Source organism: Dipteris shenzhenensis, chromosome 15 (assembly GCF_047967505.1).
Source record: "Dipteris shenzhenensis isolate YYH24624 ecotype China chromosome 15, Dip_SZ_1.0, whole genome shotgun sequence".
In the NCBI taxonomy this organism is placed as follows: Eukaryota; Viridiplantae; Streptophyta; class Polypodiopsida; order Gleicheniales; family Dipteridaceae; genus Dipteris; species Dipteris shenzhenensis.
This window is the reverse complement of record NC_141610.1, coordinates 6437829-6582007: the sequence shown is the minus strand read 5'-3', so window position 1 is coordinate 6582007 and position 144179 is coordinate 6437829. Positions and strand designations below refer to the sequence as shown.

The 144179-nt window shown below is 42.4% G+C and overlaps 3 protein-coding genes across 3 annotated transcripts; 2 read left to right on the top strand and 1 right to left on the bottom strand.

Annotated features, from left to right (window-relative positions):
• Positions 1-51620: 51620 nt before the first annotated feature.
• Positions 51621-104029, top strand: LOC147893271 (Polyketide synthase, enoylreductase family protein). The gene is made up of 10 exons (XM_087385803.1): positions 51621-51904; positions 56994-57091; positions 57295-57426; positions 57529-57672; positions 57831-57933; positions 61969-62059; positions 62214-62290; positions 62430-62508; positions 103439-103557; positions 103742-104029. The coding sequence occupies exons 1-10, from the start codon at positions 51744-51746 to the stop codon at positions 103836-103838; spliced, it is 1101 nt and encodes a 366-aa protein (XP_087241929.1). The 5' UTR covers positions 51621-51743; the 3' UTR covers positions 103839-104029.
• Positions 104030-134677: 30648 nt separating this feature from the next.
• LOC147893270 (uncharacterized) lies at positions 134678-135952 on the top strand. Its single transcript, XM_087386631.1, has 3 exons — positions 134678-134698; positions 135334-135551; positions 135633-135952. The coding sequence occupies exons 2-3, from the start codon at positions 135334-135336 to the stop codon at positions 135790-135792; spliced, it is 378 nt and encodes a 125-aa protein (XP_087242757.1). The 5' UTR covers positions 134678-134698; the 3' UTR covers positions 135793-135952.
• A 2756-nt stretch (positions 135953-138708) lies between these two features.
• On the bottom strand, positions 138709-140927 carry LOC147893269 (uncharacterized). Its single transcript, XM_087385874.1, has 3 exons — positions 139583-140927; positions 139318-139443; positions 138709-139188 (listed from the first exon to the last, which is right to left on the bottom strand). Exons 1-3 carry the CDS (start codon positions 140812-140814, stop codon positions 139032-139034), a joined length of 1515 nt encoding a protein of 504 aa, XP_087242000.1. The 5' UTR covers positions 140815-140927; the 3' UTR covers positions 138709-139031.
• Positions 140928-144179: the final 3252 nt, after the last annotated feature.

The following is a 144179-nucleotide window of genomic DNA, read 5'->3' as shown; positions in this document are numbered from 1 at the left end:
CCCATCATGGGTAAAGGAAAGAACAAGGCGAATGAAGGTGGGCCCTCTCCAAAGGTGAGTTCTCGGTATTAGGTCTCCTTTTTAGTTTTGTCTCCATTAGTTTATTGGTCTTCATATTCCAGTCAAATCATCATAAGGATCCTTTTTTTCTAATGGTTTTGCAATGGGATACACAATCAATGAGCCATTAGTGTGCACACAAGGTAGAAGTAGGAATGCTAAAGGCCTTTTGCAAAATAAAAGATGACTTCAATCGTGAGTACGGGTTGTGTATGGAGGGGGAGAACCCGAGGCGGAACCCAAAAGGGAGTAACAATGAAGAAATGTCTGATAGTGTTTTTGGAGCTTCCTCAAAAGGGCCACAAGGTTTAAAATTATACAAACAGTATTATCAAGGGCCTCTGCCAAATTTTGAAGTTAGTCTTGCATTTGCAAGAGGATTTGTATTTGAAGTGTGCACATGCCAATTTTAGAGAGAGTGTTGTGAGTAAACAAAGTGCAGAAGGTGGCTTTCTCCAAAAGCTACAAAAGTGGTCCCATGAGACTAGTGAACCAAGCAGCATTGCTAGAGCATCCATTGACACTGCATGTACTCTAAGCCTAGAATAATTCAATGAGTAGATTTTGGCAACCCAAGTTGGAAAAGTAGCTGAATCTTTGCTAGCAGATATCTTGGGGTTGGTGCAACAAAAACTGCAGAAGGTCATGTTGTCTATGGATTCATGGGCTAGGAATGCAAAGAGTGCAAAGTGCAAGCTACATCAAAATGAGGGAGTAATTGGATTGATGGAAACCCTCACAAAAATTGTATGTACATCAGAGAAGGCCTTGGAATAAGAAAAAATCACTACTACAAAACTAGGTAGAAATGGCAGCCCAAAAGTGACATTCCTACATTATTAAATGGCACTTTGTTGCCTCCATTTCCGCATGTGCCATTTTTTGGAAATGGCAACCAAAAGTGCCATATATTTTTGCCACTTTTATGTCTATAATGGCAACCAAAGTGCCATATATTTTGCCATTTTTACATATGAAATGGCAACTAATAGTGCCATATAGTTTTGTCATTTCCACATACAAAATGGCAACCAAAAGTGCCATATATTTTTGCCATTTTTATATCTGAAATGGCAACCAAAAGTGCCATATATTTTGCCATTTTTACGTATACAATGGCAACTAAAAGTGCCATATAGTGTTGCCATTTCCACATACAAAATAGCAACCAAAATTTCCATATATTTTTGCCATTTTTATGTTTGAAATGGCAACCAAAAGTGTGATATTTCATGTATGAAATGGCAGCTAAAAGTGCCATATAGTTTTTCCATTTCCACAACCAAAATGGCAACCAAAAGTGCCATATATTTTTGCCATTTTTAATGTATGAAATGGCACTACATTTGAGATCAACTGTGAAAGAAAATGGCAAAAGGTGACATTAAAACTATCACTTATTATATTCAAAATGGCAAAAGATGACATAAAATTTGCAAGTTTTCATATTGAAAATGGAAATAAAGTTACATACAAAATGCCAATTATTGTGTTACAAATGGCAAGAAATGAAATCACAATTCCCATTTCTTATTTTATACGCAACAGCTTTCAAAATGGGCAAAAAAAGGTAACTTCCACGAGCTTTTAAAATGGGAAAAAAAGTTACATGACATTGGAATCTTAAATGACTAAAATTTTAAATTGGATACTTACCAATCCATGAACAAAATTTATTGTCTGTGTGAAAGATTAACAAAAAGTCTTACATGCATCAGTACTCATAATACATAGTGTGAAGAAGTCATCTAAAATGCAAAGGAATAACTTATACCTTTTATAACATATACATTTTACTTGATAACAAATATTATTCGATAATTGATTGAGAGATAAGTAATACAAATTTTATATAGCAAAATAAAATATAAAATTATAAAGACATTACATGAAGAGTTTCCCAAGCAATATTCAAGCCTACGGCTTGACCCAATGTTTGAATCTCATCATTTGCTTTAAATAGACAAGCATCCTTAATGATTGCATCATCAATTTGAATTGCTACATAACCAACTCCTATTGGTATAGTATGAACTCTAAATGAAGGATCCAAACTAATTAGTGTCCCTATTCTAACTATGTCTTTTGAGTCCTTAGGTAAGATATTTACTTGTTGTCCCCTTTGAAAGGCATCAACCTATGAAGATACATTCAAGAGATCATTAGTAGAATATTTGTCTAAAATATCATTATGCAAAATATCCAAAAATGTTATGTTCATTGCAATACTAATTAATAAAAATAAATAATATTTAGTTACTTGAAAAACATGTGTCATTTGTTTGCGCTTTTGTCTTTTCTACTCCAATTGTTGATTCATGAACCTTTTTAAAATAAATTTATATGATACTTAATAATGCTTCGTGTGAATTCTTTCTACTCTACTCAAAGATCCATAACCTTTTGAAAACAATACCTACAATACACACATGTGCATGTGTGTGTGTGCACGTGCACGTGTGTGCATGCATGTGCATGTGTGCATGTGCACGTGCATGCGTGCATGTGTGCATGCGTCTGTGCATGCGTGCGTGCGTGCATGCATGTGTGTGTGTGAGAGAGAGCACGAATCATGTTTCATGTGAAAATTATCATGAAGTAGACATGAAATTTACCCAAGGTAGAGCAAAAATGCTTTTCCTCAAATCATTAAGTTGTTCTTGCAAGGCATCCATAGCCTTATCCTTTTCATGAAGCTTTCTTTGTAACTCAACAACTAAATGAATGAGCAGGCTTGCCTTTATAGGTTGGCAAAGTCACAAGAGTGTGAAAGAAAACCAGCCAATGAAATCAATGAAGGTTGATTGTAAGAAGAAGAGCGTCGGATGCCTGCCCCGCCATGCATAGCACTACCAAGCTATAACTGAAGGATTAAAAGTGTCGAAGTGAAGGAGCAACCAAGCTCTATGGGGACCCTTCAACCCAGGACTGACTCCTAAAAGGAGAGCAAGAACACTAAGCGAGGAGTGTGGCCTGCTAAAATAAGACCAATAAGCTACAGTTCCATGAGACAACTGTAACTCCAAGACTTGCGAAGGTCTAAGCTGAGTAAATTGTGAATAGTAGAAAGTCATGAGTACCACCATGACTTGCTAGCACTGAAACTTGAAGTTTCTTTAAAAGGCTCGAGCCGTAGCATAAGAAGACCAACCAAGGTGACAAGCAAGCATGTAGTGAATAAGAGAACCTTGCAAAAAGTCAACCACCACACAACAAGAACCCATGGGGTCCACGGGAAAACTTGGCAAAGGTAGTAAAGGTTACAACATTGATAAAGAGCCGCTAAACGACAATTGCCTCAAGTGAGACGGTGAGGCAAAGTGTTGAAGGCAAACCTGCGAGAGAGGGTTGGCTACAAGGGAGTAAAAATCGATGAAGGCATAGATGGTGAAGGCAATAAATCAAAAGATTCAAGGGAATGCATCAGTGAAAGGTACCAATGGACGGGCAAGCAACAAAAGTAATGGCAGAGAGGTTAATATCAAGGTGAGCATAGGCGATGACCATGCAACATCCATTTCAGTCTTTGAGGGCATGTGAAATGGCAGTTGTTTGTGTGTTGTCTAGGGAAAATAGGCCGTTAAATAAGAAGAGGAGTATAGCAAGCGGGTCGTGCCAGTGATGGCATTGGAGCTGTTTAGGGTAAAAAAGGAGGGAAGGATAAATTATGTCAGGGGGGTAAACCAAGCTAAATATATATATAAATTAGTGCCTTATTTTGAGTTTCTTAGGTGCAAAAACACTTTTAAGCAAACTTACTTCATAAAATGCCGGGGGGACACAATTACATGTCACGTGCCCAAGAAGCAATCAACTCCACAATTGGGGCTGTCACCCATCCAGACTGCACAACATACTTTTTTGCAACTAGCAGGCTATCTGTATCTTTCCAAGCACCAAAGTAGTCTTCAGATGCAAACTGTTGGCGATCCCATGAATTCAACCATTGCCATAACTAGGGTCCTACATGCTTAACTAGAAAATTGTGCTGCCAATGCACAGGGACTGAATCTAACTTTGGGAGTACACAAAATGTCCCTTCTGGATTTCCAGTACCCTTGTAGAAGTTGTCATCTAGAAGCATGCTGCTCGACAAGTAATAGAAATGTTATTCCTCCCATAAATACCAAGGTTGCTTGAAAAAAATTGGTTTCCCATTAGAAATGGTAAAATGTGCCCTGTCACAATATTCCTCATCAAAGAATCCTAAGATAACATTCTCCAGGCTAGGAAAATACAACTTAAATTGCCACAACAGGTTGCGACTCCACCATTGGGAGCTCCATATATATATGTCAAACCATTGAGCAGCCTAACTAGAAAATTCTCTACATCCTCTGGCACCAAAAATGTCAAGTCACCATCGGGCCCTCCGTGGAAATCTCGTACTTGCCATGCATGAAGATGCCATTGAGGCTGAAATAGTTGCTTTTCACGATTGTGATGATAAATCAGCACACCATTCATGTCTATCACAAGTGCACATCGTTCTGCATTCTTATTCTCTGGAATCATCTAAATTCAGGTCCTAGGGGAGACAACAAAATCCTACTCTCTGAGTTCATGAGGGGTATTGCGATATTGTTGTTGCGGTGAATGATCCCTAGCTTTGTAGCATATCTTTTTAGTGATCTCCTATGCTGACCTGGATGCGAACCACATGCTATCTTTGCACTCATCTTAGGTTGAAGTTCAAAAGGACCTTTTGTATACATGACCAATGCTAATTTTTGATCATCTATACAAACCACAACATGATCGAGCTTCATCAAGCACCTCTCTCCATCTCTCACTCTCTCATTAAGTTAACACATGTTTACGCACAGGTGCAAATATCTATAACTCCCAATTTTTGAGCTGTAATTTTACTAAGATACAATTCCCTGCCCAGATTTTAAGTTCTTCAAGGAGAGTGATGAGTTAAGCAGCCACAAACCTCAAATCCATGACAGTATAAGATTAATGTATGATAATCAAATTATTTTAAGGTTTATGAACGTTGTTCAGATGGAAAAAATGTGTAGTAATTGGAAGACATTTAGACTACAATAAGAGACATCACAATACCAATGACTTGATTAAGATGGCATTTCATTACATGGGGTAAACTCAGATTCCAAATCTAAAAATTACAATCTCTTGCAGGACCGTGGGTGGTGCATACTTGCTTTCAGTTTAGCTACACAACTTGCATCCTTCTCAAGAACCTTCTCAGCATTACTTGGTGTTTTAGTCCTTTTTTCCTTGGTAGTAGGCATCTGTGCAGTTGATGGACTGGCCTCTGTTGCATTGTTTTTCATGGTCGTTCCCTTTGTCAGTACCTTTATCCATCATCCCATAGTCAACCCATTTGGACTGGTCTCTTGGTTGGGAGCAACATCTCCTATAGTTGTGGCTACATCTATGAGATCATCCAAAGATGCATGTGCAACTTCATCACCCATCTGTGTGTCTGGTCCATCTTTTAAGTCAACCCCTTTTACAGGACTCTGAACAGACCTTGGGCTGCCCGACAAAGGTGTTATTTCATCATCAATAAATGTACATTCAGATTCTCTTCTGACCTTTTCTGATGACCTTGCATGTTCATTATCAAAAAAGGAGAATGGGACTCAGGCCCTAGGCTAAGGCCAAGAATCTTCTCATGGGCGGCGTTGCCCAAGAAAGGTGCAAGCTCCCAGTAAATGCCTATGGTGCAGGTCCAAGTACCTCAGGCCCGTCTGATGATCCTGCTGTGAATTATCAACAAAGACTGCATCCATAAAACATGCAAAATTTCAAACGGAAATTTTATCTTAGTGGAAAAGACACATGTAACTAATGCAAGAACACATTTAGTAATCATGTAGTTGTGCACAAACAATGCAAAAACAAATCACTACCAAAAAATATACAAAGCACTCCTTGAAAACCATCACAAAGCACATGATGCAGTTGCAAAGCCCATGCAAAGTATATGCAAAGAAGTCCAAAAGTAGAAATCAGTGGTGGTCAAGCAGCCTTAAAGAACATGTAAAGCACTCCATGGATAAGAATCAGTGCTAAAGCATTGCCAAAATCAAGCTTTTTGAAAGAAAGCAAAAAAAAAACATTGACAAAATCAAGCTTTTTGAAGGAAAGCAAAAAAACATCTAAACCCAGTGCTTAATCATTGCCAAACCAGCCACAAAAGCACTACCAAAATCAAGCTGTCACAAAGCAATGCCAAAGCATTTTCAAAGCAATGATTGTTTACATGGAAGGAAGTTTCAAAAACGAAAGCACTGGTAAAGCAATCACAGGGCACTACTAAGCATTGACAAGCACACATACAAAGCAGTGCTAGCAGTGAAACCCACAATGTACATGTAGAGTACTTTGCATATTCCATGTAAAGAAGTCTACAAATGCAACGTAGTGACCAAGTCGTCAGAAAGCGATGCCAAATAACTACCAAACCAGTCACAAGCAGTGCTAAAGCACTCACAAAAGCAAGCAGTGCCAAAGCATACTGAAAACAATGACTGTTTACATGGAAAGTAGTTTTAAAAGAGAGCAATTGTAAAGCAGTCACAAAGTACTACTAAGCATTGACAAGCACACATACAAAGCAGTGTTAAAGCAGTGAAACCCACAAAGCACATGTAGAGTACTTTGCATATTCCATGTAAAGCGGTCTACAAATGCAAAGCAGTGAACAAGGAGTCATAAAGCAATGCCAAAGCACTGCCAAAGCACTGCCAAACCAGTCACAAGCAGTGCTAAAGCACTCACAAAATCAAACAGTGCCAAAGCATACTAAAAGCAATGACTATTTACATGGAAAGCACTTTTTAAAGAGAAAGTAGTTGTAAAGCAGTCACAAAGCATTGGTAAAGCATTGTCAAACCACTGAAAAGCACATGTAAAGCATTGCAAAAATAGAAAAATAAAAAGCAATCGGCAACCGGTCACAAAGCAGATATGCAATACATAAAAACCAAATAAAACCGGGAGTGAGGCATACCAATTGATGAGCCTAAAACCATCGATTTTGCTACTGTGGGGATTTTTTCCAAGCAACCAACCACCCTACAATGTGTGTCTTCCAAACACAGATTTGCAAAACAAAACTGGTGGTAAGGATGGCCACACGCAAGCACACACACCACAACAAATTCTTTTTTGTCAATAGTAAAACCACATCCACCACAGGGTTGTGCAATCGTAAGACATGTTGCACCCTCATCTTTTGTACTGGTAATTGTTCGTGGGGATGGGAAAATACAAAGAGGCCGGTTGGACTGGACTCTTTCCATCATTTTTTGGCAAAATAATATTGTTGCTTCCTCCTCTGAAAGACAGCAAACTTTCACGTAATTGTGCCTGCATATCGAAACAACAAAAGGTAAACACAATGGACTATGGAAACATCACAAAAAAAACTTAAGGACTGACACAAAAAATAGAGCTGCAACAGCTGAGCTAGAGGACCTGTGAGGGAAATTAAATGGAGGTAGAGCTCAAAAGCTACGAGGGAGAGGATTAAGCTGGAGCTCGAGATCTGCGAGGCAGAAAGTACTTAGCATATGAGTAGATTCCAAGTTTGCCATGTGGACCATTCTAAAGAATTCGTATGAGGTGAACAATGAAGCAATGATACTAGATCTTGAGCAGGAACTGTACAGCATGACAATGGGTGAAGGGGATCTAGTACATGACCATGTCATGAAGATGAAGGTGGTCATGGACAAGCTTGTGGCAGTTTTTCAGCCAAGATGGCTAGTCTATTACTTGGCATGCTTTGTAGGAGCTACAAGAGTTTCATAGTAATGATGTTTGTAGGGAAATGGATGGGATTGTGACTCTTTGAGGAGCCGGTTCCCATGTTTCTATAGTAGAAACTTCAGGAAAAGAAGTATGAGGGATCCAATGAGTATAAGGAAAAGAGAAAAGGAAAAGGGCAAGCCGAGTGAGATGGCAAGCCGAAGAAGGAAAAATTTGAGGATGGTGAGGACATTTTCAATAGGAAGCAAAAAAAGAAGTTGCTTCTCCACTGTGATACACCATGACACTTTGCAAAGGGTTGTCCAAAGAAGAAGGCGGATTAGAAGAACAAGAAGGAGTTAGAGGAATCAAAGACAACAACACATGTGGTAACAATAGGAGAGATTTTCTTGGTGACATGTCCATGTGTTACTAAGGTAAGGCATGTAGACCACGAGGTAACAATAAGGATGTCTGACATTGAGATGCACTCAAAAGAAGAGTCAGATGCCTTTGTAAGGTGAAGACACAATTGAGTGCTTGAATTTCTCTAGGTTCTTGGCTGGTAGCATTGACATGAGGGAGGATTCTGTTGGAATTTGTGTGGTCACTTCCCACCTGTGAGCCCCCAAACGAGCAGAGAAACGGGGAAGTGGATGATTGTGTGTGGGAAGACATGTTGATACGAGATGCCACATGGTTAGATCTAACATGGAATAAAGGGATGCCACATGGATAGCACATTGGTTGTCATGTGGACAAAAGAGATCATGATAATGCAAGAAAAGGGGCTACCATATGTGCAAAAAATAGGCTACGATGTGGGCAACCAAAAAAGCACACTTGGATGCCTTTGAAGGCTAGATGTTTCATAAGTTTGAAGTAGATCCAATGGGAAGACAGAAGCTTAGCATAGGCACATTGATATGGGAAGGGTTATGGCAGATTAGAGCCAAATCTAGTGCCTAGAACAAGTCAACTAAAGCATGGATCCTTTTGTAGGACTGCATGGACATTCAGGAAGAGACTGGGTAGATAGTATGGTAGATGACATTAGAAGTACGGATAGCACGAACCTCTGTCTAATACTTTATGGAGGGCTACAACAAGCAGTACAGATCTATAAGCAAGCTTCAACGCTATAGTAGGGCCAAAAAGATGGCAAAATGTCTACATTATCATGGCGATTGGCTACAATATGATTTGGTCCTATTTTGGGCTTGTATGGATCCCAAGTTGGGGTAAGAAAAAGCCTAGGCCATTGGTAGACTACCATGTGGGCTAGGCCTTTGGTAGACTACACATTTCTTGAAGTATCTCTAACTCAAGAGGATATCTAACTTGCCTTCTATTCCTTTTTCTTTGCTTGATCCTTTTTCTCTCATGTATCGTGTTCTTCTTCTCATTTTTATAGAGGTCTATCCATTTTTTCATACTCTCTAAATTACATATTACAAATGTGGAAATTTCCTCAAGTTTCATAAGACAATTTTGTCTCCCTTGGTTGCCTCCCTTGGTTGCCTTGTAACACCTCACCTATCACCTGCTCATTGTCAACATAATCCACAAGGTGCCCTAATATATGCTCCTGTATATTGAAAAAGCTAGTTCAAAATTCTTTTTCCATTAAACACAAGAGCTCTATGCACTCGACCCTCATCCTCAAGAACTTAGATGGATTCACTTCTCTTGAAACCATCCACCTGTACAATGCACATACTTTCTAATTAGTCAAAATAAGACATGATGTAAAATTAATTGATTAATTTGTAGAGGTCTTTTACTCAACTTTCTTACCTTGCAACTATCTCTAGCTGATAAATGGCTTCACACAAACCTTCAGCTAAATAGTCTTGAATGTCCAGTGATAAAATATGCTACTGAACATATGCAATTGGTAAGAAATAGCTAAGGTATAGTCATTTATGAGGATAAATCAAGAATATTTACATCTTTCATATACTACAAGATGAACCTATAATAGGTTATGCTAGTCATGGCTCTTTAATCCAGATAATTGATCATCATTAGTAAACATGTCCCTAAAAGAGGCTCCATATCTAGCAGGTGTCCTTATGGCTACCATTCTTTCCTTCACTAGCTAACCCCCATCCGCGCTACCACTCCAAATTCTACTTTTCTCTACTCTCCTCCTTCTTTAGCCATAATTTAATGAATTTAATAGGGGACAACTCATCCACAAGGAATCTTGTATATCTCGTTTCATGTTTGAGTTGAGATGTTTAGGAATTTTAGACAACACCATCTGAATTTTCTCACACTTTTGATGCTATTCATCTTGCTCAAAGGTGAGTTTGTATACCACTACAATTCATGAGATATATTAGCATGGTACTCACGCACATGCCATGCTATGTTAACATATTATAACATTAATGTTAAAAGTTTCACAGATTATTGTTAGCTATTATGACATTTAATTAGTATTAATATGACTAACCACTAAAATTCAAGAATATGCCATTTAGTCATATATAAATATAAACTCACAAAAATATTACTAATTAATTTTGTTACACTATACTAAGTAACACTAATTGACTATAAAAATGTAATGTTAGTTAATGCCTATTAGGACTCAATAACTAGTATTGACTCAAACTAATGTGCTGTCATACTAACTAATATTGTTAAGATTAGTTTTATTTATTTATTTTTTTAATTGATAATTTGTATTAATGCTACTTACTTAGATAACTCTAGGCAATGCTATAGTTGATAAGATGTTTCTTAAGATCACAATGACTTGTTTGTGTGTAAAGCTTCTATGCTACACATGCTAAGGTATTTTTTAACACCCTAATACGTGTTTTTTAGCACTATTATACTCCTTGAAGTTTTACTTCTATTATAAATGTGTACTTTTCTTTACAGATGTTATACTAATTCTACAATTCCATACGGTGTGAGCTACACCTAATAGAATAATGAATTAATTTTGTAACACTATACTAAGTAACACTAATTGCCTATAAAAATGTAATGCTAGTTAATGCCTATTAGGACTCAATAATTAGTACTAACTTAAACTACTATGTTGTCATACTAACTAATATTGTTAAAATAGTTATTGATTATTAATTAAAACAAATGTTTGATAATTTGTATCAATGCTACTTACTTAGATAAATCTAGCCAACGCTATAGTTGATAAGATGTTTCTTAAGATCACAATGACTTGTTTGTGTACAAAGATTTCATGCTACACATGCTAAGGTATTTTTCAACACCCTAATACGTGTTTGTTAGCACTATTATACTCCTTGAAGTTTTACTTCTATTATAAATGTGTGCTTTTCTATAGAGGTATTATATTAATTCTATGATTCCATATGCTGACTTAAAAGGAAATGAAATAAAAATCTATGTTTATGCACTCATGTAGGAAATTTGATAAAATGAACTAAAGCTAATTTATATGAATTATATGATGTAGTAATGTAAATAAGTTGAATGCATATTCATGCCACTAAATTAAACAAATTGGGCTTTTGTGGATTCAAAATACCTAAGAAGTAGATTGATGATCATGTCAGTTATTGGAACTCATATTACGGTGGTTCAATTTTGAGTAAGTTTGGAAAAATATGTCACCAGATCCATATTTAATCTACAAACCAATTTTGGAATTTCTCTAAAAATGGTACGGAAATGCCATATAGTTTTCGATGCCTAGAAATGCAGATTCTGGGCACTTGGCGTTTTTGGGCACTATGTCCAAAAAGCAACGTGGTGCTGTCTACAAGCAAGTGCATACACATTTAAGATCCCTATCCTAGACTCACCCACTCAAAGGCCCATCCAAACTGTTCGTCTTATGACAAGCTCACCTCCGTTGGGACCACTGCCTGTGAAACTGTAATACAAACCCCGCCACTCTAGCCTACTACGAGGGACCACACCTCTCGACCTCTCCCTGGGAGTAGGTGACATTAATGACTGACATCAAACATTGAGAACATATACTCCTGTATCAAGAGGAAATCCATTATCCATCCTACCACTGCTCTTTACAACTCCTAATGAAGTATAAGATGCTATGGTTGATTGCATGCACATTCGTGGAGCCCATGCACATTCCAATTCACCATGGTCCAACTGATGGGGAGGAGGGTAAAGAGAATAGGACTCGCTATGGGTGGGATCCTGTAGCACAACCTCAAACTTATATGACTTCAAAGGAGGTTTGAAGGGACTAGTCTGAATCTGTACGTATCTGTACGCTAGCTTACCAAAGGCATGATAGGTTCTATGCCAACGTTCCATGCCCACTGCATCATTAAAGATACCTCCACCCCAAACCGGTCAACGAATTGCTACAGCATACAATAAGTCGAATGTGTGATCTCCACCTCTAACAACAATTGGATCACTTGTACTACCAAACTTGTACCCGATCTCTCTGTTGTAAAGTCGAGCTAGTAAGAAGTTGAAGCACCATAGTTGAGCCATATGTCTAACCCCTTTGGGCCCCTCCACGGCTCCATCATGTGAAACATCTGCTCTTCTATCATACAATCAAACAAAGATGGGGTCCACTACTCCTCTCCGAAAACCCCAAAACTGAGTGTGAGAATCGACCACAATGATGGAGCCCCCTTTTCGGGGCTGCAGGATCAACACTGTCACCTCTGAGAGCCAAGTGATACGCATCCAAAACGTCCTATTAGTTTCAGGGTCCAAGCCTCCAAAACTCTTTCAACAAGGGTTCCCCTGGGCGGGGCCTAGGATCTAGAAGCTAAGAGAACAAGCCCCGTCAACTCGGAGGAGGCCTTGTCCTGGGGGTGTTCGGCTACAGGTGTGAGAAGGAAGCCACAAATTGGATGGGGGAGAAGGTCCGGCCTCCCCATTGTCGAGCCTAGGGGAGGTATGGTAGGCCGAGGGTGCAAAGGAATGGACGAACCTGCTACAACAATAGGAGGGTTACAGAAAGACAACAAAGGAGTGGAGGAGGGGGGATGGGTAGAGATGGTGATTACAACAAGGGGAGCAAGCGGAGGGGGAGGAGAAGGAGAAAGTTGGGGGGGGGAGGGGGTGGGGGGGTGAATGGGTGAGGGGGGGGGGGGGGTGCGAGAGCTCTCGAGTCTTGCTGCTATGTGGTACTGAGAGCTCCGGACCCTTGTCCCTAGATGACTGACAGGGGGAGGTGGCATTGTCGCCACAACAGCTGGAACTCTTGTGTCTTGTTGCTGGGCACGTACCTGGTTTCTTTGAACCTCTGCCGCTAGGTATTCTTCTTTAAGATCAAAGAAGGTCTCGTCCTTGGCATCTAGGGGTGACTAGATGGGGTGCTCCCTGACCGCTCTCCCTAAACCTGGAAATCCACTCACTGTACTTGTGTCTTCTCCATGAGTCTAGTGCACCTCCTACGGTTCTTCGCGACCTGCTTGCCTTCTTTCTTCTTCTTTTTAACCTTGGTCTACTTCCCTTTGGAGGACTCCACCCAAGGGGGCTCGGACTCCTGCTGCTCTTGTCTGGATAAGCCCACTTGAACGATGAGTCCTATCTGCCTGGGGCTCCATCTATTGTCGTCGATCCTACAACAAGCGGAAAGGGAGGGGCTCGCATCTCTGTCCTCTATGGCCGTCCCAAGGAAGGTGGCCCCTTTGATGGCACCGTGAGCATTGTCCTAGTAGCCCTGCAACCTCAATCCTCTAACAAATCTCTCCCTCATTGAGCGTCTCAAGGTAGATCTTCTTTAGAAGGGACTCTAGACTCTCAACAACCAATCTGATTTTGGGGACCCAATCATCTACCACCACGACTAAGGCTACTATGTCTAGTGGAGCTATGCCAAAAGCGAACCAAGCGAAGGAAGGATGGCCATGTACTCCCATGGGAGCCCCGGAAAGAAAAAAGTCATCGAGAGGCATGGAACATGATGAGTCATATCCATATCCTCCACTGTAAAACCATGGTACCATCAGAAGCGATAAACTATGTCCACTTGAACGATGAGTCCTATCTGTCTGGGGCTCCATCTATTGTCGTTGATCCTACAACAAGCGAAAAGGGAGGGGCTCGTCTCTGTCCTCTATGGCCGTCCCAAGGAAGGTGGCTCATCTAACGGCACCGCAAGCATTGTCCTAGTAGCCCTGCAACCTCGATCCTCTGACAAAGCTCTCCCTCATTGAGCATCTCAAGGTAGATCTTCTTTAGAAGGGACTCTAAACTCTCAACAACCAATCTGATTTTGGGGACCCAATCATCTACCACCATGACTGAGGCTACTATGTCTAGTGGAGCTATGCCAAAAGCGAACCAAGCGAAGGAAGGATGGCCATGTACTCCCATGGGAGCCCCGAAAAGAAAAAAGTCATCGAGAGGTATGGAACATGATGAGTCATATCCATATCCTCCACTGTAAAACCATGGTACCATCAGAAGCGATAAACTATGTCCGGGCCAAGGTTGATGGGACATGGCATGCCCGAGGGGAGCCAGGTGAGCTTAGCTGAAGAAGAACAACTCCTCTTTCATAGATGGTAACCTCCTCAATATGGTTCCCCTCTAGTGCTAAGCTTGCCTGTACACAATCCCGGATCTACCTTCTCGAGGGAGTGAGTCCCACAATTCTTCCCATGACTGCCTTATCTTTGAGAGACTAAACTACTAGCTTTACTTATTGTTTAATCTGGAAAGAAAGAAAACCTTGACGGTTGGGGGAGTCAAAGGTGTTGGTATTTGAGCCTTTCTTACTAGACAAAGTCACCACCAAACTTTCTTTCTCCACAGTAAAAGCAAAATCGCAGCACTCCCACTACGAGCAAGGATGGTAAGGCAGTAAAAGGAAAGAGAAAGAAGGAGAAGAAGAACCCTTTCAAAAGCCACCCAAAGGAGGGTTATGCAAGGGCTACTCAATCACAAAGGGCTAGCCAAGAACGCGCCAAAAGAGAAAAGAGAAAAGGCTGCCCCGCTGGCTCAAGCTTCCAAGACAAGCTCGAGAACAAAGGCGCTAGGCATTGAAGACACACCTCAGGAGCCAAGAAACTGCTTCATACTTTGAGCAGCAGACCAGTCCCCCAAAAGCTATCACTGGCCAACGAGCAGAAGCCTCTAGATGAAGCCAAATAGCGGGGTTGCTTCTAGTATCCAATTGAAAGAGAACATGAGTCTTGCGACTTTCATTGGAGCCTGAACTCCAGCTGCAATCAATCGCACTTGTTGAAGGAGGTGCCACAATCCTATAGTGTGCAAAACAGTGTTCTCAATAGGCCACTTGGTTCGCCCATCTTCCGAGCGTTATCACAACCAGCTCAAGTGTGCCAGAGACCCCCTTAAGCCAATCATCCTACAAATATAGACAAACTTCTAGCAAGTCGCATATCGAAATCACGCGAACCAATCTTCTCAATCAAGCATGCGAGGCCTACCATCTAGTTACAGAGTATCTCTTCAAAATGCAGAGGCAACTCAAAATAGGGCACACTCCTTCGAGACAATGCAATTCAAATACCCTCATGAACTCAACAATGACAAAATGGGGGAAGCAATAAAACACTTTGAAGAAACCATGCCCATTGATTTGGGAAGACCCCACTTTGACTTATTACAAACTGCTAAACCGCAAATAGCCCACTTGGAGCCTCCTGCCCCACCTTTCCTAACTCTCCACCTCCTACTTTAGTCCGTTCCAAGGAAGTGAAGACTTAATGTGTTCCTTACTAGCTATCACAAAATAGCTTGAAGGTGTTTACAGACTATGTCTGCCCATGGCTGCCCATGATGGATTGAATGCGGGCAATCTTGCCTATCCATGATCCTTGGGTGCTATGTCCACTCATGCCCTTCCATGGTGCATTGAATGCAAGTGGGTCATGGGCTGGACGTGGGTGGGCAATCTTGCCAATCCATGATCCTTGGGCGTGCGCACGGTGGGCTAACTTGTAAATACTTGGGCCAAACCAAAGTATGCGAGATCACTAATACTAGCTCCCTTCTCAAAAGCATCACAGCTTCAACAATGAGCCCAACATTCCCTCCGAGCTCATCGACATCTGCCTCTTCCCAAGATTTAGTCAATCGCTTGTTTCGGGCTTGGCACCATGAACACTCTACAAAAGAAATTTTGCAAAAATGAGATCCTCACATAAAGATCCCAAGAGATAATAGGGACAGTCTACATGGAGGATGCCATAACTCATGAAGTCGGAATTCTGGAAAGTACTGTAAAGCCCCAAATCCATGGGGAGATGCTTTCTATGCAAAGGAGAAGCACCCAATGCACTTGTCTAACTTTCCCTACTTGGCGGCCAACTATATTCACACAAAAGGACATGACTAATTTCATCGACAACTACCATGATGTCGCAGATCCGGCAATCATAGCAACAATCAGCTTCTTCAATCTGACCATCACCTTAATCTGGGACACACCTGAGCTGGAGATCAACCCAAATACGACTATGAACATCCAAATGGATATGCATGGGATCTCAATGAAGGGCCACAGCTTAGAGTAATTATCAATACATGAAGTTGAAGAAGCTTCAATGTAAACATCTCCAAACCTTTGAGGCCATGTTTGAGTCGACTTCTGGACACCACAAGAGAATCAAAAAGTACCCGTTGTCACAACACAACACTGTGCAACTACCTTTCTCTACAAGAGCCGTCTTCTCTCGCCAATGTCGAGGACCAGATATAGATTTCAAAGGGGGAAATATTAACACGCATGGTTAACAAAGCAGTTAGTACTACACAAAGCCGAGAAGACGGAGTTCATTCTACTCCCATTATGTGCCAAGATGCTAAAATATTGGTTGGCCTAAGCTCTTTTTTTTGTAACGTTGGACGCCAAGCACCCAAATAGACGACCAATTGTAAATATTATATAAGCCATTTTGAGTCGAAAGGGAAAGAATTCTTCAAATGCATCTTTGAGTCTACGAGAGAGAGAGAGAGAGAGAGAGAGAGAGAGAGAGAGAGAGAGAGAGAGAGCTTGCTTCTTTTGATCTTGTTTATGGATTTGGATGCATGCATGCTTGACGAGCGATCCAATCTCCATTTATGTGCCATATAAACTGGTCTTTTTCTGGTCTTAGACTATGATTTGAACGAGTTTTTGCCAATGCGTTCTCTCTGTACTCTTGAAATTTGTTTCCCCAAGGTGCTCCCTTGATTTCAAATGCACTATAGCCCTAGAATGGGGCTCTCTCTTTTGATTTTCAATGTTCAATAAATGTGGAATAGGACCATCAAAGTTTGCATGAACCTTTCTTTAAAATCACTTCAGGCACGTTTGAAAAAAGTTCAAACAGACGTTCATTTGAGTTTAAGATGAGAAAGAAAGGCAATGTGTACCTTTACGAGATGTGCTAGTGTGTTGTCAGATCTCTGTACCTCTTGATATTGCCTTTAAGGGATGCGCTAGTGTGTTGTCAGAGCTCTATACTTCTTGGGTAAGTCCAATGTTAAAGATGTACATTTTAGGTTAAATGAAATTAGTACTCTCGGTTGCAATAAGCTGTACGTAAGGAGGCTCACTAAATAAATGTTCCATTGCCATGCTCTTATACTCTTCAATCCCGTGAAAAGCAAAGAAGGCATGCCACCACCCAACAAAAATGCCTTCTATTCTCAATGCTGTGATATCTCCAAAGAGGGGCACTTTATTTACCCCAAAGTAGTGATAAGGTGAGAGAAGGCACCTGAATGGACGACCAATGGTAAATATTATATAAGCCATTTTGAGTCGAAAGGGAAAGAATTCTTCAAATGCATCTTTGAGTCTAAGAGAGAGAGAGAGCTTGCTTCTTTTGATCTTGTTTATGGATTTGGATGCATGCATACTTGACTAGCAATTGATTAAGCTTGTTTACGGTTCTCGATTGCCCTTGGTTGAAGAGCTTGAGAAACTCACTAGAGCAAAAGGAAGGCAAGGAAGGTTGAGATGGGCTTCTCCATAGCCTTGATACCTTCTATTGCTCGCTATCCAATCCTCAGGGTTTGACACACCCTTGAGGAGTTGGTGAAGCTACCCTCTCCACAAGGGATTGAGCATCTGCAGTCACTTCACTAAGATCCCCATCTCCCTTGGATGGGGGAGAGGTTGACCATTGAATTAACAAGCTGTAAACAAATGTGGGAGACGTATGATCCACGAAATATCAAGCTGCAAACAAATGCGACACCACTCCAAGAGACTCATCAGAATATGATGAGGATGATCAGGAATACTCAAAGAAAAAGAAGAAAGACAAAAAGCAAAAGCTGAAGGGGACGGCAGGGCTTGTTCATTCCCATCTTCCACTTCTTGAATGCATTGTCATTACCTTCAAGCAGCCCCATCCAGCAAAGAAAAAGCTACCGCAAGGCAAAGAGAGTCAAACACAGGCAATAAGGAGGAGGCCAATTCAGCAGCCTTTTTGAGCAGCGCATATGCATGTAAATGCATGCTCTTTCTCATGAAGCCACAGATATCATGCTCCTTCTCATGAAACCACAGATATCAGGTCAGTCCAGTCGATGATCAGATTTAGCCCCAATCTCGTACTGTAGAGCTGCAGCAATCAATGGGTGGGCGTCTTCAGTGGGTTATTGGAACCCTATCCTGTGTACTGTACTGTATGGTATCTCCTCCCTCTTTCTCTTGCATTCAAGTGAATAATCAAGTGAATAAGTGTTTTATCTACAATCTAACAAAAAATCGATAAGTTGGTTTCCCCATGTTACATTGGTGTCAGAGCTCTGTCTTGTGAGCTGTGCACAGAGAGCCAGACTTTTTTCTTGCTCAGTGGATGGTTTATTGAGCTCCACCCGTCAACCAGGAGTCGCCCGCAATTTATGTCTAGTGCGCTTTGGAAAGACCGTAAGCCTCCCACTATAGACTCGTAAGAGCAGACAGGTCCACAACCAAGACAGTATAGGCGATTACCGGTGGGACCGATTCATGGCCAATTTGAAACACCAGTTCCTGCCACCACAGTAGTGCCACTTGTGGATGAGTTCCATGGATTGGCATTGAACTCGCAACCAATGCTGCAATATGCCAATAAGGTCACCTGGTTGGCCCTTATAATTGTGCAAGTCGGATGCAAGAAGTGTGGAACCTTCCTTTGATGAGATTTACTAGATGATTCCAGAGTTGTTTGACGGCTGGTCAGGAAGCAGTGCAAACCTCGTCAACAAGTTAAGCAGGCAAGGATGTCATATGCATCCCTCACTTGGATGCCATGTGGACATGTTGTACAACCAAGTGCAAAACACTGACAATTTTGTGAGCCCTTGTCCATGGATGAGTCAATAGTGTACCACCAAGGGTAATCAAGTGGGATAGTTCAAGTCCCGCACAGTCAGGTCGTGCCAGCCTGCACAAAAGATGTAACCCAGTTGAAAAATCTGATGTCTGAACACTTACCAGGTTTTTGTCGAGCATCAGGACTACCCAATCAAAGTCGGCCAAGGTCAGTCCATCAGCTAGGTATGAACCCCTTCATGGCAGGTACTAGCAACAGCCAATAGGTTTAGGAAAAGTGTGAAGGCCACGAAGTGGGCCTATCGGCCCCAAACAGGCACCCAAGTGTCCAACCAGGTGTCCAAGGGAGAGACCCAAGTTTGAACCTTTTTATGGGCTTTTGGACAACAGCTGGTCCAAAAACTAGATCAGCCTTGTCTGATCAGGGGTTTGTTGCAGGACCTCCCCGTCTGTTCTTGCACGCGTCACCCTTCTAGCAGCCCCAGGCAGCTAATGAAGGATAATGCAAGGCAAAAGGAGGGCAAACAAGGGTCAAACGCAGGCAGCAAAGAGGCAGTCAGTTCAGCAGCCTTTCCAGTATGAGTCAGTAAACACATGCTCCTTCTCAATAAAGGCAGATATCAGGTCAGTCCCATTGGTGAGCAGATTTAGCACTGATCTTGTACTAGTTACAGAACTGCAGCAATTAAGCAAATAAAATATCCATGGTGGGGCCCTTCTGTGGGTTATTGGGACCCTCCTGTGTACTGTGTATAAGTGAATCAGTGTTCTATCTGCAATCTAACAAAAAGAGCCATAAGCTTTAACGTGTAACATGAATTGCATGTGGAGGTCGAACAGCAGCTTAAAGGGCCATTTGCACACCAAGAACTGGTCAACTCATGGCCACCTTCAACCAGCAGGCCCAGTAGGCCACCGAATGAGTAGTGCCCAAGTTATAACCTAGTGGGGCAGCCCAAAAAAGGATTTACCAGGGTAATTGGCCTTTAGCTTGGCTGACTGGGAGTATAAGCCCTTCCACCCCGCCCCTTAACTTTTTCTGTCATCGTTGCCAGCAGCACTTCAAAAAGTCCTAATTATCAGGGCAGCTGCCACTACACTTCAAAGAAAGCCATGGATTGACCAACTTTCTTAAGTTGCTGCTTACCAAATGATGTACTCACCTTGCATCCAATCTCCACTTATGTGCCATATAAACTGGTCTTAGACTATGATTTGAACGAGTTTTTGCAAGTATGCCAATGCGTTCTCTCTGTACTCTTGAAATTTGTTTCCCCAAGGTGCTCCCTTGATTTCAAATGCACAATAGCCCTAGAATGGGACTGTCTCTTTTGATTTTGAATGCTCAATAGATGTGGAATAGGACCATCAAAGTTTGCATGAACCTTTCTTAAAAATTGCTTCAGGCACGTTTGAAAAAAGTTCAAACAGACGTACATTTGAGTTTAAGATGAGAAAGAAAGGCAATGTGTACCTTTACGGGATGCGCTAGTGTGTTGTCAGATCTCTGTACCTCTTGATATTGCTCTAAGGGATGCACTAGTGTGTTGTCAGAGCTCTGTACTTCTTGGGTAAGTCCAAAGTTAAAGATGTATATTTTAGGTTAAGTGAAATAAGTACTCTCGGTTGCAATAAGGAGGCTCGCTAAATAAATGTTCCATTGCCATGCTCTTATACTCTTCAACCCCGTGAAAAGCAGGAAATTTTATTTACCCCAAAGAAGGCATGCCACCACCCAACAAAAATGCCTTCTATTCTCAATGCTGTGATATCTCCAAAGCGGGGCATTTTATTTATCCCAAAGCAGTGCTAAGGTGAGAGAAGGCACGCCGCCACCCAACAAAAATGCCTTCTATTATCAATGCTGTGATATCTCCTTGATTTCTATCTCCAGTGAAGCACTTAAGATACACAGAACGATCCACAAATGCAGTATCCACATGCTGAGCTTCATCAAGATCATCATCCACAAAAAGTACGTTGAAGCCAAATGGTGTGAGAGAGCTGTAGAGCAAATATGCAAGAAGCAGGCGACCAATCCTTCCGTTGCCATCGTGGAAAGGATGAATAGTCTCGAACGTCATGAAGAAAGCTCCGGCAAGCATCAGCAACCTTGTAACAAAATTCTCCTCTGATAAGGTCTCCTTTGAATCGAAGACGTGGCACACCTTATGATTTGTGTCCTGCACCAGTTGCTTGATAGCTTCGGGGATTTTGTGAGGACTCAGGTAGGAAAACACATCTCCATCATATGTCCGTGTCCATGCAGAGCATCTGCGAAACCTTCCTGCATCACTCCAATCTTGAGTGTTGTGGTACAAAGCCTCATGGAGCTGCTTGATGAAGGCAACATCAATCTGCGGTGGATATACTGCATTGCACCTATGGAGTGTAATCAGTGCCGCAGTGTGCAGGTTGAGGGTGGATTTAACCCTCATACAATTTGTTTCTGTGCTTACCTCTATGTCCTCAATGACTGCAAGAGCAGGATCCTCTTCTTCATGTGAAAAAACTTGTTCCCTGCCGCTAATATTACCGCAAGCTGCTGTTGTATAAAGAGGTGTCTTCTTGTCAACATGCGTGCTGCATTTGGAGAGGCATTCCTTTGTTTCGCGGAGGGTGAGAAGGCCCTCGCCTTCAATATTGGCCACAGAAAAGACAAACTCGGCCATGGTGTTTCCAAGACACAACCTCTTGATGCAAGCTGCTTGTTCGTATGCTAGTTCTTTGAACCTGTGGATGTGGTCGATGATGGAGAGGATGAGAGAGGAGGTACTGATGGTGGGTTTCTTCTGTCGCCACTCTGGAAACTCCGAGATCTCGAAAGCCATTCACCTGCTCTGTCGCTTTCGTTTGATCGATCGCAGAGGCTCCAATTCTATCCTCTACCCTAGCCAGCAATCCCAAACATGCACGACGATTTGATTTGGGTGGAGGTGTGTAAGCCTGCAACTGATGAAAGTCCTGAAGTTCGGTTTTGCTATCTGAGGATGAAAGCTCAAGAAACCCACCTCATTGCTATCAGAGGTCCAATACAAGAAAAGTAGGGAAGTGCTTTGGAAAGAAGACAGCTCGACAAAACAGCTTTTCCGCTAAGATATAATTAAATTGCCTAAAATTTTGGAGATTTTACAAAATTGTGAAAATATTTTTTGCACGTGGAAATCAGAATGTTGTGGGTTTTTTGTGAACACTGGTGGGGACGACTTTTGTAGCTGTGCCATAAACAGCGACGACAACTGGCAAATAGTGGCTGGTCTGCTCTTTGGAATGTGCCTTCGATTTCCTTTTCCGTTTTCAACAAATCCTCTAGCTCATATCAACTCAATTGTGAATAGCCACAAATTCTTAGTGGCATTAATAGCAATAATGTATTTCAACAAAGTAGCAATTAATGGCTTGATGTTACCATATTACTTAATGAATTATGTACCCAAAGGAATGCCAACAACTTTAAGTGTTTGGCAGCTTTTAAAGATCACCACCATGTTATTCACACGATTTCCCTTTAGGATTCTTACAATTACTTTGTATTGATAAAAGCTAGAGAACTTTGTCTGTATCTTGTCCCATCAAAGGTCTGCATACATCAAAGCTTACATGAGATAGGCTAGAATCTATCCACCTGAATCACATCATAGGGAAAAGATACAATAACTCTATAAAGAGAGTAAGTTTAGCCAATGGAGTATCAACAGTTATTGTTTTTCATTTAGCTACATTGCCATGCAAAACGGTGCAGGCCCATTTACTGCCAAAGCCAGGACTTGCTCTAAGAAAAAGGCTAGCCTCCTCGGAGACAATAGCACTCGGTTACCACTAGTTAGAGCAGGTGTTGCATTTGATAGTATAATTTGGCAACTCATTCGCATTGTCCAAATTAAGCATTAGCTGAAATGACTGCCGTCCATGTAAAAACATTAGGTGCAACCAGTCCGGTAAAAACATGTTTTGCTTCTAACGGACTTTATAGCTGCTCAAGGAGCCCTACTTGCTGCACTAAATGCTCTTGCACTACCCACTGCAATGCTCACAAAGTGCCTTGGCCGGAATGCCAATGACATCCACATATATATGTATGTATAGTTGTGGTATTCCTCGTGCCATCCGATCCTACCCATAAGAAATTGTGCACCAAGTGCCTGGGCTATCCTGTACACCCTCTATGAAAGCATCAGCATGAGGCAATGTACTAGGCCATGGCAAGAAGGACATGGTTGTCCATTAGAGCCTTACCTGCTGCTGCTAGGGAGAGTTTGGTCGAGCTCCGATACAAAACTTTGTGCCAAAAACTCTCTAGGACAGGGACAAATCTGTTGCTGTACAGAAATATCAATACCCAAGTAGCTTGCAATCTACCCCCACAAAATCCATCGAAAGGCAAAGGAAGCTCCCCAATCTCGAACCTCCTCTGTCCTTGTAAAGAAACCAATAAATTTGGTCTAGTTGATTTGAGCCCCTAGAGGCCTTGCAATAAATAGCCAAGGCTTCCTTGACCATCTCAAGGCTCATTGTTGTATGCTCTACATATAGGGCCATGTCATCTGTGAACTCAAAGTCCAATAACTCCTCCTCCAACCTGATTGGTAGCTCATCCCAATAAGGCCTGCAGCTTGTGAGTGCAAAAATTAACCCAGCACTTCATCTTCAAAAAGAAAGAGGAAGTGGGCGAAGGGACAACCCTGTCGTACACAACGAGAAAGAGAAAAAGCCTCTCCCAATACGGCCACCAATAAGCACCTAACTAGAACTCCATGCATACAAAATGATACCCCTCTAATCCACCTAAGAAGCCCAATCTGCGCATGGTTCCCTCCAATGAGGACCACTCCACGTTGTCATACCTTGGTTGACTTTGCCTTGGCGTGGCTCCACCCAAGGGGTCCAAGACTCAATGTTGTGGTTGCTATTGGTGGTGCAGCCCACTCGAATGCTAAGCCCTATCCGCCTAGGGCTCCATCTATAGTTGGTGGTGATCCTACAATGAGGGGAAAGTGAGGGACTCGTCTCTGACCTCTATGGTAGTCCCAAGCGAGGTGGCCCATCTCACGACACTGCAAGCACTGCCTTGGTAGCTTGAGAAAGAGGATCAAGGGAGGAAGGAGGAGATGAAGGGGGGAGGAGGAGGAGGAGCAGTGAGGAAAAGAAGGGGAGAAGAGGAGGAGGAGGGAGGAGGAAGAGGGAAAGGAGGAGGAAGAGGAGATGGGTGGAGGGAGTGCAAGGATAAGGGCATGCTAGAACATGGTAGCGTGTGGGAGCATGGATGTAATGGAGAGCAATCACATGAACACATAAGTGAACTTGAACATTGAAGCCCAAAGAGTGGGAGCTTCTTTCCATCAGATTTATACGTGTTGGTCGCTACACGATTTGTAGGAGACTTCTTAGTGGGACCTCTTTTGTAGGGTGCCTATTGGATACAAGTCTCTACACTTTTTGTAGGAACCTCTTTTATAAGAGACCTCTTGGGTAAGAGTGTCTACACTTTTTGTAGGATGTAGGGGACCTCTTGGGTAAGTGTCTCTATACTTTTTGTAGGAACCCCTTGGGGTCTCTACACTTTTTGGAGGAACCTCTTGGGGTCTCTATACTTTTTGTAGGGAGCTCAAAAAGTGTAGGCTTTTAGTGTTTCTCTCTCTACTTTTAGTATTTCTCTCTCTAGATCCCGATTTTGGAAGTATGATCGAATCTTTTCTAGAGAGGATTTTGGCTATCCTCATCCTTTTAGATTCATTATACCATATATCAAGCTCAAGATATTAGAAATGGAACTTTGCCGCTACTCTACACACACAATGATCTCATCTTTGTTGCTCTAGGTTGTGCTTCTGGCCATTGTTGCCACAAGGTTAGCCACTCCCCCAGACCAATTTGATTACCAGTACCCGTGTGATGGTTGAGTTTTTAAGTGATTTTGTGATGTGGTTGCTTTTACCCAATGAGTGTGTTAAGGATGGCATTGGTGATAGATGGATTGAGCTTGTTGTTGAACTTTTCCTTGTAATCCTCAAATGTCATAGATTGTTTGCTCAGTTTTTTAGAAGCCAGTATCAATCATTTGTTCAAACAAACACACATACCAACCTTTAAGAGATACGGCTCGTTGAAAGAGGCGATTGGTTGTTTGAGCATATATCTGTTCATTTGGATTGAAGTTGAGCATGGGTAGATTGTCATCAATGGTGAGGGACACCATTAGGATTACTGCTATAGCTTCACTATATTTGGCACTTTCCTTGAGTGTCTTTTCATGACTACCTTGCATCTGTGATGCATGTTTGTCCAAGGCTCTGATTAGTGTTTCCTAGAATGCCCATTTCAACTTGGAGTATTTATTGATGAGGGGCCAATTGTGAGGAGCATCTTCCTTGTCTGGATCACGTCTATTGGCATCCCACCTATAGCGACGAGGTACTGCATCAAATGTGGGATGTGTTAAAAAGGAAGATGGTTCCTATAAATACTCAAGGAGATATTTTTCTCTGAGCAGCTTTGGGCTCCACCACTTTGTTGCTTATGTCTGGAGTGATTTGGTCTTGGCAAATGTGCATGGAAGTCCCTGAGAGATCCCATCCTCCTCTTGACTCTACATAATTCTCCTAAGGGATTACTAGGCGTTGAAATCCTATCTGTATTGTTATCCAACTCCCGTGTGGGTGTTTGATTTGGATTATCCAATCGTGAAGCTCATGGTGGGAATCATTGGTTGCACCTTCCATTGGAAAATCAATGTGTGTCTAGGGGATATGTGGTCTTGGAGGAGAGGACGATGTTATCGGGGAGAAACATGAGGTGGAAGCAAGTAGTGAATTAGACAAGGGAGAAAAAGGGAGGCTCGTGGGAAGTGGAGGAAGGGTAGGGCAAATGGATTTAACAAGTTGATAATCCTCTAGGGAAGGATTTTTAAGTGGTGGAAAAAGGTTAGGTGTTACTAGATGGTAGGATTGAGACTCCTAGATTAGTAGGAAGTGCTAAGAGGCTTGAGCGATTAGACATGGCGAGGAATATTGGCTAGCATGGATCTTAGGAAAGGTATGGAGTATTTTGCTGGAGTTAGGGAGGGATGTGGGAAGATCAGAAAAGAAAGTGGTGAGATAGGGGAGATTAGATTTAAGGTAGACCACATATTCTTCAAATAGATGTTTGTCATTTTTTGAAAGCATTGTCAGCTTCAATGTTGGATTTGACTTGGAATAATACCCTAGGGAGGTTGATGGTGCTTGTTGCAGTAGGGGTAAGAATCCGGCTACTACCCAAAGAGGACTTCCCATTAGCATTCATATATAAGCATTGCATCAGGCTTTATCCATATGAGCTTTGCATGAACTGAGCAACAAAATACATTTCTCTCATCCTCATCCATTCGCTAGCATAGATCATAGAGAGTTTTTGTGCCCAATGGCCTATTTTCCAATCAAGATCAGATATTGCATGTAACATATAGAGTTGCAAGTGCCTCCACTAAATTCGAGCTGGTCCTTTGAGATGATCTTCTTACTTAAGGACTGCAACAAGATGTTGGTACAATGCGATGGTGCCTTGTAGCAACAGTTCTTGTGTTGAATCCTCCAGATTGTCATCAACTTTGATTCAATAGTTGAAGTTCTAATTTGGAAATTATTGCCTTTTGATTTTGCAGCTTTGTGCATTTTTCTTTGTACTTACCAATTGTGGAGGTGTAGGCAAGTTTTAGGCTATTGAATTGTTGAGATACTTTTTGAGTAGGCATTACATTATGCATTCACAATTTTCTCCTTTGATGCTTTACATTCATGCTCTAGTGCTTGAACTTAATGTTTCCAATCTCTGTGACTTTTTTGCAACTTAATGTTTGTGTCAGTTGTGGCATGGATTTGATCATCTTTAAGCATCAAGATTTCCTTTAAGTGCACTATTTCATTTTTTAGTTCATCACAAGATACTTTTGTTTGGTAGACTGGGAAATGCTCTACCTCTTCCTTACTCTGCATCCTTCCTAGTTTCTTCTAGAGCACTAAGGATCTAGTCTTGCATTTGCTCTTCCATGCTTTCTGCTTTTGAATCTTAGTCTTTGAATTTTGCAACTTTGTTTCGAGTGATGGGATCATTTTTCTTTCCATTTCTCGTTGCATCTCATGCCATACTAGCAAATAGTTTTGACCATTGATGCAATTGTTGACTGTGATGGTGTATGATTTGAAATGTGGGATTGTCTTGCTTGTATTGATTATATAGGTCTCTCCCATGTGCCCATGTGGTACCCTGACCTGTATGCTAAATTGTAGCTTGTTGTAGAGTGTCACTAGATATGATTTGTGGTGGTTTGCAATGCAACAATAGAGTCAAAAATATTCCCTTGAGTCAATCTACATTGGTTGTTGCAGTAGCGATTTTGAGCTGAGTTACAACATTTTTTGGCGGAGTTCCACATTGTCAACCTTAATCATTCGCTCTGATTGTTGGCCGTCCATGTCATCCACATTGAGAGTGGGTGGGGACTCTAGTTCCTACTCAGGAAATAATATCAATGCATCAAAGTCCTCTATTTCTTATGTTGAGATGGGTGTAGAGGCTTGCTCTTGATGTATTTCAAACCCAATGATAATGGCTAGTATATGGGCAATGTAGCTCTTGCCATTCTGGGTGGTGGATATGTAGTTTGTTAGAAGCAGGGACATGGGTTGAGCCCAATCTTTTTTTTCTCCCCCGCCAAGGAGTGTAAGAGTTTTTATTAACATGAAGTGTTTTCTCACTCTCGTATGATTGAAAATTTCAACCACAGACTTGGCAACTTCTTGGCACATTGGGTCTAGAATCATATTTTCTTGCCTTGTGACTTTGTGCCAGGCGGGAAATCCTAGATTTCTAAGAATATTGCATCCAAATGTTTCATTAGGTACTCTTCTTGTGAATCTAGTATACTGAGGTAGATGTGTATAGGCTTTTGATCGTGTGTCATTGTCCCGTCATTGTGCCATAGTTATCCTTCTCCAACTCTCTGCTTTGATATGAAATTATGAATTGAATGATGTATTCTATCATAGCAGGTGTTGGTAGGAAGAATTGTGGCTTCTCAAAAAACTTTCCTAGTCCTTGGACTATAAGAAGTTGCATGCATTGGCTTACATGTTAAACATTGAGACTCTTGCACATACAAGCTGGATTGTCCTTCTTTTATTAGCTCCTTGGTTGCTGGCTTGGGGACCAGACTATAATCTGGGTCTGCATCCTACATACTCAATGGCTCTACCTCTGGTTCTCTTGACTCTAGGGTCTCTAGGTTTTGTGGCATCTCTCCTTAGCATGTTGCATTAATCTTCTCATCACTGTCACTGTCTAGAACCACCATCCATTGTTGTTTTGGGGTTAACCTATGGGTTTGTGATCCTAGATCTTGTCCTTCTTTAGGTCAGTGATTTTGGGAGGGTTGTCAATGTTGGGGCTTGGGCTGTTTGGCATGGTGTTGCTTTGTTGATGGAGATGTATGCCTTTTTCTTATCTTATCGAGCTATCTTCAACCTAGCATTTGCACACATGAATTCGATCACAGTTAGAACGTGCCTTGTGCTAATAGTTCCATGTGTCAAGTGCGCCATGTGCCAACAGTACATGTCTCTTTAGTGAGTAGCTGATGCATTTTACTCTTTCTGTGAAGAGGGAGCCATGAGTGTAAACAAGAGCAAGTTTCTCTTGGGTCTTTTATTTGTGCAATTTATTCGTGGTGCTCAAAATGTATGAGTGCTCTATGCATGACTAGTGAGGTGGGAATTCCTCCTATATGCTTAATTTGAAAGGGAGTTAACAGGGTAGCTATGACTCAGTCATCACCTCTAAGCCTTAGGTTGAAATTGATTGGATTTACCTATATGTGCAAAAACATATATATGCAAGTGAGCTCTCATGATACAATCTAATTCTAGGGCTTCCAAATCGTGGTTATTATTAGGGAGGGCTTGAATGTTGCTATAGTAGGACTTCAGGAGGCTCCCATTAATTGTCATGGCGAATTGGACTTTGTCTAGTTTGATGTAGTATCACTTCAATCAGCTCCCATTGATTAACATGGTGAATTGGACTCCGTCCAGTGTTTCTAGCAGCATAGCTCCAATTGGATTCATATTTTTGACTCTGTATGGCCCTTAAATTTGACTCCATGTAGTGTTTAGAATAGCACGGCTCCAATTGAATTCATCTTTTTGAATCTATGTGGCCCTCATGTGGCTCTTGACCTAGATATTTGAGCTTGCCCTTGTGCCATTATATAGTAGAACAAGGTCACCTTCCTTGATATCGTTATCCTTAAGGTTTCTGTCAAACCATGCCTTCCTTGTTTGGTTTTTGGTTGTCATGGCATGGTAGGGTACTAACATTATCTATGTATGCTTCTCTAGTTGATAGAGCCTTTCCTTAAGGGACTCATGATCTCCCATGCATTCTTGTACTGCCATGTGTATTACAAAAGTGGGACCACTACTTCGAGGCCATAAACCAATTCAAATGGCATAAATCATGTACTGGCCTTGAGTGTGGTTTGATATGCCCATAAGGCTGCATTAAGCTTTTCTTCCCAGTTAGATCTCTTGGGTTCCATAATCTTGGTGAGGACAATACATAGTACTTTCTTGGTGGGCTTGGCGTGTCCATTGCCTTGGGGATAGTAGGGTTCCCTTTTTTGTGGGTAGACAAAAGTTTTTTGATCACCTCACTGACAACTGTGTGTCTCTATTTGACACAATTCAATGGGGCATCCAAATTGTGTAATCGCATGTTCATACAAGAACTTTTTTGTGCTTTTGGCATTGGCTTTTCTTACTGTTTTAGCTTCATCCCACTTGGTGAAGTAATCTGTTACCATGACGATGTACGAGCTTGTGTTCCCTTTGCAACTAGATGTATGGGTCCCACAAAATCAATCCCCCATTTTTCAAATGTTTTTTGTGCAACAACTATTATCAGGGGCCTGAAATCTTTGTGATGGTGTTTCATTATTCTTTGGAATACATCACATCTTTTACGTAGTCATAAACATTTGACCAAAGGGTTGGCTACCAATATCCTACTAAGAGGATGTTTCTTGCTATTGCTCCCCCTACAAAGTGTCCACCTGCTACTATGACTTTATGGACTTCTCTTATGATTGACATGATTTCATGTGGCATGACACATCATCAAAGGATCTCTATTTTGTATAGCTAACTTGAAGTTAGTTTATAGGAGGCAACTTTTAGAATTAATTTCCTTTTGGTCTCAGATTAGGGGGCGGTCTTCTTGTCATTAAAAACCCAATGATGTCTATACATCATTTGGAAACAACATCAATTTAAACAAGGCGGCATCTGGTAGGTAAACTCCTATCCCGTCTAGCTCTTCTCCGATCATCTATCGTGACATGTGATTTGCAATGTAGTACTGAGCTCCTTCCTAAATGAATCGATGTTTGAATACCCGTCGGATTTATTGATGGGAGTATGCTTCCCCAAATTTATCTCCCCCCCATTATATTTCCCCGGTCACATTACCCAATCCATAGATTCCCAACCAATCTCGATACTACAATTTTTTCCCTTCCTCCATTGGATGTGTGGACAATTAAAAGTTTAGTAATAAGAAGAAATCAAAATTTCATGGAAGCAACTTGAAAATCCCATGATAAGGGTGGCATTAATGCATTCGAGAGTAGTCCAAACCTATTCCAAAGTCCCCATCCGAGAGTTTAACAAGAAGAAAACATCTCAAAGCAACTTGAAAATCCCATGATATGGGCAACATTACAACCTGAGAGTACTCCAAAGTCCCATCAAGGTATATTCTTTTGGAAAATGAAAATATCCCATTGGCATCGTCATTCATTGACATTGCAAAAGAGACAAAGCAACACTAAATATTCGAAAGAAGTATCTACACCCTTGTTAATATAACCACCATGATAAAAGTAAGGCTCTAACTTGCTAACATAATCATAAGACAAATGCCCTCACCTAACTTATGCACCAATCTAACTTATGAACATGTTGACTATGCATTGGAGATTGAAAGAATGGAAGATTCACACGCATGGCAAAGGATTGCACTAGCCCTTCTGTGTTTGTTGTTGTTATGGGCGGAGGATACCACTATCTTCAAATTGAATTTTCAGAGTAGTAGAAGCCATCTCGTGATCCAACCGGTGGTACATGGTTGATTCACAAGATACAACAAAGCTTGATGATCAGTGTAAAAGACAGTCGATGGCCAATAAATAATGTCAAAATATATTCACACTATAGACCATTGCTAGGGCTTCTCTTCCAGTGGTGGTGTAATTGACGCTCACATCATTTAATCACCTGCTTGTAGATTGGGTAGTCTTTGTTGTATTATCCAAGTTGACATAACGCACTCCCTTTTGCATATTTGGAACCATCATTATGCACATGGAATTTAATGTCCCAATTGGAGCCATTAGTACAAGAACAATGATTAATCTCCACTTGAGGGATTCGAATGCATGTTTGCATTCTTTTGTCCAAATGAAATTTACCGGTAGCTTATATAGGGGTCTTGCAATCATGGTATACTTGAGTATGAATCTTCTATAGTATCCTGCATGGCCCATGAATACTTAGACACCCTTAGCATTTTGTGGTGGGGGAAGATCCATAATGATCTTGATTTTATCCATGCCGGTAGCAATCCCATGTCTAGGGACTATATGTCCCAAGACTCCTCCATGTGTGACCAAGAATTGACATTTAAGAGGGTTCAAAGAGATACCTCACTCTCTGCATTTCTTCAATATATCTTCAAGACATTTCAGGTGATCCTTCTTGCCTGAATGTATGCACAAGTCATTGAGGAAGACTTGTAGGAATTTATTGAGAAATTCCTTGAAGGCATGTACAAGACCCTTTGAAAAGTGGCTCAAGCATTGCATAATCCAAATGGAATAACTCTGTGTGTAAAAAATTCCATTCTATGGCAAAGGCTATCTTTGCCTGATCTAGAGGACCAATCTGTACTTGGTTGTAGCTACTGAACCCATCTACAAAGCCATATACTTCTGATCATTCCAAAACTATCTATGTCAATGGTAAGGGGTAGTGATCTCTAATTGTAATTGCATTGATGTTCTTGATATTCACACATATTCTGATCTTCTTGTTTTTCTATGTCAATGGTAGAGGGTAGTGATCTCTGATTGTAGCTACATTTATGTTTTTTATATTCACACATATTCTAAGAAGCTATGTACTTTTGACCCAACTATCCATTCCAAAACTATCTATGTCAATGGTAGGGGGTAGTGATCTTTGATTGTAGCTGCATTGATGTTCTTGATATTCACACATTTTTTGAGCTTCTTGTTTTTCTTTGGGACAATCACAATTGGTGACACCCACTCGGTGTACTCGATCTCATAAATGAAACCGGCATCCAATTATTTTTCAAGATCTTCCTAGAAATGGGTGCCATACTTTGGATTTGTCCTATAGGGTCCACCTACCATAGGCTTGGATCCTTCCCTAATTAGTATGGAATGTACTGCAACTTTAGGGGATATGTGTTTCATTTCCTTGTAGGACCAGGCCATGCAATCCCTGTATTTCATTGGTAGTGCTCTTAGTTCATTTTCTTCCTCTTGTGTGAGTTGTTTGTTGTTGATGTACATAGACTTTTCTTCTTCTTCTTCCAAGGCAAGATTCAATTTTATGGTCTTGGTCGAGCCCTCATAAACTAGTGTTTCCCCTAGTCTATATGTTTCATTGACTGGTCTAGGCATTGCTATTGTTGCATACCCCCTTGTATACTTTTTGAAGACTTTCATAGCACTGTGAGGTGCTTGCCTAACCATTAGTGCTATTGGTGGTTGTGAAAGAGTATTGATCCATTGTATCGATGTCCACTTTCTTTTCTTTTTTGTGTGTACTATCCAGTTCAGTCTTCATTCACACATTGGGTTTGAACTTGTGAAACTTTTGCTTTGGGAGATTGGTGTTGGTTTTTCAATGGGCATCTTGTTCTTAGACAGTTGTTCCTCTGCTGTGCATGCACCTTCAAGGCCCTTTCATGGTCCTTATTTAGAGCAAAAATGCATTATTTTTTACATGTTTTATGTAGGCAATGCCATCCATTAGAGGTGTTGTACTAGTAGTTGTATCATCACCTATGGCAGCATTAATTTCTCCTATCAAGGTATGTTTCTCTATTCTTATATCCTTTCTTGTAAGCAACTGGTTGAGTTTCTTATTAAGCTTTTTGATATTTTACTTTTGTTGATAAGAGTGCATAGATACTAAGTACTTGTATTGTCTTTGCATCAATTTTCACAGGTAGGCACCATCTTCAACTTCTTTTATTGATGCAGGTGTAGCGTCAAGCTTTTGCTTCATCAACCAATGCACCCAAAGGTCCTAATGAGGAACTCATCCATAGCTTATTGTCTTCTTTTGTGTATAAAGTTATGTTTGAATTTAGAAATATGGTTACCCATGCGTATATATGTGTAGGGACACTCCATAGTCTCAAATATAGTTGAGATCACTGCAACCATTGAGAGATTAGCGTTGGAGTTAAGGGAGACAGGAGCTTGTTTAGATGAGGAGAGCACTAGGTTGATTGAGACACAGGGACACCTAAAGGAGGATATCATTAGGCATAGGATTGCAAAGCATAGGGAAGAGCACTTATGGATGCACTATAGGCATGCTAAGTGTCATATCGGGGGTAGGGTGGAGCCATACATAGGCCTCTTCCCATGTTGGGAGATTGAGATTATGGGACATCCTTGACTTCCATCTATAGCACCCGCCTTTGTTTGTGACTCGAAATGTACTCCTTGTTGATTAGGAGCCCTTTGATGTGCATGATACTTTGTACTTGGGTGTAGCCATCCATTTCACTGAGATTGCATTGCTTAATAGTTGACCCATAGATCAAAGTTCCCTCTTTGGCTTGATCTTAGGTATGGATGATTTGTATACTTGACTTTTTGAGAGAGATCCTATCACATGGTCACTAGTATCTCACATGCATGCAAGGATCTGGAGAGGATTGCTCATGAGGAGGGTTATGTTGATCTTCCTAATGGCATCAAGGAGCCATTTGCATTAGAGTGGATTTTTGAGGATGAGGTACTAGCATGAGTTTTGAGGGAAAGCCAAAGGCCTTAGAGCACATTGGTGGTGTTCGACCCAGTACAGATCATGCATCAAAACAAGAGCAATGTATCATCGATGTGCTGAGCAAGTGACTCATTTAGAGTTTGTGGCCCGAGTTGCAAACTACCTTTGGTGGGACACGAGACAGGCACGGGACTTAGAGGTAGAGCGTATACTTACTATGGTGCACACAAGGCCCCCAAGCCCTAAGTTTTGGCAGAGGGTGCCACGATAGCTCAGAGGGTAGTTTAGGGATCAAGACGGAGAGTGACACAAAGGCCTCAACTGATAGTGATAGTGATGGTGAGTGGTACAGATATAAAACACAAAAATACACGTCTTATGATGCAAAAGATATCAAAATCACACCAAATTTTGCAAATGCATGGATCTTGATAGTTTGTATACCTTTGCAAAGTATCATGGCCATTGGATACATAGGCATGATGGTAGAAGCACAACAATGCATATTTTTTGAAGCACTTATAGTTTAGGGATCAGGACAGAGGGTGACACATAGGCCTCAACTGATAGTGATAGTGAGTGGTATAGATATAAAACACAGAAATACACGTCTTATGATGCAAAAGATATCAAAATCACACCAAAATTTACAAATGCATGGATCTTGATAGTTTTTATACCTTTGCAAAGTATCATGGCCATTGGATACATAGGCATGATCATAGAAGCACAACAATGCATATTTTTTGGAGCACTTATGGATGGTACATGATAAAAACAAGAAAATACACGTCTTATAGCACAAATGATATCAAATTTGCCCCAAACTTTGTGAGTACATGGATCTTGTTTATTTCAAGACTTGTGCAAAGAATTTCAGCCATTGAACACATACGCATGATGGTAGAAGCACAAGAATGCATATTTTTAGAGCACTTACGCAAGGTAAAAGACCAAAAACACAGAAGTGAACATGTCCAACATAAATTTAAATATACATTGAGATGAACAAATAAATATTATTCAAATTAAGGTTGAAATATACAATGAGCAAATAAAAACAATGATAGGGACTCAATATAACATCCTTATAACATTTGGCAAAATCTTAGAATGATGCATCCTCAATATAATGATAAGAACCAATATAATGATGCATCCTCAATATAATGATAAGAACCAATATAATGATGCATCCTCAATATAATGATAAGAACCAAATACAATGATAATATATAAATAACCATCATGAATCCTCAATACAATGATCTAGGAACTCAATTTAATGTCCATATAATGAACATCATCCTTAATACATTCATAATATGACCATCAGCTAATCAAGATCCATTCTCATGCTAACTGTCTGCTAGTATGCTCTCATGGTCCTCCACACCAAGTCACCTTGCTACTATGCACTCGATGAAGTTGTAGCTTGATTATGATCATGAGATAGGAATGCATGTATGCCTCATAATTGGTGTGATACTATAGCAAAACTTGACGTGCCTTTGTACCTATTAGAAGTAGGTACTAACCATGACCATGCTATGGGCGTCAAATGGCATCCCATGGCCATCCACGCTAACCACAACCATGATATGGGCATCAAGTGGCATCCCATGGCCATCCACATGTTCTTTCTAGCAGACTCTTCATCATACAACATCTCAATAAATATTACACATGCTCCTCATTCTCCGTAAGAGCAATCAAAGCAAAAACATCACCGCCGATGGCTAACAAATCTGTCAAATGGTGATAATCCTTGCAAGATGTGAAGCCAACACTCCTGAGATAATATTATGAATATTGTGCTAGTGATGAATAGTTTGCTAATGCAATTTTTAAGCTTGATTAACTAAATATTTCTATCATTTTTTAAGATTACTTAAGTTATGCTACAGGGTCAAAAACTTTGCATGAACATTCTACTTTCTATCATTTCTTAACAACATTAATAGATTGACCAATTCTCTTGGAAAAGTGGTGTACATATATGCCATCTTGGTGTAGAAATACACCCTTAAGTATAAAGTCAAATTAATAAACAATGGATTTAACATTATAGAGCCATAAGAACCACACTTGATGAGAATTTGTGACTAAAAAACAAACTATATTAGAAATTGTAATATGATATGCTTAGCCCCCCTAGGGTGCCAACTCCCTTTATTAAAAAATCTATCAAAATCTTGAGTATGAGATGAAGTTAAAAATATGCCATGAGTAGAAATTAGTTGAATTAACATGGCTGTCTTCTAGACTAAAAGAGCTTCAAATATGTCTTTACACCTTGAAATTTGGGTACCACATGAAAAAGTTACATTAATTTGAAAGGATATGGGTTTTCATATGTTAGTGTATTTTTTGTTCCCCCCCCCCAATCCAAAAGACCCCCCCCTTGGGCCTCACATATTATGAAAAATATGTACAAATCTTAAAATCTTGCATATTTTTCAAGGTATATGCCTTATATTTTGTGGAAGGGGAGACATGAGATTTTCATATTTTTCCCTTGCATATTTAATTTTTTTAAAGGGAATCCATGCATATTCTATATGGACCTTGTCCCCCCCATACCTTGGATTTTGGATGAGGGTAGTAACATAATACATATTGAGTTGGCACCCCAGGTCAACAACCCCACCAGGCTTGTTGCAGAGAATACAAAATAAGATTATCAACCACACTAGAAGATTTCATCATTAGTCTATCTTCTCTGCTCAGCAACCCACTCTTCCACTGACTCCATGTATGTATCCTCAACATAATTACAGTGAAGAAAGAAATTCAAGCACTCAGAGATTGTTTGTTGATAATTTCTTTGTGAGGCCCTTATTGTTTCTTCAGCATCTACATCAAATCGCCATACCGAGTGCTGTGATAATGAAGGTTACTTAAGAAGTCTAAAATATCTTGTCGGGCTTTTATCATATTTTGTAAAAGTGTTTCGCTCTCTGCTATCTTCAAAGTTTCCTCCTTGCCTCTACGAATCAAATTCGTCTCTCTCCATCTGTGTCTATGGAGAGCCTTCTCGAATTCTCGCATCTCTCCTTGCTAATTTATTAGCAATCCATTCTTTAAGACTATCAATTCATGGCTTCACATCTCCTACAATATGGTATACATCCATGATTTCCTACAAATTTATATATATCTAGTTACATTAGAACTTATTTTATCTTAATTAAAAAAATTAATTGAAAAAAATAACTTAACTAAACTTAAAATAACTATATTTACTTCTTTTTTTAAAGGGAGGATTTTTTAAATTAATTTATTTTTTCATAACTTGCCCCCTCCTAGCCTACTACATGCGCAACAAGTTGGCAGGGTTTTTAAAAAAATTAAATTAACATTAAACCCCCTCCCAACCTACTGTGCACGCAACAAGTTGGGAGGGGGGGTTTAATTAGGTTAACCTCTCCCCCCCCCCAACCTATTGCGGTTGGGAGGGGGGGGTTTTTATTAGGTTAACATCCCCCCCTCCCAAAATGTTGCGCATGCAGCAAGTTAGGAGAGGGGAGTTTCCTCTTGCCACCACCTCGTGCTGCTCCGTGCAACCACGCCTCTCACCACCCCATGTCACCCCATGCTGCACCGCCCTTGCTGCTCTCTTGCCATGCTAGTCACCACCGTGAGGAGGGAGGAGAAGGAGGGGAGAAGGAGGAGGAGGAGAAGGAGGGGGAGGAGGAGGCGGGAAGGAAGGAGAGAGGCGGAGGAGGGGAGAAGGCAATGGCGGCAGCCCGAAGGAGGAGGAGGGGATGAGAATTCATGAGCCTTGTCCGTGTGGCTTCGCTACATTTTCAAGTACATGCAAGCCATTGCCTTGCAAAAAGCTCAAATGACTTAATAGCAATGACTTGATCTAGCCCTATCATGAGCAATAAATTATATTGTTCACACAAGGGATATGTATTTAGAAGCTCTCTTGATAACATGCATGTTTGCATAAATTAAAGTTTATGTTTAAGGTTAAATAATTTGTTATATCAAAGAAGATACATGGAAATCTTCAACCGTATGGTTCAACATTTGGATTAGTACAATGGTCATATGCATACTTAAATTCTTGAGGGGTGTTGTCTCGGTCTACCAGATGCCTCTGTACACATAAAACATTAGATTGTAAGAACATAAGATATCTTATATGTAAGGAAAAAGATGTCGAGAAATATGATTGACAAAAGAAGGAAAGATACACTTACAAACTATTCCATGAATAGTGTTTTGCACCCCAATTCGAAGTGGGATTACCCCACTTTTTAGATGCAAGATTTTGTAGCTATCCTATTTTGATCATTTTTGTCCAGTTTTTTCTTTAATTCATTCCTAGCCTTCTTCCAGTCATTATGACAATGAGTAAGCTTACTGGATGCAATTCTCTTGTAGCATTTCTAATCCCCCCTTCCAATGTTTCAAGAAATCTACCACTTGTTAAGCACTCACCCGAAGTTAAAGGTGAGATGCTTAGACATCAAAACTACTCATGCAACCTTTTGAGGCTATTATTATTCTTTTCCTTTGGTTGCAACCTATAGTCCATCATGAATTTTTTCCAGTTGGTGTAGCATAATTGCCACATTTGTGAAAGTATGACATTCCCATCTAAATCCATTATGAGGCCCCCACCACAATTAATGGAATAATGAATAGGGGCATCATTAGATGGGGAATCATCATCACATGGGGAACCATCATCACATGAGTGCTACTTAGCACTTGAGCCACATGAATGAAAGGTGCTAGTACGATGGGAGCAATGACTCCTTGTGCCTGATGCTTGTGATGCCTCTACTATGGCCTGGAAGTAAGACCACTTGCTCTATGGGAGCAATGACTCCTTGTGCCTGATGCTCGTGATGCCTCTACTATGGCCTAAAAGTAAGACCACTTGCTAAGACCTCTCATGCTCTTGCTTGATATCTCCCACATGATTTTCTCTTTCTCATGATGGTTGAGCTTGCAATAAATCTTTCACACCCTATCAGAAGTTGAAAATTCTTCTTTGATGGGATATGGATTTAAAGATGGATGAATGAGATATGGAGAGGGGTATATGGATGCATAGGAGGTGTTGAATATGGAGGATGGGTGACTTCACGAGGGGAATAGGAGATGATATGGATGGGATGGATGCATGAACGAAGATGAGATAAGAGATGGATATAATAGGGTTTGAATATGAAGGATGGGTTGAATTTATGAAGGGGATGGAGGAGGTATGGAGAAAGAGCTGAATTTAGGGGGGGATGGGTGGGAGAGGATAGATGAGAAATGGAGACGAGGATATGGATGCATGGGAGGGATTGAATATGAATGATGGGATGACTTCATGATGGGAATAATAGATGAGATGAATGGGCTAGATGCATGAGATGAGATGAGATGAGATGAATGGGTTAGATGCATAAGATGAGATGAGATGAATGGGCTAGATGCATGAGATGAGATGAGATGAAATGAGAGATGAATATACCTAGTAATTTTATCAAGTTGAAATTTAAATTGATTCATTATTGAGCTGAACTTAAATCTAATATGATTCGTTACTACTTTTACTAAAATTTGATTTGATTCATTGATGACTGATTTGAGCTAAAGTTTGATTTGATCTTGACTAATTGAGTCGAAATTTGATTTGAGATATTACTAATCCAAATTGTAATATGAGTTTAGCCACTAGTAATTTGGTATTGAGGTGAACTTAAATCTAATATGATTCATTACTACTTTTACTAAAATTTGATTTGATTCATTGATGACTGATTTGATTCATTGATGACTGATTTGAGCTAAAGTTTGATTTGATCTTGACTAATTGAGTCAAAATTTGATTTGAGATATTACTAATCCAAATTGTAATATGAGTTTAGCCACTAGTAATTTGGATTGAAATATGATGTAGTTCATGAATGATCTAGTTGAAATATAATTTGGTTCATTAATTATATGAGCATGCATAGAAACATATGAAATTACATAATGGCTCTATTCATCATTTTTGGAGTCATCTTCAAAATCTAAATCCTCTCTAGGAAAAGCATATTCAATTTGTACAACATACAACCTTCGGTGAACTCCTAATATCTCACAAATATAGGTACATGGTTAATAATTACTTCTATGAAATGTAGCATGCCAATTATAAGCAAATAGTACAACTAAGAGGATGAGAATGCATATGCTAGAGAAACCTCAAAACGTGAAAAGTTATAGTGAAAATGTGAGGTTCAAAGGTGAAGGTTTCTCTATCTGTAAATATAAAGATTCTCCATGCATGCCATCAACTCATATTTATAGCTGAGACACACACAATTTGATCCTTTACAAGGCTCTATGAGCCTCTAATGGGTGGCTACAAAATTATGCTAGCATCATGCAATAGTGTCATAGTAACACAATCTTTCGGCCTGTGCATGTGAATTCCAAGAACAAAGAGGTCTCATCACCTCACATGTGTCACTCTTGGTTGCCAATGCAAAGAATTCTCAAAATGAGTGAATATCAAAAAATTTCTCTCCTCACCCTTGTATATCTTACCCTCTCTTTCTTTAAACCTCCTTGTCTTTATGAAAAGCTAACCAATGCCATGGCGTTTTGATTTCTCAAAAAGCTTTGAAAGCTACTTTTGTCGCTCCCATCTCTCATAATGTTACATACAATGGCTTGAAGTTCCTTTTAGCATTTAGAGGGAATAGAAGGTAGAGGAAGCACACAAAAATGCAAAACTCTCTAACATACAAAAACAACCAAGAGACACAACCACTTGCAGCTAGAAGGATCTTCATTCCACCACAATTCCCTAGGAAAAGATATGCTCTAATACTAGTGATATGACTTGTACCTTGAGTCTTCTACCAACATAATCTTTAGCATACAAGGGAGGGGACACATGTCCCAACTCTAGATCTGTCGACCTCTGCATTCCATACCATAGAAGCCCCATCCATAGAGGATGCATTGACCTAGGAACTACCATGCCTCTAGCAGAAACCATTATCCAGATACTAATCAATGAGTCCCAAAATTGAGCCATACATGCCAATATAGAGCAATGATAATTAGCATGCAGGCTGCCTTCCTTCTAGACCTCCTTCCAGTTGTTATGCTTTGTTTAGGATCACACTCCCTAACCCATTGAATCCACCCATTAGGATCTCCCTTGACCCATAGGTGAGTCACAAGATCAATTGGGTTAGTTAGAGACATAACATTTTCTTTCTCTTAAAATAAGCAAAGGTCACTCTTCATTCCTTATATTTCATGCCAAAACCATTTGCTTTTTACTTGTACTTTATCACTAATGGATATGTTTAAAACAACTTTTATCCACCTGACCTTGGTGCCCTTATTGGACACTCCTATACTCTTTATAGTCCTTTGTGTGGCATAGCTTCCATATTAAGCCTTGATCATAAGGATGGCATCTATCCAAGTGCAATACTTTCCTTCCAAAGCACCCAACGTGGTCATCAAAACACATGAGTAAAGTTTTGGTGACTGTTGGCTAAGAGTATAACATTCTTCTTACATTATCTTATGGCTTGTTTTCCTTGAATTTCGAGGGTTACTTCTATGTAACGATGCAGATTGGTGTTTAAGATAAAATGCTTACATTTCCTTTTCCCTTTTAAAACTACAATATCTTTTGTATATAATTAATCTCATTTGTCACTTGCTAATAAAAGGTTAAAAATAGACCTTCATTCAACAAGCTAAAATTCACCTTGTGATGACATTACTTTCATGTTCCACATGAACCATCATTGTGTTTTTTTGGAAGTAGTTACGATGCCACCGAAACAACTATGTTCCTCCTTTCCAGTTTTTCATGAAAATCATTTCAAGCAAGAAATATGGCCATGAAAAGTTCCACATTGGCAAGTCTACCTACAACCATAGGTAAAACTTTTGTTGGTTGGAAGGCACACCAATGCCATCTCTCTAGCTCCATACTTCTCTCTTTTTTATGCATCAAGAATAAGAAGCCCACTATGAGGAATAGATGGATGATCTTCCTGACACTGTGACTAGCTCCATACTTCTCTCTTTTGTGTGCATCAAGGATAAGAAGCCCATTGTGAGGAATAGATGGATGATCTTCTTGGCACGGCACTAATCATTATGTCAATGTATAAAGATAAGCATGAATAAATCATGCAATGCCTCTCCACAAGAACATTTCTTAATGGTGCACCCACAAACAAATGGTGAAGGATTGCAAAATTCAAATCCTAGAAGTACATGTTGATAGGCGGCATGATGCTACTCACAACTTGCTTGTTCCAATAGAGATGGGCTGCACATCTTCACAACTAATTTATTTCCATTAACCTTCTAGTTGCTGCAAAAGGCTTAGTTGTAAGCTGCCTTTATTTGCTTTTTTTTCTAGAATACAATTGACGTGTCCTTTTAATTTGCAAAAAATTACATGTCTAATGACAATTTGTGATTATGCATTTCAAATCCTCCAATCCCATGTTCTCACTATATGACCTAACTACAATCAAAACAATGGTTCTTTGTTTGTGTCTGTAGAAGCCCTTACTGTGCAAGATTTAAAGGCTCCTTTAATATGTCAACTTTCTAGCATAGGCCATGTACCCTCCTCTCATGCATAATTCTTATAGATCGGTTGCTTCAATCTATGCTATGGTGCATTAGACCTCAGAGGGCATGACAAGGATGACATTAAGAGGCTACAAGTCATGATGTGCCACATGATCCAAGAAAAGAGATGTAGAATAGAAGGTAGAGGAAGGACCCATAAAACACAAAACTCATTAACATACAAAAAAACCAAGAGACATAGCCACTTACAACTAGAAGGATCTTGATTCCATCACGATTCCCTAGGAAAAGGTCTGCTCTAATACCACTGATATGACTCGTACCTTGAGTCTTCTACCAACATAATCTTAAGCATAACACAAGGGAGGGAGCACACATGACCCGACTCTAGGCACATCCTAGCTCTAAATCTCTAGACCTCTGCATACCATACCATAGAAGCCCCATCCATAGAGGATGCATTGACCTAGCTTGCTAGGAACTACCATGCCTCTAGCAAAATCCATTATCCAGATACTAAGCAGTGTGTCCCAAAATTGAGCCGTATATGCCAATATATAGCAATGATAATTAGCATGCAGGCTACCTTCCTTCTAGACCTCCTTTTTTTTTTGGGTAGAAAAAGTTTTTGTTATATTAGGATATCATCATCATCATAAGTATTTACATGTTCTTTGGTAAAGAACAACCATTGGCTGTTACGCTTTGGTGAGGATCACGATTCCTAACCCATTGAATCCACCCGTTAGGATCTCCCTTGACCCATAGGTGAGTCACAAGCTAAATTGGGTTAGTTAGGGATGTAACATTTTCTCTCTCTTAAAATAAGTAAAGGTCACTCTTTGTTCCTTATATTTCATGCCAAAATCATTTTCTTTTACTTGTAGTGACTCACTTTATCACTAATGGATATGTTAAAGGAGCTTTTGTCCACTTGACCTTGGTGCCCTTATAGGAGACTCCTATACTCTTTATAGTCCTTTGTGTGGCATAGTTTCCATATTAAGCCTTGATCATAAGGATGAAAGAAGGATGACATCTATCCAAGTGCAATATTTTCCTTCCAAAGCACGTACCAAAGAGGACATGGTTGTCAAAACATGTGAGTAAAGAAGATCACCTTTTTGTGTCTATTGGCTGAGAGTATAACATAGCACCCAAGGCTCTACCCAATATTTTGAGGGCTCTGTCATTCATGATTTCCCACTATGTGCCCTTGTTAGATGACTTGTGTAGCCTTACTAGTCACTTTTTCTCATATCTTATGATGGGACGCATGTCAAGAGTTGCCAAGAAATACATGGATGATGACATATGGACCTATGTGATTGATGGAAAAGTAATCTATAGGTAACATTGTAATTGGATGGAAAATGGTGATAGAATCTTTAAAAGAAGCTCTGCTCTCTCTTGTTCAATTACTCTTCCACCATTAGGCTACATACTTCTATAGCTCATCTCCTCAAGCCTCTTCCATAAGCCTTCTCTTTTTCACCGTTTGGAGTTTGTAAACCCAGTGGTCGAAGCACACCAATCTATTAGCTAGACCTTTGAATCCGTGTGATAGCAAAACCGTATGAAAAAGGAGCATAGCAATGGCCATGTATTGATAGAGAGATTGTATACTAAGATCCATGTAATGTCTCTATGGGATTCTAGATTGAGGTTCGATGTATGGCCAAAATGACATAATTAGTAGATCTGTCAAAGCAATGACCCAACAGCATGCAACCATTTTATGAGATTTGTAACCACTCAACTCTATATCGGACTAGATCAGCTCAAAAGTAAAGACCTTCCCCCAATAGTCCCACCTATAGTGGGGAAATATCTAGAATGGTAGGTGGTCAAAGGAAAATCAAATATTTGGCGCATCCATCTAGAGCTAACCGTGGGGCCAAATCCAAGCATCATGACTAGAGCTAACATTTAGAGTTGGATCCAAGAGCAATTATCAATATTTTAGAGTTTGACTTCAGCTTTTGTCTCGTTGACCACATGTAGGAGGAACATAGTCCCTATGCCAAATTTAGCAAGAAAGGAGGCAAACATAAACCTTTTTTTATAGGATAGACAAAGTATAAACTTCCAGTAGGGGATTCTTGCTACAAAAGTTTACAAGCTTCATTGAATCAGATTTAGCCTTCAATCTCCCAATCAATGGCTCTAATACAAACTCCCCCTACCATCACCATAACTTCCCTCCCACTACTCGTAACCTTCCCCCTACCATTGCCATTGCTTCCCATCACCATCGCTTCCCCTCTCTTGCATTTCTTCTTCCTCCATGCTCCCCCTCCATCAGCCTTTTTCGTCTCGACATACCCCTCGATCGATCTGGTGCTCTCCCGCCGCCGCAGGTGCACATTTGGTAGTCCGCATTGGTAGCCATGACTCGGGGTCTTTGGACTGAGCCGCTCATCCCGCTCTTACCTTTGAGCCCCAAGCAAGGCATTAGTTGCGTGCTAGCCAACCGGTAGTAGGTAGTGGCATGGAGGAGCTATCAGGTTCCCACACACACTTGGCGGCCCATTTTGATAGGGGAGGGTGGCTATCAGTCCCCTCTCACCTCTTTAGATTAGTACGAGACTAAGAGTGGCCCTCTGGAGGCTATTTGGTGGTGTCGTAGCCCCATGAGTGACCTTAGGTGGAGAGAGTGCACAGCAAGTTCTTTCCATTTGAAAGTGGTTGTTGTTTGGGTCGAGCACTTCAAGATCGAGGAAGGAGTCGCCAGGAATACTTTTCTCTTTGGGCTGCACTTGCAGCCCACATAGCTTCCAGCTCATTGGCAAGCTGTCTCTCTTTGGTTTTTTCCTTTCTTTCCATGGCAACATAGTGTTAGTGTTTGTTTTTTGGGAGAAGATTCTTGACATTGACCACTAGTTCTAGCTAGGGGAGCTCTCATGGCAGTATCCTCGGCTCCCAAAGATGTGACGATTTGTCTCTCCCCATTAGACAAGCAGTAGGTTCAACACACAGTTTGATCTCTCTATGTCAGAGCAGTGGTAGGGCAGATCGTCATTATGACACCCTTAAGGAGGCAGATTCGAGAGTGGCTTTAAGCAAGCTTAGCACTAGAGGGTGACCACACTCAAAGTCACTATCTATGGGAGGGGAGTATTTCTCCTTCAACTGAGTTCTCCAACCACCTCATAGACCCTCATGAAGCAGAGTCCGATTTTCATGGGTCCACATTTGGTCTACCTTATTCCTTGGTATCATGGCTTTACAATGGAGGATATGGACATGACACATTATGTCCCCCGCTTCCTGATGGCGCTCCACTTCTCAAGGCTCCCAAGGGAGTATGGCTCCATCTTGCCTTCCATAGGGTGGGTTTCAGCATAGTGTTGGAGTCCCCACCAGCTATAGCAACTTCAATAGTAGCTAGCATTAGGGTTCCTAGGCTCAGACTAGTTGTGGAGAACCTCGACTCCCTCCCAGTGATGATTCTCCTTCGAGACCCTAGACGATGAGGGCACACTTTGGCAGAGGTTGGAGATCTCTGGGCTTCTTGGAAAGTGCCTATGTTGCAGATAGCAAGGGCACCTAGCTTGATACTATCCCAAACAGCAAACACAACCTCCTTCCCTGCCTCCCCCATAGGGTAGGCAGAGTCAGCTGAGAGAGACTTAGGAGGATAGGGTGTGGAGATCCTCTAGACAGCAGTAGCAGTAGTCACAAACACCATGAGTGATGCTCTTGGAGGGCAAGTGGATCCCGATAAAAGGGAGACCAAACGGACCCGAAAGAATAAAAAATGATGAGACAAACGTAGGGCGAGAGAGCAGGCGGAGTGAATGTCAGCCTCCTCCCCCCCCAGGAGGAGCAATCAACAAACTCACCTATAGGTTGAATCCCCAAGCAAGAAAAAGGGGGTCCCAGATCTATAGTAGATCCCTCAAGCCCAATGCACACGGGCAGCCAGATGCAATAGGTACCGGATGTCTTAATGGCAACGGCTCCCCAGAGAGATGCTCTCAGGAGGTGGAGGAGGCTCTTCAGTGACATAGCAGAGGACACCTCCCTCATCTATGGTAGAGCCTCCCCCCCTTGTCCTCCACCCCCTCTAGATCCTTCTCCTTGTCCCCCTCCCCATCCCCCTCCTAATCCCCCCTCCTCCACCTCCTACCTCGCCTGAGGTTGTCACCCTCATTACCTGCAGTATTGACCTTTGAGGTTTTTGACCAAGGCAAGCTTATAGCAAGCAAGGTAGTATGGATGGGCCTTCACATAGGAGGCCTCATGATAAGGGTCCTGAACGTATATGCACCAACATGCAGACAGCACCGGCCGACCTTTTTGAGATGTTTGACAGAGTGCCTCCTTGATGTGAATTCATGGATTATTGCAGGTGACTTCAACAATCTAGAGTTTGCAGAGGATAAGCAGGTGGGGACTTCTTTCTCATAGATGGAGGCATCAAAGAGGAGCACTTGGGAGTAGTTTGTTTTTGTGATCCGTGTGGCAAAGATCTCTAGAGGAAGGTAGAGTTTAGTAGGACTCTAGGCAGCCTTCACTTCTCCTTTGCGTAGAGGAGATGCCACAAACTACTTGAGCGTTTGGACCAGTTCTATGTTGGGGACTAGGCTCTGCACAAAGGGGGATACACAGCCATCGTAGTAGGCACCACGATGTTGGATCATGCTCCGATTATACTCCACCTTCAGTAGTCCCCACCTAGATCTTCCCCAAAAAGGAACCGTATTCTAGATAGTTTGCTTAAGGAGGCAGAGGTCCAAGAGTCCATAGCATAGATTTGACAGCAGCAAGTACAGGGAGTATCCTCCACAAGGTGGGAAATTTGGGTAGTAGAGGCCATTCAGAGGAGCAACATTGAGCTTTAGTCCCAAGCGCTCAGGAGGAGACTTGCCCTACAAGAGAGGGAGAGAGCTCTGCCAAGGGATCTAGCTTCCATAGAGCAACTCAAGGAGCAGGAGCCGGGCTCCTAGTGGCTCGATGAGATATGAGGCTGTGAGGCTCATCCTACAGGATATGGAGGTGTGGAGGGTGTTCTCTTATCGCTCGTCTCATGCGAAATGGGTGCAGTAGGGGGCTAGGATGACGCGACCGTTTTTCTTGGGAATTGTGTGATCGAGGGCTTATCTCATGATCATGTGTGTGTGCGCGTGCACGTGCGTGCATGTGTGTGTGTGTAGCACACTAAGGAGTCAAAATGGATAAGATATATCCATTGAAATTGGGTGAGAATGGCTAAGTTTTTACCTAAAGGCTTTTGTGTTCATATGTGAATGGACTTAAGGACATGAACCAACTAGATCTAAGAGGATGGGTCTAGCTATACAGGCTTGACTCATCCAAGTTGGTTACATTAGCGGACCTGGTAGATCTAGTTAGGTTGGTTTAGCTGTAGTTCATTTGACCTAACATAGGACTTATTTTTGGGGTTATGCATTACCTAACTATGGTCAAATTTACCCAACTTGTGTTCATTGAATTAACCAAGTGGCTGATAAAATGGATGATGTGGTAGCCTTATCTATCACGTGTTACTCTATCATTCTTTCCATTCCCCATCGATGTCACATTGTCATTATTCTCCATTCCATCTTTATCCATTAGTGTCATCCATTGTCAATGCCTTTTTCTGCATGTTTTGTTGACTATGTGTGTGAATTTTGTGTGAATTGCATATGGTTGAATATGCATTTTCTTGCTTAGAATTTCTTGTCCAAGCTCTCGATCTTTGTTGCATATGCATTTGCTTGCTTAGAATTTCTCATCCAAGTTCCCCCTCTCTGTTCTAATTGTTGTATGTGTCATGTGGGGGTAGTTTGTTTGTGTGTACTGTGGTGGCATGTATGGCTATGTAGTGCTATTGTTTGTTGTGTATCTTGTCCTATATATATATATATATGTGCTTTCACTCTAGGATTGCCTCACGCATGTCCCCTTTTACGAGTGGATAATCCTTGCTATGCTCTAATACCAAGAATTTAGATAAGGAGGTTGCCAATCTCTAGAGATCCAATAGAGATATCCATGCCAATGCAACAAATGACAACTTTCTAAACACACAACCCTTTCTCTGACTACTTGTTACATTTCGTATTTCATTAGAGTTTAATCATGACAAACTATTGAAGCTAGTCTCTGATGTTGTATGTTGTAAGCAAATGATTACTCTGGTCCCTTGGACTCATGACTAAAATATTGATAGCTTAAACAAGGATGAAATGTAGATCAAGCTTCAAATTTTGTGCACTTTTATGAATTGTGGACCAAGTTCAACTTGTGAAAATGTTGGAGAATGATTTAAAAGAGGACAATAAAGGTGCCAAGGATCTTGCACAAAATATAACAAACCTAAGGATAAACAAAAAAGTACAGGTCAACTAGATCGGAGACTCTTAGGAGTCATACGATATATAAGGACATGAGGCTAGCATAAGGGAGGATGGTACCACTGTGCGCCATATGTGCATGAAATGGTAGCTCCTCAAAATCCTCCTATAATGGTATCCCTGCACTCTAATGAGGAAAGAAATCGGCTAGTAGGAACCTTCTCCCTCGGCACAAGTCCATAAATGTGGTTAGCCCCTTTCTTTTGCCAACCAAAAAACTACCATAAATATCAAGAACGGACCTATTTTCATGCAAAAAAATAGAGAGCTTGCTTACGTTCACTTCAAGTATACCTTGTTTTCGTCCTAACTGTAGTCATAATGAGTTGTCAATGAAGGAGCCATCTCCCATTAAAGCTTACTTGAGTACATTTATATTTCTTGCTAAAATTTATTGAGTTGTTAATGATGGAAATACCCTTGTGAAAAACTCTCTTTTGTTTCAAAAATTTCCTCTCTCTTAGTGAGAAATCTTACTTCTCTCACATAATCTTACACAAAACCTATAAATCTATCACCAAAGCACGCTCTTCCTCACAAATATCTCCTAAGATTATAAGAGCATTACAAATAACATCAAAGTATGTTATCTCAAGCTCTAAGAGAATAAGGAGCTTGTTGTGCCAAAATAAAGGAGACATCACCCTTCACAAGATTGGTGCTAGAGATATCGGAGCACTACACATGCAATGCCTCTTGTAGGCAAAAGAATGTGTGGATGGTGTAAACAAGACTTGTATGGAAGGCAACACATAAACAATCTCAACCCGGGTATCATGATCGAGACCAAACTTCATGTAGGTAGTGGCTTCGACTTTCCTGCTGTGTTGCTGATCTGATCAATTGATATGCTTGATGGGTTTGAGATTGAGAGATTAGCATTCAGCTCACCCTGGCTTTCTTGCTGCGTAGCCAATCCGCTCAACAGAGATTGCACAAATAAAGCATTGCTCTAAAACAGCATATAAATATGTCGTGAAGCTTTTATTCACTTCTACTTGTAGCAGTCGGTTGCCTTTGTAGCATCTCGGCTTTCTTGTGCTTCTAGAGGACAGGACCACTTTCAGAAGGCAATGTGCTAGCCATTCCATTGGCATTTGAATGTATGGCACCAATCCCAAGACTATGCACTGTGCTGATCTCATTCACTAGAGTCAGTATCATGGTGCTCCCATTATGTGCCAAAGGCATTATAGGGGTTGAAATCATAGAAGACGACAAAGTGTTCATACTACTTCGTGTTACTAGACTCTGTATCTGAAACTTCTCCTGCGCATGCAATTTACCTTGATGTTAGTGAGCATTTTGCATCGCATCCTTTGCCTTCAGCTGGCTTGCCCCACCCTTTGTCCCTATTGTAGGACTTTGCATTATGTTCGATTGAGATTGAGTCACGTAGTAAAAATGAACAACATGTGGGTAGCGTTAGTGTGCTTCAAAGCTGGTAAGTTAGCGTCCGAAAATATTTCTCTTGTATTTATCTTTTTTTTCTATTTGGCTTCTCAATTGCGTTACAATAATGTCAATGTTTCATATTGTGCAAGTGCGGGATGGCATGCAATTTGTTGAAATTATTTTGAATGAGCTGAAAAAGCATGTGGTAGCACTCTTAGATGCGTGGCCAAAGACATGTGTAAACCTTTATGAAATGGCTTACTTAATCGTTTGTGCTCTTGAGACAAGCTAGTTTTGATTTGATGTTAGCATATCTTGAGTGTTCTGTTCTTAAAAATTAGCGTTATTTGAAACGCGAGATCATCTTTACTGCATGTGCATCCCCATCCTTGGACAAGTAGCCACGAATTTTTATGTAGCATCGTACGAGAAGAATCATCATTTATAGTAAGCCGGTATATCGCTCAAAGAAATCGCCAAAAGACGATGAGAATTTAAATTTTGCCTAGCGTGCCGCTCGTAGTGATTTTATTGACGTTCGACTACTATTGACATTTAAGTATATGTCAATATCTTATCCATTCGTGAGACTTATTCTTGACGCTAATATTCTCGGCGTTTATATTCTCAACGCTTATATTCTGGGTGCACGGGAAAGGCCCACTCCCTCGGATTATAATTTTTTGGGAAAGGAAGCGCGCCGCTTCTCCACCCACACTATGTGTGGTTATAATAATTATATATTACATACTATCATACAAATATTATCAATTGCTCATTCATTCAAAATTGCTTGTTTTCAATCTGAATTCTTACAAGATTCCTCTCTTTTGATGCATGTTCTCGATGCGAGGGAGCAATGAAATTCGAGTTGGATGCAACATTGAAACATATCGACACCTTTATTCATCTAGTTGTAGTCCATGTGACAATATTGTATAGACTGCAACGAAGATCAGTGATGACCTCTTGTGAGCGTCACCTTATTCATGTATTTGTTGGGCTTCAACTCCTAAAACGCACAAACAATGACTAAGTCAATAATAAATCACCACCCCGATATTTGTAGGGAGGATCGGGTTGGAGGCTCTTTTGTGTCTCATGTCCACATTTTTATTCATTCGTTTTTTACCTTTAAAATTTTGATAAAATGCTAGGATTCAAGAGGACACAAAGGGAACAATTTGATTAGGAGGAGGGACATATTTAAGGTCACAAAGATGGATGCAATTGCTAAGACCTGGGATCCATAGTATTTAAGGTCACAAAGATGGATGCAATTGCTAAGACCTGCGATAGTGTAAGCTATCCTAGTTCAACCCAATGGCGAGGTGCCTTCTCGAGCGTAGCTGCTTCTCTGCATTCCCTCGCGTAGGTCGTCGCTTCCCTCTTTCTATCTCACCCCGAGCTCTTGCTACCTGGATTGCCCCCCCGGGGAAGGCTGCACTATTTGATCGACATGGAAATCCCGAGGAAGTAGTCAGGTAGCTCGTTTTCTCTTCTGATTAATAGTAATCTGTCAGAAAATGTGCCCAACACATATTTTCTAATAGCCGGCCATATGGCTTTTTATTATATTAAGCTTCCATTATCTAAATGGTTCTCGTCCCGTTCTGAACCTATTGAACGTCGAGTGCACCAACAAACCACAGCGAAGGACATTGTGACAAAAGTGACGTAAAATGAAAGTGACAAAAATGACAAAAACCACCATGAGGAATGAAGACTTTGCAAATATAATGTGGAATAGCTTACAAGAGTAGAGGACGCAATCAGAAGGGTTTAGAAAAATAAGTGTACTGTATTGAATCGTTGTTGTTGTTGCCATCCAAGTACGCCTTTGAAGAAGGAAAATAATCAAAGAGCGCTCATGGTATAGCTTCATGCCCATGCCCATGCTTGACATTTCTTTCTCTCACTTCGTTTCCTTTGTGGGACAACAACATGATGGCCATGTCCTCTCAAGAAATCTCCTTGCCTGCTTGAGTATCTCTTGCTGAAGTGCTTGCAATTTATTGATTTGCTCCGACATGGTTGCTGACTATGTGGTGTTCAACGCTCGTATCTCATCAGATGCTCTCAAATTCCCTTTGCCATCGTCATGTGCTTGACGTGGTTGATTACGTGAGGAGTACAATTTAGAAAAATGAAAGAGCGAACACGAGCATTTACCAATCCCACAGTTGGGCCAATGTTGTTACCTCATTCTGCTCAAGAATGCCAGGGTACTCTGCATTCGGATCTGGCCTTACTATTCCAACGAGGATAAAATCAGCCAAATCGTATGACTGCAGGACTGATTCCATCATGACTTTCCATACTCCGTGGTTGATGCATCCAACTGATAGTCTACAGGTTCTGTGAGAAGAATTGGGATCTTCACTGGCTTCTCAGCCATCTCCATCAGACTTGTCATCTCCGGGGGGAGAGCTTGCTCTTTTGAAGGGGAGGGTTGGTGGGAAAGAAGAGAAGGGAGAGTGGATGGGAAAGAAGAAACAGAGAAGAAGCTGCTACAACATTGCCTCCTTTAATGAATCTTTGACGCCCTTGCCGTTGATAGCAGAAAAAAACAGTAGGGGAGTAGTGGAAAACCCTCAAGTAGATTAAATATGGTTTTTAGCTTACCAACACCTCTCTCAACTAGCAAATAGACAAGCCTTCAAACAAACGAAGTCACCATTATCATCTTTTCAAATAAGCATTAGTCACTGTATCCAACAAATAGCTTCAGATTTGGAGATGTAGCCTGGACACCAACGGGATCAGCATAGTGTGGAGCTCATAGTGGATAGAGCAAATGCACAACATCCAGAGTAGGTATCCATGTCACAGACTCAGAACTAGCTCCTACAACAATTGACTGGGACAAAACACACAGATTCACAGAAGTCCCCACAATTTAGAGATTCCCAAGACCAAGATAACTTCAGATCAGCTGCCAAAACAGATGCATTTATCTCAGCTCATACTCGAGCTTATGCACCCAAGCATAGATCCAAAACCTTGACACTGCCACATAGGCATCTGTACAAATCCCCGTACTTAGCTGAATCAAACACTCGCGCAATCCCTGTGAGCAGACCGTAGATAAGGGCTGTACTCAGGCTGTCCTGTACACCGACATCAATCCTTCTGTACAAGCTTACGCCAGCATGCAGAGCGGCCCTGTAAGCAGACCGTACAAAACTCGCGTGCAAGCGACATGCGTCTCCATACAATTCCCGTACTTGCAGTCCGTACTCAATTGCCTGTACGTGCTAGTAATCCGTACTTAGCTGAGGCTTCTTCGTACCTGATCTGTACACATCAGGTAATCTCCGCAAATGATTAAGCAATCTGTACCAAAGTGGTACACACCCGTACACAAGATCGTGTGTGATCCGTACATAGACCTTGGGCAGTCCGTACGATCACAAACTGAGCCCATATGTCGATCTGCAGACCATCTCGCCTCTATCTCGCGGGATCACCAACAGGTCCGCGCCCATACGGAAATGAACAGCCCAAAAGCTCTCTCCTCCTCCCTGTCGCAACTCTGCCTTCACCGTGATTACCAAGCTCCTCCAGGAACTCTACAGCAGTTGCCATCCCATGTACCATGCCAGCTAGTCAACCAGAAGCTTGGAGATTAGATTCACATAGCCACCTTGCATGCACATGCTCACTTTCCAATTTTTCCAGTCACATGAGCACATGAAATTTACCACTCTCCCAATCCCTTCACAAAAACATAGGCCTAAATGATTAATCCCCAATTTTAGACCTTAGACACCACCTCTTCACACAAGCTTCATACAAGGTATTCAATGCATGAATGCCCACATATAACCACACATAAAACAACCCATGCGGGACAACATCATCACATGACAACGGATGGCAATGAAGGACGCATATCATCCTAAAACCAACACAAGTGACATGGATACCACAAAGGTTTGGAGTGATGTAGTGCACCCACACTTCAACTCATCATCTCCCACTGGTGTCTCTGCAAAACATTCACATAAACTTGAAATATTTACATCAGTTCATGGTAACTTGCAAAAGAGCTCCCTCTAGCCCCAAACTAGCAGCTGTGCACACCTAAGTGCCTACCCATATCTACATGGTGTGCTAAAAAACAAGATACAAATTTTATCTCATCACTGTCCACACCTGCAATACACCTTCTGCAGGACACAACCTTCTTCCCAGACTGTCCACGCTTCCAAAACTCCCTTGTCAGTGGTTCTGGACCATCTTCATTGACGGGCTAGGATTGGCCCAAAATGGGTTGGTGAAAGAGGGTGTTGGATTTTAGATGGTCACCTCCCCATTTGTAAGCCCCCATATGAGCAGAGCATGGGGGAGGTGGACCAGTGTAGGATGAGGCTGCCACATGGACAGCACATTGGCTGGTATGTGCGCAGCACACTCACTAGAAACAAACATGAAAAGGGGCAGCACATACAAGAGGTACCTGGCAGTGTTGAAGCTCCCCAAGAGGACAGGACCGTATGGAACAGGCACGTGGCTGGTAGGGACTGGTTGGAGCAAAACTACACAGGAGATCCAGCATGGTAGATGACATCGGCACCCCAGGAGCTTGTAGGACCTGTACGGATGGCAGGCACCTACTGTATGGCCTGTTTGCAGCTGCTGTACGGTGGTGCAAAGAAGGCTTGCATGCAGGGAAAGGACCAGGATCTGTGTGGGACTGAAGGTGCCTCTACATGGGATTGTAGGGATGGCTGGAACTGTCTGTACAGGGCTGGAAAGTGCCATCAAGGCTTGCATAGAGCCAGCTGGATAGCGGAATGCTTGCAGCAGCATGGCAGCTGACTGGAGCAGGTTGTTTGGGCAGGAATAAACCCCGACTGGGGCTGCACATGGCCTCGGCCGATGGTTGTGTGCCACATGGCCAGGCTGGACCAGCAGGCCAGCAAAGGCTGTCTAGATCCAGCCAACCCTGGTCAGCCCTACAGACTGAGAGGTCGTCCAGATCTGGGTTGGTTGATTCAAGGAGCCATTGGCCCTATCAAAAGGGAGCCCCTTGGCTCATTCTATTATCCATTGGAGCAGCAACTTGGGAGCAGATCGGAGCAGCAGGAAGCCCAGCCTAGAGGATCTATCCAGGAGCAAAGAAGGTGGTAGATTGCAACAAACCAAGAGCTCACAGGAGGCTTCACCCTTGGCTGAGGGCAGCATGGAGGACGGATCAAAGGAGAAGCTTCGGCCTCACCATTGGCTGCATTTCGGAGCAGCAAGGATGTCATGCAACCAGGTCAAGCACTGCCTTACTTGTGGCTGTCCGGGAGGTCAGCTTGAAGGTGTGTGTGGGGCATGACGACGAGGCCCACCTAAGCTCATAGTGAGCGCACAGGCTGAGTGTTTTGGGAGTGCCACAGAGATAGGAGAACAACTGTGGTTTATGTACTGGGGTTCACATCTAGATAGCACTCTGCTACTAGAGGGAGACACACTGGACATTGCTTCTGTATTGTGTCCGTTGTGGATGGAAAAATAAGTTTTTGTTGGTTCTACATCTCTTCTGTGCATTGTCCATTTACTTGTTGCAAATCTATGCTAAGTACCTATAAGGAAAGAAGTTTTGAATTCCACATTTAATCTCTACTGTGGGAGTTCCTGGGCTCTATAGTCTCTATTCTTGTGCCGTGTATACCCTCTGTCTGTGAATTTTCCAACACGAGGGAGGGGGTTCAGGTTTGAGCAGGCTGATGGTCCTGGCACTTGGGTCTTGCAAACTTAAATATTCTTGCTGCTGCCCTGGAATGCTACAATACTGTTTCTAAATTCCATTCGTCTGGTTCTTCTAGATTTAGGATAGTATACAAAGAGCACACCCGTATTCAGGATTATCTATCTGCATCCACAATTGTCTTTATAAATTTGTAATCAGTGTCAAAAGCATAGGGTTGCATTTGTGGTGACCACCACTTCTGCTTAAGTGACATACTAGGCTACATGAGAAAGCGCCTAATTGTTTAAGCCTGCTCTCACGTTGAGTAGTGGTGCCACTCCTTTGTTATGGGCTGCAGCCTCCTGATCAAACTTTTTCGCTCAAACGATACCACTGCATGTTCCTGTCTCAATAAAGTTTTAAAACTGTTGCCACCCTTACCTTATACTCCTTCTACTGCTCTTAGTGAAATGAGGTGATCTGCAAGAGAGAAAGAAAGATATATTAACGTCTGCGGGAGGCCTCGCGGCCTATGGGACAAAGTGCGGAAAACACCAAAAGGGAAAAAAAAACTCATACAAGCCACAAAGGGCTGGAGCAAAGGGTGCGCTAAGGCCCTTGCTGAGTACTATACTATGCTGAAATAAAAAGGAGCTCAGTAGCTCAAGTAAAATAGAGAACAAAACATGTCATATCATATCATGTCATGTCATGTCATATCATGCACTATCTGAAGTGGGGAGGAGAGAGCTGGAACTGGAACTGGAACTCAGAATCCGAAACCCAGCACTGAGAGAGAGAGAGAGAGAGAGAGAGAGAGAGAGAGAGAGAGAGAGAGAGGCTTTTGAATTTATTGCTGACTATGAGTACAATTTGATTTATCAATGCAGAATTGTAGACGTTCCTGGCACAAGTCTTAAGCGAAAGGAGGTTTGTGTGAGAATGCTTGCAGCTCCTATAAATCCATCAGACATTAACAGGATAGAAGGTCTTGAGCATATTTTGGTTTCCTTTAGATTTCAATCAAGCAAAGTTCAAGCATTCAGACTTACATTTGATCCGTTGAGAAAATAGTACTATGTTTTGTGAGAGCGAATTGCTCAGGTATTTGTGATGGTGGAGTGTTTTGGGTTTGTGTTTGTAGTTTTGTTGGAGTGCTACAACTTTTTCTCATTCCATTGCTGGTTCCAGGTGTGTACCCTGTTGGCCCTCCTGTTCCAGCTGTGGGAGGTAATGAGGGAGTGGGAGAAGTGATAGGCACGGCAGATGATGTAGAGAGTCTGGCTGTGAATGATTGGGTTATCCCTGCAGCAGCAGGACTGGGTAGGTTACCAGGTTTGCAAAGTATTGTTTAAATGTGTTCAATCTGTAGAACAAGGCCTCTCCAATTGTGAAAGATCTCTTCACTTGCTCAAACACATGCAGGGACATGGCGCAATTACGTTGTGAAGGAAGAGAATGCATGGTGCAAAGTTCGAAAAGATGTGCCCATAGAATATGCAGCAACTGCTTTTATCAATCCTTGTACAGCCCTACGAATGCTTGAGGACTTTGTGCACCTAAATGCAGGTCAAACTACATATGAAAGCACTATCTTGGACAGAATGTTGCATTTATGAGATAGTATGTTGCATTTATGAGTGTCATGTGGATGAGAACCTGTCTCTCTCTTGATAGGCTCATCCAGTTTGGAGCCATTGCTCAGATTTGATTGGAAATGGGGCCAGGAGATTTGGTGGTGCAGAATGGTCCAACCAGCATAGTTGGACAGTGCGTTATCCAGCTGGCTCATTTGCGGGGTTTGAAAACAGCAAACATTGTGAGAGAGAGGTTGGTTTTTCATTCATGACTCCTTGATTTCAGGTGTGAGGAAACTTTTCTTTTGTTCAATCAAAGGAAGGTTTGAGAAAGGTAAGGTATTGTGGGTATGCCTATGCATTGGTGTCTGTTGCAACTCCCCTACTATTGTGATTGAGAGTTGCAAGACTTATGGAGACTTTTATGAATGAATGAATGTATTAACAGTCAGCGTTTCTGTTTTTTAAAAGCTTTTTGAGTAGAGCTTGATTTTTGGGAGGCCGGTTTGTTTGAAGGGGTAGAAATTGCTCAATTGTCTTTATCTTGTTTACAGAGTCCCTATTGTCATTTGATTGGGTTGTAGACCTTCTCAGAATGTGTCTAGGGCAAGAGTTGGTTCTGTGATATCAGGGATACTTTTTGTTACGCTCAAGTTGAGGTAACATGACCTCGGAAGGGTCAGTCGACATTTTCCTTTAAAGGATCAATGTTTGTATTATATTTGTTTGGGCTTCACGTAAATGATAAAAAAGGAATCAAGGTCAAGGTCCTTGGTGAGGGTGACATGGCACAAGACTAGGTGGATCTAAGGCCAAGGGGTCTAAATGCATTAAATGTGCCAAGGGGCAAATTATTTCAATGGTATCCCAAGAGAGGGGTATATGATGCATTTAGGAGATGCCCTAAATTGTAGACATGTGGCATACTAGATCCATCTAGGGAATTTTGGGGCTTGGTGGAATTTGCAAGCTTGATCAAGCCTTCACGTTGTTGAATATTCTAGAGCTTTTTGCTACCACCGAGGTTGGCTGGGAGGAAATTGTGTGCCTGCCCCGTGATTGTTTGTTAAACTGATGTTGGGAAGCGAGTTAGAGTGAGTGATTGTAATATTTTGGTATCAGAGCCTGGCGATCTGTGAAGGTGTGAGAACGATTGGCGGAGCGTCAGGCTGTTGATCGGATTCTTCGTTTGGCCTTAGCGAGCTACGACCGTGAAGCCAATAGAGGAGCGGGGATCTTGTCTTACGGGATCAGAGAAAAAGACTAAGGTTGTATGTCGTGCATGTGTAGATCGTTTGCGTCGTGTGGTTTAGGCCATCGAGTAGTTCGTCAGTTTGGGTGTGCGTTGGACATCAGGGTGGCGCACGCGCTGGTCACGGCTTATTGACTTCAAGGCTCCTTGGTATCTTGGGGGGCTAGTTTGTCAAAGAAATTTGTCAGTGGCGGAATACACTGATAAGTTCAGAGAAAGTGTAATGAAAGTTTATGAACCTCTACCTCAGTCAATCCAGGTAAAAGATTTTATCTTTGGACTGAATGATCGGATCAAGATGGAAGTTCAGGCTAAGTATGCGAACGCGCTAGATGAATCAATTGCCATAGCCCTGAACTATGAAGATGCAAAAGGGAACAGACCAAGTGGGTTTGTGCAGGTTGGGACTCGATATGAGTACCCGACGAAAACTGGGTTTAAGAAGAAGTGGATTAGCAAAGGGAGTGTCTCACAGCCTAGTGGTCAAGCCAAGCAGGCGAAGCCAGTTGAGACTCCTAAACTAAGTACCACCATTGGAGTGAAAAGAAAAGTAACACCAATGGCAGCCCGGACTTAGTCGAAGTCTTCTTTGAACCCAGAGCAAAGAGAAAAAGCAAGGAGAGAAGGCTTATGTTTTGGATGCTTTCAACCTCATCAGTGGAAAGATTGTCCACGAAACAAGGATCGTCGGATAGCTGAGATGGTGATCTCAGAATGCGACGTGGAAATAGAGGGAAGTCCCAAAGCAGAACAGATGCAGATTCAGCTAGCGGGATCTTCTCAAAGGTCAGTACCTGTTTTGTTATGTGTGTCTGTTACTAAGCTAATAACTAGTGCACCTGATAATGTCCTATCAAAGCCCGCAGTAACGGGGTATACAGCCTTTAATGATACGGAGTTAATTAAGATGAAAGGGCAAGTAGCTAATCATGATGTCATTGTGTTGTTTGACTCAGCGTCAACGCACAATGTAATTAACTCCAAGCTTATAAAGAGGCTGAAATTAAAGACTAGCCCATCTGATTATGTATATACAGTCAGAGTGGCATACGGAAGTTCAATTGAAGTATGGGATCAAAGGGTTACCCAGTTGGAACTTCGAATTCAGGACTATGCTGAGAAGCTTGATTTTGAAATGACAAAGCTTGCTCACGCTGACATAGCCCTGGGTAAGGCTTGGCATTCTAGGAAGAATCCAGCCATAGATTGGAAAAAGCACATTTATCAATTCAAGATGAATGATGTACTGTATGTCTTACGAGGTGAAAAAGATATACCTCAAGGACCATTGGTTTCCGTAATGGAAGTTCGAAAAGCTCAAGAAGAGTTTCTGTTTCTTTGTACAACATCGGTAGAGTCGATTGATGGTCCTTCGGCTAGCACTGATGTTATCCAAAATGGAGAGATGGCCAAATTGGCTGATTAAATAGCAGAGGAGTTCTTTGATTGTTTTAGGGATGAGTTACTTCCAGAGCGGAATGTTCAGCATAAGATTGAACTAATCCCGGGGGCAGAACCTGTAAATAGACCTTCCTATAGGTTAAGTTTTACCGAAGAAGCGGAGGTACGAAGACAACTGGAAGAATACCTCAAGCTGGGGTAGATTCAACCCAGTTTCTCACCTTTTGCTTTGCCAGTGATATTAAAAAAAAAGAAAGATGATACTTTCCGCCTTTGTATAGATTACAGAGCATTGAATAATATTACCATCAAGCATAAGTATCCGATGGCTTGGATTGATGATTTGCTAGATGCGTTACATGGGGCCATAATTTTCAGTAAGATAGATCTTAAATGTGGCTACCATCAGATCTGTATTAGAGCCGAGGATGTGCATAAAACCGCTTTTAGAAGCAGGTTTGGACATTATGAGTTTTTGGTAATGCCATTTGGACTTACCAATGCTCAAGCTACATTCGTCATGCTTATGAACGATTTACTATGTTCGTATATCGGGAAGTTTGTAGTATATTTTATTGACGATATTCTTGTGTTTAGCAAAAGTATTGCTAAGCATCACGAACACTTAAGAATAGTGCTCAATACTTTGAGGAAAGCCAGTCTTTATGTAAATAAAAATAAAACTGTATTGTGTATGGTAAGACTTGAATATTTAGGATTCATTATTACTCCTGAGGGGGTAGAAATGGATCCAAAGAAAGTGGCTGCGATATTGACTTGGCCTATCCCTCAGAGTTTGACTGCTTTGCGATCATTCTTGGGATTTGTCCAATTTTATCGAAGGCATATCAAAGGATATTCCGAAATAGTATCACCATCGACTGATTTGATCTAAGATAAAATACCTTTTATATGGGGACAGAATCAACATGAGAGTTTTAACATCATAAAACAAGTTGTGGTCTCAGGACTGATGGTCTCAGGACCGGTGTTAAAAATAGTTGATCCCCAGAAACCGTTTTTCCTTGAAACCGATGCAAGTGGCATCATGCAAAGATCTGTGTGCAAAGATTGTCAGAGTCACATCAGCTTTTCATAGGCTCAAATCTAGTCGTTAAACTCACAAACCAAGTTGGGTCTATGGACAAATTGACTTGGTCTATGGACAGACTGGCTCGGTCTATGGAAATGGCAGCTATAAGAGCCTTCAAGGCTGTAAAAGGAGGCACAAGCTTCATTCTTCCAGCAGCACCTAGTACTGCACTTTAGCGATTAGCCCGTCCCCAGCAGCCCCTTCAACTACAAAGCCTCCCCATATTTAGTGATTATGTGGAAGGAGTTTTTGCCATCATGCATAGCCAGATTCAGCCATGAGCCGTTGACCTTAGTCACTACAGTCAAATCCAGCCTCTCTATCAAGGAACCATATGTTATGTTCAGTCGCATTCATCAAGGGAGGCCTTCAGGTGTATTGAGTGCAAGTATAATTTGATTTTTTTGGGCAAGGGCAAAAAGGACAATGACATTTATTTATTTCAAAGGGATAAGTGCACGCATCAATCAATTGTGCTGTAACCTTTCAAATTTTATCTGTTTCCCTAGTAACCATGCAACTTCCATGATACCTTGATACAGATTGGACTTACGTGAGGTGAAGGAGCGGTTAAAGCTGCTAGGTGCCACAGCAGTTTTTACTGAAAACGAGACTAATGTCAAGGATCTACTGGTACGTATATGCTACCTTTGGTGTCTAATTTAACATTTTTTTGACAGGTCTCTTTATCCATGGCTTTGATTTAATGATGTTACAGCATTTTCCATCGCTAGTATGCTTATGCTGGTGCTAAATATGTCATTTGTTGCACATTGAATCAATGTAGGGTGACATCAACAAAGCTAAGTTGGGTCTTAATTGTGTTGGTGGAAGCTCCGCAACTGCTGTGATGAAACTGCTTGAGTATGCCTTTTTTTTCTTTTTTCTTTTTCCTTTTGTCATTTACAATTGACCTTGATGTGGACAATCGGCCTAAAAAATTTACTGCATGCAAGAAGCAGAATAGTGGACGACCTTTGATATCACTACTGTAAATTGTCAGGGAAAGTGCAACAATGGTGACCTATGGTGGAATGGCAAAGAAGCCTATTACAGTGTCGACATCCGCTATGATTTTCAAGGTAAGGCGATCTTCTTTGATAATGTTCCTTTTCAATGTCAGATATAGGGCAGACAAACAAATAGAGGCGTCTTGCACACCTCTACGTATGCAGTGTAAACTAGATAAAAAAGAAACAGTAAGCACATCTGGAATCATAGTTTTTTCCATACGTTACCATACGCATACGTCATACGAGTATGGAAGTATGATTGGAGTATGGTTCAGCCCCTAGGGTTGAAACATTGAAACATACGTGACCCTAATTTTACTCAAAAGCATTTAGAAAGATAAACATTGTACACATAACATTGACATAGAGCTACAAACTTTCTCCAGAGACCAGAGTCATTTGGAATTTGGATTTTGATACATAGTGTCAATGATAGATCAATACTACACCAAACATCATGATCAAAGGTAGTAGGTAGTAGAAACTTGGAAGTAGGTACTACACCAAAACATCAAAGGCAAAACATCATAGAAGAAAAGGTTGCCGCAGCCCGGAAATAAAGCTGAAAATTGAAATGCATCACGATTCACAACCGATGAGGCTCAAGCCTCAAGCTGCAGCCTGCATCCTCATCCTCATCCTCATCCTCATCCTCATTCTCTTGCTCATCCTCATCCTCATCCTCATCCTCATCATCATCTGCATCAATGCCATCCTCCTCCTTCTCATCCTTCTCCTCCTTGAGACCATCCTTGAGGCCAACCACAGCCAAAGTTGGCCAATAGTGTACGGAGTACGGATTAGCAACGTATGGGTTAGAATAGTGCTAAAAATGTGTTTTCCAAGGTTTTGGCCAGGCACAAAATCAATCCCTCCTCCCAAACAAAACAACCCCCCCCCCCCTCCCGGGCCCCACACACACACAACAAAAAAACCAAACCACACCCAAAAAACAAAAACCCGGGGGGGGGGATTTATTATTTATATAGAAAAAAAAAACTCGTACGGACGTCCATACGTACGGCCGTACGGAACATGTATGGAGAAAAACGTCCGTACGCGTACGGATGCAACTATGTCTGGAATGTGTGGGAATGAGCCAAGGATCTGGGCTGCACATCATGGGCCCTTCATGCAGTTGGACCTCTCGGGAAGCCGATGTTAGAAATATATGGTCAATGCCCCACCTGTGAGCCCCAAACGAGGAAAGCTCACTGGGTCAACACCTCAGCATGTATGAGGGTAGATGGTTCAATAGAGGATGGGTTGAGGCTGCCACGTGATCAGCAACATGGCTGCCACATGGGCAGCAAGTCAGGGTTTATTTGAAAGGGCCACCAAAGACTGCCTACGTGGGCTGGCTGTTGGGGCTGGAAAGAGCCCAGCCATAAGCCCATGCAGACAGCTGAAGACCTGCAACAGTGTGCAGCACCAGCAGCAAGAAAAGGGCTGAGAGAGAGAGAGAGAGAGGTGTATTAATGTCTTCAGGAGACCTCGAGGGTCTATGAGACAAAGTACAAAATATACGTAACCCATACAATCCACTGTGGGCTGAAAGGAAAGGGCACACTAAGGCCCTTGCTGAGTGTGCTAAGAATGCAAAAAGCTAGTACAAAATAGTAGGAAAAAGAGCAATCAAGTATTGCTCAGAGCTAGAGCTCCAAGTACATGTGCAGGCTCCATATAACTCGGCTCCCTGATGGCCCTCTGATGTGATGCAAAGAGCTCACGTATCTGTCTGTCGGGCTGTCTCCCGCAGTGGCGGGGGGTGCTCTCTCCTGGATCTCTGTATCCGGTGGGCTACATCGAGAGTTATGCCTCACCTTTGGCGGTCCCCTTTGAGGAGGTCTGAGATTGGTCGGACCTCAATCGTGCGTGCTCTGGTCATCCCACGTGTCGTGTGTGGTTTCCGCGTCTCTCGTCCAGCCGTATCCTGGTGACGGATCTCATTGCTGATCCATAGTGCTCTCTTCTCCTTGAGCTTCTCCCCTTGGATCTCATTTGGCGCTGGCTTGGATGCATAAAAATCAGTGACATGTGTTTGTGCTCGGTCTAGCTCAGTGTCCTGAGGCACCAACTGTAGTTGGATCTCTGGCCTGCCGCACAAGGGAATCCCTATGTCTTCGCATCTCAATCAGGTAGAGCCTAATGCAAACCTGGTTGGGAAAATGTATTAGCCGTGTGGTCCGAAGCCGAGCCTCTCCTGAAAGAGACAATGGTATTGTCCTCAGATCTCATTAATAGGCCGGACAGACACATAGAAAATGCTCCTTTGTCTCGACCTCCCCCATCATGCATAGTCTACAGACCCGTTGCTCTCTAGGTATGCCAGCCGCTCTCCCGGCCTCAATCCGCAATTGGTGGGATGAGACTCGTATTTGTCCGATGGCAATCCGCCAAGGCGTGTGAGACTCTCCTATCCTCAGAAAGTGGTCATGGTAGAACTAGGTCTTGGTGGGGAACTCTTGATCCCCCACCAAGCGATGTGTGGAGTTGGAGAAGGTCTAACCGTATGATACGGTTAATCTCATCATGTGGAAGGAGCTCCGATGGTGCATCCATGCTGTACTGAAAGGGGGGGAGCCTATCCATCTGGATACCGTGGCTATCAAACCATGAGGACACCCGCGCATACCATGCTGTATCAAAGCCTCTCTCTGCAAGTCGTCGGGATGACTCCAGTGCCAATCTGGGTAATCTCCACTGAGGTAGGGCCCAAACTCTATGGAGAAAGGTTATGGTCTAGAAGAGGGCATCCACCTGGACATGTGTCATGGTGAACTCTGCTTGTATGATCTGATGGGAAACTGAAGGCTTACTCCGAATCATCCTAGATCCCATGATCACCAGTAGCCTCTCAAATCCCTTGCAGTCAGTAGTAGCTGAAAGGTCACTCCGCCAAAAATGCGGTGCATACATGGCGTTCGGTCTCACGAGAGTGTCAAAGAGCCAGCCCTTCATCGGTGGATCTTGAAAATGCGCCTGGAAGCACTGTTTCTCTAATCGGGCCAAGGCACCCTTCCCACGTGTGATCGTGCTCTAGCGGCATGGGTCATCGTGAAGCTTGGTCTTGTGAATATTCTCCCTAGGTATGTGTAGGATTACACTATCTCCACTGGCTCCCCTCGGTAAGGGAAACTATGTCGACGTCGATGTTGATGAAGCACTGCTTGGGATGTGTTGAAGATCATAACCTTGGTTTTCCCAAGATTGATTGTCAGGTCCCTCTCTCTGCAGAACATCTCCAAGGCCTTCAAGTGTTTCTGCAATCCCTTGACTGAGGACGAAATGAGGACTATGTCATCTGCGTATAGTAGTATCTGTGCCATTAGATCAGCCAATAGGGAGCCCTCTCCTCCTAGGTGATCAACAAAGGATGTGATCTCATCAATGCATAGACCGAAGAGAGTCGGTGAGAGGGGATAACCCTGCTTCATCCCTATGGTGCTCTCAATCCAATTTGATAGCTCCCCAGGAGCGCGGACTTGCCCTCTGACGGACTCATATAGACTCATCACTCCCCAGATCATGACCTCTGGAAGATGCAGCTCTTGTAGTCGCTTGATCAGGCGAGAGCGAGGGACTGTGTCGAAAGCCTTCCGAAAGTCCATGAAGCAAGACCTTTTGGCGCCTGGACTTTGCTTCCTCGATGATGGCTCTCAGGGTAAAAATATGATCCAGTGTGGAGTGTTGTCTCCGAAAGCCTGCTTGCCCAAGGGCCCGTTGTCCATGATCCTCTGTATGGCTACTGATAGCCCTCTTTAGTACCGATCCATAAATCTTAGCTAGAGTGTGGCCAATCATGAGATTGCGGTAATTCCTAGTATCCATGGGATCCCCTGCCTTATGTATCGGTACAATGGTGGTGGTGCTCCAAGTAGATGGGAATCCATGGCATACGGCATGGTTGAACATCTGTACTAGGACTGGGTCTAGGACCTCCTGCCCATGTGCAAAGTGCTCAGTGCATAGTCTCTCATGATCCGGTGATCTCCGGTTATGGAGTCGTAGGAGCGCCTCGCGTATGTCCTATGTAGTGAACAAATGACATGTGGTGGGCCTGGGTATGTCTGACATATCTGGGAGTGCCTGGCCTGGGACATCATAAAGAGAGCATGCATGTGTGTGCCAGGCACCCGGGTCTGTGATAGGAATAAGCACCTTTCCTTCTGTGAGGAGCCCCCAGCCGATAGTGGGATCACCTCCTCGAAAGAGAGAGAGAGAGAGAGAGAGAGAGAGAGAGAGAGAGAGAGAGGTCAACAACAGGAGCAAGATCAACAAGAGCAGGATCTGGTAGACGAAATACAGTAGGTACAGGTATAGCAGACATGAACAGATTTGGCGCAGTATGGGTGCTAGCAGCAACGAATGGTGCAAGTGCTGCCAGAGGTGGGCAACAGTTGTAGCACTTGAAGCAACCAACACTGGTGAAATTCCCCTCAAGAAATTAGTAGATAGGCAATTCACAGCTATAGATTAAATTGTTAGCTTTGTCTCTGCCTTCGGCAATGGAGCAATTTTGTCGTGACACCTCTATAACAACTTGTATGGGATTCTAGGCTCCACCAATCACCAACTAGCTCAACAATGGTTAGCATACAAACAAAGGGACACATATGGTGTAGGGTAGTGTGTCACCACCCAGCCATAAATTCCATAGGATCACCCCAGAGCTAGAGGTCAGGGGACCTTCGATCATAGTCCATTCCAGGTACGGCTACACGTCCCATACCACGCAGCCCCATTTGCGCACAGATGTCGTGAGAGAGACACAGACCTAGAGGGTCTCTCAACCTAGCTATGTATTCTTGGAAGGTCCCACTCCCAAGAATACCCCAAGGAGTAATGGCTCTTTCACGATTGTTTAGGTGCATAGCATTTGAAGCGTGTTAGGTGTGCGCTTCGGAAGAATTGTATTTCTGTAATTTTAAGGTGCGAGCACCTAAAAAAGTATATTTTTAAAAGTTGAAAAAAGGGGGGAAGGGGAGGGAAACTATTCACATGACATGTAGAGAAGCAAATGAAACATACAAAATGATCTAAAACATCACATGCCACTATAAACATCATGAAATTGTGATTGAAACTCCAAGCGAGGAAAGAAACTAAGAGAAGTCTGATAGAGAGGGCTGAGTAGGTGGGCTGAGACTTGAGTCTCTAGACTAAGAGAAGGCAAGGTGTCACAAGGGTGTGAGTTTTGATGCTCACATGTGGCCTCGACCCCGGTAATCGAATGGCGAGGTCATAGGATGTGCGTATGCAAGTTCCCCCTAGGCAATTGTGCCTTGGGGGCTATTGAAAGGTTTAGGGCCAAAAGGGGCCCAAAAACCTTAGGCCTTTCAAGTTGGTCATTGGTAGGCTTTTAAAGAGGCCCCACTAGAGGGGGCCTAGGGACAAATGAAGCCCTTGGGGGCAACCCAAGGCATGGGCTGCCACGTGGCAAGCCCATGCATGTCCCTTTGTGGAAAGGAAGGCCAAGGTAGGCCTTGGGCAAAGGGGTTGACGGAGGAGAATGGCGCGTGGGGTTGATTACGTGAAGGGAGTTCTCATGGAGGTAGGCACCGACGGAAGAGAGCAAGTTGGTGGCTGTACGACGGTACGAAAGGATTCTAAGAGCCAGGTGTAGTAAGGAGTACGGACAGGAAGCAGAAGGGAAGGTTGTTGTTGTACAGATTGTACGGTAGTCCGTATGTTAGTAATAAATGTGGCTGTACAGTTGGAGACAGTTGACCGTTGATTCTGTGTCTAGGCTCAAGTGGGAGCTAGAGGTGAAGGGTGCACTCATCCCTTCTTGCATTTGCTCGTGAGCATTGGGGCTGTGTTTTTGAAGAGATTTGCTTGGCAAGACGGTTACAATGAATGCTTACAAAGGCTGTTTGTGCTTTTGATCACCGCGGGCAGTCCAGTGATGCTTTCACCTGTTGTTTGGGTATTCCAGTGAGTTAGTGGACACTTTTGATTGTCTGGGGAGCGTGTGGCATTGTTTGGGCTGCTAGTAAGCGCTCTCAGGTTAAATGCAGGTGTTTGCACAAGACACTAGATATGGCAAGGAGGTATAGGGATGAAGGGGAGTGTTGGGGGGTGGGGTGGGTTTTGGTACTAGTGGGCAGTAGGAAGCAAGAGAGAGCGGGTTGAAGCCAAATTTGTGTGGAGTGGAGTCTAAGGAGTGGTGGCTCTTCTTTGTATGCAAATATGAGGCATTCAATGGTTGCTTGGAATTAAATGTGACTGAATAATGCAAGGTATGGCAAATGTTAGGATCGTGAATGTTGATGGAAATGCATATGTAGTGGAAAAATGTGCACAACAGGATATCTATGATGGAGATTGAGCAGTTGTTCAAAGTGGAAGGAAAAGAAGAAGGAGCTCCCAACTATTGCAGGAGGGGTTGATGGTGGAGGGTGAAAGTGAAAAAGAGAAGGAAGAGAGTAGATGGTTGGACATCATCTCACAAAGGTGGGTTCCTAACCAATCGTAGACGGGTCAAGCTACTCATTATCGAGAAAAGCAATAGTCGAGCTTTTTCAATTGGCCTACCTCCTTTTATAAAGAAAAGCAGTAGATGGGAGGAAGTCGAGGAGCATCGGGAAAAGCAACAGATATGGAGTCAGAATTCTCTCCATTTTCCTCAACCACTCGCATCTTGAGCTTCTAGACTTCTCCGATACCTCTCACTATACAGGAGGCTCTCAAAGCGAAGCAAGAGGACGAACAACACCTCTAGCTTTGCCTGCTTCTTTCCAACGATCTTTCAAGCAACCAGGTAGAATTGTTTGCACAGAGAGAAAACGTACACGTGTGTTTGTGGAGGTTCCCGTCAAGAACCAACTAGCATTTGCAGGAAAATCAAACAGTAATTTCGGCACATTCTAATAGTAGACGGTTGCTATGTGCATTTGTCTGCCTATGGCATCGGTTTCTTGAATGTCTTTCTCACAGTTTCTTCGTGTATCTATGCTTGTCTACATGATGGTTTTGTTGGTGCAAAAGAGTGATGGTTCTTGGAGAATGTGCATTGATTATCATGCACTCAACAAGATAACCATAAAAAACAGATTTCCAATTCCAAGGATTGATGATATCCTGGATAGATTGGAAAGGGTCAGCCATTTTCCGTCACATAGATCTTAAGAGTGGATATCATCAGATATGCATTCATCCAGAGGATGTGTCCAAGATAGCTTTCAGGACCAGCTTTGGGTTGTATGAGTTCTTAGTTATGCCATTTGGGCTAACCAATGCTCCTGCCACTTTTAATCGGATGATGGATAGAATCTTCCGTGAGCCTAGGGCTTTTGTGGGCACTTTCTTTGATGACATGATTGGGTACTCAAAAGATGAGGCAGAGCACATGAAGCATCTGGCAATTGTGTTTGCAGAACTCAGCAAGCATAGGCTGATTGTAAATGCAAAGAAAAGTGAATTCTTTATGCCTGAGATTCACTTTCTAGGGCACATTATCTCAAAGAATGGGGTGCGCATGGATCCCACGAAGATTGAAGCAATTCGCAACTGGCTACAGCTTAAGAATTTGCATGAAGTACGAAGCTTTTTGGGCTTATGCTTGTACTATAGGCGATTTATACGCCATTTTACTGAAATTGCTTCACCACTCTATGCTATGCAGAAGAAGGGAGCATCCTTCGTGTGGGCTGAAAAACGAATGTCAGCATTTGAGATGCTAAAAGAAAAGCTTACCACAGACCCAGTATTGATCTTACCAGATCTTTGAAAAGCTTTTCACGTCTTTTCACGTCCAAGCTGAGCATGTGGAAAGAATGGCCTTGAAGCGGTCATTATGCAGGAAGGACGGGTAGTGGCCTATGAGAGTAGAATTTTGCAGGATGATGAGAGACATCTGGGCATTTATGAGAAGGAATTGCTGGCTGTAATTTATGCCCTTGCTACATGGAAGCACTATTTGTTTGGGGCTGATTTCACAGTGCAGACAGATCATCAATCTTTAAGATGGTTCCTTACTCAGATGAAGTTATATGAGAAGCATATGCGATGAGCCAATTTCTTATCCATATTTCACTTTTTGATAGTGCATGTGGAAGGTAAAAAAAATGTGGTAGCCGATGCATTGTCAAGGAAGCCTCAGGTTTCCGCAGTAACCATTGCTTACCACGGTGAGTTGGATGCAATGAAGGACTAGTATGCTCTCAGGATGAGGATTTCTCAACGATTTATGACGAGCTGTCTAATGATCAGCAGCATGACCATTATACTATCAGAGATGGCTTCATTATGATGTATGGACGCCTTTGTGTCACAAAGCAGCTAAGGTCAAAGGTTATAATAGAAGTCATACTCCACCATATGCAGGACATAGAGGCATTGATGCTACGGTTAAAGGGTTGGAGTACTTTTTCTGCCTTTGTCAAAACATGCATCATCTGCCAGAAGGTCAAGTTTGACAGGTAGAAGACACTTGGATTGTTGCAGCCATTGCCAATCCCAGATAGACTGCGGGAAAGCATTGCCATGGATTTTATATTCGATCTTCCTAGGACGCCTACGGGGAATGATGGTCTCTGGACTATTATATGCCAGTTCCATAAGCAGGCACACTATATTCCAGTAAGGAAGAAAATTACAGCGGATCATATGGCAATGTTCATGCAGAACATTTTCAAATACCATGGGACGCCTGAGTCTATTGTAATTGACCGAGATCTGCGCATGACGAGTCTCTTTTGGAAAGGGCTCTTCGAAAATATGGGCACTACGCTGAGATTTTCATCTTCTTTCCATCTTCAGTCAGATGGGCAGTCCCAAGAGGCTAATTTGACTGCTCTTGATTTGCCGAAATGCTATGTGTCTGAGCATAAGACACAATGGGAGCCGTTTCTACCCATAGTAGAATTTGCTTACAACAATACTGTGCATACTTCCACGGGGAAAGCTCCTTTTGAAATAGTGGAAGGAGACACAAAAGTTCCACCTATCTTGCATACAAAGGATAAGATTTTTGAAGCTGATAGGTATGTTGAAAGCATGGATGTGGCATATACGAAGGTGAAGTAGTCTCTCTAGAAGACTCAAGTAAAGCAAAAGAAGGCAGCTGATCGTCACCGTCGTGAATTGATATTAAATGAAGGTGATTGGGTTCTTTTGCACGTTAAAAAGGCAAGGCTGAAAAAGAAAAGGGGCAAAGATCAGTTGTTTCCCAAACTCAACATGAGATATTATGGGCCTTTTCAGGTTTCTGAGAAGCTAAGTGATGCAGCTTACAGGTCATCCTAGGTTTATGGGCCTTTTCTATGGTCAATGTACTAGTTACTATGAGTGGGTTTTTGCAACTTATATGGATTGCTATCCTAGGTTCTGAACAATCATATATGCTGTTTTCCCATGGTAATACATGCTTTCATGATGGTATATTCACATGTATTTCAGTTATTGCATATTCTTGTAACATCCAAATGCAATCGAGGTCGCTTGCCATGTTTCAAGAGAGGGGTATGTCACGAGGGCATGAGTTTTGATGCTCACATGTGGCCTCCACTCCGGTAATCGAATGGCGAGGTCACAAGATGTGGGTATGCAAGTTCCCCCTAGGCAATTGTGCCTTGGGGGCAACTGAAAGGTTTAGGGTCAAAAGGAGCCCAAAAACCTCAAGCCTCTCAAGTTGGTCATTGGTAGGCTTTTAAAGAGGCCCCACTAGAGGGGGCCTAGGGGAAAATGAAGCCCTTAGGGGCAACCCAAGGCATGGGCTGCCACGTGGCAAGTCCATGCAGGCCCCTTTTTGGAAAGGAAGGTCTTGGGCAAAGGGGTTGACGGAGGAGAATGGCGCGGGGGTTGATTACGTGAAGGGAGTCCTCACAGAGGTAGGCGCCGATGGAAGAGAGCTAGCTGGTGGCCGTACAACTGTACAGAAGGATTTTGAGGGCTGGGTGTAGCTGGGAGTAAGGACATGAAGTGGAAGGGAAGGCTGCTGCCATACGGACTGTACAGTAGTCCGTATGTGAGTAAAAAATGCGGCTGTACAGTTGGAGCCGTACGTTCTGACGACAGAGCACGGGCTTCCGTTAGTGTACGGATGTATGGATGATTGCAAGGTTTTGTATGGGCTGTTTGGGCTTGCACGTTACGTACGGATGACCGTACGCTTGTTGTACGGGGCTGTTATGTACGGTCTACTCACGAGCAGGTTGGCACATGTATAGCTGTGTGTATGGCCTTCGTATGGCCTGTGCAGGAGTACCCGCACGTACGGATGACAAACAGTTTGTATGGATGACATACAATCTGTAGGGATGCTTCATGGCTGGTCACAGTCAATTCACGGGCTGCTTGTATGAGATGCTGACAAGCTGAGATTGGCCTCTCAATGACCGTTGGTTATGTGCCTAGGCTCAAGTGGGGGCTAGAGGTGAAGGGTGCACTCATCCCTTCTTGCGTTTGCTCATGAGCATTGGGGCTGTTTTTTTGAAGAGACTTGCTTGGCAGGACAGTTACAATGAATGCTTGCAAAGGTTGTTCGTGCTTCTGATCACCGTGGGCAGTCCAGTGATGCTTTCACCCATTGTTTGGGTATTCCAGTGAGTCAGCAGACATTTTTGATTGTCTAGGGAGCGTGTGTTCTTGTTTGGGCTGCTAGTAAGCGCTCTCAGGTTAAATGCAGGTGTTTGCACCGAGTATGGATGCCTATGGTCACATGGGTGTGATAGCAGGGCCCCGCAGGGCTAATGTGTTGTGATACTGATGCCTGTGAGTGAGGGAAGAGCATTGAATGCTTGTGAGTTGGTACTCACTATGTAATCTCTTTGTGGCACTCTTCAATTAATAAAGAAATACCGAAAGGGGTGCCAAGGCTTTGGGGCCAATGTGTGTCTTTGTATTTGAGCAGGAGCGCTCTAGCTCCCCCTATCTGTCTGTGGAGTGTTTGCTGAGTATTCTTTTGTGAAGGCTTTTGTTTAGTTAGTGTTCTACTACCCTCTTGTTGGCCTTGAGGCTGGTTTCAGTAGGGTGCAGGCTGTTGCTTGCATCATGAGCAGAAGTGAGAAGGCTGACAGAGGGGTAGGGGCCAGGAGAGAGGGCAGAGGCTGAGAGAGCTTCAAGGCTCAAGCAAGGAGCAGCAGCAGGATTCAGGAGCGAAACAGAGAGCAAAAAGGCGGCAAAAATGCATGTTTGCTAGGGCGTGCACCAAAAACAAATAATAAAAATCAGAGAGGCACTTAACGATTCAAAGCGTTTGAGAATGCTTCGTACGATTCAATTCGAGTCTTACTGTTAGGTGCCGCACCAAATCAACCACGACTCCTTTTAGTGTATCAAAGGTATACATATCCCATGTTGACCATAGGCTAAGCTGACCTCCCTAACACTAGCCACATTATGTCCAAATTGACATAACATTCTTCCCCCCTTATTCAGAGAAGGTTTGATACATAAATATTGGGAATTGGCATCGAAGAGAACTAATACTTTCCCAAGTATTATTCTTGTTTGAGTTGTAAGCCCATCCAATTAAAGAATCATGAGCTGCTATTTAATCACATGCCACCGCTGTAACTGGTAATTAATTGCACTAAAAATATTTGAAAAATATCACTTCTCAATGGGGACATAAATTCCATGCAAGCCCGTCCAAATAATAATGAAGGAGCCGCCATGCGAGTGACTAGTATTTAATTGCATGCAAGCTTGGTACCGTCCAAATAATCATGAAGGAGACGCCATGCTGGTGAATGGTAATTAATTGCATGCAAGGCCGGTGGTGCCTAAGAATCATGAGCTGCATTTTCAATTAACCAAAATTCACATGCCATCCGTCCAAATCATAATGAAGGAGCCGCCATGCCTTGGCATCATGGGCCACCACGGTGGCTGGTAAAAGGTAATACATGCTTTCATGATGGTATATTCACATGTATCTCAGCTATTGCATATCCTTGTAACATCCAGATGCAATCGAGGTCGCTTGCTATGTTTCAAGAGAGGGGTATGTCATGAGGGCGTGAGTGTTGTACTTGCTTGTGGGCACGACCTTGGAAATCTAGTTGGCAAGGCCACGGGGTGTCGATGTGTTGTTTCCCCCTTAGTGTTACGCTCTAGCCGAGGTAGCATGACCTCGGAAGAATCAGTCGACATTTCCCTTAAAGGATCTATGTTTATAATTATTTGTTTGCGCTTCATGTAAATGATCGGGAGGGAATTAATGTCAAGGTCCTAGGTGAGGGTTGATAGCACCAGAAGCTTGGAGCGCAGGTGTGACGACAAACGCATGGGCGTGAGATACGACGGGTCTTGTTTGCTCCAGATTTGCCACGCGTGACGCCCAACGGAGAAACAGTAAAGGCGTACGTGACCTCCACACGACGGGCAGATTTGGTTGGCGCTGCCCGTGGTCTACGACGAAAACAGTGATAGTATGACGGGAGGCCTTCGATGAGATTCGTGGATGAGCGACGCGCGGGCAGGATTACGGAGGTTATGGGGAGCCTGTAAAAATATGCTTCGTCACTTCGTCATATCTCCTGCTATCTGGCTACGGGTCTGGCTGGCCCGTAATAGTTTTGACCTGCTTCCCTGGCGCACTTATGGTCAAAGCCCTCCAATGCCATGCAGCCAGCTCGTAAGCTGAGACTGGATCGACGCTCAAGCAAAGCTTTTGGTTGCAGACTTGTCGCAGGAGCGTAGGGGCTTGAACAATGTGGAGCTGAGACAGATTCCCTCAGACAGATTTAGACCAGGGAGCTTTCTTTGGCCTTCGTCAATTCTGTGTGTTTTTTTTTCCGATCTTAGTCTGTGTTGATGCTCCGCTTGCATGAAGAGGGTCTCGTTAATAATTAGTCTGCATGAGGGTTTGATGCTATAGCAGGCACAGATTATGCTTGAGATTATGCCTATGTGCTTCAGTCAGAGTTAGTTTGCATGAGCTTCCCTAGTATAGGGAAAAGCGCTATTTGGGATATATGCCTGTGTCAAATGCCTAGTCAGTGTGCATGTGGGATTGCAGGAATTCCCTCAGTACACTGAATTGCGTCAGTTTGTAAATACAATTTTCTAGCGGTGTTAAAAAAAAAAAAAAAACCAAAACAAAACAAAACACCCATTGAACTGAATGGAAGCAGAAGAAGGGGCTTCCAGGAGGGACCCTGGTGAGTCAGGAGTCCGGCCGACCCAGCAGGTGTCGCGCCCAGTAGCTCATACCTTATCATTGCTTGAGGATGCCTTGCAACAACTATTAGCGCAACAGTTACAGGCCAATGCAGGGCAGTCTGAACTTAGAAGAGTGATACACAGTATGTCTGCCAGACCTTCTCGAGATGAGAAGGGAAAGGCTCCAATGGAACCGGAGTTTAGTGTCCATACGGTTGAGCCTAGGAAGGCTAAAGTACCAAATATTGCCAATTACAGGCCGGAAAAGTATTCTGGTCGGATGAACGACCGTAGTTCCGATGTCATTGAGACCTGGTTACACAAATGGGACGAGGCGTTCGCCATTTGTGAAATCAGAAATGACATCAAGAAGATCCGTGAGGCCACCCACATGTTTAGTGAGGCAGCGGATAGGTGGTGGATTAAGCAACAAAAAGATGGTATAGCATCCACTACCTGGGAGGGGTTTAAAAGAGAATTCAGGAAACACTTCTTACCTCCTGACGAAGCATCTCGAGCTTGGGATCAATATAGGAACCTTCGTTAGAGAAATTTATCGGTGGCAGAATACACTGATAAGTTTCGAGAGAGCGTAATGAAGGTTGATGAACCCCTGCCTCAATCAATCCAAGTGAAGGATTTCATATTTGGATTGAATGATCGAATAAAAATGGAAGTTCGGGCTAAGTACGTGAACACGTTAGATGATGCAATAGCCATAGCCCTGAACTATGAAGATGCCAAGGGCAGCAGGCCAAGTGGGTTTGCACAGGTCGGAACCCAGTATGGGTATTCGAAGAAATCTGGGTTTAAGAAGAAATGGATTAGTAGAGGGAGTGGTTCTCAGCCGAGTGGTCAAGCCAAGCAGGCGAAACCAGCTGAAACTCCTAAATCAAGTACCACCATTGGAGTGAAAAGGAAAGTAACCCCAATGGCAGCCCGGGCTTGGTCTAAGTCTCCCTTAAACCCAGAACAAAGGGAAAAAGCGAGGAGAGAAGGCTTATGTTTTAGTTGCCTTCAGCCTCATCAATGGAAGGATTATCCACGTAACAAAGATCGTCGGATGGCTGAGATGGTGATCTCAGAATACGACGTGGAGATGGAGGGAAGTCCCAGAGCGGAAGAGATGCAGATTCAGCTAGCAGGATCTTCTCAGAGGTTAGTACCTTGTTTGTTATGTGTGTCTGTTGCTAAGCTAGTAACGAGTGCACCTGATAACATCCTATCTAAGCCCGCAGCAACGGGGTATACAGCCTTTAATGATACGGAGTTAATTAAAATGAAAGGGCAAGTGGCCAATCATGATGTCATTGTGTTGTTTGACTCGGCGTCAACTCACAATGTGATTAACTCCAAGCTCGTGAAGAGGCTGAAATTAAAGACAAGTCCATCTGACTATGCGTATACAGTCAGGATGGCAAATGGAAGTTCAACTGAAGTATGGGACCAAAGGGTTACCCAGTTGGAGCTTCGTATTCAGGACTATGCTGAGAAACTTGATTTTGAAATGACCAAGCTTGCTCATGCGGCTATAGCCCTGGGTATGGCATGGCATTCTAGGAAGAATCCAGCCATTGATTGGAAAAAGCACGTATATCAATTCAAGATGAATGATGTGCTTTATGTCTTGCGAGGTGAGAAAGATATACCTCAGGGACCATTGGTTTCCGTGATGGAAATCCGAAAAGCTCAAGAAGAGTTTTTATTCCTTTGCACAGCATCGGTAGAGCCGGTTGATGATTCTTCGGCTAGTACTGATGTTACGCAAAGTGGTGAGATGGCCAAGCTGGCTAATCTTATAACAGAGGAGTTCTCTGAATGTTTTAGGGATGAACTACCTTATGGGTTACCTCCAGAGCGGAATGTTCAGCATAAGATTGAGCTGTAAGTAGACCTCCCTATAGAATGAGTTGTACTGAAGAGGCGGAGGTGCGTAGACAACTGGAAGAATATCTCAAGTTGAGGCAGATTCAACCAAGTTTCTCACCTTTTGCTTCGCAAGTGATGTTAAAGAAGAAAAAGGATGATACGTTTCGCCTCTGTATAGATTACAGAGCATTGAATAATATCACTGTTAAGCATAGGTATCCGATGGCTCGGATTGATGATTTGCTAGATGCATTACATGGAGCCGTGATTTTCAGCAAGATAGATCTTAAGTGTGGCTACCATCAGATCCGGATTAGAGCCGAGGATGTGCATAAAACCGATTTCAGAAGCAGGTTTGGTCATTATGAGTTTTTGGTAATGCCCTTCGGACTTACCAATGCTCCAGCGACATTCGTCATGCTTATGAACGATTTACTACGTCCGTATATTGGAAAGTTTGTAGTACATTTTATTGACGATATTCTAGTGTTCAGTAAAAGTATTATTGAGCATCGTGAACACTTAAGAATAGTGTTCAGTACTTTGAGAAAAGCCAGTCTTTATGTGAATAAAAAGAAAAATATACTGTGTATGGTTAGGCTTGAATATTTAGGATTCATAATTACTCCAGAGGGGGTAGAAATGGATCCGAAGAAAGTGGCTGCGATACTGACTTGGCCAATTCCTCAGAGTCTGACCGCGTTGTGATCATTCTTGGGATTTGTCCAATTTTATAGAAGGCGTATCAAAGGATATTCTGAAATAGTATCGCCATTGACTGATATGACCTCAGATAAAGTACCTTTTATATGGGGACAGAATCAACAAGGAAGTTTTAACACCATAAAACAAGCTGTGGTCACAGGACCGGTGTTAAAAATAGTTGATCCCCAGAAACCGTTGTTCCTGGAAACCGATGCAAGTGGCATTGCGGTAGGAGCAATCCTCCTTCAAGAGGGAAGGCCAGTAGCCTTTGAAAGCAAGAAGCTTTCTCCCTCTCAAAGGAATTGGCCAACTCATGAATTGGAGTTGTATGCTGTTATCCATGCTTTGAAAACATGGAGGCATTATTTGTATGGTTCAGAGTTTTATGTGGATGTGGATTATGATACTCTGAAACATTTCTGTAAACAGCCTGACTTGAGGGGCCGCCAAGCTAGGTGGGCAGAGCTCATGCAGGAGTTTAATTTAACGATTCGGTACCGAAGAGGAAAAGATAACAAGGTTGCTGATGCGTTGTCTCGCATTATGCACAACCTGAGTTTCACGGTATTAGAGAGTGCTCTAATGACCGAAATTAGAGAAACTCAAAAGGTGGATGAGTTTGTCCAGAGCTTATGGCCTAAAGCTCATGTGTTTAGACCCGGGGAAAATGAAAAGGATAACCTGGCATCCAAAAAAGGCCAAACTTATGCAAGATATACCATAAGGGATGGTATGCTAAAAAGAAATGGCAAGGTAGTAGTACCTAGTCAGAATGATCTCAGGCAGAGAGTCATTCGACAGTGCCATGATAGCCCATGTGCGGGACATCCAGGGGTCGAAAAGACATATGATCTCGTGAAGCGAGATTTCTTTTGGCCAAAGATGAAAAAGCATATTCATGAATATGTGACACGGTGTTTCTCGTGTCAGGTAAGTAAGGCCGAGCGGGTGAAGCTACTCGGACTTTTACAGCCCTTGGAAATACCACTAAGTAAGTGGGAGAGCATTTCCATGGACTTTATTGTAGGGCTGCCTACAACACAAGGAGGGTATGATTCTATCCTTGTGGTGGTTGATCATCTAACCAAGATGGCTCACTTCATTCCGACTAGAGAGTCTGTTAGTGCCCCGCAAGTGGCGGATTTGTTTATTAGACATATATTTCGTCTGCATGGATTGCCTAGATCCATAGTGTCAGACAGAGATGTCAGATTTACCGGTCATTTTTGGACAGCGGTATTTGAGACACTAAGGACTGAGTTGGAAATGAGTAGTGGGGATCATCCTGAGACGGATGGTCAGACGGAGAGAGTCAACTTGACTGTAGAGGATATGCTGAGGGCATATGTGTCATTGAGGCAACATACATGGGACAAGTGGTTGCCATTGTTGGAGTTTGCCTACAATGATAGAAAAGATTCCTCTACAGGGTTCAGTCCGTTTGAGCTGAACTATGGTTATAAACCAGCCAATCCAACTATAGTTGGAGTACCTCAGAAAGTGCCTAGTGCCGCGAACTTTGTGGTTCAGATGCGGGAGATGCTAGCACTTGCGAGAGCTAATATCCGCCAGGCTATGGATAGAGCCAAGGTGTATGCGGATGAAAACCGGTCTATAAGAGTATTTAAGGAAGGAGAAAAAGTTTTTCTCAGAGTTCCTTCACACTCGAAGTCGTTGACTTCAGGAGAGTGTGCTAAGTTATCACCTCGATACTGTGGGCCGTGGTTAATTCTAAAGAAAATAGGCAAGGTAGCCTATAAATTAGAATTGCCACAGGGGTATAAGGTGCACCCGGTTTTTCATGTTTTGCGCTTAAAGAAATTTTTACATACAGGTGACTCACTAATCGAAGGTGTGGTTTTGTTTTAGGAGATAGAGGATAATGCGAGGCGCAAACCAACAAGAATCCAGGACCGAGGAACAAAATACGAAATCGGAAGATACCCACGGTGTTGGTTGCATGGCATGGTCAGCCTCTATCCGAAGCTACCTGGGAATCCGTGTACCAGTTGCGGAGAGTGTTCCCAGACTTTATCATCGAGGACGCTGATGTCTGAAGAGGGAAGGAATGTTACGCTCTAGCCGAGGTAGCATGACCTCGGAAGAATCAGTCGACATTTCCCTTAAAGGATCTATGTTTATAATTATTTGTTTGCGCTTCATGTAAATGATCAGGAGGGAATTAATGTCAAGGTCCTAGGTGAGGGTTGATAGCATCAGACTAGGTGGATCTAAGGCTAAGGGCCTAACGCAAGGAATGTGCCTAGGGACAAAGGATTTTAAAACATCCCAAGAGAGGGGTGAAATGTTGCATTAGGAAGGCCCTATGATGATGACATGTGGCATCTAGATCCATCTAGGGAGATGGGGCTTGTTGAAGCTAGAGAGAGAAGAGAATGAAGTTCGCGTAAGTTTTTCTGATTCGAATTGTCCGTCAGCTCTCGTGCTTCAGCAAGGTTGGCTGGGAGGAAAGAATTGGTGCTGCTCCCGTGATCTGCAGTAGAAAAAAGTAGTGTCTAACACTTACGGAATCGTAAATGAGAGGTTTAGGTCCAAGAGGGGCCAAAGAACCTTAGAAATCTATGTTGGCCATTGGTTTGGTCTTATAAAGTGCCCCCAAAGAAGGCGTGCTGGGGGCAAATGAAAGGGGGGTGCCATGTGGCATTTCCCCCTGCCTTGGATCCAATTAGCAAGGTAGCTTGTAGAAGCACCTGAAGCTGTTCACGTAAAGTGGATGACGACGGGATCTCGTGGAGGAAAAATTCACACAGAGAATAAAGGATTGTTGCCGTACAGTTGTACGGACTCCCAAGCATTGCTGCCGTATGGTTGTATGGAGGACTTATTTGCTGCTGGTACAGACTGGGTGAACGGGCAGTACGGACGCTGTTATATAGTGGGTCTGTATGGAACAGTCCGTATAGTTTGTATGGACTGTAGGGTGAAGTACGAAACAATCTGTACAGTTAGTACGGACTGCAGGGCGAGGCACAGACCCTCTCATTCTCTCGGACAAAAGCATTTAATGCAGTTGTAGTTGGCTTGGTTGGCCTTGGGACTCATGCACGAGCACTATTCAAAATGACAGATTTAGGACTTTTTACTACTTTCTTAGAATAGAAGGCTAGCAGAAAAGCGATAGCATCTTCATCTGTCAAGAGGTGTTGAAGACATATTCTCTCCCTTTTCCATGGCTGTTTGGTGGAGAATAGGCAAGTTTTTAAGAGCTGGAAATGAGCAAGTGAAACCATTCTCAAGGCCACTCTTAGGCATACCATGCAAGCGAAAGATTTCTCTCACAAATAATTTGGCTACCTCAATGTGGAAGGGGAGAGTAGAAGCACACCGACACACAAGCAGGATAAACACAAGAGTGTGGGGATAAAACATATGTGTGTACCTCCCCTAGCACACAGTCAACCTTTATATGAAAGGATAAGGTTACAACACTAAGTACGGTGTACTTAGTGTACTTAACAAATAAAGTACTAACTGTACTTAAGTGTACTAACTGTACTTGGGTGGCCATAATGCCTTTACCCCAACAACCTCCCACTTAAAGGCAATATGCCCTCAAGTAAAAATAAATGAGGCTCACCCTATACCCATCAACTGTCGGCAATGTGCAAACCGCTCTGCAGGCAAGCCTTTTGTCAACAGATCTGCTGGATTATCATCTGTGTGAATCTTGACAAGCTGAATCAGCTTATCATCTATTACCTCCCTGATGAAGTGATACTTCACATCAATGTGCTTTGTCTTTGCATGAAAGACAGGATTGTGTGCCAACTGAATAGCACTCTGACTGTCACAATGCAACAATGGAATATCACCTGTAATGCCCAAGTCTCCCACTAGCCGAGATAACCATAAGGCCTCCTTGCATGCCTCTGTAGCTGCAATATATTCAGCTTCCGTGGTAGACAAGGCTATGCACTGACATCCATGACACTGCACCTCCAGTGAATGTATAAACATAACCGGTAGTAGACTTCCGGTTATCGGGATGACCAGCAAAATCTGAATCCACATAACCATGCACCTTTGCATCTCGCTTGCCAAAGCATATGCACAAATCCTGTGTGCCCTTCAGGTATCTCATGATCCCTTTCACTGCATTCCAATGCTTCTTGCCTGGATTTGCCATATACCTGCTAACCACTCCCACTGCAAACGCAATATCAGGTCTGGTAGCAACCATGGCATACATGAGACTGCCACAAGCTGAAGCATACGGAATCTTGGCCATTTCAGCCCTATCAGCATCTGAGTGTGGGCTGTCCATTGCACTGAGTTTCACATACGGAGGCAATGGAGAACTAAGGGTCTTCCCCCCCTCCATATGAAACCTGTGCAATACTTTGCCAATATATTCGGTTTGAGACAAATACAACAAACGCTGTCCCCTGTCTCTCCGTATCCGCATTCCCAGTATGTGATTTGCATCACCAAGGTCCTTCATATCAAAGGCCTCATGCAATCTTTTCTTAAGATCATCAAGCTCCTTACGAGCTCTACCAGCAATAAGCATGTCATCCACATATAAAATGAGAATGATTAAGCTGCCATTTGCAGCCCTTTTGGTATATAAGCAGTGATCGTCATCACTTCTCCTGAAACCTTGGGACTTCATGAAGGTATCAAATTTCTTATACCATTCCCTTGGTGCCTGTTTCAGCCCGTAAAGGCTCTTTTTAAGCTTGCATACAAGTGACTCCTTGCCCTTGACTGCAAATCCTTCTGGCTGCTGCATGTAGATCTCCTCATGAAGATCACCGTGAAGAAAGGCTGTCTTCACATCCATTTGGCATAATTCCAAATTCTCACATGCAACCAAAGCAAGTACAATCCTGAGTGTGGTCATCTTAACCACTGGAGAAAAGATCTCATCAAAATCGACACCATACTCCTGCTTAAAGCCCTTGGCAACCAACCTGGCTTTATACCTTGGCTTAGCTCCAAGTGTGACTTTCAATCTATACACCCACTTGCATAGCAGTAATTTCATGCCCTTAGGCAACTGCACCAATTCCCAAGTACCATTTTTATGGAGACTGTCCATTTCAGACTTCATGGCTAGTTCCCATAGCCTTTTATCATGCATTTGCACGGCTTCCTTGTAACAGGAAGGTTCTCCACAATCTGTAAGCATAATAAAATCTGCTCCTGGAACAAATCTGTCTGGTGGTTTCATTTGTCGAGTGGACCTTCGGACCCATTGGTCTTGCTGTCCAACTTGCTGCTCACCTAAAACAGGTTGCTGTTCCAGTAGATCAGGCTGCAGAATTATGCCTGGGAGGTCTTCCAAAGGTGGCATGTCCCGTAGTACATCTTCCGCCACTGCGGGCTGTCCATTTGGACCTGCTGCAGCATCATGCATTGGCTGATTACGCTGCTGTTGTGGCTGATTCGCACCCTGCCTGAATTGTACAGGATGTCCCGAGTCATCAATGTCAACCTCTGAAGCATCAGAAGGCTTATCTGCTGCCTTAAACATACATGACTCATCAAATAAGACATCATTGCTGCGTATTAGCTTCTTATTCACAGGATCCCATAGGCGGTAACCCATCTCACCACTGTCACCATATCCAAGAAAAATGCATTTAAGAGACTTAGGATCAAGCTTGCTGCGATCTTCTCTGCGTATATGCACGTACGCAGTGCAGCCAAAGACCCTCAAGTGCTTATAGGAAGGAGGTTTTCCTGTCCAAAGCTCCTCTGGCACTCTGCCATCTAGTCTTTTATTTGGTGACCTATTGATGAGGTGTACTGCTGTTTTTACAGCTTCAGCCCAAAATCCATGAGGTAAAGCAGCATGTGACATCATAGAGCGAGACTTTTCCTGTATGGTTCTATTCATACGCTCTGCAGTGCCATTTTACGCTGGACTGTAAGGAGCAGTGAGTTCTCTTTTAATACCTCTAGCATCACAAAATGCATTGAATGCATTAGACATATACTCCCCACCGTTATCTGACCGCAAAGCCTTCAGTGTTCTGCCTGTTTGGTTCTCAACCATAGCAAGCCATTTCTGGAACACTGGAAAAACATCACTCTTCAATCGAAGAGGATACACCCACACCTTCCTTGTGGAATCATCTATAAATGTGACAAAGTACCGTGCACCTCCAAGTGAAGGACTAGGCATCTCACACACGTCTGTATGCACAAGCTCAAGTTGAGCATCTTTATGTCCTAATTTCCTTTTATGAGGACACTGTAACTGTCTACCATATATGCAGTGCTCACAAAACTTTAAATCAGAAAATTTAAGAGACGGTAAGTAGCCAAGGCGAGCCAATTGCTCCATTCCACTTATGCTCATATGTCCCATCCGGCTATGCCACATAGAAATATTCGGCAGCTCGGTGGCATGAATATCAGCATGATTACATACTTTAGCATGGAGAGTATACATTGTGTCAACCTTAGAGCCTCTGGCAACAACCAGGGCACCTTTGGTGACCTTCCAGAAACCATGACCAAAGCTGGTCACAAAACCTTCGTCATCCAACATGCCAGTAGAAATCAGATTTTTCTTGACTTCGGGTACATGCCTAACATTGTGAAGCTAAGCTGAGTACCATCAGCAAATACAAGCCTGACATCTCCAACACCAACAATACTGCATGCATGATTATCCCCTAGAAAAACGACTCCATTACTGCCTGCTGCATATCTTACAAACAATTCTTTGTAAGGTGTAACATGGAATGAGGCACCTGAGTCAATGATCCAAGAGTGCATGTTTGCAAAATCTCCTGCATGGAGAGAATGAGCATCCAAAGTAGAGAGAAATAGAATCTCTCCCTCACTGTCATAACCGTGTGTAGAATGAAGCTCTTCAATCTTCACACTGCTCTTGCCATTGCTTACTGGTACAATTGCTTTTGCATCTGACGCATCAGTGTTTTTGGCTTTGTCTCTCTTATCATTTTTCAGTTTAAAGCACTGCTTTTTGGTATGTCCCTTTTTGCCACAGTAGTAACACTCAACATCTTTGTTGGAGCGGGACTTGCTCCTCCCTTTTCCCCTTTCCTGAGATTTGCCTCTTTGCTGACTTCTCCCCCTTGCATTTAAGGCATTGTTAGGCTTTACTGCATCTTGAGCTTTCAGCTTCTGCTCTTCTTGCAAAATCAGCCCTGTGATATCTGAAAAACTTATGAAAGTGTTTGCATTTGTTACAGCTGTGGTGAATGTATCCCAACTTTCAGGAAGAGAGATCAAGAGTGTCATACCCTTGGTTTCCTCATCCACCACATATTTTTGATTTGCAAGTTGAGTGACAATTGAATTAAACTCATTGAGATGTGCATCCATGGAGGTCCCTTCCTTCATCTTCAGATTGAAGAACTTGCGCAACCAATATATCTTTGTGGCTACACTTTGCTGCTCATATGTGTCCTGTAGCTTTTTCCACACACCCCAGGCTGTTTTTTCACCATCCACATTCCAAACAACACTCTCATGGAGTGACAATTCAATTATGGACTTTGCTGACAGATCAGCTAGTGCCCAAGCATCATCAGATGTGCCAGTGGGCTTCACACCTTTGTGTATAATAGGAGCATGAAACTGCCTGAGAATTAGCACATTCATGACCATCTTTTTCCACATTGGGTAGTTAGCAGCACCCTGCAACTTTTTAATATTGAGAAGAGAAGATTCCGAGGATGAAGCCATTACAATCAGCAAGAAATATAACCCACACTTGGGTGCCTGACTCCCTGCAAACTAAGTGCACAGATGCACTTGTAGTTGTGCTCAAAAGTTAATTCCTGCAATGGAACACAGGACCTGCAACTTTCTCCCACTTAACAGTAAATACTGTCTGTTTCCTGCCTGCTGCAGATCCAGAACAGCAATACTTAATGCATTAATTGATGTTCTGTAGTACAGTACAGCAGTACCTTTATTTGACACAATGTATGTCCCTGCTGTAACAGTGAAAACAGTACTATTTTTTATGCACTTTAAACTTCAGTAAAGTGACTGTTTACAGTCCAAAAGTTGACTCCAGACAGTACCCGACTGTACTTTCTAGTACAGCAACAGAAATTGACTGTATAACTGTCCAAAACTGTCAGAATTAGACTTTCTCTTGCCTCTATAACTGTGTTACACAGTTTAGAACTTGAATGAGGCAAAAGCCCCTTGACTGGAAGCCAACTTTTGAAGATTTTAGTGCATACACTGCTTTCCCAAAGCTCCATTGATCACATAAGGCATCTAGGTGTTTCCCCCAACACTGATATGCATAACAATGTCAAAAGCCCCAATTCATATGCATCTGCCACTGTCCCGTAAGTCATAAAATGCATCAAATCCTTGCACAAATCAACTCCAATCAGGAGGATATACGCAAACAAGTGCGTGTATAAGCCAATGCTTGGCTGTGGCTACAAAAGCCCCTTGATTCCGCAATTCAAAAAAAATGAGAATTTCTCTCACATAGGAGGCATAGATCTGCAGATCTACCTCACTGACAATACATCTGACCCACAATGCTCAAGTATGAGCTCAGAAATTGCGCTGGGACAGAAAAGAACTGAAGGCTGAAGGAACCAAAAAAAAAGAAGCAGATGAAGCGGGCTGCTCTACGATGTGTTGCGCATCGTGAACGTCTCCGAGCTCTCCGGCGATGGCGATGGCGAGTACAAGCACCTGTGGCCACTTGTGGCGCTGATGGCGGAGTTGCTGGCGCCTGTGGCGCTGGTAGCGCCGTTGCTGGCGCTTATGGCGCTGGTGGCGCCGCTTCTGTTGGCGCCTATGGCGCTGGTGGCTGCTGGCGTCGCGAGTGGCTTTGGCCGCTGTCGTCGTTGGTGGCTACTGGCGGCTGGCGTCGCTGGTAGCCTTGGCGGCTGGCGTCGTTGGTAGCCTTGGCTGCTGGCGTCGCTGGTTGCCTTGGCAGCTAGAAGCGTTGGCAGCGTTAGCAGCTGCTGGCGTCGCTGACGACACTGGCTGCTGGCTGCTGGCTGCTGGTAAGACCCACGTTTGGGCACCCACACGAATAGGCTGCTGCTGGATAGGCGAGGATAGGGAGAGTGGCTCTGATACCAGTTGTGGAAGGGGAGAGTAGAAGCACACCGACACACACAAGCAGGATAAACACAAGAGTGTGGGGATAAAACATATGTGTGTACCTCCCCTAGCACACAGTCAACCTTTTATATGAAAGGATAAGGTTACAACACTAAGTACGGTGTACTTAGTGTACTTAACAAATAAAGTACTAACTGTACTTAAGTGTACTAACTGTACTTGGGTGGCCATAATGCCTTTACCCCAACACTCAAGAGCACCATCGGTCTTTTAAGAGGGTGGTAAAAACAACTAACTAGCCAAAATCCTTCACACTAAAATATTCAGCAAATAACTCAAACACAGAAGGGCGAGCTAGAGTGCTCCTGCTCAATTACAAGGACACCGATTGGCTTCAAACCCTTGGCGCCCCTTTCGGTGTTTCTTTCTTAGTTGGAGAAACCGGCAAATAGGATACATAGAGCATTCAATCTCACTTGCATTCAATGCATTTTGCACTCTACATGAGCATCATTATCCCAAGCATTGACCTTGCTGGGCTCAGCTCCCACACCCCAATGGCTAAAGGTATCCATATCTGCTCAAACACCTGCATAAAACTTGGAATTGTCACTAGCAGCCCATTCGGGATCACACAACTCCCCTCTCTGCCACGTGTCCACAGATTCACTTAAACATCCAAGCAATGGGTGAGAGCATAACTGATCTGCCCACAATGCTCAGAAGTAAGAACTTAAAAATGCAAGCATCCACAATGATCTACTCTGCGAACTAGGCTTCTCCAAAGCCGTTCACAACCCAAGAGCCAAGTCACAAGGGCGCAACCAACTTGTCCCGGTCGAGACCTGAGGGCATTTAACTAAGCTCACACACGAGCTCGTGCAACCTAGCCTCAATGGTGTCTTATCCCGCCTTGAGTTCATCAAGAGGCATTTGACTTCCCAGATCTTCCTCTTGTGATCACGTGTGTTAATTAAGTCATCAAATAAAAGATTATAATCATGGTTTTACCTCCTTCTGTGAAGAGGCAGAGGTCTGTATCAGATGGTATGTGATAATCTATGTCAATAAAGTAGTCATCTTTCCTCTGGTACCATGTTGTCGGGGCTTGTTTCAGCTCTGTAAATTGCTCCACGAAGCTTGCATATGTTTTTTCCTTCTCTTGGATGCTGGGAGCCCTCGGGCTGCTCAATATAAACTTTTTTTTAAGGCTCTTCATTTAGAAAGGCATACTTCACGTCCATTTGAAAGATTGGCTACTAATATTGGGCAGCCAAAGCTATGATTGTGTCTATGGTAGTCATCCTAGCTATAGGAGCAAATGTCTCCAAGTAATCGATTCCCTCGGCTTGTGTATAGCCTTCAACAACAAGTCTTACTTAGGTCCCATCAGATTTGTACTTGGCGCAGTAAACCCACTTGGTCTGATGAATTGGGCTCTGAAGTTTATAAATTAGGTTCCATGTATGGTTCTTGAGAATGGCTTCCATTTCTGCTTCCGTGGTAGCCCGCCAATTTGGAATTCCCCTTGGTTCCTCAAAGGTCCTTGGTTCAACAATCTTTTGATTCTGAATCATTAGAGCATAGTTCACGGTCCTTTTGTTGGGTGCAGGCAGCAATGGAATGAGAGTGGAGTGCAAGAAAGCAAACAACAAGCTGAAGGAACACAAAGTAATTGCAAATGGATAATGAGAAAGTACAAAGGGGTGGCCTATATGGCCCCGAAGTCAACCACATGGTTGACCAATGAAGTCAACCTAAGGGTTGACTGAGACCTAAGACTAGCCTACAAGGCCATACTAGGGCTAAGTGCTAACAAAATCCCCTCCATGGTATGGATGAAGTATCCTGGATACATCTCAGGTATACCTGGAAACTATATCATGGTTGCACATATTCGTCCAAGATGGATATAGCAACCTATGACAGTACAAGGAGATCAAACCACGTAACAAATGGTGCCAAGTGTAAGGCATGTCGAAAAGCCTCAAACTTGGGCCGTGGTAGAGCCTTCGTGAAGAGATTTGCTAAGTTGTCCTCTGTAGGAACATAAAACAAATGTATGTCTCCAACTTTGACAGTTGCTCTCGAACATAATGATAATGAACCTCAATGTGCTTTGTACGCGCATGAAAGACTGGGGCCAAAGCACTCTGGCTGTCAGTGTAGATGGTAGTAGAAGCTGGCTGCTTGATGTCAAGATCTGCAAGTAGCTTACGGAGCCAAACACACTTTACTGTAGCTATGAAGGCTACCTTGTATTCAGCTTCACAACTGGAAGTAGCAACTGTAGGCTGCTTCTTGCTGAACCATGAAATGCATGAGGATCCAAGCATGAAAGGGTTGCCACTGAGGGACACTCTTGTGTCATAACAACCTGCCCAACCACTATCCGTGAAAGCATGCAAGACCAGTGGAGACTCGTCACCATAGAGCAGTCGCAAATTTTGTGTGGCCTTCAATTAACGGAAGACCTACTTCACTGCTTGCCAATGCTGTGTACTAGGCATGTGCATGTACTTGCTCAACTAGGAGACGTCATACTGAAGATCTCAGGCCGGGTGTGACATAAATATATAAGGCAGCCCACAGCCTGCTAATAAAGGGTGCACTCCCATCCTCGGAGGAGAAACGAAAGCCAGGCTCCAATGGTGTAGAAACTGGCTTGCAATCTTCAAATTGGGAGCGGCCTAAGATCTGTCCAATGTACTTGGACTGACTCATCATTATACCCCCCTCAACATATGCAAAATGGAAGCCCAAGTAATAGTGCAACCGGCCCATGTCTATCATTGCAAATGATTTCTGCAAATTAGCTTTGAAATCTGCAATTTTCTGCAATTCTGGCCTAGTGATAAGCATGTTATCCACATATAGAATCAGAATATGAAATTTTGATTCACTCTTGCGGACATAAAGAGTAACCTCCGTAGGGCTGTTCTAAAACCTGAGGCATAGCAAAAGGAATGTATCTTGGCATACCATGCCTGTGGTGCTGCTTCAAACCATAAAGAGCCTTTTTAAGCCAGCATATCCTAGTTTCAGACCCTGGAAGTTCAAGTCTGGAGGCTGATTGACATATAACTATTCCACTAAATCCCTGTGAAGGAAGGCGGTCTTGATGTCCAACTGATGGACTTCCCGATGCTTGTGAGATGCAAGAGCAATGGCATAGCGAATGGTCGTGATGTGTGAAGTGGGAGTAAATGTCTCTTCAAAGTAAATACCATGCTGTTGGGCAAAACCTTTCGCAACAAGGCGAGCTTTGTAGCGATCAACACTGCCATCAGCTTTGCACTTCAATTTGTAAACCCACTTTGTGCCGATGGCACACTTGCCTGCAGGCAAATCACACAAGTCCTATGTGCCATTTGCTTGAATGGAATCAAGTTCAGCTCTCACGGCCTGCATCCATGCATGACTTCAAATGTATCTTTGTGACATAGAGGCTCCTCATTATAGTGGCAATCAAAGCTACAACCAAAAAATTGCCTTGTATCTGTTTGTGCGCACCTCTAGTGCAAGCATGCAAAGGCTCAGTTTGCTTGCTGTCCGTGAGGGTATCCAAAAGCCAACGAGGGACTGATTTTTTCTGTCTCATGACAGCCCTCTCCTCTTGAACTGCTTGCTCGATAGCATGGCCATCTGGTGGTGGAAAATCAGGTCGAGCAGGAGCAATGGGAGGAGGATTGGAGCTGCTAGAAGCATGTGGCATGGAGCTCTGCACTTAGTCTTCTGTATCTGTGAAAGGCGGAATAGAATCAAACACATCAGAGGCTTCCACTGAAGGCATGCTCATCAAAAACCACATCCCTACTGACAATCACCTTGCTTGTGCTAGGCTGTAACAACTTGTAACCTTTGCTTTGTGATTGTAGCCAATGAAGATGCATTTGACAACCTTATTATCAAGCTTATGCCTCAACTGAGGGTATACATGCACATACGCAAGAGACCCAAACACCCACATGTGAGAAATGACAGGCTTACGACCTGTCCATGCTTCATAGGGAGTCATGGTCTTTAATGCCTGAGTGGGTGCTCGGTTGAGCACATAGTTGGCACACATAATCGCATCCAACCATAATTTATTGGGCAAAGGCTTTCCTTTAAGCATGCATCTGCCCATTTCTGTTTCTGTTCTACTCTTGCGCTCGGCAAGTCCATTTTGTTGCGAAGTGTAGGCTACTGTGCACTGATGAATAATACCATGGGCTGCTAAAATTCTCGAGACAAGTACTCACCCCCCCTGTCAGTGCGGAAGGTCAAGAGTTTCTCCCCACTCTCATTCTCTGCCAAGGCAATCCAATGCTTGAAGCAAGAGAAGACATCTGACTTTAGCTTCATGGGATGTATCCAAGTGAACCTGGTGAAGTCATCTATAAAAGTAACAAAGTAATAGTACCCACCAAGTGAAGCTGTCCGCATTGGTTGGCACACATCACTGTGTATGAGATGCAACTTCCTGGATGCACCAAGGGTCCCGTCCTTGGGAAATGGAATCATATGCATTTTGCCCAACAAGCAGCCCTCGCATACATGTTTTTAAGTGCATGCATGGGTGGAAGATCTACGACCATGTCATGTGAATGCATCTTCACAAAACTGTTGAAGTTGAGATGTCCTAATTGTTGGGGTAAAGGGCAGTGTGCCCACCCACTTGTATAGTGCCCATGTATACTCATATATATATGATAGAGGAATAAGCTGGAGTAGCTTTTGCTCCACCACTTTTGGTGTCTCCTTATTCCTTTATGTGTGCTCTCCTCTCTCACAACTAGTATCAGAGCCCATGGCGTTCGATCTACGAGGAGCTCGGTGAGAGGAGAACGGACACTGCTTTGAGAGATCTACCGGGAGCTTTGGAGAGCTTGATTCTCTCATTCACGGAGAGATTTTGGGTAGACATCATCCAAATCTGTTTGCTCTACAATGCAGCTGCAAGAATCACTTTGGGTTATCGTCCAGCGCTCCAGTGCTCTAGCAACCTAGCGTTGGAAGGAGACCGTTGTCCGTTGGTCTTGACGTTGTCTCGTGGGAGCCTATCGTTGGCTGTTGATGCATCCTTTGCAGCAAGTGGCTAGACGTTGTGTGCTTGTTGGAGGCGTTGGTTATCATGGGCAGCTAGTAGATAGGCGTCAAGAGCAATTTTTGCTACTATTCTGTGAGCCAGGAGTCGGTTGGTGAGCAACTTCTTTGGCGTAGGAGACCATGAAGGAGCGCTAGAGAGCTGCATATGTAACTTGTGGTGGAGTTCGCACAGTCCTTCGATTGCGATTCCGTCGACGCCGCTACCTATAACCTCACATCGAGGTTTCCTCCCTGCAGAGTTGGGTCTTATTTTGGCGCCATAGCTATTCTTGGCACTTGCAGGTTCCAGTCTTGGCATAGTTCTTTGCCATTGTCTCTAGCTCATCTTGGAGCTGTTGGGGAGCCTCTGGATTGCATGTTTGATGCAGTTGTATGCCTGGGAGATAGCCGGTGTTGCATTTGAGGTCTTGGAGCTGAGCATTGGCTGATTTTGGTCTCTTTGCGGGACATTTTGCAGAAGTACGCCTTGTGGACATTGTGTGGGATATGTGCTTGTGCCCTATGCAGCTTCTTTTTGTTGCAGTTGAGCTTTGTTAGCTCGTGTTTTCCCGTGCATTTGGGTCCTTGTACGGACATACTCTGGTGCATCTTAGTCCTTGTGAACATTTCGTTACAGTTAGTCAGTGGGTTGCATATCTTTTTTGCAGATACATCACTTTGGCAGTGGCAGTGACACATGCTTTGACAGTGGTACATGCCTGGTTGAGATGCATTGACAGTTTGTTGGATGCATGGTTATTTGCCTATGTTGGATACATACGGTGGTACGGTGATGTATTGAGATCCTGTCAGATTAGCATTGTTTGGAGCTGCTGTTTCAGGGCTGGTTTGTCAGCATTTTGGGGCTGATTTGATACCGTATTCGGGGCTGATTTTATGGCATTGTGTTTGCCATTGGTCAGGACATTACAATTGCTGCTGTTGCTGTTTTTATGACAAAACAGTCATTTTCAGGACTGAATATCTCTTTCCTGGTGCGGAATTACACTTTGTGCCGAACTGGAAAGTTGTAGCTCACAGAACATACTACAACTTTGCTTTTGGAAGCAAATTGATCCGGTATAAGCTGCAGGAGTTACAGCCTCTGCAAAACCACAAAAAGTTGCAGTCTACTGTCTATTTGTGACCAATGTGCAGGAAGCTGTTTTTCAGGTGAGAATATCTGAGAATCCACAAGGATTTGGCTCTTGAGGTCAACTGACAAGTTGTAGATCTTTCTACCAGCTACAACTTTGCTGTTTACAGCTTTGGCATCCGGTCTTTCAGTGAAAAGATATCGTTGTTCAAAGATAGGGACAGCGTGTTATTTTGCCCAAAGTGGCTGTGAGGTATTGTTGTCGGAATTTCTCTTGCACAACAGTGAATTGGGAACTCACAGTAAATTACAGAAAGTGATTGGGATCTCACTTCAGTCCAAGGGCATTATTGGCATTTTGGCAAGTCACTTTGGCACATTTGGCAAGTGGTGAATGCTTGATTTTGTTGCCAAAGGATTGCGCGCTTGAGGTGATGCATTGGTGATGCAGTAAATGCCATTTCGATGCATTATGGATTTGCATTAGTGGATGCCGCACTGATGTTTATGGATAGTTGAGCTGGGCTCCTATTGCCATTGGTTGAGCAGGCATTGCTCATTTGGTTCAGTGCATTTCTTACTTGGATTGCCAAGCATTGGCAGGTTACTGGGCTGCATATATTCTTGTTTATGCCTCTTTATGGCTGAGTGCTTTTGAGCATTGGATCAGCCAGTTTATTTGGAGACCTGATTGGTCTGGATGACACTATATATTTTTGGTCATTTGGGTTGCCTATTGCACTATACTGCTCTTTGGTTGTGAGCTATTGTGCCACAAATATGGCATCTACAGCTGGTAGTGCCCTCTTTGATATTGAGAGGTTGGATGGATCAAACTTTCAATATTGGAAAGAGCAGATTTATGATGTGTTAGTGCAGAAGAGGCAGCATAAGCCCATTCAATGCAAAGGTGTCAAGCCTAATAGCATTAAACAGAGTGATTGGGATGACATGGATGAGCAAGCATGCTCTATCATTCAGTCATCACTCTCGAAGTCAGTCTACTTGCAGGTACAAGATGGTGTACAGGGTGTAGACTGCCATGCATATGAGTTCTATACTCGTATATGCCGGATGTATGACCATGATAGTGTTATGTTACAGCATGATGGGTTGAAATGTCCTGATGGACTGAAATACAGCCTTGATATGCACTCCAGAGGTAGATCTATTGGTAGAAACAGGTCATGTTCAAGGGGGAATTCCAGGAGCAAGTCTAGCTCTCGGACTTGTGTTAGATGTTTCTATTGTGGAAAGTATGGCCACATGAAAAAGTATTGCTGGAAATGGCTGAGAAAATACAAGAAGAAGAGCAAGGTTAAGAATGACAGGAAGAAGGAGAAGAAGCATGTTGAGCTTCAAGGCGTGGATGCCAGGGTTTCCACTGACAGTAGCAGTGATGAAGGCATTCTTTTGTCTATGTCTGACACCTCCTTCTTGGCCACTGATGTACCCATCCTTGGTGATTGGATGTTAGATCCATGTGCTTCATGTCATATGATCCCTCATAGGTCATGGTTCAGTGCATATCAGGAATGCATTGTGGAGAGTGGTTTGATGGGCATTGATCATTCTATGGATGTCTATGGTTATGGGGATATCCACCTTGTTATGCCTAGTGGCTCTATTCTTGTTTTACAGAGGGTTAGACATATACCAGGACTTGCTACGAGCAAGATCAGTACTGGACAGTTGGTTGAGGCAAGTTATCATGTCTCTTTGGGTGATCATGCATGGAAGATTGCTAGAGGCAATCTGGTTATGGCTAGGGGATCACGGGTTGGATTCTCTTATGCATTGCATGTATCAGGTGTCCAAGATAAGATGCTTATGATTAGTAAGCAACCATTAGCTAGTTTATGGTATGCCAGACTTGGACATATGTCTACTACAGGTATAGAAGCCCTTACAACATTGAGATACATTCCTGTTATGGATGTCTCTCAAATTTTATGTCATGATTGTGATGATGGTCAGCAGTCAGGATCCTCCTTTGTGAGGAAGACAATCAGTGAGAGGTATCTTGAGCCATTGCAGCTGGTTCATGGTGCAGTTTGTGGGCCTATGCCTACCGTTTCACTGGGTGGCGCCTCTTACTTTGTGACATTTATTGATGCTGCTACAAAGTACATATGGGTATATCCGATTCGGCAGAAGCATGATGTATATGATACATTTCAGCGCTTCTTGGGTAATGCTGAAAATCAGTCAGGAAAGAAGCTATTGAGCTTGATGACTGATGGTGATGCAGAGTTTACCTCTTCTAGATTTCAGCATCTATGTGATACACTTGGTATCAGGAGGGTGTTGACCACTCCTCATCTTTCTGCTCACGATGCCTTAGCAGAAAGCATAAATCGGATTCTATTGGACAAGATTGGTAGCATGCTACGGTATGCAGGTCTTACCGAATGCTATTGGGCTGAGGCATGTAAGACAGCTGCATACTTGCTTAACAGGTCACCCAAGAGATCTCTGAATGGTAGAGTGCCATTTGACTTCTTGACAGGCACGGCACCATGTTATGAGCATTTACGTGTGTTTGGCTGCGAGGCTTATGCTCATGGTTCCCGATCGAGGAGGTGTATCTTCCTTGGATACAGTGAGTCTAGTAGGGACTACAGGTTATGGGATTCTTCAACTAGAGCGTTGATACGTAGCCATAATGTCTATTTCAGAGAGGATGCTATGTTTAGACAGCCCAGGACTGTGGATAGCAGGAAAGTGGTATTCCAGGAGGGTGTAAGTGCACTGATACCTCCGAATTCTTTGCAGGGGCAGCCCATATCCCTTGGAGTGGGAGGTTTTTCCCACGGTGAGCAAGTTATAAAGTTGGGACAACCACAATTACTTCTTGATTTTGGTCAGAGACGGTCAGATGTCTCGAGTATTCCACAGGTTTATACTCCTATGGAGATTGTTGATGCATCTTCTATGGAAAGTTACAATTTACTCCTAGGATGCAGAGTGCCTCTTGCAGATGAGGATGAGGCTATGGCTATGCATGGTGAGGAGGATACCTTGGCTAATGATGCCCGGTATGATCCATTGGCTGGTTATGCCAGGACAGATGTGGTTTCTGCAGTTATTGACTTGGGTCATATTGCGCATAAGCAGGAATCATTGATATGTTTGCTTCGTAAGTGCCTCCATGGCCAGAAGCAATCCCCTCGAGCTTGGCTTCATAGGTTTGATACCATTATGAGAGCTCAGGATGTGATGTGCAGTGAGACAGGTTATGGTCTCAGTATTCAGGAGGTTGCTATCCTTCTGAGGTTACTTGCCATATGGTTCCTTATGGACAGGGATGCTTTGCAGTGGGAGCTACATGGTCTTGATGATGTTTCTCAGATACTTGGTTGTTTCAGTATGGAGAGGGGGAAGTTACTGAGTACTCCATTGCCTGTATTGGCTCCATACTTGAAACATAGTAGGTTTGACGATCACAGATCAGTTGAGCAGAAAGTTATGGTTGATATGGCAGCCATAGTACTTCATGCATCCATGACTGTGTTGAGACTTGGTTCTCACATGTTTGCCATTGGGGCTACACTTCCAGTTCTTGCTTCCGTTGCAGTGGGAGTTGGTAGCATGATTATGGTAGATTTTCGCAGTAGGGAAGCGGTTGTGGACATCAGGTCCTTATGCTTCCAGGAGCAGCATGTAGGTGATGCAGGTTGGGTAGACCAGCAGAGGTCTATTGTAGGTTATGTGCTTATGGTCACAGGTGGTACAGAGACATTTTCTCTGCACAGTGATAGTTCGGGTGCTATGGACTTAGCATAGGAGCATGTGGTGGTGAGAGTTCACTCTCCCAGTGAGATCTGGCATGAGATCTTGGTTGACAGGCATCTACAGCTTGTCATTTTCTATCCTGCAAACCTGATGTCTGCTAGCAGCTTATCCTCTATGCACTTTGCACATTGTAAAGTGCCGATGGGCATAGGATGATGGTCTGGTCATCTTGTTTTTCAGCCTATGGCTGATTGTATTATATGTGTACTATACTCCCTTAAAGGCACACTGCCTTTAAGTGGGAGGTTGTTGGGGTAAAGGGCAGTGTGCCCACCCACTTGTACAGTGCCCATGTATACTCATATATATATGATAGAGGAATAAGCTGGAGTAGCTTTTGCTCCACCACTTTTGGTGTCTCCTTATTCCTTTATGTGTGCTCTCCTCTCACACACTAATCTCTCATGCCATAGATGTGTATTAGAAATTACAGATCAGCCACGGAAATAGCTTCTATAGCAGCCTGTTGTGCATATATGTCAAGATGATGTAGCCCTCTATCAAGTGTTCCAGTAAGTACAATATGGATGTCGTACTGATTATCTTAAACGGCACATCGATAACCATAAAAAAGAACTCTGAAGCCATATGTGGAGATGTTTGACATAGAAATCAGATTCTTTTGATACCTGGAACATATAAAACTTCCACAAGTGGAATGGTATCACTTGACACTGTAGTGACAAGCACTTGACCAATCCCTTTCACAGGATATGCTGCATTATTTGCACAAGTGACAGTGCCTCCTTTTGGAACACCACCCAATGTGAGAAAGAGATTTTTGCAGGAAGTGATGTGCTTGGAAGCACCACTATCAAAGTACCAGTATGAGGGAAAATCTGAGGCTGCAAAAGCTGAATCATGCAAAGTAGGATTATAATGACACCACCCAATGTGAGAAAGAGATTTTTGCAGGAAGTGATGTGCTTGGAAGCACCACTATCAAAGTACCAGTATGAGGGAAAATCTGAGGCTGCAAAAGCTGAATCATGCAAAGTAGGATTATAATGACACTCCACAATAAATGCCCAATCATCATGAGCAAGATTGGCTGCCTTTGTAGTTGTGACATTAGCAGCTGGAGTGTTTGTGACAACAAGACCTTGCAGTCCTGGCTGTCCCTGCTTCTTCTTGGAAGCAATACGCTTCCGGCACTCAGAGATGTTATGACCTGGTTTCCTGCAATAATTTGCAGCGTTTCTTCTTCTTCCTATCGGCAGGAGAGGAAGAGGATGAGGTACCTGATGTAGGTTGGGGCTTGCTGTAATTTCCCCCCCTTTTCCTTTGCCCCCTATGATCAATAACAAAGGCTTGATCTGCAGAGTGGAAGCAGCCCTGTTTTGGCGACTCTACTCCTCTAGTATAAGTAGGGAAACAAGCTGATCAAAAGAATAGTGGTTAGGGTTACCCATGGCCACTAGTCAAAGTGTTGTAGCAAATCCTTGGTATGAGTCAGGGAACCCATCAAGTGTGGTAGACACAAGCTGTGAGTCTGGTACAATCTCATCAACATTGATGAGATGCTCTCTAAAGTCTTTGACCCGTGTCAAATAGGCATCCATGCTGCCCCTTCATTCATCTTAACATTGTCAAGCTGCCTGTGCATATAAGCAACTCTGGCCTCATTGCGTATCTGATAAAGACTGGCCAAAGTGTCCCATGCAGCCTTGGCTGTTTTGCAAGACCGAATGTGAGCTCATTGCAATTCATGGCAATCATTGCATGTGCTTGTGCATCTTGTTGATCCCAACGAATCTGTTCTTGTGTTGGAGGGTCGATGGCAGGCACAGAGGGAGTAGTGGTAGATGAACCAAAAGTGGCAGAAGTGGCTGCGGTGGCAGGAGGTGCTTGTGATGAAGAGACAAATCTAGTCTCCGATCCATATACAATTTCCCAAAAGTTCCTGGACACCAACAGGTAGCGCACCAAGTACGACCACATGGGATAATTGGTGCCATCAAGCTTGTCCTCAACATCAAGCATCCCAAAAGATTCATGGTTTGCCATTGCAAATGAAAATGCCCAAAAAATAAAAGTGCTTGTCAACCAAAGAATGCTGCAAATATATAAGCAAATCTGGCAAAAGCCCCCAATTTAGAGAGGGCAATTATGCCAAAAAGAGGGCGAATTGGTAAAAGTTCCAAAATAAGCTGTAATTTTGCAAAATGTGACCAAATTTGCTGCAATTTCTTGCCAATGTCACTGAAAACCCCCAATTTCATTTCAAAGCAGCGAAATGTCACTGCAATTTAGGCAAATGTGACAGAATAACTTGCAAATCTGACAATATCCTGCAATTTGCTAGCAATAGATTCAAAATCCCCAACGTCGGAGTTGAAATGGAGTCAAAATAGGGCAATACTGCAAAATCCCCAAAATGTGAGCAAAAGGAGCAAATGTCACTGCAAAATCTGCCAATGTGACACAAAAGCCTCAATTTCTAGAGCAATGTCATTGCAATGTGTGCAAATGTGACATAAAAGAGGGTGAAAAGCTTCAAATCCAACTGTGCCAGGTAGATTTGAGTCAAGAGGGAGAAAATCCCAGCAAAATCATGCTAGAGCAGGTTGGAGCAGCTAGAGGAAGGCCCAAATGACTGAAAAGAGTCTAGATCTGAGAAAATAACCTCATAAAACAGCCCAAAAATGCTTGAAACCAACTTTTGACAGGTCGTACAGATTCTTGGCACCGTCTCGCACATGTTGTACGACTGTACAGAGAAAAAAATTTCAGCCAAAATGGTGCGGGACAGAGGCGTTTGTATGCGGGCAGCTCAAAAATTTCAAAAAACATCGAAATCTGTTGGCTTAGGTGCCTCTGAGAATCTTAGTCTCTGGATCCTTTGTCTCCTTGTCTTGCGTAATAGCAAGCCTGGGTCTTTGAGGAGGAACAACTTGAGCCTCTAGTGCAATCGCGCATGACTCGGACTCTATCTCCTTGAAAACTACATCTTTTCTCACCACCACCTTCTTTGTCTCTTGGTCATATAGTCGATAAGCCTTTGAATTCTCATTGTAACCTACAAAGATGCACTCCTTGCTCTTGGGATATGACTTTGTTCTATCTACTTTGTTCACATGTACATAAGCATTCAAAACGAAAACCCTCAAATGGGTAATGATGGGTTTTCCAACATTGTATGCCTCACATGGAGTTTTCCCCTCAACCGTATTTGTCTTATCCTATTTAGGATGTACATTGCCACATGGTCTGCCTCACCCCAAAAGGATATGTAAAGCTTCTTCCTCCTCAACATACATGGCCCCATCTCTGTGATTACTCGTTTCTTTCTCTCTATCACCTCGTTTTGCTGGGATGTGTGTAGTGGTCAATGATCTCTTAATCCTAGTTTCTTGTAGTAGGCATCGAAAGCCTCTGAATTGAACTCTTCCCCTCTATCGGTTTGGAATGTTTTGGCTTTCTTTCCTAACTCTCTCTCGATTTTGGCCTTCCGTTCGTTGAACTTATTGAATGCCTAAGATTTCTTTGCAATACAATAGACCATGTCATCATACTAAAATCATTAGTAAAAGTAAGATAATACCCCGGCTTTGGAGAATGATGTGGTAGACATCTTTCTACGTATGCCTGAATGACCAACTCCAGTGGACCTTGGCTCTCTGTTTAGCCTCCTGGTATTGCTTGCCGCTCATGCAAGCCTTGGAGACCTTTGCATTGGCTGCAATGTGTGGAACTCCGTCCACGAATCCAGCCCTGTGCATCTCTGAGAGAGCCCCGTGGCAGACGTGCCCAAATTTTCATGCAACAACTTTGAACTGTCTACATCCACATGGGCGAGCAATGCCTTGCCCATGTTCTGTCGTTCCTCGTCCCACGATCTTTCTGCCATTCTTTGATCGGATCAGGACTTTGAAGTCATCAAATTCTGCCTTCATCTTGTTCTTTGTAACCTGGCTTAGAGAAAGCAGACTTTTGTATAGATTAGGTACATAGAGAACACTGAATTTGTGGTGAATGGAATGCTCCTAATCACTTCTACTAATCACTTTCTGCTATCTCCAATAGTCACTGATGAATTCGAATGTGCAAGTTTTAGTATCTTGAACCAATTCTTGTTGTTGGACGTGTCTCGGGGCGCTGCTATTAACATACCAGCCATCATCAGTCCTCACTCACTGCATGAGCTGAGCAGTTCTCTGACTAGAAAGAGCTCCTCTTTTGCAACATTTGCTGAATTGGACTTCTACTTTGTCACCTTTCTCTCTCTTTTTGTCACTGATTCTCATAATGTTGGTGCACACACATGCTGAATCTACACTCAGAAAATGGAGGCAGGAAATAGAGAAGAAGTGAGACTCTTATCCATCCACAAAGCGAGGGATAAAAACAGCTCATAGAAGAGCCAGAAACTTACAGCAGTGAGCTGGTCAAAAGTGCAGTCAGATGTGACGTTGCCGAGTTCTACCTGGCCCTGCTGCATAAGCTGCGCTGTTGTGCTCTGCAGTGCTGCCACTGCTGCAGCTGTCCTCCAGTCAGATGCTCTCCTGCACACTGATCGTGAGGCTCTACCAGCCTGGACTGCACGCCATCAATTGCTGTATATTGAACCACAATGAAGAGGAGATAGTGCAAGGGTATAAAACCTTAAAACCCTAGGGTGTAACTGAAACTGGGAGCTAGGACCCATACTAACACTCAACTGTTCTTGAGGGTAAAAACCTTTTACAAGGAAAGAAGTGCCTCTAGCCTCCTTGTCTAATATACACTGACACTACAATAATATTTTTATCTAAGACGTAGTTAAGATGTTATGCACAATGTCTAAAAGAGTGATTGGGCACCATTGATGGAATCGATTTTGTCACTCCACTAGGCTTTTTCCTTGAATCAAAGATCTACTAGAAAGCAAGGTAGAGAGTGCTTGAGATTATATTCCAGGAGGAGTAGAAAGAGATAAGGGGGAGGCCATCCTCTTTGGGGCAACAAAGATTGGTTGCTAGTCATTGGCACTACTAGAAATAGGTGACTGCGAGTTAGTAGCGCTAGGTAATGTTTCTTTCTTAGTTTTTCACCCATCCATTAGGTTTCCTTTTAATGGCAGGTTGAACAACTTCTCCCTCTCTAGAGAGGCAGGGTGCTCGCGAGGAGCCTCAATCTTTTGCTTGAGGTCTCATTCTTGCTTGCTGTCTACGCTGGGTACGTTGTCTAGCATTGTTTGCAGCTCTCTTTCCCACTCTAGTCCAAACCCCCTTTGTTGGGGCGACCCATGGGGTTTGAGACTGAGGAGGATGGGATCTCGTCCGGGGGCTGGCAAGGGTCTTGTTGGCAATACGACTAAGCCTGAAGTCGAGAGGGTGGACGGCCGGCAAAGCATGGCCATGTCTTGGCCACAGGGCTCAATCTTTCTACAACAAAGGCACTGCCCTGGTAGGTATGAAACCTCCACTCGTTGTTGGAAACCCCCTCAATCCAGGGTCTCCAGCAATATCATGCCGTGGGGAGGGTGTTTGGGTCGTCCACGATCATACGCACCTTCGGGACTCCATTGTCGGACAGCACTGAGGCTGCTGAGATCATGGTCTCTAGAAGAGTACTGAAATAGGCCCCGATGGAGGACAAGATAGCTTGGGGGGGTACCTTGGTATGTGTTGCATCGACTCCATATCATCCACTGTGAAAGTGGCACCAGGGGATGAAGAAAACTAGGACTAGACCAAGATACATTGGCCTTTGTTCCACCACAAGTACTTGAGTGGTGTCCGGGGAATTAAGTTGGAGTAGAAAAATACCCTTCCCATAGATGGTGACATCTTGGATGTGGGGTCACCTTCCATGGCTAGACTTGCTTGGACCCAATCTCAAACCTGTTATCACATGGGAGCAAGGCCAACAATGCACCCAAACTTCTCTATCCTGTAGATTTTGAATAGCTTTCTGCACCTATTGTTTGTCCTCAATTTATCAGCAAGAATTGGAAAAGTATGCCAGTGGTGTCAATTCCAGTGTCGTTTTGTAGGGTCATTTGAATAGTAGCATCCTTTTGTGGAGTTGTTTGGAAACTTGATTATGCATTAAATTGGACAATAGATAGGGCCTAACTCCTAAGCTTTGAAAGCAAGATAAGTAACTGTACAAGGCTATTGAAGCTTGAGAATTTAAAAGGTAGATTACTTGACGTGTCAGAAAGATTTCAAGGATTGAAATTGTGAGAGGATGCTTTGATTCCACTCAAGTGTAGCATGGAGTTTTCCAGTTATCCTGACCATATAAATTTTACGTGAGAGGTCAAACCTTCTTGTTAGACACAATTCGAGATGATGAAAGCTTGAAAGCCCTTGTTTCGTTCAGGACATCCAGTTGAAAGGATTTTGGCTTCAGAAATGGGTAAGCAGGCATACTCGTGAAGACTTGACTGCAATGATAGATTACCTGCTTCAGCTAGTCCATGAAGGCAAGCTTACTTACGGGTATGGCTACTCTTAACCACGGTCCACAATGCTCATCAGCTCAATACTTCTGCAGCACTTCAGAGATTTCTGCACCTTGGTTGACAACATAAAACTCTTTAATACTGAAAGTTGTGTAGTTTAAGCTGACATCGGTAGGGAAGTCACCTGCTAATGTTGGATTTTCTTTGCTTTGCTTGGACAGAGTCGAGAAAGTGCCTTTTTCAGAGTTCAGCTTTGCATTAGAGAAGGCACTTGGCAAGCATGGCTCAAAACCAAAGCAGGTTCTTACTTTCACTTAAGTGGATTGAAGCGTTGGCTTCAGGCAGTGTTATTTCTCTGCGGTGATTTATTTACTAGGTTGATAGATGCAATAAAGTTTTATGCAGGCAGCAGTCTTGGCTTCTGAATTATAATAAATGAGACCGAGTGAAATTCATTGGAGTAAAAGTTTCTAACTTGTCAGTTTGTTTAGCATCTATTTTCTACTAGTGAAAGAGTTTTGAAGTGCAAATGAGATCCAATGTTTGCTGAAGTCCTTAAGTCCTTATTAAATACGAGTGGCATTTTGCTTAGTTTTTCCACCATTCCTCTCAACATTCAGATTGGCTTTTTTGGCATTTCACTTTAAAAAGTTAATATTTTATAGCCATGTAAGAAATGAGTTGTCCTCAAGGTCTGTCTTATTAACTGACCTTAGGGATTCTCGACTTAGGCAACAACTGTTTCTGTTGATCTGTATTATTGACTACAGACCTAGTCTTGTTGAGACTAAATACATGCAATTGTAAAGCAACAAGCAAATGACCATGAGACAAGCGATACACGTACATGTTTTTTAGGAGACTTGTTTATCTAGCATGTGGCCACAAAAGTGTGTTCTATCCTAGAAGAGTGAGTCCGTGAATTTATATCATGTTATAATTTGAAATAGGATAGCTATAGTATTGTACAAAATTAATGTATCTCATGATGACAATCAACCTAAGCAATTTGTGAGAGATGGCTATGATACGGTTCTCCTGCAACAGCTAACCCCAAATTCCAAGTGGTAATGTTGTCACGTTCTATGATCTATCACTAAAGCACATCACACTAAGGTCTTCAAGAGAGCATATTCACCGAGCACAACACCGGGGTAGGTTGACACCGTGCACCCTTTCTAAGTTATCTATGAGCGAGGGATCCGAAGTGTCAATATTATGGCGATATTACTGGGGAAGGGTTAATTGAATTGTTTGAGTTGACGCGTTGTCAGTTCAGGAGATTTAGAGAACCTAGTTAGTAAGCTCAGTGTTGAGGTAATTGAGGTTCATGTTAACCAGTGAAAGTAAAATAGTTGCTGGGAATTGTGGGCTACTACAGGAAATTTCTCCAAGTGACTCTAGATGAGTGGTGTAATCTGGTGGTGTGGTTGAAGATCGGCGTGTGGAATATACAAAGTATTTAGATTGTTACTCGAATATTTTCTACCTTAGTCAATGGTTGACATATGCTTGGAAAGAAGAAGAAGATACGCGGCCAGGAGTGGAGTTCCTGAACCAAAGGAATTGGTTGCATCCTACCATTAGAGCTGGAGAAGTCTCAGAACCAGAGTTAAAGATTCAAAGGAGGTTGTCAGAAGCAACAACTATTTGACAGGATCAACGAGCGTGAGGAGAGACTCGGCCACGCTATCCCAGGGGTAGAAGTTGATTACTATAAAGAGTCGAAGGATGGAACACTGGTATTGGATTGAGGCGTTTTAGAAGATTGGCGGATGAAGGTCCATCATGGCAAGGGGAGTCTGAGCATACATCTATGGAGAGCTTGGATTTTGAGTAGATGACCATTTCCTTTGTGGAACATCAAAATGAAAAAGAAGACCAACTCATAGAACAAAGAGAATGTCTTTGACTATACTCGGCTATTATTCTCGAGGAATTACATCGAGAAAGATATGAAGGAAGAAGGGCAGCTATAGCAGATGGTTGAAGAAACAACCAATAGGAAGAGCGGCATGCCTTTGATGGAGAGAGATGCCACCAAAGACTTGAATTAATGTGGAGCAAGTAAGGCAATTTGCTCGACTTCCTCTCACAGCAGACATAAATTCTATTTGGCTTGTAGTCGTCAATGAGATTGGCAGAGCTACACTGAAATGCCTTATAGCTGGATGAACAATCACATTTGCAAACACACCGAGGGGAAATGCAATCCCAACACAAACTCAAATCACCATAGATTGGGAAAACAGTGAGAAAACACTGAGAAAACACCATGTACCAATAGATTCTAATAATAGTCAGAAATACAAAGATCACTGCAATGTATAGAGATCACAATCTCCAAGCGACCATCAACTTTGTAGATAGAACCTCTTGTAGGATCAGATAGAACCTTGCTTGCCAAAGACCAACTGGATGCCAAAGAGCTTTGAATGGAACCTTGGACCTTGCTTTCAATGTTTTTCCCTCCTTGTATTATGCCTCACAGCTTGGGAGCAAGATTTGTTGAATAGCAACTTGTGGCCTCTAAGAGCAATCAATCATACACGGTCCATACAGTGACTTCATGAAATTCTGCATGCAATCTCGTGCCTATCCCATGATTGATTATCTTTGCTATAGCCTGTTTTGTATCCTCCTTGAAACACAATAATTAAAATAATATTCCCCTGTAGTCTGCTACAACCTTGGCCTTATGTAGCCGACCAAGGCATTCCTCACGACCCAAAGCCTTGATGTGTATGACCCGAGCAGATTCACAGAGTGCTATTCACAAACCAAGTGGGAACCCTTCTCGAAAAAATCTTCACGTCAATATAGCCGATCCCGTCTCCTTTGTTGTGCTATCTATCGTGTCACGTTGAACCTTAGATGGTGCTGTAGGGAGGCCTTCAAACGATCAAGACCGGAGGGAAAACAGCAAGTGGCAATCAGTCGCCTCCATGAGTTCCTAAACGCATCACGACAGCTCTAAAACTAAAGTGAGTTGCAATTGGATTGTTTCTCCTTGTGACCCTTCATAATCCCGATTGAGATGAGCAAGAAACTCTCAACCTCAAGACGGTTGTCACTACCTCTGCACGACCAATTGTCTCTATTAGCTTATAAACACGTCGTAGCACTCCTATGATCTGGAACGAGCTGCAAGTGAATTCTTTATCGTGGTGATTCTTTGGAATGATCCAATCTTGCTAAAATAATCCAGTGGTTTTCCTTATTTGATGTCAATAAACTTCAGTGAGCTCGCGATCAGTGATTACTTCCACCCTTTCCCACAATTTCAATTGAGATTAGTAAGAAGCTTCAAAACTCAAACCGATTGCCACTGCCTCTTGCACTATAGATGGCGTTGGAGGGAGGAAACAACGGGAAGTCTTGAGCCATGATTTCTAACGATCAACTACCAATGATTCTGTTCTTGTAAATTGAAGCTTTGGCCACCGATGCTCCGTGGAGGCACAAAAAACATGAAATGCCTTTATAGTTGGATGAACAATCACGTATGCAAACACACCGAGGGGAAATGCAATCCCAAGACAAACTTAAATCACCATAGACTGGGAAAACACTGAGAAAACACCATGTACCAATAGATTCTAATAACTGTCAGAAATACAAAGATCACTGAAATGTATAGAGATCACAACCTCCAAGTGACCATCAACTTGTAGATAGAACCCCTTGTAGGATCATATAGAACCTTGCTTGCCAAAGACCAATTGGATGTTAAAGAGCTTTGAATGGAACCTCGGACTTTGCTTTCAATGTTTTGTCCTCCTTGTATTTTGCCTCACAACTTGGGAGCAAGATTTGTTGAATAGCAACTTGTGGCCTCTAAGGGCGATCAATCATACACGGCCCATACAGTGACTTCATGAAATTTTGCATGCAGGCTCGTGCCTATCCCATGACTGATTATCTTTGCAATAGCTTGCTTGGTATCCGCCTTGAAACACACACGAACTAGAATAATATTCCCTTGTAGCTTGCTACAACCTTGGCCTCTTATGCAGTCAACCAAGGCATTCCTCATCACCCAAAGCCTTGATGTGTATGATCTGAGCAGGTTCGTAGAGTGTTATTCACAACCCAAGTGAGAAACCTAGAAATCTTGAAGGAAATACAGTCAATCCCGTCTCCTTTGCTGTGTTGTCTAACAAGTCACCTTGAACTTTAGATGGTGCTGTAGAGAGATTCTTACACAATCGACTGTCGCACCAAGATTAGCTCCCACTATCAACTGAAACAACAACAGACCAAGCATCCACGAGCCTTCAAACGATTAAGACTTGAGGGAAAACGGCAACTGGTGATCAGCCACCTCCATGAGTTCCTAAATGCATCACGACACCTCTAAAACTAAAGTGAGTTGCAATTGGATCGTTTCTCCTTATGACCCTTCATAATCCCAATTGAGATGAGTAAGAAGCTTTCAACCTCAAGCCGGCTACCATTGCCTCTACACGACCAATTGCCTCTACTAGCTTATAAACATGTCGCGGCACTCCTACGATCTGGAATGAGCTGCAAGTGAATTGTTTATCACTGTGATTCTCTAACCTTGCTAAAATAATCCAGTTGTTTTCTTTATTTGATGTGAACAAGCTTCCGTGAGCTCGCGATCAGTGATTACTTCCACCCTTCTCCACAATCCTGACTAAGATCCGCAAGAAGCTTCAAAACTCAAACCGGTTGCCACTGCCTCTTGCACTATAGATGGCGCTGGAGGGAGGTCTCCCACGATTTTCTACAACACTAATAAGCCGATCTGAGCATCCATAAGGCCCTTGATCCAAGCAGGAAGACTGCTACTTTGAATCAGTCACCCAATATCCACTCAAGTGGGCAAAACACCTTCAAGAATTGAAAACAGTAATTCTTTGTGATCATGCGCTTTGATTGTAGGCGAGTCGAGCCCAATGCGAATATCGTCTCAAACTTTCAAAATATAGATCTCACAGGATCCATATTGTAAAACAAAACTTATGAGCTTACGGTCTACTCTGAAGCTTGCTTGCTGCAACAATTCTGCCACGCTTTTAGTAGCTAACTTATTATCTTAACCATCAACAGAATGACACTCAACTCTTCAGAAGAGTATGAAGGGAAATCCCACAAGGATTGGTAACGCCCTTAAAAGTCACTTTGGTTTTGCGAAGTGGTTTTGAGAGCATGTTAAGTGTTTTCAAAGAAAGTCGTTTTTAAAGCTTTTTCTTGTTCCGTTCGACGACAGAGACTCTGTCTTGACTTGTAGAGGCAACCATTGTCTGCTTTTGGTGTCCATTTCACTTCAGGAGCTTGGAAACACCTTCATTCTTGAATTTGGGATCATTTCATTAGATTTCTGACTCATTGTGTTAGTTTTAACGTTTTTTTTGTCTGGGTGTTGGAACTCAAGTTTGGAGCAACCATTTGCAGATCTATCAGTGCCGGTGGACTCAGGAGGTCCTAAAACTTCTATGTTGCTCATAATTCGCACTCCGGTGGAGTTTACAAATAGTTTAGTTTTCAAAAACGTTTTTCAGTCCGTGTGTTGGACTCAGTGATTGGGACCACGGTTTTCAAAATCGTCCGTGCCATTGCGTTTCGGATGTCTAAATACCTCTACCTGTCAATTCTTGCGCGATTTGGTGGAGTATTTTCAGATTTATAGATCTCTGCGTATTTAATTTTGTCTCTCTGTTATGCATTTTTCATTCTAAGGTTTTGAAACCTTAGATTTATGCCACATGGCAGTGGATAAGTATTGACTTTCATTTCTCACTCATCGGTTGGGATTTTGGAGCTCCAACAGAAGAGAGATATTTGCAGATTGTCTTGCTGAGTTTGATTATGCAATGGTGTCTATGTTTTGAGGCATCTCAGGTTCTATTTTTAATAGCGGTCATTGCCGTGGGACTATGATTTCTGGAGCATACCTTATGCAGATCACTCTGGTTGCAGTTTGAGTCGTGTGCGCTCATTCGTGGTGTGCATTAGATTGCAGTGAATGATTTATAGGCCATTTGGATGCATTGCGATCCTTATTGGATGCGTTGATAGGTCCAGATTGCTTTATGGGATGCTATTTTTTATGGACGATTTGCACATGGATGCTATTTTATGCTGAGGGATAGCTTTGACACATTGTAGTTGATGCACTGATAGTGTTATGCTCTCTTGGATGAGATATTGTTGATGCATATGTCCATGCACGATGTTTATGCTTGAGCCATTTGGCACTTATTGGCATTTTGGATTGTCATTGCAGTTGGCATTTTCTTTTGGGTGAGATTTGCTCATATGGATAATTTTGCTTTATTTGTATCATGGCATTCTCTTTCATGTCTGAAAATGAGTTTTTCAGCATTAAAAAGTTTGATGGAACAAACTTTTCTTTGTGGAAAGAATAGATAAGGGATGTGCTTATTCAAAAGAAGCAAATAAAACCCTTATAAGGGATTGCAGCTATGTCTATAGATGAATGGAATGAGTTGGATGCATTGGCAAAGTCTACCATTAGACTTCATCTTGGGGAGAGTTTATTTCACAGTAGTTACTGAAAAGACTACGGAAGCTTTATGAAAAAAGCTGTGTGCTACATATGAGAAAGAGACTGTCTCAAACAAAATCTATCTCATGAAGAGATTGTTTGAACTGCACATGAAGGAGGGAGTATTCATAGCTTTGCACTTGAATGAATTTAATATCATTTTCAGTCAGCTTCAAGCTTAAAAGTTGAATTTCGATGCGAAAATGAGGGCAATATTTCTCTTATGCTCATTACCATCCTCATGGGATACTTTTCGTATTGCTATCAGTAACTCTGCACATGGTGGAGTATTGAACTTTGATGATGTGGTTGGTAGCTTGGTCGAGGAGATTAGACAGAAGTCAATGGAAGGCAACAAGAAGGATGCAGTCTTAAATGTGCAAAGGGGCAGATCACAGTCCAGGGGGAAGTTCAAGAAAGAGAAAAGTCCCATAGCAAGTCCAGGGCACGGAACATTGAGTGTCACTATTGTGGCAAGAAGGAGAACATGAAAAAGGATTGCTACAAGCTTAAAAGAGAGCAAAATGATAAGAAAAAGAATGCAAATTGGGGTGCAAATGAGAAGGAAGAGAGTCTAAGGGAGGACAAAGGAAAAGTGAAGATCGAGGAGATCAATGTGTCACATATGATAGTGACAAGGACACTCCTCATGTCTAGTTTATCTGCAGAGTTGCTTACCACTTCAGATGATGCATATTCTCAAGATTGGATTTTGGATTCCGGTGCTTCATTCCATGTTACTCCCCTTAGGGAATGGTTCTCCACTTATGACAGTGGAAAGACAGATTGTGTGCATCTTGGAAATGACTGCATGTGACATAGTGGGAGTAGGTGACAAAGTTTTCTTTTTCAAATGGGTCTGCATTTATTTTAAAAAATGCGAGACATGTACTTGAGCTGATCAAGAGTCTTATTTCAACGGGTCAGCTAGATGATGTTGGTTTTCAGACCACCTCTGGTTCTGGGAGTGAAAAAATTCAGAAGGGTTCTATGCTTTTGGCGAGGGGTGCCAAGTGTGGGACTTTGTATCGCTTATATGTATGAGGGGTGTTTGATCATGTTATTGCAATAACCAAGCAACCAAGCACTTCTTTATGGCATTGTCGGTTGGGTCATATGAGCCAAAATGGGATGAAACTCCTATGTCGTTTGGGTTATGTACCGCATTTAAGTTTCTCTGATTTTGAATTTTGTAAGCATTGTCTCTATGGGAAGCAAAGTAAATCAGCTCATAAAAGAAGGGGAAAGAAAGTTTGAAAAGCTTGATTTGGTGCATTCAGACGTATGTGGTCCCATGCCTACACGATCATTAGGCGAGGCTGAATACTATGTGACATTCATTGATGATGCAACTAGAAAAGTGGGTTAATGTTATAGCTCGGAAGAGTGATGTGTTCCAAGTATTTCAGAAATGGCTGGCCTTGGTTGAGAGTCAGTCAGGTAGAACGCTTAAATGCCTACGGACTGACTGATAATGGTGGATAGTATCTGTCTCATGACTTTCAGCATTTGTGTGATACACGTGGGATTAAGAGAGCTCACATCCCCTCGTACTTCAGAGCAAAATCCAGTTGCAGTAAAGATGAACCGTACCATTCAAGAAAGGTTGTAATGCATGCTTTCCAATGCAAGTCTTTCTGGTGGTTTTCGGGCTAAGGCAATGAAGACTGCAATGCACGTGATCAATAGATCACCTAGTAAGAGTTTGGATGGTGGTATTCTTGAAGAGGCATGGAGTGGCAAGAAGCTCTCTTACTCTCATTTGCGTATATTTGGGTGTGAGGCATATGCACATGTGTCAAAAGAGCTTCTAAAGAAGTTAGATCTTAAGTCTAGGAAATTTATCTTTCTGGGTTATGGTGAAAGTGGAGAGATGGGTTATCGTTTCTGGGATCTAGAAGCAAAGATCATACGCAATCGTGATGTAGTCTTCAATGAGAAGAAGATGTATAAGGCATCCATGAGGGATGTGGAAATGAGAAGAATCACTTTCCAGGACGTGAATCCACCTGTATATGTTGATAGACAGCAAGCTGCCCATGCACCAAATGTGCAAGAAATGGTAGCACTAAGTACTCTCATAAGTATACAATCAAGGGTAGATGATGGATCATCTATTGGTGGAAATGATGAGCCAAATGTGGCTGATATGCAGGTGGGACAGCAAGCTGAAATGCCCTTGAGAAGATCATCTAGAGTGTGCAGACTCCCTGATAGGTTTGTTCCAGGGATAGACTATGTGATGATTACTGATTGTGGGGAGCCTTCTTGCTACAGAGGCTATGATGCGTGAGGATCAACGCAAGTGGGAGTATGCTATGCAATCAAAGATGAGTTCACTTATGAATAATAAGACTTCGGACTTGGTTTCTTTGCCACATGGAAAGAAAGCATTACCATGTAAATGGATCTACAAGATGGTCACAGATGATGTGCCTAGGTACAAGGCCCATTTGGTCGCTGAAGGATTCAAGCAAGAGAAGGGTGTGGACTTTGATGAGATATTCTCTTCGGTTGTGAAGATGACCACACTTAGATGCATGCTTGGCCTAATGGCAGCAGAGGATATGGAGCTTATGCAGATGGATGTCAAGAGAGCTTTCTTGCATGGGGATCTGCATGAGGAAATTTACATGGTGCAGTCGAAAGTCTTTGAAGAAAAGGACAAAGAGCATTTAGTTTGCAAGCTGAAGAAAAGTCTCTATGGTCTTAAGCACGCGCCTAGAGAATGGTATCAGAAGTTTGATGCTTTCATTCGATCCCAGGGTTTTAGGAGTGAAATTGATCACTACCTCTACACTAAAAAGGCTAAGGATAATAGCTTGATACTCCTGGTACTATATGTGGATGATATGCTATTGGCTAGCAAGAATACTTATGAGCTAGATGCATTAAAGGCCAAGTTGCATGAGGCCTTTGATATGAAGGATTTGAGACTTGCAGGTCATACTCTTGGTATGCGCATCACGTGTGATCGGAGTAGAAAACTCCTTTGGCTTTCACAGGAGGAGTATTTTAGAAAAGTATTGCAGCGTTTTAATATGGAGGGAGGGAAGGCAGTGAGTACTCCATTGCCTCCATATGTGAAACTGTCATACAGATAGTCCCAAATCAGATGAGGAGAGGGCCATGATGGCTAAGGTTCCTTATGCATCAGCGGTTGGGAGTCTTATGTATGCTATCATAGCTACTAGACCAGACATTGCATTTGCAGTGGGAGTTGTTAGCCGGTATATGGCTAATCTAGAAAAGAGGTATTGGGAGGCAATTAAGTGCATCATGAGGTACATGAAGGATACCAAGGAGATGTGCATTTCCTTTGGTAGAGGAGACATGTGTGTACTTGGGTACACAGATTCAGATTATGCAGGGCATGTGGATAGTAGGAGATCCACTTCTAGTTATGTGTTCACCTTTGCAGGTGGTGCAGTGTCGTGGATGTCTCACGTACAGAAGTGCGTTGCTTTGTTTATCACAGAGGTCGAGTATGTTGCAGCCATAAAGGATTGCAAGGAGGCTATATGGCTTGATCGGGTAGTGGGAGATTTGGGGATTCATACAGGTGTACCAACATTGCATAGTGATTCCATGAGTGCTATTCAGCTTGCACAGAATCCGGTCTTTCATGCAAAGACCAAACACATTGAGGTTAGGTACCATTTTATCAAGAAGGTACTTGAGAACAAGCGCATAGAGCTTGTCAAGGTTCATACAGATGATAACCCTGTAGATATGCTGACGAAGAGTCTACCTAGTCAGCGGTTTGAGTATTGTCGTGCATTGATGGGCATTGGATAGTATGCTCAGTGGTTCTCCCTTAAAGGCACATTGTCATTTAAGTGGGTGGTTGTGGGGGTTAAAGGTCAGTGTACCTTTACCCCGGTTATGTACAATACTCAAACACATATATAAATGAATGAAAAAGAAGATTAGGGTGTTCTTCACCCACCGAAAACTTGTGTGGCTCTCTGTTTCTCTCTCTCCCTCTTCCATTCTGCTTCCGTTGAGAGCACTCTCATCTTTTTCCATCCCTCTACACGGTCCTCTCTTTTTTATGGACATGCAAAATATCCCCTTAGTTGGAGTCTTTCCAACAAAGTACGGGTTCTCCTTCAGCTCCTCAGTAGCCACACTTATTTGTGCCTTTTCACCCTCTCTTCATTACTGGAATGTCCTTGAGCGTATTTCCCTTGGCTGTCTTCATCCATTGTACATAATGGAGACAAGGTTCCAAAGGTCTCCATCCATGTACTGGGTAACCACTTGTATCTTTCTTTCCAACATCATCAAACTAGGGTGTGGTAGGCCGCCTAAGGGAAAAGGTGGAATGAGTTACGAAATTTGTAATAAGTTTATTTAAATTAACAATATTTTAAATTGAAATGAAAAAAGTAAGCTGAGAATATAAGAATTGTATGTTTTTTGCTTTTTTGCATTTAAGAAGGGAAGATATGCTTTTACCCATGAGTTTTTACACTATTTGAATAAAACCTTCATGGTTGATATTAATCAAAATCAATCTAAGGGCTTGTATTTGCAAGGGCTAAAATCAATCTAGGGGTTGATATTCGTTACACGTGACCGAAGGAGATGGAGGAAACCGAAAAATATGATTTTTGTAAGTTTTGAAAGTCAAGAAAGGGATATACCTGACTATAAACTAAGCAGGCAATAGTAGGTCCGAGCAAATGTCGTGTGTGTTTAAGCGTTTCATTCTTGCAAGTACCTCAACACAGAAACAGATAAGAATTTAGAATATGCAAAAGCAAAAGTGAACAAACAAGGTGAAATTCAAAACATATATATACATATATACAATATACTCTATATAACCACACATAGTGTGGGCAGGGAGGCGGCGTGCTTCCTTTCCCAAAGAATTATAATCCAAGGGAACGGGTTCTTCCTCGTGCGTCGAGATTAGAATCGTCGAGAATATTAGCGTCGAGATTGAGTATCACAAATATGTAAGAGATTGACACATTACCTAAATCTCAATGGGTGTGCTTGTATTCCAAGTCGAACATCCAAATTCGTGTATGCACCAAGTATGTACGCTTGCTTTAGTTTTTGAAAAGATGCAAAAAAACATGTTTGAAATCGAAATAATATTAAAATACGATATTATTGAACAGCAAATCATTAGTCTAGCTTTTATCAGAATTTTATATATAAATTGCTACATGTAGTGTTGGAAACGACATTTCTGAGAATACATTTATAAATTAGTACATGTAATGTTACAATATAAAACTAAAATTTTGACAAAAGTAAAAAAGCCTTGTCTCAAAATCTGTTGTAATAAATTCATCATTCAGTTACATTCATATAAATTATTTTTACATGCGAGGAGAATCAAAGTTTCGTTTTGTGAGCCCACTATCATCCTCCAGTAGCAAACCCTTGGCTCCTTGATCCGCCATGAGGCCTTCTATGGTCCTGAATAGACCGACATTCCTTGCGAAGCGTTCTTGCATAGATTGGAAAGAGGGGATTGGGGCACTGGAGCTCTTGGCCATGGAAATGAAAGCCAGAGGTATGTATTTTTGCCCAGCTCTGAGTTTCAAAGGTGTTGAATTCGACAATGTGGAAGTTGATTTGGATTAAAAAACAAAGGAGAAGTATGCGAAAATGACCACATTCTTGGAGGAGCTTCAACTACAATTTGCGAGGGCTCTTGAACTATGCAGTGGGATTGAGGAAACCAAGGAGAGCACTGAAGCTAAGGAGGGGGGCAAGAAAAAACAAAAGAAGAACGAGGTAGCTGCTCTGTGGCAAATGTTTTGGGGAATTGGGTTATGCCTTGTTGTGCAGATGTTGGAAACATCTGGCCCTGTGGAGGAATTGCCTTATCATCGTGTTCGGCATCTTCGTCTTCAAAGGCACTGACTCGGTAGAAGGTGGTGGTGCCGACCTCTATCGTGTCTTGGTTATCCTCATCTTTCCCTTCTTCACCCAACTGGTCATCTACTCTAGGGACTCACGCAGCTGTCGGTGCTTTCCCTCGCTTTGGCTCCTCTCCTCCCTTCGTAACTACTGCTTGTGGCTCCTCTCCTCCCTCTATTGTAGCTACTCACAGGGGCAAATCATCCCTCCACTCCATCGCTTGTTGCAAGCTCTATGTTGATCGTTTGCCAATTGATGAGTGACGGATTTGTGGAACACATGACATAAGACGACTACAAAGGAGCACCCTTGACTATGCAAATAAGACAATAGCGATGCAAGATGTATTGAGGATGTTTGGTGGAAGGATTCAGATCGACATCTAGTTCTGTCACAATATTGGATGACAGATTGTGGAACCTATGAGCGACTCATCTGCACGAAAAACAATCACGCTGCACACACCACGACTACCAAGGAAGACAAAGATGAATAAAATGAGCGGTAAGTCAAAGGCAAGGCATGGGCACATCATATATCTTAAGAAGAACAAAGCATGTCGAGCTACCTTTTTGCACAGCCAGCCCGGCACGGTGGGAAGCTGATAGTTATGCCAGCTACAGCGCTTCCTCCCATGGTGTATCGCATGTGCCAAGGTTTCAGTGGCCATACGCCTATTCTTCCCAATATGTATTGCATGAGCTCACAAACACAGATGGAGGACTCATCAGATGAGAAAGCAGTGCCCAGGAGCCCATACCATCTCAAATATAATGGGTCAGATATATCAAAGAAGGAAGATCCTGGAGTAGAACGTGGAAAAGATGGCGTTGATTTCTCTTCTTGCAATTGTTGATTCCTCATGGGAGTCGTACAAATTGGTAATGAGAGACATTCCTTCATACAACAATGGTGCAAATTGGAATTCATGGGTGAAAGCTCCTATGTCACTCGATGAGGAGGGAGTTCGTGTTTTGATTTGAGATTGTTGTGCAATCGGTTTGGTTTTTGCTTTGATGCAACGCGTTGGGAAGGAGTTGGGTTCTTTGATGCCCTCAATAAACATGTGGTGCACGACCTGCAATGATATTGCAATCCTCTATTTGGAACAGATATGGCTTCCCCTTCCCCACAGTATACGAATACATCCGAAGCCTCAAAATCTTGATTTACAAGTTACATCTATGACAACCTTAAGAAAAGGATATGTGTGTAGTGTACATCAATCACAACTGTGAGCCTCAAAATCTTGCTGCATCCATTGGAAAGCCTTTTAAAACATGGGTGTAAGAGTAGAGGTTTTTATAGCTTCCACCTTCCATGGTTGAAGTTATTCTTGTGATAATCATGCTGTAAGTTTCTATGATGTATGCCATGCAACGATCAAAAGTAAGTCTCCATCCTATTTATGCTCAAGTGAAAAAGCGTGTTTGCTTTTGAGCTTGAAAAACATGATTAAGACCCTTAGATCTTGGAAGATCAACATTATAAACTCTGACACATGGCTTAATGAGGGCTCAGAAAGGGAAAACTTCCCTCTAGGCTGCCTACCGTAAATATTTCTCTTTATTTGCTATAGTGTCTTCCTTCATGGCATCCTTTGGAAAATCATCATACCTATGAACAACTTGCCTATGCTCTTCCTCTATTTTGTCCACTAGCTACACGAAGTCAATCCATGAATCATCCTCCACTTCATCCTCACTCTCTGGCAACAGCATGCCCACTTCATCTCCACTTGAATCCGTGATCTCACTTTCACTCACTCTCTTCTTCACTCCCACCCGAGCTGGTCTCACTTTCTTCTTTTTCTTCTTCTTCCTCCTCTATCAGCTTCCTGTCCACCATGCTAAATTTTTTCCTTAACCCTTTTTCATCCAAAAGAGTAATTGTGCCCTTCCCCCAGTCCTCTGCTGCATTTACTAATCTCAACCAAGGCCTCCCCAAGATGAGAGGAAAGGCTCTTATTCCAGCTGGCATAACATGACAATCAACTTTTACATCAACCCCAAAAACCCTTACATTCAAATCATTCAAAATCCCCAAACATCTTACCTTGGCGTGATTTGCAAACTGGATCTTGTACCTTGATACTCCATGTAGTTTGAAGCCTAGCCTTTCAACACATGATTGTGTAATTACGCACACCTGGGCTCCACCATCAACATAAGCTTCTCCTATGGACTTCCCTTTATGCCAGGCATCAATTACATGGCATATGTCAGGCAGCTCTTCCAAGGATTGAACCCTTACTGTCTTTTTCCTCTCTTGCTTAGGTGGGTTGACTAGTCTCTTCCATTCTCTCCTTAGTTAAGGGCAAAGCTCCATCAATTGACCATATGAAATATCCACTTTCTTACCTATCAAATCCTTCTGGAGAAGAGAGTACTTCCATTCTCTCCTTAGTTAAGGGCAAAGCTCCATCAACTGACCATATGAAATATCCACTTTCTTACCTATCAAATCCTTCTGGAGGAGAGAGTAATTTTCTCGAGTTTCCTCAAGTGGTAAATCCCCTGTTTGAAAATGTCTTCGTGGTCTTTATTTCTTTTTGCTTGAAGCAAAGTCCCCTTCCTTCTGTTTTCCCTTCTTCGCATCACCATATCCATTCTCAGGCTCTTTTTCTCTTGTCCTTTCAACCAGCATCACTATAGGATCCTCTAGGTATATTGGTGACACATCAGGCTGCCTTTCATCTATCTTCCCTTTTTCTTTTTCTTCTGTTGTTAAGCCACTTGTTCCAAGCATTCCCTTTATCTCTATTTTAAAATCATTTTTTCGATTATTCAAATTGCTCGGCAAAGGGAACATATCTCCTCGTCTACGTGGTGGCTTATCACAATTTGGACTGGTATGGCCCCAATCCCCACAGTTATAACAATGATAAGGTTTAAACCTCCTTTGATTTGTGCCCCTACCTACTCGCGGATCCTGCCTGTTCCCTGGATTTTGATACGTCAAGGTGATTTAGAAAATCAATGATCTAGCTTATAGGCTTGAATTACCTGATAATTGGAAAATACATAATGCTTTCCACATCAGCCTCTTAAAGCCCTTCAAAGGACCTTTTACCTATTCATCCTGCCTATGAAGAGGCTCCATTGATTGTTGATGAAGAAGAAACTCTAGAACCTGAATGCATTATTGATCACCAGCAGATCTCGACCCGAAAAGGAAATGTCTATACTAAATATTTGCTCAAATTTAAGAATCATCCGAGAGATGATGCTCAGTGGATGTTTGAGTGGTTCTTTCCAACTTTTCCAAACCTTCTTAGTTCCTATAATCAAACACGCAACTGAGGTCAGTTGCAATCCAAGCAAGAGGGATGTTACGAAAATTATATTTCTGATATGTCTTGCTTTGGACATTATTATTTTAGTCGAGTGTGACTATGGCAAAGTACTCCATAGGAGCGCACCGGACGCGGCAGGGGTCCTGGTGGATACTTTGTGTGGTTAGTTGGGGACACCTGACTAGCTTGTGTTTTGCCATGCTAGATGGTCGGTATTGTGGGTGATTCCATGTTAATACTGATGTCGCTAGTGTTATTGGTGTTGTGCTTGATTATTGTGCTTTGAGCACAGTTATGTTGGGATCGGTTGATTTGGTGATTCGTTCAATTGATTGTTAATAACTAATGTAATTGGCGGCTTGAGTACAGGTGATGGAACTCATAACGAGGATTGGACTTAGTACGAGGGTACCGATTAAGGTGTCGCACAATGCATTATATATGGCCATGGGCCAATTTTGTATTTGTTTTATTATTGCAAGTTTGAGCAATATATTTTTGTAGTGGACATAATTCATTTTTGGGCCCTAAGATGGCTATGTAAAGAAAATCCCTAATTTTTGGATGAGGGATAATTTTGGCTCCTTGGTGCTTTTATGAAATATCATAAATACTCTAGATGAGGAAGCATGAGCCACTCATTTAGGGGAGGGAGATTGTACCCAGTCTGCTGTCGCTTTTGTGTTGTGTTTGTGCTCTTCTTCTCCAATTGATTAAGTGGTGACTTCGTGTGTGTAAAAAAAAAGAGATACCTTCTTGGTTTCATTTTAGTACTATGTATACTAATGGTGATGTGTTACATCTAAATTTGACTCTATATAAGTACTAACTAGTACTAATACAGTACTAAAATAGTACTAATATAATAGTATCTATTTATATTCCAGTACTAATATAGTACTAACTGTTTTCACTTTGGTACTATCTATTTCTATTCTAGTACTAATATAGTTGAGTCTGTTTCTAACTAGAATTATTTCTTTCTCTATTACAATGTAATTTAGGATTATACACTTGGTTTAGTACTAATCTACTTCTCTGTAGTACTCATTGCTAATGTAGGTGAAGTCTCTTGTTAGTACTACTTACATCGGTTACTCTAATACAAGTACTCTAGTACTCTAGTATTATGGTAGTATGGATTTAGAACTATGGTAGTGATGATTGACTAGTATATAAGGTAGCACAGTTGGTCTAGTACTAAATAAATTTCCTATAGTACTTAATGCTAATGAAAGTAGAGTCTCCACTTAGTTAGTACTATTACGTTTGTTTCTCTATGACAACTATAGTATTATGATAGTATTGATTTAGAATTATGATAGTGAGGGTGATTGACTAGTATATAAGGTAGCACACTTCTTTTATTACTAAACTCGTTCCTTGTAATACTCAATGCTAATGCAAGTGGAGTCTCTAGTTAGTACTAATTACTTTTGTTTCTTTGTTACAACCACTAAGTTAGTATTATGGTAGTACTGATTTAGAACTATTGTAGTGGGGTCATTAACTAAGATATAGGGTAGCACACTGTTTAGCACCAAACTAGTTTCTTGTAGTACGGAATGCTAATGCAGGTGAGTTACTAGTTAGTTGGTACTAGTTACATATGTTTCTCTTTTACAACTACTTTAGTATTATGCTAGTATCCATCTAGAACTATGGTAGTGGTGATTAGCTGGTATAGTTGATTTAGTACTAAAATTATTTTCCTATAGTGCTCAATGCTAATGCAAGTGGAGTCTCTAGTTATTGAGTACTAGTTAGTACTACTTACATCTATTTCTCTGGTACAACTACTATAGTATTATGCTAGTATTGATTTTAAAACTACGTTTTCTTGCTTTGTGTGCCTAGGTCAAGTAAGAGTGAAGCTAGAATTCCAGCCTCATATTTAGATGGGTTTTTATTTTGGGAAAAGTTTATTTCATTTCCTTCAGTCTCAAGAATGGAGCAGGTTTATGGACTGATTGCTACTTTCAATAATTTAGTACTATCTATTTCTCTGTTATTACACGTACTTCAAAATTATGCTAGTATTTATTTAGTAGTATTGTAGTAGTGACTAAGTATTCTAAGGGAATATAGTTGGTTTAGTACTAAACTTCTTCCCTATAATACTAAATACAAATGCAAGTGGAGACTATCTGACAGCATGCCATTATATTAATATATCTCCCCTCGAGTGAAAACTTAGTTTCTGACTACATTTGGTGTGTTGGAATCGGTTTATGTCAGTATGTCCCCATGTTTGAATGAAAAATTAGTTTGCATTAGAACTAAGGTGGTATAGTTGGTTTAGTACTAAATGTAATATAGGTGAAGTTCATGTTACATTAGGAAAATAGGAAAATCATAAGGTGGTATAGTTGGTTTAGTTCCTTGTAGTACTGAATGTAATATAGGTGAAGTTCATGTTACATTAGGAAAATAGGAAACTCATTTTGGGGCCTTTTAGCCTAGAAGGAAAATAGCCCTCCACCAATCAAAGGAGGGCCAATGTAACGTTGAAAAAATACAAAAAAAGAAGATAAAAGAAATATTGTCAAGTTTGCATTCAATGAGTTCACTTGACCTACTTTATTATATCTAGCACACGGTGCAAAATTTGATACTTTTGACATCATCGACGCGTCCAGAATAGGCATAAATCTCAGAACGACATTTGAAACACTGAAAACGGACACCCGGAGGCTCGAAAAAGGCCAAAAAGGCCCTGCAAAAAAGTATACTATAGAAAGAGATTTAACAGGTTGACCAAGGTAGAATTCGATACTTTTGACATCACCGACGCATTTGTAGTGGGCCAAAACCCCTGAAACGACATTTGAAACACCAAAAAAGGGGCACCCGGAGGCTCAAAAAAGGCCAAAAAGGCCCCACAAAAAAAGTGTACTAAAGAAGGCGTTTTGACAGGTTGGCCCTTTATCATGCAATGAAATTGAAACTTTGTAACCTTTTCATCCAAAAGTATGTAAGTATCATCTCTTTCCTTGCTTTGCACTACTTCCAGAAAACTTGAGTTGCAAAAGTCATAGTAAAATTTTTACTTGCCTAGACCGCAATCTAGCTATATATAGCACTTATGGATCGTGCATGTTGTCATGTTGAGCATTCAAGTAAATATAGACTTTGCCTCCCCAAAAACTCAACGTGTTAGCATACAAGCTAAGCATGGTGCCATCTAAACTATAGCTATATAGATACACATTTTGTAGGTGGACTTGCCAAAGTACATTTACACATTTTATATGTTAGAATAAAGATAGATAACACAAAGAATAGTATGTCTAGAACAAAGGGAGAAGGATGTCTGTGCTATGGAGTCAAAGGGTCTTACATGGTTAGGTGTCATGATTTCACACTATATATTTCAAATATTACGATACTCATAGGACAAATTATCTCCAAGAAATGAGTGTACAATGTGAAAGCTATTTCTATCTTCACAAATTCAAGCATCAGCCCTTAATTCATCAATGTGGACAATCTTGTATCCTTTGGCTAGAATTTCTTGCATTTGTTGTGCTTTGTATTCTTTGATTTCTTTTGGAATCAACTTTGGAGTGTCTTCAACATACATTTCTTTACGGTGCTCTTTTCAGGAGTGTTACCCAATCTTTTTTTTGAGACTTTCCCATAATGGTTTGGTGCTCGTCGATGAGGCTTACCTAAAAGAAATGAATGGAATGTGGATGCTTCTATGTTAGAAGACTTAAATGGCGAGCAGCAATGCAGAATAGTACTAAAACACTAGCTACTTCTTAGAAAAAAGACTGTGTCAACAACACAAAATAGAAGCATGATCTCCAATGTGGATTTGGCTCTAGTTCTTTCAATGTCATGTAGACCTCACAACAAGATATCTACCAAGATTTCTTTGTGAACCTCCATGGGGACACGATCCATGATTCTGTGGCCTTTAGCCTTGTGCTTTACCTGTAGCATCCACACCTTGGTTGCCAACTTTACCTCAGCATGCACTATAGCAAGTGGTGCCTCATTACATAGGAAATAATTGATTTTCTATTTTTTACATAGTATATTCCTTACAACACTTCATCGGCCAATGTTGAACACATTACCCTACCCATATTTGATTGGATATGAGGGGAATGTTTAGGGTTGCTCGCATAGCACCACATAATAGTCCTCATCATCTCCATTTGTAGGGGATGTGAGTACCACAAAATGGTCACCCATCTCAAGCATGCCAGCTAGCTAATCTTTATCCATTGAGATGTTATATCATCCTCTATGGTTGTTGCATTCAGTTCATTGAGTGGCTCTAGCATGTGCAAAGTTCAGAGACCTACATGAGATAAGGTGGTGCACTTATCCCATGTTCATCCATACAAAATGAACAAAATCATGATGAGCCTCTAAGCAAGGCTTGTGTAGGACCTTTGTGACTGAAGCCCAATATGCAGTGTCTTGAGCAGAGTTCCTTTGATGCTCTGGCAATTCGATGCATTAGCTCTGTGAACATCACCCACCTTTACTTTATAGCTTTGCACCATTTGCATCTCTCCATGATTGATGCACGATTTATGACTGCACTAGAACCACTACCAAAAAATATCTACATCTTTTGAATGCCAGTTAAAGAGCAATACCTAGCACTACCAAAACAAGAAAAGGCTTGTTATATAATACTGTAAAATGTACAGCATGTCCACAGTGATGTAGAAACAACAAGGAGCTATGGCGAATGCCTTGCCTTGCAATGAAGTAAAATGGACATGTTGCCTCATCTGACCAAACCCAATGTCTTTTTAATTTTAGACCTTTAGACAATAGCCACATTGATAGTGGAGGATAAAGCAATGCTACATGAACAGTGTGTCATGCTATTTGTCATCAAAAAGTAAAAGATGGATTTCTTTTTTCTCTCTCATCTTCCATAATAGCAAATCTAAACCATGATGGTGGTCATTATGCCAATGCACAATTGGATTTCATAAGCAAGTGAAAGTTGAGCTTGATTAGCTCATACAATGAGGATTTATCTACGCAATCGACCAAAGAAATTGATTATTCTCAATCATGGGTGGTGCCTAAGAAAAATGGCAAACTTCGAGTTAGTGTGGATTATAGAAAGCTCAATGCTCAGATAGTGCTAGATCCTTTTTCAATTCTTGACTAGGTTCTAGACCAGGAGATGTACTCATTCTTGGATGGCTACATTGGGTACAATCAAATTTCTATAGCACTCGAAGATAAACTAAAAACTTCCTTTATTAAAAAATAGGGTGCATATGGCACCAAGGTCATGCCATTTGGTCTGCACAATGCATCATCCACTTTTCAAAGGTTTTTGGTTGAGGCTTTTCATATGATTTGACCAAGTTTATTGCTATTTCATGGATGATTTTTGTGTATATTCAGATATATCCATGCATGTCGTGTCTTGAAAAAGCTTTTGCCAGATGTAGATAGGTGGAAATGGAAAAGTTGTGGGTGACTTTACTTGCATCCGAGTGCGCAGAGACCTTGAAGGAACCTTTGGAAAAGTCACTTTGGTTTTGCGAAGTGGTTTTGAGAGCTTGTTAAGTGTTTTCAAAGAAAAAGTCATTTTTTGAGCTTTTCCCTGTTCCGTTCGATAACAGAGACTCCGTATTGACTTGTAGAGGCAACTATTGCTTGCTTTTGGTATCCATTTCACTTCAGGAGCATGGAAACACCTTCATTCTTGAATTTGGGATCATTTCGTTGGATTTCTGACTCACTGTGTCAGTTTCAACGTTTTTCTGCCTGGGTGTTGGAACTCAAGTTTGGGAGCAACCATTTGCAGATCTGTTAGCTCCGGTGGACTCAGGAGGTCCTAAAACTTTTATGTTGCTCATCATTCGCACTTCGATGGAGTTTACAAATAGTTCAGTTTCCAAAAACGTTTTTCACTCCGTGTGTTGGACCCAGTGATTAGGACGACGGTTTCCAAAACCATTTGTCCCATTGCATTCCGGACGCCTAAAAACCCCTCTTTGTCAGTTCTTGCGCAATTCGATGGAGTATTTTCAGAGTTATAGATCTCTGTGTATTTGATTTCGTCTCTCTGTTATGCATTTTTCATTCTACGGTTTTGAAACCTTAGATTTATGCCACATGGCAGTGGATGTGTTGACTCCCATTTCTTACTCATCGGTTGGGATTTTGGAGTTCTAGCAGATAAGAGATATTTGCAGATTGTCTTGCTGTGTTCGATTATGCAATGGCCCCATGTTTTGAGGCATCTCAGTTTCTATTTTCAGTAGCGATCATTGCCGTGGAACCATGATTTCTTGAGCATACCTTATGCAGATCACTTTGGTTGCAGTTAGAGCCATATGCGCTCATTCGTGGTGTGTATTGGGTTGCAATGGATGATTTATAGGCCATTTGGATGCATTGCAATCCTTATTGGATGCGCTAATAGGCCTAGATTGCCTTGTGGGAAGCTATTTTTTATGGACGCTTTGCACATGGATGCTATTTTATGCTAAGGGATAGCTTTGACACATTGCAGTTGATGCATTGATAGTGTTATGCTCTCTTGGATGAGATTGTTGATGCATATGCCCATGGACGGTGTTTATGCTTGAGCCAATTGGCACTTATTGGCATTTTGGATTACCATTGCAGTTGGCATTTTCTTTTGGGCCAAATTTTCTCATATGGATGCATAGTACATGCACATGAGTCAGCTGTATCGGTTGATGCTTTGAGCTTTGAGTTTTGGTGATATTTCACTCTATTGTGGCATACACATTTGGGTGCACCTGGTATTTGGTGTGATTCTCTCTTGCAGGCACTAGCATTTGGGATTTTGCTTTATTTGCATCATGGCATCCTCTTCCATGTTTGAAAAGCAGTTTTTCAGCATTAAAAAGTTTGATGGGACAAACTTTTCTTTGTGGAAAGAACAAATAAGGGATGTGCTTATTCAAAAGAAGCAGATAAAACCCTTGCAAGGGATTGCAGCTATGTCCACAGATGAATAGAATGAGTTGGATGCATTGACAAAGTCTACCATTAGACGTCATCTTGGGGAGACAGCTTATTTCACAGTAGTCACTGAAAAGACTACGGAAGCTTTATGGAAAAAGATGTGTGCTACATATGAGAAAGAGACTGCCTCAAACAAAGTCTATCTCATGAAGAGATTGTTTAAGCTACACATGAAGGAGGGAGAATCCATAGCTTTGCACTTGAATGAATTTAATATCATTTTCAGTCAGCTTCAAGCTCAAAAGCTGAATTTTGATGCGGAAATGAGGACAATATTTCACTTATGCTCATTACCATCCTCATGGGATACTTTTCGTACTGCTATCAGTCACTCTGCACCTGGTGGAGTATTGAACTTTAATGATGTGGTTGGTAGCTTGTTGGCCAAGGAGATTAGACGGAAGTCAATGGAATGCAACAAGCAGGATGCAGCCTTAAATGTGCAAAGGGGAAGATCACAGCCCAGGGGGAGGTTTCAAGAAAGAGGGAAGTCCCGTAGCAAGTCCAGGGCACAGAACATTGAGTGTCACTATTGTGGCAAGAATGGCCACATGAAAAAGGATTGCTACAAGCTTAAAAGAGAGCAAAAGGATAAGAAAAAGAATGCAAATTGGGGTGCAAATCAGAAGGAAGAGAGTCCAAGGGAGGACAAAGGAAAAGTGAAGATCGAGGAGATCAATGCAGTCACACGTGATAGTGACAATGGCATTCTCTTCATCTTACCACTTCAGATGATGCATATTCCCAAGATTGGATTTTTAATTCTGGTGCTTCATTCCATGTTACTCCCCATAGCGAATGGTTCTCCACTTATGACAGTGGAAAGACAGGTTGTGTGCATCTTGGAAATGACTATGCATGTGACGAGTAGGTGACATAAAGTTTTCTTTTGCAAATGGGTCTGCATTTATTTTGAAAAATGTGAGACATGTGCCTAAGCTGACCAAGAGTCTCATTTCAACGGGTCAGCTAGATGATGCTGGTTTTCAGATTTGGTTTTGGGAGTTGGAAAATTCAGAAGGGCTCTATGCTTTTGGCCAGGGGTGCCAAGTGTGGGACTTTATATCCCTTACATGTATCAGGGGTGTTTGATCATGTTGTTGCAATAACCGAGCAGCCAAGCACTTCTTTATGGCATTGTCGGTTGGGCCATATGAGCCAAAATGGGATGAAACTCTTATGCTATTTGGGTTATGTACCGCATTTAAGTTTCTCTGATTTTGAATTTTGTGAGCACTGTCTCTATGGGAAGCAGACTAAATCAGCCCATAAAAGAAGGGGAAAGAAAGAGTTTGAAAAGCTTGATTTGGTGCATTTAGACGTATGTGGTCCCATGCCTACACGATCATTAGGTGGGGCTGAATACTATGTGACATTCATTGATGATGCAACTAGGAAAGTGTGGGCTTATGCTATAGCTCGGAAGAGTGATGTGTTCCAGGTATTTTAGAAATGGTTGGCCTTGGTTGAAAATCAGTCAGGTAGAACGCTTAAATGCCTACGGACTGACAATGGTGGAGAGTATCTCTCTCATGACTTTCAGCATTTTTGTGATACACGTGGGATTAAGAGGGAGCTCACATCCCCTCGTATTCCAGAGCAAAATCCATGGAGCTTTAACTACTCATCATCATCAAGAGGACATGGAATTCACTTCGATCAAGACACCACATGTATCCCAATTAAGCTAGTAGCGCATCCCTTCCAATGACTTGTTGTTGCATGAAGTCTAAAAGGGCATTTCAAATTCCATTGAATAATAATTTTTCATGTATTTCCTATCCATTTACAACATTTGTGCCCTTATTTTCTCCACACCTTTTCATAGTCATATCTATCGCCTAATTTCCTTCATCATTGCTATCATGGTCTCTACCAACCTTGCCTCCTCTTTGCTTGAGATATAGGAGCGATCTATAAAAAAATAAAAGGTGGCTCCAAAATTCTCAAAGTGCCACATCGGATCGACATGCCGAACATGACAAATTTGATGTTGAAAGTAGAATGGAGCTGCAAGCATCTGCAAACCTCCCTCAACAATGCATCTAGAGCACTGAAATGGTGGAGCATCTCCTCAGTAGGTGCTCACTTGAAGTACAACCACTATGTTTGCATTGACAAGGAGCTACCCAAGGACATATTTTTGTTGCCACGTGTGTTGTTGTGGATAGCTCCAAGTCCCTACTAGTGCCAAACAAGCTCATTGTTATCAGATTTTGGAAGAAAAGAGCTATTCATAATTGTAGGGGTATATCATCAAGAAGATCATAGATATGGATATGTGTCTTTCTTTTGATTCCTGTCTGAGTATATCAAACTCAAAAAATAGCACAAGTAACATATGAGAACAAGGTTCCACTTGATTGGCTTGGAGTACTTCAAAGAACTTCAATTTGTAGCTCCAAGAAATTAGAGAGAACTTCAACTAGGCACTAGCTACATATGAGAACAAGGTTTTTCTTGATTGCTTGGAGTATTTCAAAAGAACTTCTACTTGTAGCTCTAAGAAATTAGACTGAAGGACCAAGCACATTGCAAACTTGTCCCACACTCTTGCATGATTTGACACAAGTTGGTTACCGAGGAAGTCCCCTAGCCAAGTGCTTTGCCGCTTCTTGAAGGACCAATTTGGCTTCCACTACTACATACACCTTCCTTTCTTGCACTAGAGGATCAACTTGGATCTTATATTTTGAGCCCCAAGGATCAACCAAGTCCTTGAGATGAGCTCCAGATCTCTTTGGGCTAAAATCCTTAGTTGCCAGCTATCCTACTCTAGCAGGCCGTAAAAATTCATCTCAAGCCAAAGTCCCTGTTGTAAAATCTCAGCTCCAACAGACTCCTCCTTTTTCTGTTAAAGAATTGAAACCATTGATTCCACCTAAATATTTGTCTCTTAGCCTCCGCAATCCGTGCCCTCTCCATCACATCAGAAGTAGCAAATGCTTATGGACTTGGCCGATGAGCTACATACTCCAACTGAGCCTGTGACACAAACCATAGCATAGGAACTCGAGGAATAATGCAAACATGTGCTAAGAGATGGTAGCAAGTGAAGTACTATTGGGCAACCAACTACCGCGCAGCCTAAAAAGGAACCTAAACATGCTATAGGTACCCTTGAGTTGCAGGGAATTGGGAGGTCACAACCAAGCCATCACAGCACTACCTAGCTTGTCACGACAACAATTGAAGGGGGTAAAGACAAAGAAGTTATCACCAAGCGATTGGATGACATAGAGATAGGAAAGAATGTGGATGAATCGCCCAAGATAAATGCACCATCGGATGTAAAGGGCAAAGAATTGTTATTGATCTGCTCGATCTAAGTCTTCAAAGTGTGCCTTTTCATGCATTTGTACAAACAGCAACAGAGAATCCCCTTGTGCTAAGAAGCATGACCAACGACAACCAGGCACCCAAGCAATCACCAAATAGAAGGGTGATAGAGAAGTTGAGCACTATGTCGAGGAGTAGCTGGTTGTTGCAACTCTTGTAGATCTCAAAGGCAAAAGGTTGTGACTGAAGAGTCCAGCGTCAAGGACACATGAAGTCAGTGAGACTAACAAGAAACAACTCGTGAAAGGAAAGATGAGAGTAGAAGTAGTAGAACAAGCTCCAAGAATAGATCTGCCTCTTAGAGGCAACCATGCACAGCAAGAGAGCTTGAACACAGCAAAAACTTGTGAGCACAAACTAGGAGAAGCAACAAACACACAGGTCAAAAGAAAACCTTAGCCTAGAATAGCCTAAGAGAAAGCAAACAAAGAAGGAGAGCTTCGTAGTGGTAGTTAAACTTGATGGCATGACAAGCTAAAGATAAAATTTTGGATTAGGGTTCTCATATACATGGCAATTTAATTTGCAACTCCCTCTCAAGCCTCTTTTCCAAAGTTCCTTAAGGCTAAGTCAATGGAATGGTTGACTAATCTAATTTAGCTACATTTTCTCATTCATTTCTTAGCAAGTACTTTTTTCCATTCTTGGGCTCTAATGGCTCAAGCACTTTTTACTTTTCAATCACCTTTCATTTTTCAAGCATTTCTCCACATGACTCTAATTGCACTTGGGTCTCATAAAATCAATATTCACAAAAGTGTGCTTTGTACTTATGGAGTAGACACTACCATTGTCCATCAAAGGAGATAATAGGTAAGAACCTTCTTTTCATTACCATATAAAGAGTCACAAGAAGCATGTCGTATATAAGAAAACAAGCACCTTCGAAGAGTGAAACGTGCACAACCATCAAGTACATCATTCGAACCATACTTGTATGATGCTATCTTCTACATGCATAAGGCATATAAAGAGTCGCAAGAAGCATGTCGTATACAATAAAACAAGCACCTTCAAAGAGTGAAACGTGCACAACCATGAAGTACATCATTTGAACCATACTTGTATAATGCTATTTTGTACATACAAAGGCATTAACCTTGTAATCTAGGAAAGCATGAATCTATGTAGCCAATGTAACTCTCTCCAAGTGTTATATTGACGGAGGGTATTGAAAGAACCATGGTTTGACACGTGAATCAAACATGGTTTTCATAAATGTTGTCACATGGAGCATGCCAATGTGCTAGTAGAGGATACAAATAATTGTGTGGATATGGATATATAGAAGTGTGGTGTATGGAGTAGAGTCTTCCATATGGACTGAAACTCAATAGGACTAAATCTAACGTCTCAGTCTCTCACTCCTTTTTCTCCTCCATGCACGCATTGTCTCTCTTGCACACTCTCTCCTGAGTGTATCAATATTAGAATGTTGGCAAATCAAGAAGGCAATAATTTAGGGATGCCTAGATAATGGATACTAGTCCTATAAGATTTCAACTTCAAAATCATTCAAAAACCAAAGAAGAAGCATTGGGATGTAAATTACCTATTCATTTACCCATAATAGGAAAGTAGAAAGTAGGTTTCTTAGAGCTACCTAGAAAATCGTTATCGAACATGAAAACATTCTACAATCTACTACTGTATTCCTTGACTATATGCCTTGGGTCTAATGGAGAGAAGTGGCTCTGTATGCTTACAAATACTCCCTCATTGTGGGACAAGCAAGGAGTCAATGGTGGGATTCAACAATGCATGTTTGCACATGAGTAGCAATTAAATTTTCAAAGGAGACCAACATGGATTGTTGGTGGACATTATGGAGATGAATTTATGGCTCATAAGGTTATGCAAGTAGGAATATGGTGTGAGACTTTAGTCCAAGATGAACCCAATTTGCAAATAGTGTGGAGTGCCAATGAGTAGGATGATCCCTCCTAGGTAATTTCATACCCCTCTAGGTGAGCAAACCTCAGGAATCTTCATAGAGACTGGGGCTTGAATACATGGAACTCTTAATCAAGCCACTCGACACAAAACAAATACATTCTAGACACAACCAATTATGTGACATAATGGGCCAAGCTTAACATGCTGTGAGCTCAGGTGGCTTCATCCCAACAAATTGTTTTATGCCAAAGAAAGGCATGGCATGTTTTCCATATCATACATAAACAACATGTGGGATGATGAATGCTCCTCATTTGTATAATTCTCAACTTGAACCCAAGAACCCCAACCTTAAGATGTGTTGTGGCGGCTTCTTTTGGGTCACCCAAGGTTACCCAATGGCACTTACACCTTGGTCATCTTTGGCCTGAATTACTACTTGAGTTGGTCATCAGTAGTAAAAATCCATAACAACCAAAATGTCACATCATTGTCCCATTACATCTATCACCTCAATCCCAACCATAGGCTTGGAAGCCACCTAAATGTTTAGGTAGTGTACACACAAATATGCACTAAGATATACACTAGTTCACTTTGTTCTGATTCTTCAGTACTCCTACATCTAACCAAGTAATGCTTCATCATGATGCTAGAACTTTGTGTATATAACCACTTCAACATGGGAACGATGTCTAGAAATACATGTCACTACACTTCAAAACAGCACTTTGCATGTCCAAGATTCCCCTTCAACCATTACATATACTTTGTCTCCTTGCCCATAAATATTTGGAGTTGGCCTCCAAATGACCTTCAATATAATTCACTAGAAAAGAAAATGATGCTCCACTACAATGGGGCTTGAATAATGTGGTGGGCATCATACATTTTGATGCTTAGTTCTTATGGTTTTTGCATCACACATTGCTTGGTTGGTTTGAGCCTTGATCCCCCTAACGGCACATGATTACCAAACTTTCGAATGCCATTCAGGCTCCTAATATTAAGCTTGCATTGAATGTATTTGGCGACTATGCTCACTCTAGACTCTCCATACATGATGATATCTAGATTTGGAAACTATTCTCAGTCTATGCTCTCCATCCTTGATGATATCTACAATCCCATGTTAACACCAAAATTGAATAGATTTGGAGAGTACAGTAACTCTAGATTCTCCATCCATGATGATACCCTTGATTAGGTTCCTTTTATATACACATCTATTGTGGGTGCATTGTCATTCTGTACTAGTGACTTTGTAACTTTTAGTTTTGTCTCTAAGGTTTCGATAGTTGGTTTCCATGTAGTCTTCTTGAAGAAGTCAAAGTATTATGATGTGATTTCTAAGAGTTTCCCAATGATGATGTTTACGTCATGTCATTAAACGTGCTAATCTCTATCTATTGACCCTTTGATGGGAATTCTATTGGTTTCTTCTTCTTTTGACTTGCTTGAGAAGCGCAACACATTCCTTTGGTCCACTGCCACTCAACATGTTTATCACTAGTGGCTTAGCCTTGAATTTTTGTATTCTCCCTTTAACAAATTGCTTTTCACTCCTTGCGTTGATTTGCCATTAGCTCTACAATGTTTACTTGTGACCTTGTGACTACATCAATGTCTATTTGGTTATCAATAATTTTGAGGGATGCATCTACTTCTTTTCTTGGTATGTGCCAATCTATAACGTCTCCATGTGCTTCTTCACCTTATATGTCATTCATAAGTATCCCAAATAATCTTTCTTGATGTTAGATTATATTATATATAATAATTTAAAAAATCAGAAGAAAGAAGGTTGAATTATGTTACTTCCAGCATATACAACCTGTTCGACTAATAAAGATGAACAAAAAGAACTGAGAACAGAAAGAAAAGCAAGTCATACATCAGTTAGAAAATCAAATAAGCTGAAAGGGTTAAGAGTGGATGGCAGAGGAACTCACAAAAGCTCAGCTAAGGAATAAGACCTTGGAGCTTGCACGCAGCCAGAAAAGAAGGAAAATGGGCTGTGTTTTGAGATGGCAAGGCTTTGATTAGAGACTCTAAAGCCAAGTCCAAAGACTCTTCGATTATATTATCACATAAATACCATGAAAATTATGAAAATGTAAGTATAGAGTATCTTTGACTTACTTTGAAAATTATTACATAACTACCATGAAATTTATGAAAATATGAGTATCCTTGACTTACTTTGAAACATTGAATTTTCACCTTTAACCTTGGTGAGGTTTTTATTGTAGTTTCCTAAGCCAATAGTGAAGGCTACCTTTAAGCTTGTAGTCAAGTCCATTGTGCTAAGATTTGCCAAGGTGCTACAAGTCCTAGCTTCTACAATGGTCCTCCTTTTGGCAATTACCACTTCTATGGCATAAGCCTTAAAACACTTGCCCATAACCCTTGGTCTCCGCAATGCCAAAGGTTAGTCCCACATGAGATTATTAAGCATGATATTTTTTGTGATTTGCATATTTAGCTTTATCTTTCTTCGTTATAAGTTTCTTCTTTCACTATAAAGACTTGCGCATTAAGCAGAAGAATTCATTTTGTTGTTGCATATATTGGCCATTCACAATCTCAATACTAGAGACTCTAGACACACAAAATTATTTGTTCCACAAGACACTAACCTCTAAAATGATCACACCTACCAGTTTACTTTGGACTGAGCATCAAGTATCATGCTAAGGGACCTCAACACAATTTTTCTCCTAGAGCGTGATTGATTTTGTGAACTTTCCTTAATCCATGTAGCTCTCTTTGTATAGTTCATCCTTAGTTGAAAAAGTTAATGTACATGTGGGATTGAACATAATGGCCTTCTCAAATTTTTGCATGTGTAGATAACTCGATGCCTTCGGGTACAAGGAGTAAGGTACCTTCACTTTTTGCTAACTTTGTTACATGATTGTGAAAATACCACCATAATTGTTCCATGCCATCTTGACTTCATCACACACCATCCTACTATTTTAGGCTTGAATTTCAGTTGGCGACAACATCATTGCTTTGCTTCATCAATGATGTTGTCTTTCCCTCTAATTCTCGTCCATTATTTGTTATTCTTGACTTCATTCATCAAATTCTCAAGGAGGATATCCAAAAGAGTTTTTCTCCCTAGAGAGTGATTGTGAATTTTCCTTAATCCATGTGGCTCTCTTTGTATGCTTCACCTATATTTCAAGAGATTAATGTACCTATGGAATTGAACATAATGCATGTGTGGATAATGTATGCTTTTCTCTCTCTCTCTCTCTCTCTCTCTCTCTCTCTCTCTCTCTCTCTCTCTCCATCATACCTACAATTACTTTTGGACAAGACAGACTATCACAGCCACACACCTTGCTCATTTCTTTGTTGAGAAGATATATGGCTTACTAGCTGAAATAGTCATTGACAGAGATGCGAAGTTAACTAGGCATTTCTAACGGGCTTGTTCAAGAAATTAGACACTCATCCCAACATGAGTTCCGGCTGATCATCCAAAGCCAAATGGACAGACTGAGCCGGTCAATCAGGCTTGGAAGACATGTTGAGGGCTTATTCTCCTGAAGGCAGTCTCATTGGGAAGATTACCTTCCATTGCTTGAGTTTGCTTACAACAGTGCTAAGCATTCAGCAACATGAAGCAGTCTGTTCATGCTGATCTATGGATACCAAGCTCACCCTCATAAACCTACCACAAAATCCATGGAAATACTTCGCCATCCTTCTTCACTTCAAGCTGGCAGGCCTGTGGACTAGTTAGGGTTACAATCCTTCATTCTCTCTCTCTCTCTCTCTCTCTCTCTCTCTCTCTGTCTTCAATCTGTGCCTCTTTTTGCATGTAGTTTTTCTCATCTTCTCGTTCGTGGCTTCGCTTGCAGATGGCCACTTTGTCTGCTCACCAAGGCTTCGGCCATGCCGGCATAGGCTCTACTATGCCTTGGCATCCATCTGTCAAAGCTTTCAACAATGAATGCCGATTTTTCCCTGTGCAGCGATGCAGGCTGATTGTCTTTTGTTCTTTGAAGCCTCCACCCCCTTTGGAGCCAAAGCCCGGCAAAAGATCCGTGCAATTGGATGGCATAACCTATCACATAGGGTTTGTCGCTACCCAATCTCTCCTGTTTGTTTCGTTCCCTTGTAGATTTGATTTTCTTACACAACCTCTTTGTCCTGACAGAGTCGATGATGAAGAGCTCACCAGAAAACTGGCGGAGCAGTCAAAGAGAATCGTGCAAGGATTCAAGGAAGCTGCTGCAATGCTGCAGCTAGACGAGCAGGACAACCTTGTTGATGTATTCAAGGAATACAAAAAAGCTCTCCTAGGAGGGGTTTCTTAAGCTGAAGATGATGATGACAGCGACCTTGCTGATCAAGGTCGCGATTCGTAAATATGTAATTGGGACATGTTAGGTTAATATTATGTGAATGTAACGATACTTTCAATTGTGCAATTGGGACGATACTTTCCAAGTGTGTAATTAGAATGCGTTGTTATCTGATTGTAACGATACTTTCTCTAAGTGCAGCTTCGCATATTTAGTGATACTCCACTTCCTTTAAATAAAATAAATGAATGTGCCTTATGTTAAGCAAAGTAAAAAAGTCTTTATTAATAATGGTTTTCCTTTCAATACAGTAATGCAGGCCTTGGAATACCATTATGCTTCTTCTTCTTCTCTCCCTCTCACCTTGAAGCTAAATTCCATTTATGGCTCCATCAATTTCTCCCCCTTTCTCTCTCTCTCTTCTTCTTCTGCTTCGTCTTCTTCTCGGCTTTCAATTTGCCCGCGCAGGCCTCTTGAATATATTCAACTTGTTTACTATTTTGACCAGCAATGGTCCCATGAGTATGAAGGCCAATTCCCTCTCTCTCTCTCTCTCTCTCTCTCTCTCTCTCTCTCTCTCTCTCTCGTGTTTTGTCCTTGATCGACGGTTGATCAGTTGGTTCATCTCTCAATTTGTAGGCTGACACAAACTCTCTCTCTCTCTCTCTCTCTCTCTCTCTCTCTCTCTCTTGTTCCGTCCTTGATCGATGGTTGATGAGTTGGTTCATCTCTCAGTTTGTAGGCTGACACAAATACTCTCTCTCTCTCTCTCTCTCTCTCTCTCTCTCTCTCATGTGTTTGACCCCTAATCGACGTGTGATGAGTTGTTTTAGCTCCCCGTTTTGTACCTTGACATAAGAACTCTATCTCTCCATGTATAAGCCGTCCTCCCCCACCAAATTTTGTAAAACCCAAATGAGTGTTGCTGGTTGAGGCTCTGTTTCTCTCTCTCGCAGTGGGATCAGCCCTCTAACTCCCTCCATGTCAATTTGGACCACGCAAAACTCAAAGAAATTTCAAATTTCTTGGGCGAAATGTATCCACCATTGCACAAGATGTGAGGATGTTTATGGGAACCTACTGTAACCACATTAAGGACTCCGCAAAGATTGGAGTACTTAGCACCAATTTATCAGAGGGAGTGAAATCCAAAGAAGCAACTAGTTGCCTTTACTCCCGATGCTCTCACAGGCTTGATGAATAGCACCATACATGCCTCTAGCCCAGTGGGCCCTAGGATCAGCCCTCGGGCATAAAGACAAAACCCATAGCGAAACTGGGGTAAAAAGGTAACTCCTTAGTTTTCAAAGGCAACAAGCGGATTCAAGTAGACCCTAGGTACAATCTACGCAAAATAGCTTGCAATCATCCATGCCCTCAAGAAGTAGAAGCATATCTTGTTTGACCATACAGTCCGCACCAATCATCAGGTCCTGCGATGGTTTACAAACAATGCCAACCACGTAGTGGGCGGATGGCCAAATTCGATGGAGTCGGACATTTCAGCATTTCAAGGTACGTCCTACATGCAGAGAATGTTGTTGCAGATACTCATAACGTCCTACATGCAGAGAATGTTGTTGCAGATACTCATAACAAGTAGTGCATGGTATCTACAATCTCCATAGACTACATCCCCTAATATGTGAAATCAGTACAACGATTCCCCAGAGTCCCAGTGTTGAATAACCAGCACAAAGTACCATGTATGACAGGCCATCAAGCCAATTCTATGTGCTTAGTTCTGACAAGTATTGTTGCATGCAACACATGGTTCTACCATGGGAATCTACCATAGCCGGACAGCAAGGATTCCAGAGCGATCTAGAAAAAACCAAGAAAGGCTTTTCTGGCCACATTTGGAATGATGTGCCATTATAGTCAATACATCTCTCAATGCCAGAAAGTAAACGTTCAAGGGACCAAGAACACCATGTCTTTTGGCTATAATGGACAGATTTCATAAGTTTCTCAAGCTGATTCCATGCAAAGACACAATCAATGCTCAAGATACAGACACATTGTGCATTGGACAAAGGTTAGCGTGGTGAATAGAGACCTAAATCCACCAATATTTCTTTCACCCAGTAAATTTGTTTGCCATATTGACTCGAGTGGACTGAGAGTGCAGTTAATAAAGAGAGACAATTAGCCTACTGTCCTCCCAGTGAACTTGTTTTGCCATGTTGACCTCGGCGGACACCCATAAGTTAATCCTGTAACTGTTTCAACAGGGAGCGCTTACATGGAGAACTCAATCTATCCTTGATAGCCAACAGGAGATGCCACATTGTACAACCATTTGAGTGATATGATGGGAGTGAAAGAAATATCTTACTGTTCACCCAGTAAATTTGTTTGCCATATTGACTCGAGTGGACTGAGAGTGCAGTTAATAAAGAGAGACGATTAGCCTACTGTCCTCCCAGTGAACATGCTTTGCCATGTTGACCTAGGCGGACACCCATAAGTTAATCCTGTAACTGTTTCAACAGGGAGCGCTTACATGGAGAGCTCAATCTATCCTTGATAGCCAACAGGCAGCAATAGAGATAATAAATTAATAAATATTACGACCCATTTCCAGGTTGGCAGTCTACAGTAATTATGCCCACAAACGATGTGCGATCCTGCAGTTTGTAAAAAGAGCTCGTTATAATCATAAAGTATGTGCACTCAAAGCTGTGAATAGATTTTTGGAGCCTACACACGGCCATTGAAGTTGACATGGCTGTACAAGGTGGTGGGAAATCTACGGTACAAAAGGATTGATATGGTGAGAAATCTACGGTACAAAAGGATAATCTGGCTTTCAAGCAGTCACAATCGTGGGCATTCCAAGGCTTACATGCAGCCATTCAATTCAATCTTTGTCAGCATCACTGTCTAATCAATTTCCCAAGTAGATTTAAAAACTGCAATCAGACGTAATCATGCGTATAGCCCAAATTGAATAGAAGGAAAGTTTGAAGATGTTCAGATCTTGTAAGTATTATATTGTACATTAGTCACCTGTGCCTAAGGGATTTGACACAAAAACCTGCCCATCTGTCTTCCACACAATCCTCTCTACTTGACGATCCTTAAAGCAACTAACTGATAAGCTGGTACCTTCAGTCAAGAAATGACCAGTCCCTCTACCAGCTGCTGATTCAGAATCATACTCTGGGATCACCTAATTGGAAACCGGGAGAAGCACAATAGAAAGACCCAGCCCGTCCTGATTTCAGGCAGATTAGTATAGATCGTCCTCAGGCATGAACCACCAAGCTTGTATTCTCGGAGACAGCTTGGGAGTGATTATGTTCCCCTTCATATGTGACAATCAGCATTGTTGGATCATCAAAGGCTCGTTCCACATGCTTTCTGGCAGGGCATCCCCTCACACTGCTACATTTGTAGTAACCCCTGTATCCAACACAAACATAAGAGAACCTCTGAGAAACCTGCTAAATACAATCCAAAGGTATGGCACAGTGCCTCAACAATGCTTAATACATCCCACATACTTTGGGTAGAAATTGTCGTCTGGCATACCTGGGGTGAGGAGAGCCCTTGATAGGTTTCTGTCCATACTTTCTCCACGAAAAATCGTCAGCTGGTATGTCTGCCATCTTTGCACTGATGGCAGGCACTCTAACTGTCCTTTTGTTTCTCGACTTCCTGAACATTACGACAACTATTTAGCGGGAAGGCCTTAAAGATCTACAGATACAAATGACGATTAAAGGCGATGCTGATTTCGTGTGGCCAATAGTATCTCGCATTCATCAACCAAATCAGATATGAGCTTCACACACACCTGCGCTTGGAGCAATGGCACCGTCCAGAACTGTTGCATTTTCCTCCACCCTCTTCAGGCTTTCCCGAACATTTTCTCTTGGCAGAGTACATAGGAGGACGACCTACTCCCACCGAGTTGAATGCCTGCTGAAATACTGACTGCTTACAATTCGTCACACTACCATCGATACGAAGGGATGACATGAAGGAGCCAGTAGTAGTGGAGAGAGAAGGTGTACAGCTGACTGAGTTCTCTGGTTGAGAATACGTTTTCCCAGACATATCTGACTGGGACTGTTGATGCTGTGACGAGGATTGCTGTTGGCAATGAGGCTGTTGTCCGTGCCTTCCTTTGTCCACATTGGAGGTGAGAACGTTAGAGCCTTGAAGAAAGAACGGTTGGGTAGGCAATGCCAGGACAGACGAATCCGCACGGTAAAGGGCAGGCGTAGTAAGGAGACCAGCGTTAGCTGAGTTGCCCTGAGAAGAAAGGAATCGTGGCCGCGCATGCTGCGGGATGACTACACAGGGCGAAACAGGACCATAAAGAGAGGAGGTGTTCAATGTACCAGCTGGATGGGAAGGGAACAATCCTTGGGTTTGCTGGCCGAAGACGAATGCGGCAGGTGGTGGACTGAAAATGGAGTTGGGGATGGAGGATTCTGTCTTGATGGGAGTACTAGCAAGAGGGGGTGGCTGTTGTTGCTGCTGCTGCGGTGGCTGCGAAGCAATTCCAGAAGAGGAGTTGGGGGCCTCAGGCGATCCGCTACTGAGGGAGGAGGAGGTGAGGGAAGAAGCTAGTCGATGTGTGGGCATAGCAGGCGTAGGGCGGAAGAGAGTCGTCGTGCTGCTCTCCTTGTTGCAGCCATCGCTAGATTCAGCCCCCTCCGAGCTGCAGCTACTAGGAGCTTCCATGAGAGCATTGGAGAGTCTGGCCAAGGAGGCAGCTTGCGAGCCTCCAGGGCCTCTGCGGAAGCGGGCATGGCCCGATCTGCTGAGCAGGGACACCACCTTCCGGAATTTGGAGATGGTAGCATCCGCCACAATGGAGCAATCCTCCTGCAAGCACTGATTCTTGGTCTCCAGCTGCCGCTGCTGCTGCAGCTGTTGTTGCTGCTGGGATGCAGGATGCTGGGAGAGGAGCTGGATGAGGCGCTGCATGCTTTCCAAGCCAGCCGAGGCAGCTTCGTGGGCATCACGGTCGCGTTCGAGGCGAGCGAGGCTGTGGTAGTCGAGCATTTCGACAGCCATAGCTAAGGGAAGAGGAAGGGGAGGAAGCAGGAGGTAGTAGAGCTCAGAGGAAAGAGCTCACAGAAGAAGAAGACGAAGAGAGTTTTCTGCCCACCAAATGGAGAGCTTCGGAAGGGAAGACCCTGCATGCCCCAGATAATGGCCTCCCCCTGAAGAGAGAGAAAATACCCACAAAACCCACTTCCCTATGAGAGAGAATCCCAACGCTCCCAGTTCATTTTGGCTCCCCTTCCCCCGAAAACACCCTTTTCCCGAAGAGAGAGAAAATCAGAGAGAGAATGTAGCGACACCGCGTGTGCCCCGGGTCAACAGCCTCCACTCACCGGACTCCACGGGCCCCTCCCCTTTATTTCGATTTTTAAGACCCTTCAAGTCCGGGTCAACGACGACGGTAGCGTTCTTGAATGCTCTGGTCAAACCCCCTCTGTCCGCCGTCCCATCCGCTTGCCTCCATCCGACGGCGCTGCCGGCCCACTGCGTTGACCGTAGATGTTACTTTCTTTAATTAAAAAAACACACCTGTGCAGATGGTGCTTCGGGCTTAGGTGGCCATACCGAGCCGTAAGGGATAGCACTTCTAGCATAATGCCCCTTCCAATGGGTTTGCACCTCTCTACTCCAACACATCCTGTTTGGCCTCTGTTTGGCCTCTCCTATGCTCTACCTGCCCGCCCACATTTACTCCTCCTTTGCCATGCACACCTTGCGTGTGGCCTGAATTGCCGATGGCAGATTCGCCACCTCTCTCTCGAGACTTCCCGCACGTCAACCAAACCTACAAATTCATGTATGGGCTCTACTTGCCCGCCCACATTTACTTCTCTTTGGCCTTGCACACCATGCGTATGGCCTGAATGGCCGGTGGCAAATTTGCCACCCCTCGAGAGAGACTTCCCGCACTTGTGGATCGTGGGAACAGGGCCTAAGGTAGCACACACACGAGAAATTTTCTCACCAATGAAAAGTACATTTTACCCAATGTTTATCCCAAGTTACCCACTCTTCACCAAAACCAAGCAAACTATATACAATGAGACTCCAAGTTTTCAACTTTACATGAACTTTACATGAGAGATTTATCCTTGCAATTTTTAAAATTCGTACATTTTTTCATATTTTATTTATATTTTGGCCTTAAAACTTGAAAACTTAATTCTATTTTAGTTATATTTTGGCCTTAAAACTAGAAAAGTTCTAGGAAAAACATCTAGGTGGAAAGTTAAAGGTTTCTTTATCTACAACTTAAAACTTCTCTCTAAACACTACCCTAACATTCAAGTCAACCTTGAAGAATACGCTTCAATAATTTAGATCTACTCGTGTGAAGACTTCTCAGTGCTCACTTCTCACTTCCAGGTTCTCAATTTCCTTTGCGCGAGGTTTGAAAAAAATATATCTTTCTTGTTTTAAAAAAAAGTGCTTTTACTTTTATTTTAGTTCTTTAAAGAAAATTCCTTTGGGCCTAGTTTGAACTTTGTCCCCCCCCCCTCCTGTCTCTCTCTCTCAAAAGTGCTTTTATTTTTATTTTAGTTCTTTAAAGAAAAATCATTTGGGCCTAGTTTGAACTTTGTCCCCCCCCCCTCCTCCTCTCTCTCTCTCTCTCTCTCTCTCTCTCTCTAAGTTCACCCACTCCCCACTCAAAGCATATTTTCACTTAGCACCAGAAAACTTTTTAGCTCTTATATGCGATGTATTATGCTTTTGGGTGATTTTTCTTTGGTCAACCTTGACTCCATCACACTCAATCATTTCAACACTTATTTCCATCCTTTACATCTATGACTTTCCTTAGCAAAACCTTTAAGTCCGAATATTTAGAGCTTTTTCCAAGTTCTTTCACTAAATATCACTAGGTTGATACAAATTTTTGAAATCGTTTGAAGTCCCATAAAGAACAATCTAAGGTTAAAAACAAAAATTTCAAAGTCACCTAAAATTGTCATGAACACAACCTCAGGGTGGTCATCTGTAAAAAACCAGGTTAACATGTGCGAGCAAGTACACATTTAAATACCCCTAGACTTAAATTTTTTCATTTTTTGTACCATGTTTCCCCCTCTTTCGTACATATACATGTAAAATACCCTTAGACTTAAATTTTTATTTTTTTCTATAATGTTTTCCCCTCTTTTGTATGTATACATATTTTGATTTTACAAGCTCCCTCCGTACATATACATACCATAATTATGTTAGATAAGCATTTAAAATCCCTCGTCCTATCCGTAAATGGCTCATCAGTTCCCCCAATTACAAAATATCCTACCATTAGCGAACCTACGTTCATTCACACACCATCTTATTCCTCAGAGTATGAATTGAATGCCTCCCAAGTTAGTGACAGTTTGTTGGGGAAAGCTACCTTCCCAATCACAATGGTTAGTGTAGACACTAGCTGAAAACTATGGCTCACATGACCGCTCTCAAGTGTGTGACATTCTTTTCTTTACACATCTATATGACCTTTAGAGGGGGCATTCTGACACACACACACACACACACACACACACACACATGTGCACACACCCGTGCATGCGTGCGCACAGACAACAGACATGTGCATGCACACAATCATTCATATGTTAACTCATTTCTTATGAGTTTATACTTATTAAGGGAAAAGCTGCAAACCACTTTTCAAGCCATTCAGTCCAATATGCTTGAGCACTACATCAAAAAGTTGATTGAGGCCACCTTCCCAAGACAAAGATTAAAGTATGAATTTGTCCATATGAATCAAGCCCACCTCTTCTTTCCCTTTCTTTGAAATATTGTTCAAAGGATCCGGGCTTGAAGTTTAATATGGTGTTCCTATAAGATACAAAATATATGGGTTTCACTACACTCAAAGGTGTAAACAGGGTCACATCAACCTCAAGGCTATTCTAGGAATCCATTTCTTCATAAATAAAGGCAAGTAAATGAGCATGGATCAATGGACTACTTGACATGCATGTAAACTCACTATAAGATACAACCATATTGAAACTTAGTTGTGTTTGAGGGAGAAGTTTCAATGTCTATCTGGATTTTAGAGTATATCACCTACCAACAACCTACTTCCTTAGTAACACATGACAGGTGAGTCTTTGCTGGAGCCATTTAGATCTCCCATAAACCATGTCATTTGACTATGCTTTGTGGGGTGTGTTATAGAAAAGAATTTGCTTGAAGGAGAGAATTCGCATGAAGATTTGACATGATGATTGTTTCCTGAATATGAAAAAGGTAATCCACTCTAATAAATGGAAAACAAAGGATAGTGCTTAGCATCTAGAATATGTAGGCTCTAGACCTACTAGAGAATGAAAACATTGTACCAACATTTGAACCCACAAACCTCATTCACAATTATCTCCATACTA

Coding starts and splice junctions, on each gene's coding strand:
- LOC147893271 (XM_087385803.1), top strand. CDS start 51,744: ATGGCGAGGTGCCTTCTCGAGCGTAGCTGCTTCTCTGCATTCCCTCGC. Junction 57,092..57,294: donor AGACATTAACAGGATAGAAG/GTCTTGAGCATA, acceptor TGCTGGTTCCAG/GTGTGTACCCTGTTGGCCCT. Junction 57,427..57,528: donor CCCTGCAGCAGCAGGACTGG/GTAGGTTACCAG, acceptor AAACACATGCAG/GGACATGGCGCAATTACGTT.
- LOC147893270 (XM_087386631.1), top strand. CDS start 135,334: ATGGCCACTTTGTCTGCTCACCAAGGCTTCGGCCATGCCGGCATAGGC. Junction 135,552..135,632: donor GGCATAACCTATCACATAGG/GTTTGTCGCTAC, acceptor TTGTCCTGACAG/AGTCGATGATGAAGAGCTCA.
- LOC147893269 (XM_087385874.1), bottom strand. CDS start 140,814: ATGGCTGTCGAAATGCTCGACTACCACAGCCTCGCTCGCCTCGAACGC. Junction 139,444..139,582: donor TGCCATTGCTCCAAGCGCAG/GTGTGTGTGAAG, acceptor CGTAATGTTCAG/GAAGTCGAGAAACAAAAGGA. Junction 139,189..139,317: donor AAGGGCTCTCCTCACCCCAG/GTATGCCAGACG, acceptor TGTTGGATACAG/GGGTTACTACAAATGTAGCA.